Below are 144179 nucleotides of genomic sequence, written 5' to 3' on the forward strand. Positions count from 1 at the left end.
TTCCCGCAAACTCACGTAGATCTATGTGAGCTGCAAGAAGTGGTTTCCTGCAGCTAGAAGCATCGTCCTGGTATGATTTTTTTAGAGACGGCGGTCGGCCTTTAGGTGGTAACGGCTAATGCCCACCCCCTCCCGCCGCCTTCCGCGGCTCTGCCCGGGTCTCCCGTCCCACCGCAATTTTAAACCGTAACATGTTAGGTATCTATTTACTCGGTGAGACATCATCTTTCACAATATAGAAAAGAAATGGGCAAACTATATTGTTCAGTTTTTTTTAATGCAGTGAAATGTATTTTTTCCCAAAACAATGGCATTTGAAAGACCGCTGCGCAAATACAGCATGACAAAATATATTGCAACAACCGCCATTTTATTCTCCAGAGTCTTTGCTAAAAAAAAAAATATATATATATATGTATATATATATATATATATATATATAATGTTTGAGGGTTCTAAGTTATTTTCTAACTAAAAATACAGATGTTACCTTGTAAACAACATTTGGGCTTGGTCCAGAAGTGGTTAACCACTTACCTACAGTGCACTTTCACCCCCTTTCTGCCCAGGCCAATTTTCAGCTTTCAGCACTGTCACACTTTGAATGACAATTGTGCGCTCATGCTACACTGTACCCATATGAAATTGTTATCATTTTTTTCCACACAAGTAGAGCTTTCTTTTGGTGGTATTTAATCACCTCTGGGTTTTTTATTTTTTACAAAAAAAAAGAAAGGAAAAAAAGACAGAAAATTTGGAAAAAAAAAACAAAAGTTGTTCTTATTTTCTGTGAGTAAATTTTGAAAATAAATAATTTTTCTCCTTCACTGATGTGTGCTGATGAGGCGGTACTGATGGGCACTGGTAGGCTGCACTTATGGGCACTGATGAGGTGGCACTTATGGGCACTGATGAGGTGGCACTGATGAGGAGGTACTAATATGCCGCACTGATGGGCACTAATAGGTGGCACTGATAGGCGGCACTGATGAGCACTGATATGTGGCACTGATGGGCACTGAGAGGTGGCACTGATGGGCAGCACTGACAGGCAGCACTGATGGACACTGACGGGTGGCACTGATGGACACTGACGGGTGGCACTGACGGGTGGCACTGATGAGCACTGACAGGCAACACTGATGGACACTGATGGGCAGCACCATCAGTGCCCACAAGCAGTGCCTATAGTGCTGCCAGTCAGTGCCCATCAGTGCCTAGATGAGCAGGCACTGATGGACACTGACTGGCAGCACTATGGGCACTGATTGTGGGCACTAATGGCGGGCACTGTGGGCACTGATGGTGGGCAGTAATTTGCTCTTTATTTACATTTTGTGTAATCAGGGCACTTGTACTCTGACAGTGTGAGTCGAGGAGACCTGAATAACGGCACTTCCTCATTTACATGTGACCGGCTGTGATTGGACACAGCCGATCACATGGGTAAAGAGTCATGTCATTGACTCTTTACCGAGATTTTCCGCGTGCCCGCAGGGGAGCGCGAGAGAGGCTGTTCTGGTGGGCCGTCATATGACGGCGTCCCAGAACAATAGCTGCACTGCTCCGCCGTCATTTGACGGCTGGCGGGTAGCAAGTGGTTAAGTGCCTTTTGACATTTGATGAAGGTTGGTAAAAACAAATGGATTGCTAAGTATAACTAAAGTCAAAACTTTTTTTTAGCAGTGGATAGAGTGAAGAGAGATTAGAATACCTGTCAGGTTTTTTTATTGCTGCCCGTGCCTCCTTTAGGAGATACAGTCTCTCCATCTGTTCTGTTTACCATTTACTAAGAGTGAAAGTGAAAAAAAAAAAAGGCAAATTTTAGGTTTTCACCCAAACAGGAATAGAGGGGACGTTTTCACAGGGGACACTAGTTCTGGTAACATTCCCTTACTTTGGAGGGATTTCCTCTTACTTCCTGTTTAGGCTATGGGACAAGAGGTGAAGAGGAATCTCCCAAATGGGGCTCAGATGGAAAAAAACTGACAAGGAGTTCTAACACTCCCTTACTCTATCCAAAATGGAAAAAAAAAAGTTTTGCCTTTAGTTCTTGTTTAACTCAGAAATTTTCTGGCATAAAAACAACCTTTCAAGATGTTGAAAGTTGACCAGTATCTGCCAAAAAAAGTTGATCAGCAGAATTGGATTGTTTCAGTCATCTGGAAGCCTCACGTATTGACACAAAGGCCAGCTAATGATGCAAAGTCCCTGGTGAGAACTGTTCAAGCATGCCATTTTTCAGGAAAGAACATTTCTACATTTGAACAACTCCTAATGATATACAGTATTTCTGTGAACGTCTAAAGTGTGTAGAAGATGAAACCTGACACAAACCATATATATTTTCTGATGTGTCCACACTGCATACAAGAAACATCATGAAAAGGCCCTTCTGGAATTTGACATTTTTTCATCTTATGTTTCTGGGTATCTTTAATTCACTGAGAAAATGTAAACAGCAGTATATTGAGAATCCTGCTAATCCAGCTAGCCCCCCCAGGCTTGTGGAAGGTATCAATACATCATTATAAATGATTTGCTAACAATAGCTCATTAGTCTCTCCTTTTTTTTTGGTTTATGGATGACAGACATACGGCTATATTTCAAATACACTCTGTGTCTTTATTGTATCTTTATATTGTTCTTTATTTATTTAAGGTACTTCTATAGCGCCATCCATTTATGCAGTGCTTTACATATACATTGTACATTCACATCAGTCCCTGCCCTCAAGGAGCTTACAATCTAAGGTCCCTAACTCACATTCATACATACACATAGTAGGGCCAATTTAGACCGGATCCAAATAACCTACCACCTGTCTTTGGAGTGTGGGAGGGAGGAAACCAGAGTACCCGGAGAACACCCATGCATGCACAGGGAGAACATACAGGCGTCAGCCAGGTAGTGTCGTGGATGGAATACGAACCAGTGACCCATTTGCTGCTAGGTGAATGTGCTAACCACCACACCACCTTTTTACTGTTCACTCTTGAATTTTTCTCCTTTTTATCTTTCTTTAAATAAAAATGATTGGAAAAATAAATAAATAAATGATTGTGCTTTATATTACCCCACAGTTATGAAGAATAGGGACCAAAATACATTTCACAGATGATTACATATACTTAGACTTGTGGCACCTATTGTGTGGACTTTGAGGCTCCTGGAAACAGTGATCTTTTTTTGTGCAGAAAAATATTATTTGGACTGTTGCCAAGCAGTTAAAGTCGACCAAAGACAGTTCGAATCTTGGCCAGTGCAGAAGGTTCAGAGATTTGAACCATGTATGGGCAGGCTGAATGTGCGCAAGTTGATTGTTCAGTCAACTTGGGTACAACCAGCCTGCCGTATATTACATGCGATTATTGCTAGCAGCTGTTATAACTGCGAGCAGTAAGTAGTCACTGTGTTCTTCCTGCCGGGGTGGCTTCCCTTGCACCCCTGCCTGTAGAACACAATGGCTCCAAAGGAGCGGGGCATGGGGTGACGAGCCATTTTTTTTTTCCTGCATCCCGTGTGTAAGAAAGAAAATTGCTTTGTCTATGGCCGGCCCTAAAGTCGATGTAAACCCTCGCATATACCCAGTAAAGTGAACAGCCTCAGATGGTACACAGGGATGAAACAAATCTCCCTACATACAGTAAGTTTTATTTGTATATCTGCTGTCTTTGACTTCCTACACTGTCTAAAATGTGAACATTGTATTCAAATGTTTTCTTCCTGTTCCAGCATTGGGTGTGGAGTCTTGGCATACAGTGTGTGACAGCTGATTGGAGGAAAGGCACACACCCCCCACACACACATAGGCAGAGGAAGGAAACATGCAGAGCTGTGCTGTGAATAGATTAGCTCTCTCCTAATCTATTTCTATGCACCCAACCTGACACAAATTTCCAGTTGCTTTTATCTCCTGTGTCGGAGAACTTGTCAGAAGTTATCATGCTGATAACAGAGGAATGGAGCAGCAGAAAGACATGGGACAAAGGGCTTTGGAGAGAGATAAGTAAACACTACAGATATATGTGCCCAGGTCAAATGAATAGGGTTTATATCCACTTTAAGTGGTTTAGTTATTTAGTTTACGCCATTTTACTTTTTTTTGTCCATACAATATCTCTTTATTTGTTTATTAAATGTAGCTCAAGTAAATTTTAATGGGCTGTACAGAACACAAATGTGCAAGCATTGATTTGCAAAGGGGCTTTGAAAGAGTTGACCTCTTCCAGTTTCATTTGATGTGTCCCCAGATTCCTACAGCTTGTCTCCAGCAAGTCCTATACAAAATTTGCAGTAACTGGCAAGATTTCAACAGCCAATCACAGTGGTCATGTGATTAGGCAGCCCTTCCCGTCAGCTGGAGGTAAAGGCTGAGATAACAACTTCTGGACCTGAAGGTTTTACCCCCTTAATGACCAGGCCATTTTTTGCAATACGGCACTGCGTTACTTTAACTGACAATTGCACAATTGTGCAACGCTGTACCTTAATATAATTGATGTCCCTTTTTTCCCACAAATAGAGCTTTCTTTTGGTTGTATTTGATCACCTCTGCACTTTTTATTTTTTGCGCTATAAACCAAAAAAAAAACCACAATTTTGGAAAAAAAAACTATATTTTTTATTTTTTGCTTTAAAGCAGAGCCAATAAAAAAATTTAAAAACTCAATTTTTTTCATCAAATTAGGCCAATATGTAATATGGTAAAAAAAAAAAAAAAAAATCCCAATAACTGTATATTGATTGGTTTGCGCAAACGTTATAGCGTCTACAAACTACGCAATATATTTTGGAATTTTTAATTATTTTTTTTTTTACTAGTAATGGCGGCAATCAGCAATTTTTAGTGGGGTTGCGACATTGCAGCAGACAAATCGGGCATCTAACTGACACTTTTGACACTTTTTTGGGACCAGTGACACTAATACAGTACTAAAAAAATGCACGGTCACTATACCAATGACACTGACAGGGAAGGGGTAAACATCAAGGGTTATCAAAGGGTTAAGACCCTAGGGGGTGCTTACTAACTGTGGGGGGGGGGGGTACAGTGATTGGGGAAAGACAGAGATCCTGGTTCCTGTTTAGCAGGAACACAAGATCTCCATCTTGTCGCCTTGCAGAATGGCAATCTGCCTTGTTTACAAAGGCAGATCGCCTTTCTTCCTCTCCCAGGGAGGATCGTGGGAGGCTGGCAGACATTGGGACCTGTTGATTGATATCCCCGCTGCCCAATTACAGCAGTGTGATGGCGCCATCTAGTGACTAGTGAACGAAAGAACGTACAGGTGTGTCGTTTCGCCCAATAGTGCCACTTTGGCACAGTATATATGTGGTGGCCGGCTGGAAAATAGTTAAAGGGATGCCAGGGATGGGTTCAGAAAGGGCTAAATAAAAGGTTAAAAAAAGACATGTGCACGACAGACACCAGCATGTGGGTTAAAACAGCCTACTTATGTATTTCAATTGTAATTTAGCTGCTTGTCTCAAGTTCAAGATTTCTGATTGCTCTATGTAAAAGGATGCAAAATTAGCAGTTAAAGCAGATATGACATAAAAGATTCAATATTTAAAAGCTTGTAAAGAATAGAGAAATAATTAAATGACTTTATACAACTTGTATGACTTCATACATTTCAGGGTAACTTTCTATTATTGTGTTTAATCAGAATATCCCACTGTCTTTTTATTGATAGGCTGCCTACCTTCCTTTTTTTCATAGCCTAATAATAAGCTCGGTAGTGAATCCAATATAATTCATTCAATAAAGCAGTTCACATTTGCAGATGAATGGTAAACCTCTGCACAGGCATGATGAACTTCATAATAATGACTTTACAGAAATTCTTTCATTTTCACTCATTTCCTATATAAATGTTCTGTTCCCCTCTTTATTTTCGCTTTTTAACAAATGGGCCTTTTTTTCTAGTACACTGTTATTCTTTATATAATACCACACAGAAGAGTCTTACGGTTAGCAATCTTTCACTTGGCCGCAGAGGGACGTACACTGTGAATAGAAGCGTATATCTCTGCTCTCGGGAGTATAGGTGCTTGCATACAGCTGCCTGTACAAGTCAATGACAGGCCGTGGCTGTACACTGGTAACTGCAAATCGGAGCCTTTATGGATGTGATGGATGTTCTCCCTTGCACTCAAACTGCCTGTGTCCATGGGCACGCATCAATCCCTGTACTCTAATGTACAGCCCTCTTTGGCCGCTTGAATGAACCCTTGCATAAAACAAGTTTTCACATACATTATATTACCAAAAGTATTGGGAACCTTACCTTTACACGCACATGAACTTTAATGGCATCAGAGTCTTAGTCCGTAGGGTTAAACATGGAGTTGGCCCACCCTTTGCAGCTATAACAGCTTCAACTCTTCTGGGAAGGAGGGTGTCCACAAGGTTTAGGAGTGTGCCTATGGGAAGGTTTGACCATTCCTCCAGAAGCACATTTGTGAGGTCAGGCACTGATGTCTTCGCTCTAATTTATCCCCAAAGGTAGTCTATCAGGTTGGGGTCAGGACTCTGTGAAGGCCAGTCAAGTCCCTCCACCCCAAACTCGCTCATCTATGTCTTTATGGACCTTGTTTTGTGCACTGGTGCGCAGTCATATTGGAACAGGAAGGGACCATCCCCAAAGTGTTCCCACAAAGTTGGTAGCATGAAATTGTCCAAAATGTCTTGGTATGCTGACGCCTTAAAGCCGAGTTCCGGCCACAAAATCGATATAGTCGATTTTGGGCCATCCGCTTGCTATAGCTCACCTGAAAAAGAAATGGATAGTTACAATTTTTTTTTTTTTTTTTTACTTACCTTGTAATTGCAGAAAAATATACTCACCTTTCTTCCACTTCCTCCCTCGGCGGCCGCGGCCCGCGCCGTCACTTCCGCTTTGCAATGATTCCTGGGAGCTGAACGTCATCGCTGCACCGGCCCCAACGTCAGTTCCGGTGTAGGCATGACATACCTTGCTAAACAGCTTCTGGGCATGCCCAGAAGCTGTGCAGGGATGACACTGCAAACCCGGAAGTGATGGCGGGGCCGGCGCAGTGCATCGTGGGACCGAAGAGGACGGAAGAGGACGCAGAAGAGAATCGCGCTGGCTTCAAGCTGCCCACACCTGAGATGGCAGCGCTGGAGAAGAAATTTTAAAAGTAAGTATTTCTTCTAAAAGGTAAGTGCGAATCGGGACAGATCAGAGGCTAGCCATTGTGGAATGTACTAGCCCTGACTGTCCTGGGGGTATGTTCATTGACATTTTTTTTTCTGTGGCAGGAACTCCGCTTTAAGTGATCTCTTCATTGGAACTAAGGGGCCAAGCCCAACCTCTGAAAAACAACCCCACACCATAATCCCCCCTCCACCAAATGATTTGGACCAGTGCGCAAAACAAGGTCTATAAAGACATACATGAGGGAGTTTGAGGTGGAGGAATTTGACTAATCTGCACATATTCCTGACCTCAACCCGACAGAACACCTTTGGGATAAATTGGAGCGGAGACTGCCAGCCAAACCTTCTCGTCCAACCTCAGTGTGTCTCAGGACAGGTCGCACAAGTGTGAAAGGGGCCTTAGTTCCAGTGGAGAGAACTCTTAAGGTATCAGCATACCAAGACATTTTGGTCAATTTCATGCTCCCAACTTTATGGGAACAGTTTGGGGATGGCTCCTTCCTACTCCAACATGACTGCGCACCAATGCACAAAGCAAGGTTCATAAAGACGAGGATGAGCGACTTTGGGGTGGAGGAACTTGACTGGCTGGCACAGAGTCCTGGCCTCTACCCAATAGAACATCTTTGGGATGGATTAGAGTAGAGACTATGAGCCAAGCCTTCTCGTCCAACGTCCGTGCCTGACCTCACAAATGTGCTTCTGGAAGAATGGTCAAACTTTCCCATAGACACACTTCTAAACCTTGTGGACAGCCTTCCCCTTCCCAGAAGAGTTGAAGCTGTTATAGCTTCAAAGGGTGGGCCAACTCAATATTGAACCCTACGGACTAAGACTGGGATGGTTCATGTGTGAACCCTACGGACTAAGACATGGGAAGTTCATGTGTGTGTAAAGGCGGACGTCTTAATACTTTTGACAATATAGTGTTTTTTTAATATGGTTCCAGACAGATATAGATTTCTGAAAATCATATCTAAAATGTGATTACAATATGTTTTGGTATTTGCTGCATGAAATGAATGATTTATTGCTATTGAGAATGTCTTGACTCTAATTAGTATACATGCAGTTTGTGTTCTATGCATGAATGTTTCACAAGAGAAAGGGCTTGCTGAATTACAGCTAAGTCAGCTAATTCTGTTGTGACAATCCCCACAGCTTGTATGAAAAATAGGTAAACACCTCCATTTTCAGCTATGTTTTCGTCCAAAAACTGGAAACAACACCCAGGACTAACATTTTTTTTTTTTTTTTATTATTATTATAAGTAATCTATTCCCTAAAACTGTATTAAACACAAAACCAAAAATGTAATGTATTGCAGCTTGCCAATTATTAGATGTGGCTGCATTAGGTTTCTGTTTTTCCCCTCTGTTTTCACCTGATGATATGGCCAGTAACACACCTCCTGTATTAGTGTCCGTTCACACTACCGCGGCACAACTTCGGGGACGACCTGTGAAGTCGCGTGTACCGCGACTTGCACAGACTTCACATAATTGAAGTCAATGCAAGTCGCTCCGATGTGGCCCCGAAGTAGTACAGGAACTATTTTCTAAGTCGGAGCGACTTGAGTCGCTCCTATTAGAACGGTTCCCGTAGCACAGAATGGACCGCGACTTGTCAGGCTGACCAGTCGCCTGACAAGTCGCGGTAGTGTGAACCGGGACCTAGAGTCCCCCACTTTGTATAAACAAGCACAGGGGACACATTTGGACAGCAGTATATTCAGTCTGGGGGCAGGGGAGTGTTAGATGTACTTGCAGATTTAAATACACTAATGAATTGAAACCAAACCCTAGATAATACTTTATAAGCAGTTACAGCAAACAGTTTTTTTTCTTATTGAGATAAAGGCTTTACATAAATAATAAATCAATGTAAGCACCCCTGCTAATGTTAAATGGGTTGTCTCGTCTCTCTAACTGATACATTCTGCTGGAGAGCTTGTTCCTTTGAAAAACAACAGACTTACTAGCTGGATCACCAGATGAAAATAGAATAAAGCTTAACAAATAAAATCAATGCAGCCACCACATTTAAGAAATGGTAAGATGCAATATAATACAGTATCTCCCAAAAGTTAGTACACCCCTCACATTTTATAACTATTTTATTATATACTTTCATGTGACAACACTGAAGAAATTATACTTTGCTACAATGTAAAGTAGTGAGTGTACAACTTTTATAACAGTGTAAATTTGCTGTCCCCTTAAAATAACTCAACGCACAACCATTAATGTCGAAACCGCTGACAACAAAAGTGAATACACCCCTAAGTGTCCAAATTGGACCCAATTATCAATTTTCCCTCCCCCGGTGTCATGTGACTCATTATTGTTACAAGGTCTCAGGTGTGAATGGGGAGTAGGTGTGTTAAATTTGATGTTATCGCTCTCACTCTCTCATGCTGACTACTGGAAGTTCAATATGGCACCTCATGGCAAAGAACTCTCTGAGGATCTGAAAAAAAAGAATTGTTGCTCTAAATAAAGATGGCCTAGGCTATAAGAAGATTGCCAAGACCCTGAAACTGAGCTGCAGCACGGTGGCTAAGACCATACAGCGGTTTAACAGGACAGGTTCCACTCAGGACAGGCCTGGCCATGGTCAACCAAATAAGTTGAGTGCATGTGCTCAGCATCATATCCAGAGGTTGTCTTATTTGCCAGCATTGCTGCAGAGGTTGAAAGGGTGGGGCTCATCCTGTCAGTGCTCAGACCTAACGCCGCACGCTGCACCAAATTGGTCTGCATGGCTGTCGTCCCAGAAGGAAGCCTCTTCTAAAGATGACGCACAAGAAAGCCTGCAAACAGTTTGCTGAAGACAAGCAGACTAAGGACATGGTTTACTGGAACCATGTCCTGTGGTCTGATAAGACCAAGATAAACTTATTTGGTTCAGATGGTGTCAAGCGTGTGTGGCAGCAACCAGGTTATGAGTACAAAGACAAGTGTGTCTTGCCTACAGTCAAGCATGGTGGTGGGAGTGTTGTGGTCTGGGGCTGCATGAGTCCTGCTGGCACTGGGGAGCGACAGTTCATTGAGCGAACCATGAATACCAACATGTACTGTGGCATACTGAAGCAGAGCATGATCCCCTCCCTTCGGAGACTGGGCAGTATTCCAACAAGATAACGACCCCAAACACACCTCCAAGATGACCACTGGCTTGCTAAAGAAGCTGAGGGTAAAGGTGATGGACTGGCCAAGCATGTCCCCAGACCTAAACCCTATTGAGCATCTGTGGGGCATCCTCAAATGGAAGGTGGGGGAGCACAAGGTCTAAAATATCCACCAACTCCGTGATGTCATCATGGAGAAGTGGAAGAGAACTCCAGTGGCAACCTGTGAAGCTCTGGTGAACTCCATGCCCAAGAGGGTTAAGGCAGTGCTGGAAAATAATGGTGGCCACACAAAATATTGACACTTTGGCCCAATTTGGACATTTTCACTTAGGGGTATATTCACTTTTGTTGCTAGCAGTTTAGACATTAATTGCAATGTGTTTAGTTATTTTGAGGGGACAGCAAATTTACGCTGTTATACAAGCTGTACACTCACTACTTTACATTGTAGCAAAGTATCATTTCTTCAGTGTTGTCACATGAAAAGATATAATAAAATATTTACAAAAATGTGAGGGGTGTACTCACTTTTGTGAGACACTGAAAATGTTTGCTTTGGGGTTTAATACCACTCATTACTCATTACTCATTATTATATATCCCTCAATACTCATTATTACCATTATATTAAATCATAGATAATCAGGTGATCTCTGTTCAGCAGTGAACACCAACTAGGACGCATTAGGGAAGATTTACTAAAACTGGGGAGTGCAAAATCTGGTGCAGCTCTGCATAGAAACCAATCAGCTTCCAGTTTATTTTTTCAAAGCTTAATTAAACATGCTGAAGTTAGAAGCTTATTGGCTACCATGCACATTTTCACCAGATTTTGCACTCTTCAGTTTTAGTAAATCAACCCTTGTAGTGCTAAGATGTGGATTGGGCCCAGGAAGGTTTCAGAGCCATCACACTGATGAATCAGGGATGGGAAGCGTGGTATTTTCAGCCTACATGCTAGTTTGACTAGGCACAGGGACTTTCCAGGGACACTGGTGAAAATCTAGGAATGAGGGGGTGGAGGTATACAAAAAAGGTGCTGCTTCTAATTAACCACTTAAGCCCCGGAAGATTTTACCCCCTTCCTGACCAGGGGTTTTTTTGCGATTTTTTACTGCGTGACTTTAACGGACAATTGCGCGGTCGTGCGACGCTGTACCTAAACGAATTTCACGTCCTTTTTTTCCCACAAACAGAGCTTTCTTTTGGTGGTATTTGATCACCTGTGCGATCTTTTGATCATGCGCTATAAACAAAAAAAGAGCATAAATTTTGCAAAAATAACAATATTTTTCACTTTTTTTATATGAAATTCCCCCCAAATAAAATGTAAAAATCTAAATTTTTTAACATTTTCGGCCAATTTATTTATGCTACCTATGTTTGGTAAAAAAAATCGCAAAAAGCGTATTTTGATTTGTTTGCGCAAAAGTTATTGCGTTTACTAACAAAGGGAAAGATTTTTGTCATTTTTGGTGGTTTTTTTTAACGAGTAATGGCGGCGATCTGCGTTTTTTTTTGCGGTACTGCGACATTGCGGCGGACAGATCGGACCCTTGACTGACAGTTTTGACACTTTTGGGGGTACCAGTGACATTACTGCAGTAATCAGTGCTATACATATGCACTGTTACTGTAAAAATGACACTGTCAGGGAAGGGGTTAACTGTATTGGAGAGGGAGGGGTTAAGTGTGTCCTAGGGGCGTGTTTCTAACTGTGATGGGACATGTCTCCTATTGTAAAAACAGAGATCAACGGTTCTACATAGTAGAACCGTCTGATCTCCATTTTTACACAGGGGAGAATGACAGGCGCCTTGTTTACATAAGCCGCCCGCCTTTCTCCCGCTCTACCGACGGTCGTAGTGTGACCGGCGGACATCGGGTCCGCCGGTCACACGCCCAGACTCCTCTGTGAACGAGCCGAGGCGGGCGCGCACCTCAGCGGGCACGCGCGTGCCCGCTATTGGCTCAAAACCCGGTGACAGGCTAGCGACATAGATCTACGTCACTCTGCCTGGCCGGGGCTGACTGCCGCAGTAAATATACTGTGCGCAGTCGGCAAGCGGTTAATGAGGGGATAGGGGAATTCCAGTTGCTGTGTGCTGCTCCGCTAGATATGAATATATAGGGACTGTTCTAAGGTCACTGTGATGCCAAACATAAAATATACAAGAACAAAAAGGTGTAGGGGTCTATTTTCATTAACAAGCATGTATTCTCTTGTACCTTTTAAATATTCAGAGATTGGACATCAAAAACAACTAACTACTGCTAGCAGATTAAATAAAAAAAATAGGTGTGCTCCGTTCCCAATGTTCTCAGAGCTCGCACTACCTTGATAACTGATTCCTTGCCAAAATTTCCTAACCTATGATGTAAATCCACTTTATTTTGGCAACAAACCTTGCAAATCCTGTTATTGAGTTGTATTGCCAAATTTGTAGAACTATAGCCATTTTACACAGATGGTTCCACAAATGCACTGATTCAGACAGGCAAAAAAACAGATCACAATGGAAAACATGACGGTATGCTTTTGTTGGCCAGTCACTGACCAGCATATCTTAGGATGTCATATTTCTATTTATCATATTTTTCTCTTGAATTAGTCTAGATGACTAAACATCAGCTAAATAGAAAAACATTAATTAATGACCAGCCTGCACTCAAAGCCATCATTAAAACAAAATCATTACTAGTTAGAAGATAATCAATGTTTGTAATGTCAGGCATTAAAGCTAATGATTAAGCAACACAGAGTAACTGTTTGAAAATAAAGGACTAGAGGCTTGTAGCTTGTATATTTTTTTCATTTTAGTTTATCTGAATGTGTATAGTTTGAATTTTTATTTGTAGTTAAAAAGTAAGGAAATAAAAGTTCTGGCCCCAAATGATACATTAAAGTAGATTCAAGTTGGGAGGAATCGGTTCATTGATGATTCTAGCTGTGACCAGCTTGCTAATTCAGTCAGTGAAACTAAGTGTCCTACTTCCAAAAGTGTAGTGAATGTCTACTCTTTTCTGACAAATATGAGATTGTATTAGCGAGTTAGTCATATAATCAAAAATGTAAATAAAAAATAAATAGTAATAGGGTGCAACACAATACATCAGCAGTATATGGGAATTGGAATATGGCACTTGGAGTTGGGGTTAGGGTTGTTCAGTTTATTAAAAAAAAAATACATGCCATCTATCTTATTTCCTAATGCATGCAGACTAAAAGAGAACTATAGCCAAATATTTTTTTGGTCATACTTCTCTTCTGGGTCACAGGGGTGTACTTACTTTTCCTCTCCTGGGACCCAGACTTGTCTTAAAGCAGGCTATTGTCTGCTGTCGGCTGACGTCACAGAGCAATTTCAGGCTCTGGAAGGATCCCGACCATATTGTTGGGATCCACCTAGCTGCCTGATTTATAGTTGGCTCCAGCTCTGCTAAGAGCCAAAGCCAGCAGCGCCTGCCCCCTCTCCAGCCCAGAACTCCAGTGAGCAGTGATCAAGAAGACCAAGAGCTGAGTGATCAGCGGTCAGTGGTAAAAGTAGCAGTAAGATCATCACTGTGCTGTACATAACTTGTGCAGAAGGCAGAGCTGTGGGAGGGGCTCAGCAGGCTGCACGCAGAAAACTACAGGAGGGGGTAGATACCAGACCAGTTATCCTGCACAAGAAATGAGCTGCAGAGAGTGGTCTTTATTACAGGAAGCTCCTACACAGAGGCAATCTTTCAAAGGGCTCTTTCACACGGAGCGGACCGCATTGCGATCCCCTCCGGCACTTTTTTTTTTCACGGAGCGGATGACACTTGTGTCATCCGGTCCGTATGTCCGCATATCATCCCATCCGTTTGTGGATGATATACGGACATAATGTAAGTCTATGGGCATTGCAGTTGTCAGCGGATGACACCGCTGACATCCGATTTTGCTTCCTTTCAGTTTTTTGAACGGAGGAAAAATAGGGTTCTGTTCCGTTCCAAAAAAGAGAACAGAACTGAAAGGAAGAAATTCGGATGTCAGCGGATGGTATTCCGCTGACATCCGCAATGCCATTGACATACATTATGTCCGTAAATCATCCGCAAAAAAATAGGATGATTTGCGGACATACGGAGCGCCCGTGTGAAACGGCCCAAACTGTATTACTGCACAGATCTAGAAGAAATGGACAAAGCACACCAAGATCCAAGTAAGAATGCACATGACTTTTGTATGCAGACAATACCCAATTACCCTGGAGTTAAGCTTTAACCACTTTAAGACTAGAAGGATTTGCCCCCTTCCTGTCCTGGCCCTATTTTGCGATTCGGCACTGCGTTATTTTAACGGACAATTGCGCAGTCATGCGACGCTGTACCCAAATACAATTGATGTCCTTTTTTTCCCACAAATAGAGCTTTCTTTTGGTGGTATTTGATCACCTGTGCGTTTTTTTTTTTTTTGCTCTATAAACAAAAAAAGAGCGACAATTTTGAAAAAAAAAGCAATATTTTTCACATTCTGCTATATGACATTCTCAAAAAAAAAAAATTAAAAAATCTAAATATTTTAAAATTTTAGGCCAATTTGTTTTCTGCTACATATTTGTGGTAATAAAAATCACAATAAGCGTATTTTGATTGGTTTGCGCAAAAGTTATTGCGTCTACTAACTATGGGAAATATTTATGTCATTTTTCTTTTTTTTTTTCTTTTACTAGTAATGGCGGCGATCTGCGATTTTTTGTGGGACTGCCACATTGCGGCAGACAGATCGGACCCCTAACTGACATTTTTGACACTTTTGAGGGTACCAGTGACATTACTACAGTAATCATAGCTAAAAATATGCACTGTTACTGTAATAATGCCATTGGCAGGGAAGGGGTTAACCCTTTTGGTGATCAGTGGGTTAAATGTGAGCCTAGGGGAGTATTTTTAACTGTGGGGGGGGGGCGTGGCTTCTGAATTGACCATAGAGACATGTGATCCTATATAGAAGGATCACATGGGCTCTATGATCATTTCTGGGAGAAGAACGGTCAGCTGTGTTTACAACAGATTCCCGTCCTTTTCGCTCAGCGGGGAGCGATCGCGTGTGTCAGGCGGCAATCAGAGCCCCCTGACCCATGCATCGGCTTCCCAGCTGCCAAGTGGGGGTGGGAGCGTGCCACCTGCGGGGCGCGCTCGCCCCCTAGCTTCCTGCGCGCGACCGACGTAGGTCTACGTCTGTTTGCGCAGGAGAGCCACCCTGCCGCAGTACAAAGGCGGCGGGTGGTCGGGAAGTAATTAAAGGAAACCTGTGCTCAGAGATATGCAGGTTGCCTTCTTGCACCCCTACCGAAGAAGCCAAACGGAGCCCACGCTCCAGGCGTAACGCGTATAGGGAGGCGGAGCCTGCGTGCCTGACGCCGATCGCTCGGGTGCTACTCTCCAACACTGAATGCCATAATAGCAGGCACGGCTGAGTGCCCAACAAATGTGAGTTACCCCTTTATGCTCAATAAAAGCTCATTATTTACATTCAGAGAGCACTAGATCTTTGCTTTATCTTTATTTTATGTCCTGGCGACCCCCGGAGGTGAAGGCTGGAGAGGTTACCTGTGATAGTCTGTTTATCCCCTGATATGCTCATGCTGGCCCTTTTGGGTCTGGTATCAAGGTGAGAGGCCAATCTTACTGGTGGAGGGAGTTCACACACTGGTGGTTCCTGCTTGATTCACAAGGGATTGAGGCTGTCCTGTCATCACCTGGATATACTAATCATTACTTTGGAGCACTTTATATGAACATTTAGGTTTCATCAGAGCACATATGATGGACACCATATTTTGTTGATAACACTTGTTGATTCATGTAATCACTAATTATTTTTGTGCACTTCTGGCGCAGCACGTTTTTTGATTTTTATGCCTTCTTGAACTACTTCTGAAAATACTACTTGCCTGGTCACTACTGGCTTCAAAACTTTGAGACAGTGACCTGAAACAAGCATGCAGATCAGGTAATTCACCACCAAAGAGAAAGCCGCTCCAGGTGAGCACATTAGCCATGCATCCAAAGAATAGCCAGAGGTTTGGGTAAAGGTGCTAGCACAGCTCGTCTGCAGATATACAATCAAAGGAAATTCAGAATTTACTGCAACACTTCCCCTTTATTGATCCTTCATGCAAAAGACATCACAGACAGTGTGGGGTACAGTCAAAGTTGGCATTTTTTTTGCTGTGGTTAGCGCTTACGCATAACCTCAACTACTGGCTTCAGTACTTTGAGATAGTGACTTGAAAAATGCATGCAGATCAGGTATGTCATAATAAAGTCAGAACTCCTAATCTGCAGCTGAACCTTCAACCTACTGCTCAAGAGTGCTGTAGCCTTATTCATTCCAGTTTGTACTGCTATGGCTGGTCTACCATGAGCATGGACCAGACTTGGCAATGAATGAGGCAGCAATATGCAGTCCCAACCAGGCTCATTTTTCTTGCTAAGGCTGGGCAGGACTGCACAGTGAACCTCTCTGGGGCAGGACTGAAGGTATTTTGTTAGGTGGGTATTACTGAGGGTAGAAGGTAGGAAGCTGTAAAGAACAACTTCACCAATATTGAAGGTCCTTTTATCTGCAAGGTGCCCCTAAAGCGTAAAACGTAGGGAGCTCCAACTTCATCCCATTTCGCTATTAGTCATTGTGGGTTCTGTTCACATTGTGGGTGTCTGCAGAGATGGGTACATACTGTTAAGTTCTTTGGGCAGTTTGAACTCTAGTTATTACAGGATTGCTTTAATTCTAGACTTTAGTAACAAGAACATATAGTCATTTTTTGAAGGATGAATCCTGAAAGTTTGCTGTTGACAAGAGCTTCACTTTTGCTGCAGTGTTCTTTGCTCCTGTTTTACTAAATCATGCCTAGAGAGAGGGGTGAGAATCACCTGTGTAGCTGTAAAGTTATAATCTTGGCATGCCTGGGACTCCTCCTTTTCCTGTTGCCATAGCAACATTACCATATGACATCACATTGACTCATGCACATAAAAGTGCATTAGGTGTAATTGTTCTGCTCACTTCTCAAGTGTCATCCAGCCGGGTAAGTTTCACAGAGCTGTCTTGTGGCTGAGTTGTGCATTTGGATGGATGACTTCTCGGTTACTCTGTAATGAGTTTCATGTGATTTCTGCAAAGCAATTAATAGCAATTTACTGTAACTGCAGTTCAAGCAACAGTACACTGAAAAAGACAAAGATATAGCAGAACAATGTTGATAGTTGGATAGAGGCATGGCCAGGTTCACACAGTGCTGAACAGTTTCTAAGCACAATTAATGACAATGTACGATAACTATGGATCTAACTGTAATGGGCGTGTTAAAGTCTTTCATCTGAATTTTTGCTGACATTTTACATAGGTTAGAGAATTATAGTAATTTATCAATGACTTGTCTGTAAAAATCGCACTGCAGCGTTATGTTTGAGTTCTTTGCTACTTGCTGGGTTGCTGTTTGTATTAGCTGAAGCAGAAAATTGTAATGTTTAGACAATGCAGTCTACATATGTAACAAAAGTATGTGTCACGGCAGTTTTGCGTGGTATATTACATTTTATGAATTAACAGTTAGTCAGTTTCTAAATTTTTCTTAGAGACACAGAATTCCTTAAAACCATACTCTAAAGTTGGAATGATTGATTTGCCAGATTCATAAAGTACAATAGTTTCCCCCATCCATCTGCATGTTCTCCTGATTCTCTGACGTTTGCCCAGCATCTGGATTCTCTATATTTCATTTGGAAAGTTCAGGTCAATTCACAACATTTAGTATATTCATTGGGTAGTATTACATATGCGAGAACTGATTGCTTTGAAACATTTATGTTTTTTTAGTGATAACATTCGATTCCTGTACATACCAGCTTTGCTCAGTCCTGCTTATACATCTGTAGTGCCCTCCTCTAGTTAGGTTGTAAGTCTAAATTTAGTTTTTGAAACACAGAAGAAAGTGAAGCGCAACCTAGCGCAATAAACTTTTAATCGAGTAAACCTAAACATACACAATAGGATTGCACTCACGTGGTTAAAAGGGAAAAAATGCATCCTGAAAAACTTGTCTTCCACAACCGCTAGAGACACGGCAGCCTATTCCAGGTATAGCTTCACCTGAGCGTTGAGCAGGAAACACGATGTGCAGTGTAAGATCTAGCTGTCACTGTTGGACTCTGTCACTGTCACTAACCTCCTTCCATGCTTATAGATGATTTGATGAGAGATGGAAACCCAGAGAACGAGAGACAGATGGAGAACACTGGCCCCACTACCACCTAGTCCGGCTGCCATCAAGTGACAAGCGCTGAGATCAGAAAGGGAAGGTGGCTGGGATAGTCTCCGTATGGTAACAAGAATCAGGGGAGTGGAGTATGCAACTTGCCAGATCCCATAACATGTTTCAGGGGTGTAGCCTCCTTTTTCAAATGTGTGCAAATGTGCACATATAAGATGGGCTACCATGTCAGCGGTTGTGGAAGTCAGTTTTTCAAGATGCATTAACCTTTTAACCATGTGAGTGCAATTCTATTGTGTGTTTATGTGTACCCAATTAAAGATTTATTGCACTAGGTTGTGCTTACCTTACTTTTGTGTTTTGGATACAGATTGTTTGGAAGCCCTTGTTGGACAGTTCAAGCCATAGCAGCATACACCCTGGCACATCCTTATTGTTTCCTTCTTGGAATGTATGCTGTATATTGACTATACGCACAAGGGATATATTAAATATAAAATGTAGTTTTTGGCCTCACTGTGGAGCAGTAATCTATTGCTTCTGTCTGGTGAGGGCTTCCTAGGCTGGGTGTTTGCTTTCTTCTACCTGCTTCTGGGAGAAGCTTCCAGAATATAATGAAGGGAGGATCAAATATTCGTGAATATTTTTCATGCCCCTGCCAAACCCTGGAAAGAGGCACCCAGAAAGGGGCAGGGGAGGTGAAAAAAATGTTTGAGAGGCCTTTCCAGCATGTATTTTCCTCCTCAGGGGTGTTCCAGTTCTCCTGGGGCTGCTGCCTCTGGGAAGCAGCTATACTGAGACAAGAATTGTCTTTGGGCCTCATCAGGTGCTGAGCCGAGGGCCTGAAGAATATTACTAAAAGGATTTTGCTGTAGGGCACTGTTCGGAAGTCCTGATCTGGGGAAGGCTGTTTTATCAACCCTTACTGAGGAACTACCTGTGGAAGCTGGGTGGCAGTCAGCACCTGGGACATTGTGAGTAAGGCCTACTGTGTTACTTTCATGTGTGTCTGCAGCTATAAGGAAGTGTGCTAGCAGTTTTCCCTCCTGTTAATTAGTTTGGAGCATCCTGCACCCCTGAATCCTCTCCTCCACTGTTTCCAGTTACTCAGCAATACATTTTAAAAAGACATCCCCTAGACCAAGATTGTATTGTCGATGTGCATTGAACTGTGCTTGTGACTGGCAGCCTCTGCACTAGCAAAGGAGACTTGAACATATCCTTGTTGGCCTCTTCGGAGGTAAGCCATGCGTGTCCCTCACCTAACATGTTTCCTGCACAGTCGATGCGTTGCAAATGAAGATTTTATTGGCATACTTTAGGACTGATCTTGATTATCTCTCACATATTGGAAAAATAATCTGTATTCTTTATTCTGATTTTATAAATACATATTCCAACACATAATGGTTGATTTACTACAACTGGAGAGTGAAATATCTGGGGCAGCTGTGCATAGAAACCAATAAGGCCCCTTTCACACAGCCCGTCAGTTGGACGGACTCCGTTTATCTCAGCAGGGGATCGATCCGCCGATTCCCCACTGAGCAGGAGGATGACAGCTGTTCTCCGCGCTGTGTGCGGAGACACAGCTGTCAGTTCCCCATACATCTCTATGGGGGAATCGGATGGGAACGGACCGCCGGATCCGCTGGATGGATGGAAAATAGGGTTTCCATCCGTCCAGATTTGACGGATCGGATGTCAGCGGACATGTCTCTGCTGACATCCGATGCCCCATAGGGATGTATGGGGGGACCGTTCAGATCCGCCAAAAAAACAGACAGGCGGATCTGAACGGTCCGCCTGTGTGAAAGAGCCCTAAGTTTCCAGGTTTTTTGTCAAAGCTTAATTGAACAATCTGAAGTTAGAAGCTGATTGGCTACCCTGCACAGCTGCACCACATTTTGCAATCTCCAGGTTTAGTAAATCAACCCCCTAGCATAGACATTTTAAAGTCAAACACAAAAGTGGACCAGTGAACATCCATTTGTTAATCCCCCCTACCTACCTAAAACTTAGAGGCGACGTGTGTTACATCACCTCCGGGTTCAGCTGTCAGGTATCCTGGCCTTGTGGCTGGGGAAAGAAGCTAGTGGAGCATGATTTAGGGAAAAAAGTGTAAACAATGTAAGTTACTCCCAAGCACTCAAACCTCCCCTCTCCAAATTGTGAGCCCCCCCCCCCCCCCCCTCCACCCTCACATACAAACCTAAACATACACGTCAGGGTCAACTAGATATGAAAACGTCAATTGTGCTACATATGTTACATATTTCTGCATACGTTGGAGTGAGAGTAATAATTCTAAAGCATTTACTCGGTGTGCAACCTAATATTTTATTAAAATTTGGGTAATTTATTGTAATTGTGTACCTTAAAATTAACTTTAGTCTATTTTTACTGAACATTTTGCACTATTAACTCCACTAATATCGTGTGATATAAATAATTGGAACTACCACTATTTTTTTTTTTCTCCAACATCTCTGCTTTCATATAGTATATACTGCGATTTTTAAGTAATCTTCAGGCCTAAAAGTATTCTTTAAACATGTGCAAAAAAATGCAAAAAATCCCCATGGCAATAAAAGGGTTAATGAGCTATTCAATATTTTTCTGGTTTCTGGAGTGCTCCTTTAACAACAAAGACTTTATAAAGGAGTAGTTTTGACACTTTTCCATATTTGAAAAATAACATAGAAAAAGCTTGAATTCACCTTCAGTTCCTAAGGACTCTTAAGTTCTCTTTTGTATGTATGTATAAATAATGAAAATGAAGTAGCATCTGGAGTTCAAAAGCATTTTTACATATTGCAGTTCTACACCACAATGTGCTAACATCTTAGTAGAGATGGCAACAGCATTCAGCCTTTATATTCATGAAGTACTGGAGTGAGTAATGAGACACTGACAGGTCTTTTTTTTAATATGGAAATAGTAGGGATGAAAATAATGCCGAAAGGAACCAGACATAAGTGAGTCTTCACTATAGTTACAGACCTGTCGTCAGAAGGATGCTTTGTTCTATTTTTAAAAGGAAATCTACGGTTTGGTCTTCTAATCTAATCTGCTAAAAAGACTCCCAATACTTACCTGACAGCAGCTTAAAGTTGACCATAGATTATTTTTTTTTTTCCATTCTAGCATGGTGGATGGAGGAATTCCCCCACTAGGACATCATATTTGACAGAGGGACCTGCTGAACCATGCTGAAACTTTTTTCCAACATGTCCCTTTGATCAAAGTCAATCAACTTCTGTCGAGTGGGGGTGGCCACACACTAATCAAAATTAAGTTAGTTCCTGCCAAACCCACCGAATTTTGATCAGAGTATGGCCAGCTTTAAGCTTTCTCTGGGAATTGGCACTGGAACAAATTCATAGAATGGGATGGCATCTGAGTTCAGCTTTTTCTGAAAACCAGTGCCTTAATTAAGCTTAGATATGTTGCCAGGGAAGTGCTGGAATAGTCTTTTTTGTAGGTTAGAGGACCTCATAGGGTGGAACATAGATGACATTACAGAGTTTAGATTTGCTTTAATACTTACATATACATGTAAGCATGGATGACTAATGCAAGTAATCATAACGATGCACAAGAATTCTGCTTTAGTGTTCCACTCTGTGCAAATCTGTCTAGTCACAATTGCTGCTTTCACCTCCATATACATTTAAGGCTGTTAAAGTATTTGGCAGGCTGAAAGACGATAAAGCGGAACTGGGCTTAACTCTGAACTGAGCGTTACTCATATTTAGAACCCTATGTGTTTAGGGATGTATGCCAGAACACAAACAGCCTAAGCATCACCGCATTTAGGGCCTTTTTTACCCTATGTGCCTAACATCTTTCTTATAATATGTGTTTAAGGTACCATTTCAATTTTTCTTTTTACATTTTTTTTAAACCTTTTAGGCTTTTTTTGTTATATATATTTTCCAGGCAGAAGAAACTTTATGTACAGCTCAATGAAGTTAGCTTACTGTATACATTCTCTAAATCTGGAGGCAGTCAGTGAGGGTAGAGTGAGGGGTGGGTACGTATTTCAGGATGAAGGTGAAGAGTGGGCATAATTCATAAATCAAAAATTTTTTCAGATAAATGTTCAAATATAGGTTAAATAATTCCAACTGATAGTTCATAACCATCAACCTGTCTGGCAACCTGATGTGAGATTTACCTTTTACATGATTGATGGGGGTCTGCTGATGCATATTTTTTTGGACATTTTATTGCACTGACATATATCGGTCTCTATAAACTTTATATACAGGTAGTTCACCCATTTACATTGGTAATGTATGTAACGACAGGTAAGGTACAGATAAAATTATTTATTATTATTTAATGTAATACACGTATTGATCGAGCAGAGATGCAATATGCTGTTTCTTCATGTTGTTTCGGGATACAGCAAACTCCCTTCGTCATCCTGCATAAATAAATATAGACCACAAAATGGCTGAAAAAGACTGCCTCCTCAAGCACAAGCATTTCGGGAGACAGCACGCTCCCTTCATCAGCCTGCTGTCTCCTGAAATGCATTTCCAGCATTTCTAACATCCACACAGAGTCTACGATTGTTGTACAGCAGAAAAAGAGGGTTCCCCTATGGATGTTGGCAAATACCCATCGAGACACCAATATCCGAGCAAACTATATATTTACGATTGTTGTACAGGGTGTCCTCCTCCACCAGCAATCACAGCAATTCCAGTAGCTTCTGTTCCAGCAGCCTGGCGGCTTCAGCAGCTCTCCCTGCAAGAGAGCTTGCTTTACTCAGCTCATTATGCCAATCCATCAATTCATGGTTTGGATGCTGTCATCCACAGATATGCCCTGACATACATATCCTTCCGTATGAGCGCAACAATTTTTGTTTTACTTGTATTTTCAATAAATGAACCTACTACACTATATGACTACTTGGTGCCATTCTTCCCTTTTGTTTTAGCTACTACAGATATCTGTTCCCCAAGCTTGTGTTTGAGGATTCAGCCTTGTTTCAGCCATTTTTTTAGTCATTAGGTTTCTGTTCAATTATCAGCTACACCACCAGGAATTTGTTTATATTATATTTGATATGTGTTACCATATTACCAAATAGCAAGCAATTGAGCTGCAAGTTTAAACATGACTTGCTAAGCTTTTGCTAGGCTTACCAGGCTTCAAAAATGTGTTGCATAATTGTAGCAAGTCCATATTTCATGACTCCACATGAACTTTCTTGGCAAAACTTCAACAAGTCTGCTGCATGTTCTGGTTCAGTAATGTTGTGCAATAGTCATCCCACCACAGGGGGCACTGTGACTTGCAGAGCTCTTGCTGTAGACTCACCATGGATGGAGAACGTATTGCATTTTTCTCTTGCAAGAGACTTGCCACCCAAATTTGCTACTTATTGGGAAAGTGTACAATAGAACGTGTGCTTAAAGTGCTCTGCAAGTGTAAAAGTTGCCAGTGAAAATGTGCAGCAAGTTAAATAGACTTCCAATTCAACACTGCCGCAAATTTGTGGCAACTTATCCTTGCTATCTGGGTTGTTACAGTATATCATTTTTGTTTTTAATTTTATTTCCCTTGGATAAATTTTTTTCTATCAGTAAATAAAGATCTGACAAACTAGCCATCTATAGTATTCTAAATAGGGTACTTCTCTATGTTCACTGTATTGGCTAATTTAACCCTTACCCTCTAACACACATTTGTCAAACACAAGGCCCGTAGGCTGAATTTGGCCCTCCAGGCCATCTCATGAGGCCTTTGCACCTCACCTGCAGCTGCAGGTGAGTGCCAGCCTTCCTTTGGTCCTCCCCCAGACCCTGCACTTTCTGCTTCCCAGAAATGCCCCCAGCTTCTTCTCAGCAGCAGCACAAGGTAAGGGGGATCACTGTGATGTAAGGGAGCGTGGAGGACTCTTGACTGCTGATGGTGGTCTTAACATCTGGTGTAGGGAGGGGTACTCTGGACATTTCGTTTTACAGTTACAACCGGCCCTTTGATGGCAATTATAATGCTGATGCGGCAGTGTACCACCCCTGCTCTAACAACTGATATTGCTGGGTTGTGGTTTTGCAACATTGGCATTTTTTCTTGTTTCCTGTTTAACAGAATTTGCATTCTGTTATAAAGCACAATAAAGAAATGTCTGTGCTTTGGCATGTGGACTCAATACGTTTATATGTGCATACTAAAATGTTTTTAGAGCCCAACCCTTGTATGTATTATTGAGTTTAAGCAGGTTCTCTGGTGAGACTTTTTTTCATGCAGTATTATGCAGTATTAATATGAACTTTGTGTAACTTAGGCTCCTTTCACACCAGCAGTATCATTTACCTCACAGCATGAAAATTGATATGCTGTGGATTGCCGTGTTTAGGAGGCAATACCACTGCTTCCTGATGTCTGTTTTTTTTTTTCCATTTATTTTACCTTTTTTTATTGCTAAATGGCATTGGCAATTTTACATTGCTGGATCACGGCGCAACTGTGGACAAGTGTTTGACTTGTTGTTGTGGCAGAGCCCCATTCACTTACATAGAAGAGTTTGAAAGGTGTCCAAAAGAAGTTTATTCTTCCTCTGCATTCCTCTTGCCATTGTTTGCATCGGGCATAGAAAAGCAGCCGTCTCCTTGCTAGCTGGGGTGTTGGGGCGACTGTGTGCCCTGTCCAACATCACTGCTAGCATTACTGAGCACCTAGGAAGATGGGATGCAACACGACATGTACTTTGTCCCCTTAGGAACTGCAAACTATTAAAAAAGGGATACTTCTTTAACCACATGCTACCCACTCGCTGTCAAATGACGGCGGAGCGGTGCATCTATTGTTCTGGGGCGCCGTCATATGACGGCGCCCCAGAACTGCCTCTCTCACGTGCCCGCGAGGGCACGCAGAGCGGCGATCGTGACCGCGCCATGTTGCTAGGACATGGCTCGACCCCAATCTCGGTAAAGAGTCAATGACATGACTCTTTACCCATGTGATCGGCTGTGTCCAATCACAGCCGGTCACATGTAAATGAGAAAGTGCCCTTATTCGGCTCTCCTCGCCTCACACTGACAGAGTGTAAGGCGAGGAGAGCCGATCAGCAGCTCCTAGGGGAGACAAAGTCATGAAATCAGGGAACTGATCATCAGTGCCCTGATTACACAAATGTGAAATCAAGTGCCAATTATTGCCCACCATCAGTGCCCATAGTGCTGCCAGTCAGTGCCTGCTTATCTAGACACAGACTGGCAGCACTATGGGTACTGATTGTGGGCACTGATGGTGCTGCCCGTCAGTGCTCATCAATGCCGCCCATCAGTGCCCATGAGTGCTGACCATCAGTGCCGCCCATCAGTGCCACCTTTCAGTGCCCATTAGTGCTGCCTGTCAATGCTCATCAGTACCGCCTGTCAGTGCTCATTAGTGCTGCCTATCAGTGCCCATCAGTGCAGCATATTAGTACCTCCTTATCAGTGCCACCTCATCAGTGCCCATAAGTGCCACCTCATCAGTGCCTATCAGTGCAGCCTATCAGTGTCCATCAGCGCCACCTCATCAGCGCACATCAGTGAAGGAGAAAAATTATTTATTTTCAAAATTTACTCAAAACTGTCTTTTTTCTTTTTCTTTTTTTGTAAGAAATAAAAAACCCAGCGGTGATCAAATACCAGCAAAAGAAAGCTCTATTTGTGTGACAAAAGGATAAAAATTTCATATGGGTACAGTGTAAGCATGATCACACAATTGTCATTCAAAGTGTTAGAGCGCTGAAAGCTGAAAATTGGCTTGGGCAGGAAGGGGGTGAAAGTGCACTGTATAGAAGTGGTTAAAGAAGCATGAAGCAAGCTAAACCCCAAACAAAACTCCTCTGTCTTCTATTTGTTCATGTGGTATAGGTAAACATTAGTATAGGTAGTATAGTGGTTAAGTGAATAGCACTTTTGCACCTGTGGGTCAAGTATTTTATTTCTGATGGGACCGTCTGGAGTTTGTATGTTCTGTGTTTGCATATGGTTTCTCCTTGGTGCTTCAGCTTCCTCCCACAATTCAAAACATAAGGGTAGGACAAGTGGTTTCCTCGTTATTTGTTCCTTATGTTTATGAGTGCAGCAGGGATATTGGACTTTGAGATTATTCAGGTTTCAGGAAACCAGTGTGAGTATCTCTATGTATTTTGTGATGTCAGTGCTATATAAATAGAGAAATATAATAAAGTTAAAAGAAAAAAAGGTGCACTGGTGTGCAGTCATGTTGGAACAGGAAGGAGCCATCCCCACACTGTTCCCACAAAGTTAGGAGCATGAAATTGTCCAAAATGTCTTGGTGTGCTGACGCCTTAAGAGCTCCCTTCACTGTAATTAAGGGGCCAAGTCCAACCCCAAAAAAACAACCCCACACCATAATCCCCCCTCCACCAAATGATTTGGACCTGTGCACAAAGTAAGATCCATAAAGACATGGGTGGCAATTTTGAAGTGGAGGAACCTGACTTGCCTGCACAGAGTCCTGACCTCAACCAGATAGAACACCTTTGGGGATGAATTAGAACGGAGATTGCGAGCCGGGCCTACTCGTCCAACATCAGTGCCTGACCTCACAAATGCACTTCTGGAAGAATGGTCAAACATTCCCATAGACACACTCCTAAACCTTGTGGACAGCTTTCCCAGAAGAAGAGTTGAAACTGTTATAGCTGCAGAGAGTGGGCCAACTCAATACTGAATACTAAGACTGGGATGCCGTAAAACTTAATGTGCAAAGGCAGGCGCCCCAATACTTTTGGCAATATAGTGTGTGTGTGTATATATATATATATATATATATATACATACATACATACATATTTAAATACATATATATATATATATATATATGTATATATATATATATATATGTATATATATATATATTCAATGTTATATATATAGCTAATAAACCTTTCCTTCATTTGAGCGCCAAATGAAGCCTTCATTCTGTTTTTTTATTTTGTTGGCAAACCATGTACCCCAGATCTTTTTAAAGTACGTTTATATACGTTGCTACAGGGTAGTAAATCACTTTCTGCCAATATTTCAGTGTTTTGAGGACAGGAGCTCTTTACCCCCTATTTCTGTATTTAATACTTATAAGCTTTGGGCATGCAAATATTGTAAAAAAAATGTATGGACCATCTACTACTTTTATCAGGCACTCAGTCCTGTATTTTACTGCAAATCTTTAACCACTTAAGCCCCGGAAGATTTTACCCCCTTCCTGACCAGGGCCTATTTTGCGATTCGGCACTGCGTGACTTTAACAGACAATTGCGCGGTCGTGCGATGCTGTACCCAAATGAAATTGACGTCCTTTTTTTCCCACAAACAGAGCTTTCTTTTGGTGGTATTTGATCACCTGTGCGATTTTTTGATCATGCGCTATAAACAAAAAAAGAGAGACAATTTTGCAAAAATAATATTTTTCACATTTTTTTATATGAAATTCCCCCCCAAAAAAATGTAAAAATCAAAATTTTTTAACATTTTAGGCCAATTTGTTTTCTGCTACATATGTTTGGTAAAAAAAATTGCAAAAAGCGTATTTTGATTGGTTTGCGCAAAAGTTATTGCGTTTACTAACTAAGGGAAAGATTTTTGTCATTTTTATTGTTTTTTTTTAACGAGTAATGGCGGCGATCTGCGATTTTTTTTTGCGGTACTGCGACATTGCGGCGGACAGATCGGACCCTTGACTGACATTCTTGACACTTTTGGGGGTACCAGTGACATTAATACAGTAATCAGTGCTATACATATGCACTGTTACTGTAAAAATGACACTGGGATGGAAGGGGTTAACTTTATTGGAGAGGGAGGGGTTAAGTGTGTCCCTAGGGGTGTGTTTCTTACTGTGATTGGATGTGGCTTTGTGTGTAACAGCATAGATCAACGGTCCTACATAGCAGGACCGAGTGATCAGTGCTTTTACACAGGGGAGAATGACAGGCGGCTTTGTTTACATTAGCCGCCTGCCTTTCTCCCTCTCCACCCGACGATCGCGAGTGACCGGCGGACATCGGGCCCGCCGGTCACACGTGCCGGCTTCTTCGGGTATAAGCGGGGGCGGGAGCGCGCCTCCGTCGGCGCACGCTCGCCCCCTATTCGCTCCCAGTCTAGTGACGTACCGGTACTTCACTTTGCCTGGGAGGGGCTGACCGCCGCCGTATATAGTCGGGCGGCGGTCGGCAAGTGGTTATACCACATTGACTGATGTCACAGTTGAAGTATTCACAAGAAGAAAATAGTGTTTTGGTTTTTTTTAAACCAAAGCTGTCATATTTCTTTAGCAGTTTTGAAAATACAAGAAATCACTCTGGGGGATAACAGCACCAATAGCCCTGCTTTATCGTTGCATTACTTTTTTAAATGACCCCAATGGCCTTGATTAATTAAGATTTAAATGAGGACACTGTGCAAGCTTGTATATTTCTGGCTTCTACATTCAAAGTTTTGTCTGGTTCTTCGAATAAAGCACTAAAAAAAAGGGATACAAAATAGAAAAAAAATCTGTCATTGCTGGATAGGGCAAGAACCTTAATAACCTGCCAACTTTTATGGCTGAAATTCCTCAACAAGAGATAATGTCAGGTTTAGCCTTTCAGCAGCTTCTGTTTGTTTACCTAGCCAAAGACATCCATTTTATAGGAATTATATAACAGATAATGGCCCTATAAATCCACTGCAAGTATAAAATTGCAAGAAAACTTGTCGTGTTCACTACCCCATTTCAGATTGCATATATCATTGCCTGAAAAAATGTATAATTTAGAGCTTTCCAGACATTAAATATGGACTTTAAGATTATTTTGTACTGAATTATACAGAAGTGGTTCTCTATAATACTGTAATGTGGGTGTCGGGGAAGTTAAAGCGTAACTCCACTTTTGTTGAGAAAAAAACTTTCCCCTCTGGGTGATTTATGTACATTGCAGATTTCTACCTTTTGTTTTTCTGAAGAAATCCCTGTTTGTGCCTCTGTGCTGAGTGGGTCTAATGGGAGTGGTTTCATAATTATCTATCAGCTGTGCAGCTGTAGAGCACTAATGAGAAAATCTGCTGGGCCTGCATCCCTTTTATCTATCAGCTATGCAGCTGTAGAGCACTGATGAGAAAATCTGCTGGACCTGCATCCCTTTAGACATGTTCCTATTGGGAATATCTTACCAAAAATTAAATTTTTGTCGCAGGGGATGCCAGAAATCTGACTTGTATCTTAGGCAGACTTCTGGGAAAATTGGTGAGCCAATCACACAAGCAGGAAATGATGTTTACGGGGTGTGGTCAGTATACATTCTGTGTACAGAACACCTCCAGGTAGCCATATTGTATTGCATTTTCAGAAAATTACGACAGCTGCAGATTGAAAAGGAGAGGTCATTTTTAATAACATTCAATTACAATATGACTTGTATCGCAATTGTATAAGCTATATTATTTTTTCTTTATTTGCTATTTTTTTTCTGCACGAAAGTGGAGTTACCTGTTCAATGTTTACTTTTTTAATTTGGGTCAACAGTGTTGTTGCTTCTTTCAAAGTTACTATTAGGCTACATTCACACCTGAGCGTAGCGTTTTCGCGCATTTTTTACCGCGATTTTACCGCGATTTTTACCACGATTTTACCACGATTTTTACCGCGATTTACAGGCGTTGTTACAGGCGTTTTTTGTGTAGGCGTTTTTAGATTGAATAGAAACCAATGGAAAACGCCTGTAATCTGCCCAAAAAGAAGCTCATGTACTTTTTTGAGCATTGGGCGTTTTGCTTACAGCGTCAAAACGCTCAGATGTGAACAGGGGCCATTGAAATGAATAGGATTTGTCTTGTTGGGCGTTTTGAGAGCTGATCCTAGAGCAGAAAAACTCCCCAAAAACGCCCCAAAACGCCTAGATGTGAACGGAGCCTTAAGAGAGAACTTCACCATGGCAAGCTGTTTTACTAATGGTTCCCCCCTCTTTTTTTATCAGCTTGTGAACCGGGTGTGGTTGACACATTTCAGAACCTCAGCAATATTTTGCATTCTGTATTTTGCATATATTTTGAGTACTTTACCTTGTGGTGTTTTATTTATTTTATTTTGTCATGGCCTGACGCTAATGTTTTTTTCTACTTAGTTTGATCACGTGGTCGATCTCGCTCGTGTTCTATGAAGGTACATTTTCCCACCAGATGTTGGGTTGCCGCCCGCAGGAGGCATAAACCATAACTCCACTTTTGTTGAGAAAAAAACATTCCCCTCTGGGTAATATATATACATTGCAAGGATTTTAACAAACTTTCTTGCAGAATTCTACCTTTTGTTAATCTGAAGAAATCCCTGTATGTTCCTCAGTGCCCCTGTGTTGAGTGAGTCTAATGGGAGTGTTTTCATAATTATCAACCAGCTGCTACAGAATCTGATGAGGAGAGTTGCAGGGTTTGTATCCCTTTAGACGTTATTTCCTTTTGGGAATATTGGGACATTTTTGTTGCAGGGGATGCCAAAAATCTGACTTGTAACTTAGTGTAGACTTCTAGGAAAATCAGTGGGGCCAATCACACAAGCATGAAATTATGATTCTGGGGGGGGGGGGGGGGCTTGGTTTTCTGGGACTCCAGTCATCTGGTGCACAGTTTAATGATCTTATTCATACAGGCACCATTACTCTGGCCAAACAAAGACCACTCTGGTATGATAGAACCAAACAAATGATTGTAACATCTGGATACAACACTATGAAACTGTAAAAAACAACATTTCAACACATTAGTGCTGCTTTTAGGATTTTTAATATAGTTTTGTAGGTGTAATTTCTGTTAATGTTTGGTAGCTTTGTTTTTTTTTTTTTTAAACATATTGGGTTATAGGTTATTGTGCTTTTGTTTATGATTTTTTTTCTTCTTTTTATGTGTGCATGTAGCCCTTGGGCCACATAGATTAGGGGGTAGGATGAAGTAGCATGAAAGATCTTGTGTGAAATTTGACTTGAGGGGTGTGAGTGAATTTTGAAGTGTTGGACATCATTGGAAATGTTATAATTATTGTTTTGTTTGTAATTTTTTTATTAATTATAATAATATTAGTATTATTCAGGATTTATATAGTGCCAGTGATTTGAGACCTTTGAAAAATAAAGTGAGACAGTGCCACAATTGAAGACAAGAGAGTTGGGGTAAAAAAAAACGGAAAATTGTTACCAATACTTACCGTAATTTTCCTTTCCTAGCCAGTCCTCACGTCAGCACACCTGGGTTTGCTCCTCCAGGAAATATTAGTCAACTAGGCCCTGGGTAAACAGCCAAGGCTCAGTTGAAATAACACTAAGAAAAGGTAACTAGTTATAGTAACAAGTAAATACACCAATATACACAGTATCGTACAGTAAGTGAATGAATCTCTCAGAAATCGTTAAATTGCTATATGAGGTTCTCCTGGTAAAGGGGAACCCCGGGCCAGCCTATAGTACCTGTATCCTAATGAGAGATGAGGTAATCTAGATACCAGTAACATGTCCCCTTTAAAAGCAATCAGATAGCAAAGTTCCGAATGCAAGGCTTGCAGGTGCTCTGCTGATTCAGGGAGTCCCGCTGATTCAGACTCGATCAGCGATGCTGCAGGGATGTCCGCAATGTAGCGAGTGTCACCCGTCCCGCCTGGGCTGAGTCTGCAGACAGCTGGGTGGCGTGCAGTAGCCCGATGTCCTCTCTCTCTGCGGCAGTCCGATGCACACATGATGGATCCCAGGAAGCAAGAGAGCGTGGGCCTGGTCAGCAGATCCCTTTATAGTCTCTCCCACAATTCTCCCTTGGAGTGAATGGCCTGCTGGGAGGTGTAGTTCATAAACAGTTCAGCAGTGCAGTAATGTCCTTCCAGAAGACTACAATTCCCACAAAGCTATTCTTCCAGTCTCAGGATTGTGATGCATGAAATCCAAGACCAACACTAGGGGGGCACAGAGACAGTCTGAGAGAGCAGAGAATAAGTCTGCAGTGTCAGATAATTGTAGTCCACCCCCAGCTACACTACTAAAAGAAAGGTATTGCTGAACCCATGAAAATCCTGACAGGTGTTCCAGTTCTGCATTGTATTACTGTAATAATATGGTGACAAGGTATAATAAATCTTCTTTATCGTGTTTTATTTAGCTTTATTTCTTATAGATAAACAGCCTTGGCAGAAGGTATGTTGTTCATTTTTTGTGAGTCTGTTAGAAAAGGTTGTAGAATGGGAATTAATGTTGAATTACAATTAAATGATCTGGAGCTATTAGTTACATGTGAATGACCACTTAAATTAAGGCAGTTTGTTTTCCGGCTGAGCACAGAACTAGCTTGTTCATCTGATCCTCACAGTCTCTTGTGACTTGTAAATATGCCATCTATGATAGCATAATAGCATGCAGAAATTAAGTTGTGTTTAAATGCGAGTTTTTTTTAACTCTCTTGACACTGTTCTTAACGATATGCATACTTATCACCCAATGAATATTATAAAAACAGAGCTGGGGAATGCAGCTCATGCTTATTCTTTAAGATTCAACTTTAAAGTATAACTAAAAGCTAAGCTGTATTGCCCCCCACGTGCTTGTATGCATGCCTGACAACATCAGGGGATGCTCTTAATGAGACGACGGATGGTGTCCTGGGGTATTTCCTCCCAGATCTGGACCAGGGCATCACTGAGTCATTGTCTAGCCTGTAGAGGTCTGTGTGTCCCTCCATGATTATGCCTCCCCAGACCATCACTGACCCACCACCAAACCGGTCATGCTGAACCATGCTACAGGCAGCATAACATTCTCCTTAACTTCTCCATACCCTTTCATGTCTGTCACATGCTTAGGGAGAACCTCCTTTCATCTGTGAAGAGCACAGGGCACCATTGGCAGACCTGCCAATTCTGGTGTTCAAAGACAAATGCCAATCGAGCATGAGGATGTTGGGCCCCTACGCCACCCTCATGAAGTTGGTTTCTGATTGTTTGGTCAGAGACATTCACACCAGTGACCTGCTGGAAGTAATTTTGTAGGGCTCTGGCAATGCTCATCCTGTTTCTCCTTGCACAAAGGAGCAGAGTCCAGTCCTGCTGATGGGTTAAGGACCTTCTATGGTCCTGTCCAGCCCTCCTAGAGTTACTGCCTGTCTCCTGAAATTTCCTCCATGCTTTTGAGACTGTGCTGGGAGACACAGCAAACCTTCTGGCAATGGCACATATTGATGTGCCATCCTGAGGGGTTAGACTGCCTGTGCAACCTCTGTAGGGTCCAGGTATCGCCTAATGCTACTAGTAGTGACCTTGACCCTAGCCAAATGCAAAACTAGTGAAAAACAGTTAGAAAAGATGAGTAGGGAAAAAATATTAGTGGCCTCCACCTGTAAAACCATTCCTCTTTAAAGGTGGTCTCATTGTTGCCCATCTAGTGCACCTGTTGTTAATTGTATTAACACCAAAGCAGCTGAAACTGATTAACAATCCCCTCTGCTACTTAACTGACCAGATCAATATCCCAGTGGTTTAATTGACTTGATGTTATACTCTGACTAAAAAGTGTTCCTTTAATTTTTTTGAGCAGTGTGTATATATATATATATATATATATATATATATATATATATATATATATACTGTATATACATATACAGACGTCTATTTATTTCAGTCTCTTTTTATGACATGGTCTCACACAGCTACACTAGATTTGGCTGTCTCCTGAGGGAGTGGGCGCTGTTCCACGAAATCCATCAAGTCAAGAGTCCAAATGTGCACCAGTCTGAGTGTGTTTATATTACTGTATATACTATATATGCAACTAACGTACACCAACATATGTATATTGTGTGTTTTATTATGACGCATGTAGTGTCTAATATGTCTGGTTTTAACTTCAATATGGAATACATTTTGTATTTTTAAAGAATATTGTTATTTATTATATTTGGCACAAGGTACATGTGCAATATTGGTGTGCTTCAAGATGGAAAATACTTTTCAAGGGCGCCCTAAATGAAGAAAAGTTGAGAAACACTGTTAAAGACCACACTGCGCATAGTGTCAATGAGTGCCTAAAGCGGAACTTTACCCATAATAACTTGCTTCATGCTGGAGGCTGCCATTTTGTTGAAGCCCAGAGCCCTCAAAAACAGTAAATCATAAAGTGGAACTAAGCCTATTGATTTAACAGTTTCAAAAAAACAATTACATTCCTGGAATGCCGAGATTGCTAACTGTCACATTTGCTTGTGTCCTCAACCAAACTGTCAAACCATAAAATGGCTGGTGTCCTAAGGGATCACATGTGCAGCACCATGGCAGTTGCAGTTTAAACAGAAGCATTTTCCTTGGCTGTAAGAGCCGGTTCACACTACCACAACCAGAAAGTTGCCCCATGAAGGAGTGACTTTTTAGCGGAACTTTGAAGAGACTTTGGAAGAGACTTGGAAGAGACTTTGGAGAGACTTAAATGATAGACGACTTTGTCTGTGGGGAATGCCTGGGTAATCGTTTTCTTCTTCCTGGAAAGTCTGATCACAGTGGCTTGAAAATAGGTAAGGATCCGATTTAGAGGCGACTCCCATTGAAGTCTATGTGCACAAGTCGGATAGAGGTCGCCTTGAAGTAGTACAGGAACCTTTTCTGAAGTCGGAGTGACTTCAGTAGTGCATATCAAGATGGCTCTCATTCATTTACATTGAATTTGTAAAAACAAGAGACTTGGGGCGACTTGAGGGTGCACAAGTCGCATCCCAAGTCGGAGTAGTGTGAACCGGCTCTAAAGGATAGGAGGGTTTAATTCTGCTTTAAGGCTGTCAGCCGATTGGCCTTTACAATCTCGGCAGTGCCTAAACATGCCTAAAATGGGAGAGCAACTGAGCATGTGCAGAGCAGGGTGAGACCATGCATTACTGGATTTTAGCAGTATAGACACTTATTTTTACAGTTTTTTTTAAGCTATACATGCAAAGTGGACCAGCCTGAAGTCATCTAGCAGGACTTCATTTTAAACTTAAGTTCCACTCTAAGGACCATACACTTAGAGCAGTAATTAAACTTTCTCTTAGGCTTAGCGTGCCTCTCAAATATTTGATTGTATTGTATTTCAATAGTTGGGGCAATTTTTAGGGCTACATTCGTTATCCTTTAAAAGAAAACATTAAAGCCTGTCTGGGAGAATGGGTCCCCAATGTTTTATTCCCATTTAAAATACTGCAGACCAGTAGTTTTTAATGATTTTCTGTAACTTGTAGATCTGTAAATTATAATTCAAAAGAAAACAAAAATCTTTATAGCACACATAAACATTTGCTTTTACTTTTAATTGGTAAGCATATCTAAAAATATATGCAATGAAGGTCGACTCCAATCTTTCTATCATGAGAAAAGTATTGGAGGTTGCCATTGCTGACCTCTCCTTTAAGAATGTTAGTTCTCTGGTTGTCATGTTGATTCTTTAGTTTCAACTCTGTCTGAATCCGGAACAACGGGGCAAGCAAACAAGTAATGACAGCAGCCTATACTTTTATTTTAGCCACTTGCCGACTATCTACGGCGGCGGTCAGCCCCTCACAGGCAAAGTGACGTAGGGCTACGTCACTAGCTTGTGAGGGTCTAGGGAGCGAGCGCGCGCCGCCGGAGGCGCGCTCCCGCGTGGTCACGGACCCCCCCGCGCGTGTGACCGGCGGACCCGATGTCTGCCGGCCACTCTGCGATCGGCGGGGGAGAGGGAGAAAGTCAGGCAGCTCCCTCTCAAATAAAGTTAACCCCTTCACTACCAGTGTATTTTTACAGTAACAGTGCATATATATAGCACTGATTACTGTAGAAATGTCACTGGTAACCCCAAAAGTGTCAAAAATGTCAGTCAAGGGTCCGATCTGTCCGCCGCAATGTCGCAGTACCGCAAAAAAAATCGCAGATCGCCGCCATTACGCATTAAAAAAAAAACAACAAAAATGACAAAAATCTTTCCCTTAGTTAGTAAACGCAATAACTTTTGCGCAAACCAATCAAAATACGCTTTTTGCGATTTTTTTTACCAAACATAGGTAGCATAAAACAAATTGGCCGAAAATGTTAAAAAATTTTGATTTTTACATTTTTTTTGGGGGAATTTCATATAAAAAAAAGGGAAAAATATTGCTATTTTTGCAAAATTTACGCTCTTTTTTTGTTTATAGCGCGTGATCAAAAAATCACACAGGTGATCAAATACCGCCAAAAGAAAGCTCTGTTTGTGGGAAAAAAAGGACGCCAAATTTGTTTAGGTACAGCGTCGCATGACCGCGCAATTGTCCGTTAAAGTCACGCAGTGCCGAATCGCAAAATACCCCCTGGTCGTTTAGCAGCCAAATCCTCCGAGGCTTAAGTGGTTAACATGCCCACTTTAAATATTGGTGTGTGTGTGTGTGCCTGTGTATTAGAGGGATATACATTTTACATAAGGATAAGAATGCTTCAAAGTTTGTAAAATGCTTTTATTATATTTTGTGCCTGCAATGTCTGGCTGGAACTGGAAAATTACAGCACATTCTATTTTTCTTTATAACAAATAACTGACTGAATGAATACCAAAGCCTTGTATTTATTTTTTTGGTGTAAAGTTTAATAAAGGTGTTTTCTGTATCTCCATTTTTCAAAGGGGTGTGACAGCTTTTTGCTACATCTAAATGATTAATGCTCTTAAAGAAAAAAACATATCTTGGGGATAGTATTTAAAACACATTTTTCAAAACCGTTTGTAAATGTGACATGTTAAGAACGTAACTATTATTTATGTTACCTGCACTATTGGGTGCAACAGTTTTTCATAGTTACCAAGTGATAAGAGATGGCTTTAACACATTTAAAGTACCTACATGGACACAGAAATGGGTTTGTGTAATCTGGTATATGTAATATATTTAGAATATTAAATGTGTATTTTGCACTACACTGAATACAGAACTATTCAGATAGGACAGTGATGGCACACCTTGGCGCCCCAGATGTTTTGGAACTACATTTCCCATGATGCGACACTGCAGAATGCATGCGCATCCTGGGAAATGTAGTTCGAAAACATCTGGGGTGCCAAGGTTCGCCATCACTGAATTAGGCAATGATGATATGCAGAACACAGTAATACCAGAGCTGCCAGACTGGTTTTACCTGGCAAGGGAAAAGTGAATTCTGATTTGTTACTAGGCATTAGTATACTCTGTGCCTTGCTCTTTTCTGCACCCATAGATATCTGGTCTACAAATCTGTTTTAAAAGATCTTTCTATTAAAATGCACACCTGGGTTGCCTGAATAGGCATCTGTATAACTTTAAAAGAGAGTAATGCTGGCCATACACTAGCCGAAAAATCGTTCGAAAATCTATCATTTGGTCCGTTCGTTAATTTTTCGTTCAGTTAATGGGCACAAATAGAAAATTGGTTATAACTTTTCAGAGCTGAAAAATCGAAGGAACAGTTTGGAAAATTCTGCCGAACGAACGATAAATTGAAAGGTTAATGCGTTTCTCGCCCGTACTGTTTGCACTGGGTATATGCAACAAAATGAATGAAAAACTGATTCATTTATGTCCACTAAACGATTTATGGATCAAAATTCGATCATTACATGATGGCACGATCGTCTGCTCTCATGGCTGAGTGTTTATTTTTCGAAAATTAGTTTGAACGATTTTTCGTATAGTGTATGGCCAGCTTAAGAAAACATTGCCAGCACTTGTTCATGTTATTAAAAAAAATAGTAATCAAAAAAAAAATATCCAATATGAACGATCAGTTCTTCCCCAAAGATCAGAATTAGAAGAAGTTTCAGATTACCTATAGACAAACAGCAAAATGCTAAGCCAGGAAACTAGCTAGATACTGGCATCATTAATCTTGTGTCTACTGGCATCTTAAATAGGAAACTGGACCGATTGCCAGCTATAATCCTGTGTCTGTAAGCTTTTTAAATAGGAAAACTGCAAAATGACCAGATTGGGAGTTATAATCCTGTGTCTATAGGCTTTTTAAATAGAAACCAGGAAACTGGCTAGATTGACAATCATAATCCTTTTATATAAACCCAGTATAATGCACTAACCATATTAGGTGAATGAAAAAACAGTACTATATTTTACGGTATCAAGCTATGTGGATCTTCTTCATTTGATATGATTGTTGCATAATATAGATGAGAGTTATTCTTTCTGAAGAGACAAGGAGTTTTTTTGGATGCTCCTTGCCTGCAGCCATTTACTTTTCCCATTGAGCTTGGAAAGTGCTTCTGGCTTCCAATTTGTATGTTTATTTATTGTGCACATATCGCTTTTGCACAAATTTTCCACAACTATATTGTAATCCCTGGTTCACACCGGGGCGACTCAAAGTCGCCTCGACTTTGAAGCCGCCTGCGCAGCACGACTTTAATCGCGGCTTGCAAACTACTTTTCTAATAGAAGTCAATGCAAGTCGCTCCGAATTTGCCCCAAAGTAGTGCAGGAACCTTTTTCTAAGTCGGAGCGACTTCAGGACGGTTCCATTGCTCAGAATGGAGCGCTACTTGTCAGGCGACCAAGTCGCCTGACAAGTCGTGGCAGTGTGAACCGGCTCTTAGGGTATTTTGTATGTAGTTAGCGCATTACACTGAGTTTATATATTTATTTTGGTATCTGTTTGTGAATATTGTGTGTACTGCTGCACGTTATAATCTTAATTTTTATTCAGATCTTGTACCTAGCGCAGAGATCATGTGCTTCATTCATAATAGTGTGTCTATAGGCATTTTTAATAAGAAACCAGGAAAATGGCTAGATGGGCAGTTATAATTCTGAGCCTATAGGCATTTGTTAATAGGAAACTGGCCAGATTGGCAATTAAAATCCTGTGCCTGTAGACATCTAAAATGGGAAATTGGTCAGATTGGCAGTTATAATCCTGTGTCAATAGGCATTTTAAATAGGAAACTGGCCAGATTGGCAGGTAAAATCCTGAGTTTCTAGGAATTTTTAAAAGGAAACTGGCCATTTTGGCATTTACAGTATAATCCTTTTTCTAAGGCCATTTTAAATTGGAAACTAGGAAACTGGTTAAATTGGCAGTAACAATCCTGTGTCTGTAGGCATTTTAAATAGGAAACCAGGAAACCTTTCAGCCTGGCAGTTATACTCCCGTGTATATAGGTATTTTAAATAGAAACCTGACCAGATTAGTAGTTATAATCCCGTGTTTGATGGCATTTTAAATAGGAAACCAGGAAACTGGCCAGATTGGCAGTTATAATTCTGGGTCTATAAGCATTTTAAATAGGAATCTGGCCATTTTGGCATTTACAGTATCAATCTTGTGTCTAAGGCCTTTTTAAATAGAAAACTGGTTAAATTCGCAGTAATAATCCTGTGTCCATAGGCATTTTAAATAGGAAACCAGAAAACCTGTCAGATTGGCAGTTATACTCATCTGTTTATAGGCATTTTAAATAGGAAACTGACCAGATTGGTAGTTATAATTCCGTGTCCATTGGCATTTTAAATAAGAAACCAGGAAACTGGACAGACTGGCAGTTATAATCCTGTGTCTATAGGCATTTAAATATGAAATTGACCAGACTGACAGTTATAATCTTGTATCCACAGTCATTTTTTTTTATAGGAAACCAGGAAACTGGCCAGATTGGCAGTTATAATCCTGTGTCTGTATGATCAGGAGAAGATCCAACACTTCCAGGTAGAGTCAGAGCTTGTTAATAAGCCCTGCTTCCATCACTATGATAGGTTGCATTACTAGCCAATAGGAATGTATGGAAGAGAGGGCAAGCTTCAGTATCAATACAATTCTAAAACTTTCCCCAATTAAAATGGCAGAGGTTCTGGCAAAACGGAATATGCTAAAAGCTGTCTCCCCCCCCCCCCCCCCCACCATGCCACAATTATCTGTGATATCTTCAGTTCTAAAAAGCTCCTGAAACTCCTACATATTTATTTATGAATGTTAATAAAACTCTTCTCTGTAATCCAAATTAACATTTATCCTTTTAGTAGCAAAGTGCAGTAAAATGGTATAACTAATAGCAGCCAATCGGTTTACTTTAATGAAGCCAGACCTGTAAAAGCCGTGCTATGGATAAGCAACATTACAATACTTAATTAAATACAGTGCTATACTAAAGACCCAGACAAATGAAACACTTTAATATTGTTGCTAATTGGTTACATCATTTATACTTATGTCACCTAGTCAATACAGGCTAAGCGTGTGATGAAAAAAACACCTGAGCAATGGTTACATTTAGTAAAAAAAATCAATGTCAAAACTAGAAAGCCTTATTGACCAAAACGCACGCTGAAAAATGTTGGATTCAAACTTGACTTTTACAGGAAAGATGCAGTTTCTAATAAACCTCAGCTGTCTATATCTGTGGTTATACTGATAGCTTTTACGTGGAGCTAAACCTTTCCCTATGCATTTTTCACCATTGGCTCAGTGGTATAGTATGTCCCAACCCCTGTTTTTGTTATTTTAGCTTAAGAGCTCTGTCTGCATGTAAATGTGTTGTAAAATATAAAGATGCATAAAGAAAAATTAAGCACAAAAAATATACTAAATAGTGTCATAATGGTCATCACATATGCACTATTTCATTGATGAAAGTGGTTTGATTAAAGGACTAAAGTATTCAAATATTTTCTACAGTCAAATCATAATAAACCAATATATTCCACAAGAATGTTTAAACAAATCATCATATTAAATAGGTATTGTCCTGTCTATTTAAGTAAAATGGATATTCATTATTCATTTTTAAACTCAGCATTTAAAATTGGCTCACAGGAGATCATTCTCTTAAACAGTTGTTGGCAGTAATAGCAAGTACCTGGGAAAAAAATAAAAATTGGGCGAAATTACTTTATAATCAGCCTGCAGTGTTATTTTTGCTTTATGCCATATGATTTTGTTTGCTTTATATGTATGAGGCTTGATACTTGCTGTAAAATTAATTGGATTTTGGTGCATTCCATGCATTAAATTTCCCAACGTAAGCCCATCTTATTGTAAAATGAAGAAAATGACAAGAATGTTTTGAGAGATCATTATCACCATAGTGAAATTGATTTTGTTCATTGACTGCTACTACTAGCGTTGTTTTGTTGGCTGTATTAGCTACTTATCCTGGCAAAAAAGATATATAGGCATTTTTTGCATGGGGATGATGATGCCAAAGTTTAATAAGAATACCTAAACAGCCTTAACACCCCAAAGTCAACATGAATAATTTTCTTTGGTTCAACAAAGAATGAGTCCATGATGTACATGGGGTGACAAACATACAGTCCGCACATCATTTATTCATTTATATTATATATACATACAATGTGTCTGTGATGTGTCTCATGTTAATCTCCAAAGCTAAAGTGTGCATTAAAGTGATTGTAAAGTTTTTTTATTTATTTTTTTAAATAACAAACATGTAATACTTACCTGCTCTGTGCAGTTGGTTTGGCATAGAGTGGCATGGATCCCTCTCTTTTGGGGTCCCTCTTCTGTGCTCCTGGCCCCTCCCTCCTGTTGAGTGCCCCCACAACAAGCAACTTGCTATAGGGGCACCCGAGCTAAATCACAGCTCCCTGTGCCCATTCAGACAAGAAGCTGAGACCCGGCCCTGCCCCCTCTCTCTTCTGAATGTCTGACTGACTTTGACAGCAGCAGGAGCCATTCGTGACACGCTGCTGTCTTAGCCAATAAGGAAGAGAGTCCCGGGCAGCTGAGACACTCCTGCAACATTGCTGGCTAAAGATGAGCTCAGGTAAGCATTAGGGGGGTGAGGGGGGGGGGGGGGGCTGCTGCACACAGAAGGCTTTTTATCCTAATGCCCCGTACACACGTGCAGATTATCTGAAGACTTTTGTCTGTAGACTTACCAAAACCATATAATATGAGGTCAAACCTAAACACTTTCAATTTGTATGCAATCCGGCAGGCCCTTGCACTACATAGAAAAGGTAAATCTAAAGACAAAAGTCTTCAGATAATCTGCACGTGTGTACGGGGCATAATGCATAGAGTGCAATAACATAAAAAAAAAAAACATTTTGCCTTTACAATCCATTTAAGTTTGTGACCCAAGGGAATTTGAACATTTTACCTGCCAGTATCACTGTTAGTTCATCATTAATGAAGGTCCTGTGGAGCCTATGTTTTACTAATGTTTCTGAGAGGGAGTCAGATAGCCAAGCTTACGGTATTGATCGTTTGGTAGCCATGAGGACATTGATTTAAATTGCCATTTTAGAAGTCAGCCGGGTTTTAAATTGAGCAGGGCCTCAGCAGGCATTATTGGGACCGAAGTACCCAGCAGGACAGCCAACAAATCATATACCTGAGTCCTTAGTTGCTGTACTACTGAGTAGGTCCACCACCACATGGAGGTATTTCCTCAGATCTGAGCACCCTCAGAAGCAGGTCCGGGTGTAATTTGCAATTCTAGTAGGAATCAGATACCAGCAGTACAATAGTGTATAGTTACATTCCAGAGCCAAGGCACTCTGGGACCATTGTTCTGGTTCTAGCTGAATGTCAAGGTCTAATGACCATTTTAACATGTACACATGATTGGGCATGGAGTTTCCCACCTGAAGTGGGTTATACAGTAAGGAGACCATACCTGGGGCATGGGGGTCATCCCCACACTTACGCTTAAAAGAAGTGAGGATTGTCATATCAGATTGGCTCCAGGCCAGAGAAATTACATAATGTTTTGCCTGCAAGAAATATCTCCAAAGTGAGATTTGTGGTATGTTGGAGAGTTTGGACGACTTAACACTGTCTGGCGTAAGGAGGATGTGTAAGCAAGTAACCTTTCATCGCAACCATTGTTTAAACAGAAAAGGGTTCTTGAGGCCCAGGGGGAAAAATGGGTTATGTAGAAATATCAGCAAAGGTAAATGAGGAGATTGGAGTTGCCCAGAGTATTTGAGGTCATCCCAAAATTTTAGAGAGTGTAATGTAATGTGATTTACAGTATGTATGTTCTGTCCCTCAGTAGGAGCCATAGTAAGTTATCTATATGCGGGGGGTCACAGTTGGCTGCCTCCAAAGAGAGCCAAAGAGGGGTTACAGTAGTCTCATGATATTTGGTAAGGGATGCTACCTGGCTTGAAAATATTACTGGAGGTATGGAACCCCGGGTCCGTCTTGGGTTCTGTTAAATAAAAAAAAAAAGAGTGTTGCTAGCAATTCTGGGTTTATGGTCACCAAATAAATCGCAACACCTAATTTTGTTGTGTGTGTAAAATATGACAGGGATACGTGGGGTAGGACCCGGAAAGTCATTTTAATCACCGAAATACGGCCTAGCCAAGATATAGGAAAGGTGGACCAGGCAGTTAACAAATGCTTTAGTTTATGGAAAAGCAGTGGGTAATTAGCCTCATATAGGGTGTTGTATGTGGAAGTGAGAATAATTCCTAGATAGGGGAGGCGCAAAACGCTCATGCTTTAAATGAATGTCAGAAAAGTGCCACAATTCCTTATATCTTTACTTGTTCCTTGTCACTGACTCAACCAGCATTGAAGCCAAAGTATTTTCAAGACAGCCAGTGAACTAGAATTCTAAAAGGGGAGTTTAGCAATGACAGCTTACAACATTTTCGATTGACAGAGGCCCTTTAAAGACGTTTTGTATTGGGATGGAGACAGGGGCTGACTGGCAACTTTCGGCCCAGGGGAGCAAGTACAAGACAGAGGCCCATGGTGCAGCGACTCGGCCCCCTCCCACTCTCCCTTTTCCCAGGCTCCTCCATCTGGGTTCCTGACCTGGTTGGGGGGAGCTGGGAAAGCTTGGTCGGGCTGCCAGGGGGAGGAGAGTCTCCAGTGGGGCATGGAACCGGCCTCTGCTCAGACACAACTTTACACCATCCATGCTGGGGGGGACCTGCGCTCTGTCCTTGTCTTTGGCCTACACTCAGTAGGTCAGCGGCGGGGACTTTTTACTTCCCTTCACCAGGAATCCTTTAGGCATGTCTGTAGCAGAAGCGGTGCATTTTATAGGGCATCAGAGCAGCCCAGGGGGCAATTGCCCCCCTGCCCCAGTCCTCCCCTGGATGGAGAGCAATGGGGATATATTTATTATTTCAGTTCTACTTTATTGAAAATTAAATTTAAAATAATTTTTAAAAAGGCATATTTGGACTAAATAGCATTCTCATTATTCTGCCTGGGGTTCAGCTTATGGATTAAAGTGTATGTGCATCGCTCTGTGGTTAAAATAGAAGGACTGATTGACATGCATTTAGGCTACATCACAGCCACCCTGAATAAACCTGTCATATTATATAACTCTACCTGAAAAACTATTCATCATCATCAATCTTTTTCCCAGGTGAGCATGGATGGTCATTAAAAACAGAGAACCCATTACTTTCCGGTTTGAATTTTCTTAATTGTGTCCTGTTTTTGTTTTTTTCATTTTAATATCTAAATAACTTGTAAAAGTGCTAGAAAAGGGTAGACTGGAGCATGGTATGTCACAGTTGGTATCTTGTTTAGTTTATCCTTGTCTACCGTAAAAAGTCTGCCGTGAAACTAAAAGAAAGGTACATATTGATAGGTATTTTACACTTCGCTTTATTCTTTCAACTTCCGTATAAATGAAGACAGGTTTGCTTTGCCCTCAAATGGCCCTGCTTGTCCAGCACATATTCAGAGGAGCATTAGTTGGTATTGCATATTGGTTTTGGTGGGTTAGCATACTTTATCTTTGATAAAATCTTTAATTAACTTTTTCACTTGAGATTGATTTTGGGATCATGCAAGTTGGACAGAATAAAAATGTGTTTTACTGAGATTGCCTCCTCTTGGAATGCCTAAGTATTATAATGCCTTAGGATACCAGTATGCTTACACAACATTAATGTATAAATGTCACATATGCATTCTTTTTATCTAAACTTATTTTAATTTGGTTTGCCTACAATATCATACTCATTTGATATGGTAATCTCTCAAAACAAGCAGAGCAAAAGCATATGCTTATTTGTACTAAGCTATTTTTTTTTATAGTTTTTAATTATAATAGAAAGTGTTAATATTGAATGGCCATTGCTTAAAGTGACTTTGTCACTAAACAAAATTGTAATAATGAGTATAAAGTACAGGCCAGAGGCGTAACTAGAACTTTCAGGGCCCAGGTGCAAGAAATCATGAAGGCCCCCCCCCCCCCCCCCCAAAAAAAAAGCATGATTTTTACATTTTTTATTTTCACATTCTGCTATATAACATCCCCCCCAAAAAAAAAAAAATTAAAAATTGAATTTTTCATCATTTTATGCCAATTTCTATTCTGCTACATATTTTTGTTCGAAAAAAAAAAAAATCGCAATAAGTGTATTTTAAATGGTTTGTGCAAAAGTTATTGCATCTACAAACTAGGGGAAAGATTTATGTAAATTTTTTTTTACTAGTAATGCCGGTGATATGCACTTTTTAGCGCGACTGCGACATTGGGGCGGCCAGATCGGAGCCCTGACTGACATTTTTGACACTTTTGGGGGTACCAGTGACATTACTACAGTAATCAATGCTGAAAATATGCACTGTTACTGTAATAATGACACTGGCAGGGAAGGGGATAACCGAGGGGTGATCAAGGGGTTAAATGTAAGCCTAGGGGAGTGTTTCTATCGGTGGGGAAGGGGCTTGTGAAATGATCATAGAGACCTGTGATTCTATATAGAAGGATCACAGGTGCGCTGTGATCATTTCAGGGAGAAGAGCGGTCAGCTGTGTTTACGACATCCGACCGTCCTTCTCTCTCAGCGGGGACCTATCACAGGTGGTCAGCGGTAATCACGGCTGCAGGCCCCCGTGAATTGGCATCCCCGCTCGCCCCTAGCACCAGGCAAGTGACTGACGTAGTATTACGTCGGATTGCGCAGGAGGGGCTGCCTGCCAAAGTAAAACTGCGGTGGGCGGTCCTTAAGTGGTTAATGTTATGTAATTTCTTTGATTTTCCACCTCAGGATCGGTAAAATATGACCTGGGGAATGGGACCAGTAATAGTGCTGGTGGAGAGAGGGGTGTATGGGATCAGTGGCAGGACTGGTGGGGAGGAGGGAATGGGACCAGTAATAGTGGCGGCGATGGTGGGGAGGGGGTGGGATCAGTGGTGGCAATGGTGGGGAGGGGGGATGAGATCAGTGGCAGCGATGGGGAGGGGGGGGATCAGTGATTGTGGTGAGAGGGGGATCAGTGATGGTGGTGAGGGGGGGATGGGGGGGATCTGTGATGGTGGTGAGGGGGGAGGGGGATCAGTGATGGTGGTGAGGGGGGGGATCAGTGATGGTGGGGAGGGGGGGATCAGTGATGGTGGTGAGGGGGGAGGGGGATCAGTGATGGTGGTGAGGGGGGGATCAGTGGTGGCAATGGTGGGGAGGGGGGTGGGATCAGTGGTGGCGATGGGGAGGGGGGGATCAGTGATGGTGGTGAGAGGAGGGATCAGTGATGGTGGGGAGAGGGGACCAGTGATGGTGGTGAGGGGGGAGGGGGATCAGTGATGGTGGTGAGGTGGGGGATCAGTGATAGGGGGGAGGGGGATCAGTGATGGTGGGGAGGGGGGGGAGGGGGATCAGTGATGGTGGTGAGGGGGGGATCAGTGATGGTGGTGAGGGGGGGGATCAGTGGCGGCAATGGTGGGGAGGGGGGTGGGATCAGTGGTGGCGATGGGGAGGGGGGGATCAGTGATGGTGGTGAGAGGAGGGATCAGTGATGGTGGTGAGAGGAGGGATCAGTGATGGTGGTGAGAGGAGGGATCAGTGATGGTGGTGAGAGGGGGGATCAGTGATGGTGGTGAGGGGGGGGTCAGTGGTTAAGGAGGGGTGGGATTAGTGGTGGTGCCAACCTCCCCCACCTCTGCCTCTTACTGATCCCATCTCCACCCATCCCCCCCTCCCCACACCAAGGATCTCTGTTGTAGAAGTGATGGGGGGGAATGGGATAGGGATGAAATCTGTAGTGTGGGATCAGTAAGAGGCAGCAATGGTGGTGTTTGAGATCAGTGGTGGAGGTTAGCAATTTGATAGTGTTGAGCGAACACGGACTGTATTATTCGTGTTCGTACCGAATAATTGGATTTTTTTTACCCGAACACGGACACGGACACTTTACTGTATGTTCGGGTAAAAATCCGTGTTCGGTCGTTTTATTTCCGGGTTTTGCATGCTTTGGCGCTCTTTTCATGGCGGGCTTTCAACAGCCAATCAACAATCGTTTAACTGGTGTGCCTTAAGCCATCCCAGCCATGCCTGCAAATGTCTTAGTAGCTGTGATTGGCCGTCTGAAGCATGTGACCAAGTCTTTATAAGTTCGAGGCAGCCGCCGCAGCAGCGTCATTCTGCTGCTTAGCTAAGGGACAGAGCACACATCAATGTGCTGGCTGCTGATTAGGGAAAGATAGGCAGGAAAAAACCATTTGTGTCCGGATAGAATTGAGGGACAGGTCGGAGTGTTTAGGCAGGGCGAGTTGTAGGCATTTTAGGGATAGAGTCTGCTGAATTATAGGGTCAGTGTCTTCTACAAACTACAATCGATATTGCTGTGTGGGGGGTGGGGTGAATCTGCACTCAATCCTGATCTACGATCTCTTCTCAATCCTGTTAGGGACAGAGTCTGCTGAATTTTAGGGAAACTGTGTTCTACAAACTACAATCGATATTGCTGTGTGGTGTGGGATTGGAGATAGGCAGGTGTCAGTGATCCACATCCATTTTTCTGTGTGTGAGCTGCAGTGAACACAATCTTTTTGGGCTGCAGTGAACACAATCTTTTTGGGCTGCAGTGAACACAATCTTTTTGGGCTGCAGTGAACACAATCTTTTTGGGGTGCAGTGAACAAAATCTTTTTGGGGTGCAGTGAACACAATCCTTTTTGGTGTGCAGTGAACACAATCTTTGTGGGGTGCAGTGAACAAAATCCTTTGTGGGGTGCAGTGAACACAATCTTTTTGGGGTGCAGTGAACAAAATCCTTTTTGGGGTGCAGTGAACAACATCCTTTTTGGGGTGCAGTGAACACAATCTTTTTGGGGTGCAGTGAACAAAATCCTTTGTGGGGTGCAGTGAACACAATCTTTTTGGGGTGCAGTGAACACAATCTTTTTGGGGTGGAGTGAACAACATCCTTTTTGGGGTGCAGTGAACAAAATCCTTTTTGGGGTGCAGTGAACAAAATCATTTTTGGGGTGCAGTGAACACAATCTTTTTGGGGTGCAGTGAACACAATCTTTGTGGGGTGCAGTGAACACAATCTTTTTGGGGTGGAGTGAACAACATCCTTTTTGGGGTGCAGTGAACAACATCCTTTTTGGGGTGCAGTGAACACAATCTTTTTGGGGTGCAGTGAACACAATCTTTGTGGGGTACAGTGAACAGAATCTTTGTGGGGTGCAGTGAACACAATCTTTGGGGGGTACAGTGAACACAATCTTTTTGGGGTGCAGTGAACACAATCTTTGTGGGGTGCAGTGAACACAATCTTTTTGGGGTGGAGTGAACAAAATCATTTTTGGGGTGCAGTGAACAACATCCTTTTTGGGGTGCAGTGATCAAAATCCTTTTTGGGGTGCAGTGAACACAATCTTTTTGGGGTGCAGTGAACAAAATCCTTTGTGGGGTGCAGTGAACAGAATCTTTGTGGGGTGCAGTGAACACAATCTTTGGGGGGGTACAGTGAACACAATCTTTTTGGGGTGCAGTGAACACAATCTTTGTGGGGTACAGTGAACAGAATCTTTGTGGGGTGCAGTGAACACAATCTTTGGGGGGTACAGTGAACACAATCTTTTTGGGGTGCAGTGAACACAATCTTTGGGGGGTACAGTGAACACAATCTTTTTGGGGTGCAGTGAACACAATCTTTGTGGGGTGCAGTGAACACAATCTTTGGGGGGGTACAGTGAACACAATCTTTTTGGGGTGCAGTGAACAACATCCTTTTAGGGTGCAGTGAACACAATCTTTGTGGGGTGCAGTGAACAACATCCTTTTAGGGTGCAGTGAACACAATCTTTGTGGGGTACAGTGAACAGAATCTTTGTGGGGTGCAGTGAACACAATCTTTGGGGGGTACAGTGAACACAATCTTTGTGAGGTGCAGTGAACACAATCTTTGTGGGGTGCAGTGAACACAATCATTGTGGGGTGCAGTGAACTCAATCTTTGTGGGGTACAGTGAACACAATCTCATACTTCTGAAGATTTGAGGGTGCTGCCTGTTCCATACTCCCCCTACTCCTCATCTAGCCTTTTAGGGGTACAAACAATAGTAATTGGGGCCTAGTGTGGTTGTGTACGTGTGATATACATACACTTTTTTTGGATCATATTTTCTATTCCGCTATTTAATCAAAAACCTTTGGGGATCAGTTAAATTGGGGGATAGTCTGTGTTGGTACGTGTGAGAGAGATCCACCTTTCCAAGTTGTTGGGGTTCATCTCATACTTCTGAAGGTTTGAGGGTGCTGCCTGTTCCATACTCCCCCTACTCCTAGCCTTTTAGGGGTACAAACAATAGTAATTGGGGCCTAGTGTGGTTGTGTACGTGTGATATACATACACTTTTTTTGGATCATATTTTCTATTCCGCTATTTAATCAAAAACCTTTGGGGATCAGTTAAATTGGGGGATAGTCTGTGTTGGTACGTGTGAGAGAGATCCACCTTTCCAAGTTGTTGGGGTTCATCTCATACTTCTGAAGGTTTGAGGGTGCTGCCTGTTCCATACCCCCCCTACTCCTCATCTAGCCTTTTAGGGGTACAAACAATAGTAATTGGGGCCTAGTGTGGTTGTGTACGTGTGATATACATACACTTTTTTTGGATCATATTTTCTATTCCGCTATTTAATCAAAAACCTTTGGGGATCAGTTAAATTGGGGGATAGTCTGTGTTGGTACGTGTGAGAGAGATCCACCTTTCCAAGTTGTTGGGGTTCATCTCATACTTCTGAAGGTTTGAGGGTGCTGCCTGTTCCATACTCCCCCTACTCCTCATCTAGCCTTTTAGGGGTACAAACAATAGTAATTGGGGCCCAGTGTGGTTGTGTACGTGTGATATACATACACTTTTTTTGGATCATATTTTCTATTCCGCTATTTAATCAAAAACCTTTGGGGATCAGTTAAATTGGGGGATAGTCTGTGTTGGTACGTGTGAGAGAGATCCACCTTTCCAAGTTGTTGGGGTTCATCTCATACTTCTGAAGGTTTGAGGGTGCTGCCTGTTCCATACTCCCCCTACTCCTCATCTAGCCTTTTAGGGGTACAAACAATAGTAATTGGGGCCCAGTGTGGTTGTGTACGTGTGATATACATACACTTTTTTTGGATCATATTTTCTATTCCGCTATTTAATCAAAAACCTTTGGGGATCAGTTAAATTGGGGGATAGTCTGTGTTGGTACGTGTGAGAGAGATCCACCTTTCCAAGTTGTTGGGGTTCATCTCATACTTCTGAAGGTTTGAGGGTGCTGCCTGTTCCATACCCCCCCTACTCCTCATCTAGCCTTTTAGGGGTACAAACAATAGTAATTGGGGCCTAGTGTGGTTGTGTACGTGTGATATACATACACTTTTTTTGGATCATATTTTCTATTCCGCTATTTAATCAAAAACCTTTGGGGATCAGTTAAATTGGGGGATAGTCTGTGTTGGTACGTGTGAGAGAGATCCACCTTTCCAAGTTGTTGGGGTTCATCTCATACTTCTGAAGGTTTGAGGGTGCTGCCTGTTCCATACCCCCCCTACTCCTCATCTAGCCTTTTAGGGGTACAAACAATAGTAATTGGGGCCTAGTGTGGTTGTGTACGTGTGATATACATACACTTTTTTTGGATCATATTTTCTATTCCGCTATTTAATCAAAAACCTTTGGGGATCAGTTAAATTGGGGGATAGTCTGTGTTGGTACGTGTGAGAGAGATCCACCTTTCCAAGTTTTTGGGGTTCATCTCATACTTCTGAAGATTTGAGGGTGCTGCCTGTTCCATACCCCCCCTACTCCTCATCTAGCCTTTTAGGGATACAAACAATAGTAATTGGGGCCTAGTGTGGTTGTGTACGTGTGATATACATACACTTTTTTTGGATCATATTTTCTATTCCGCTATTTAATCAAAAACCTTTGGGGATCAGTTAAATTGGGGGATAGTCTGTGTTGGTACGTGTGAGAGAGATCCACCTTTCCAAGTTGTTGGGGTTCATCTCATACTTCTGAAGGTTTGAGGGTGCTGCCTGTTCCATACCCCCCCTACTCCTCATCTAGCCTTTTAGGGGTACAAACAATAGTAATTGGGGCCTAGTGTGGTTGTGTACGTGTGATATACATACACTTTTTTTGGATCATATTTTCTATTCCGCTATTTAATCAAAAACCTTTGGGGATCAGTTAAATTGGGGGATAGTCTGTGTTGGTACGTGTGAGAGAGATCCACCTTTCCAAGTTGTTGGGGTTCATCTCATACTTCTGAAGGTTTGAGGGTGCTGCCTGTTCCATACTCCCCCTACTCCTCATCTAGCCTTTTAGGGGTACAAACAATAGTAATTGGGGCCTAGTGTGGTTGTGTACGTGTGATATACATACACTTTTTTTGGATCATATTTTCTATTCCGCTATTTAATCAAAAACCTTTGGGGATCAGTTAAATTGGGGGATAGTCTGTGTTGGTACGTGTGAGAGAGATCCACCTTTCCAAGTTGTTGGGGTTCATCTCATACTTCTGAAGGTTTGAGGGTGCTGCCTGTTCCATACTCCCCCTACTCCTAGCCTTTTAGGGGTACAAACAATAGTAATTGGGGCCTAGTGTGGTTGTGTACGTGTGATATACATACACTTTTTTTGGATCATATTTTCTATTCCGCTATTTAATCAAAAACCTTTGGGGATCAGTTAAATTGGGGGATAGTCTGTGTTGGTACGTGTGAGAGAGATCCACCTTTCCAAGTTGTTGGGGTTCATCTCATACTTCTGAAGGTTTGAGGGTGCTGCCTGTTCCATACTCCCCCTACTCCTCATCTAGCCTTTTAGGGGTACAAACAATAGTAATTGGGGCCTAGTGTGGTTGTGTACGTGTGATATACATACACTTTTTTTGGATCATATTTTCTATTCCGCTATTTAATCAAAAACCTTTGGGGATCAGTTAAATTGGGGGATAGTCTGTGTTGGTACGTGTGAGAGAGATCCACCTTTCCAAGTTGTTGGGGTTCATCTCATACTTCTGAAGGTTTGAGGGTGCTGCCTGTTCCATACTCCCCCTACTCCTAGCCTTTTAGGGGTACAAACAATAGTAATTGGGGCCTAGTGTGGTTGTGTACGTGTGATATACATACACTTTTTTTGGATCATATTTTCTATTCCGCTATTTAATCAAAAACCTTTGGGGATCAGTTAAATTGGGGGATAGTCTGTGTTGGTACGTGTGAGAGAGATCCACCTTTCCAAGTTGTTGGGGTTCATCTCATACTTCTGAAGGTTTGAGGGTGCTGCCTGTTCCATACCCCCCCTACTCCTCATCTAGCCTTTTAGGGGTACAAACAATAGTAATTGGGGCCTAGTGTGGTTGTGTACGTGTGATATACATACACTTTTTTTGGATCATATTTTCTATTCCGCTATTTAATCAAAAACCTTTGGGGATCAGTTAAATTGGGGGATAGTCTGTGTTGGTACGTGTGAGAGAGATCCACCTTTCCAAGTTGTTGGGGTTCATCTCATACTTCTGAAGGTTTGAGGGTGCTGCCTGTTCCATACTCCCCCTACTCCTCATCTAGCCTTTTAGGGGTACAAACAATAGTAATTGGGGCCCAGTGTGGTTGTGTACGTGTGATATACATACACTTTTTTTGGATCATATTTTCTATTCCGCTATTTAATCAAAAACCTTTGGGGATCAGTTAAATTGGGGGATAGTCTGTGTTGGTACGTGTGAGAGAGATCCACCTTTCCAAGTTGTTGGGGTTCATCTCATACTTCTGAAGGTTTGAGGGTGCTGCCTGTTCCATACTCCCCCTACTCCTAGCCTTTTAGGGGTACAAACAATAGTAATTGGGGCCTAGTGTGGTTGTGTACGTGTGATATACATACACTTTTTTTGGATCATATTTTCTATTCCGCTATTTAATCAAAAACCTTTGGGGATCAGTTAAATTGGGGGATAGTCTGTGTTGGTACGTGTGAGAGAGATCCACCTTTCCAAGTTTTTGGGGTTCATCTCATACTTCTGAAGGTTTGAGGGTGCTGCCTGTTCCATACCCCCCCTACTCCTCATCTAGCCTTTTAGGGGTACAAACAATAGTAATTGGGGCCTAGTGTGGTTGTGTACGTGTGATATACATACACTTTTTTTGGATCATATTTTCTATTCCGCTATTTAATCAAAAACCTTTGGGGATCAGTTAAATTGGGGGATAGTCTGTGTTGGTACGTGTGAGAGAGATCCACCTTTCCAAGTTGTTGGGGTTCATCTCATACTTCTGAAGGTTTGAGGGTGCTGCCTGTTCCATACCCCCCCTACTCCTCATCTAGCCTTTTAGGGGTACAAACAATAGTAATTGGGGCCTAGTGTGGTTGTGTACGTGTGATATACATACACTTTTTTTGGATCATATTTTCTATTCCGCTATTTAATCAAAAACCTTTGGGGATCAGTTAAATTGGGGGATAGTCTGTGTTGGTACGTGTGAGAGAGATCCACCTTTCCAAGTTGTTGGGGTTCATCTCATACTTCTGAAGGTTTGAGGGTGCTGCCTGTTCCATACCCCCCCTACTCCTCATCTAGCCTTTTAGGGGTACAAACAATAGTAATTGGGGCCTAGTGTGGTTGTGTACGTGTGATATACATACACTTTTTTTGGATCATATTTTCTATTCCGCTATTTAATCAAAAACCTTTGGGGATCAGTTAAATTGGGGGATAGTCTGTGTTGGTACGTGTGAGAGAGATCCACCTTTCCAAGTTGTTGGGGTTCATCTCATACTTCTGAAGGTTTGAGGGTGCTGCCTGTTCCATACCCCCCCTACTCCTCATCTAGCCTTTTAGGGGTACAAACAATAGTAATTGGGGCCTAGTGTGGTTGTGTACGTGTGATATACATACACTTTTTTTGGATCATATTTTCTATTCCGCTATTTAATCAAAAACCTTTGGGGATCAGTTAAATTGGGGGATAGTCTGTGTTGGTACGTGTGAGAGAGATCCACCTTTCCAAGTTGTTGGGGTTCATCTCATACTTCTGAAGGTTTGAGGGTGCTGCCTGTTCCATACTCCCCCTACTCCTAGCCTTTTAGGGGTACAAACAATAGTAATTGGGGCCTAGTGTGGTTGTGTACGTGTGATATACATACACTTTTTTTGGATCATATTTTCTATTCCGCTATTTAATCAAAAACCTTTGGGGATCAGTTAAATTGGGGGATAGTCTGTGTTGGTACGTGTGAGAGAGATCCACCTTTCCAAGTTTTTGGGGTTCATCTCATACTTCTGAAGGTTTGAGGGTGCTGCCTGTTCCATACCCCCCCTACTCCTCATCTAGCCTTTTAGGGGTACAAACAATAGTAATTGGGGCCTAGTGTGGTTGTGTACGTGTGATATACATACACTTTTTTTGGATCATATTTTCTATTCCGCTATTTAATCAAAAACCTTTGGGGATCAGTTAAATTGGGGGATAGTCTGTGTTGGTACGTGTGAGAGAGATCCACCTTTCCAAGTTGTTGGGGTTCATCTCATACTTCTGAAGGTTTGAGGGTGCTGCCTGTTCCATACCCCCCCTACTCCTCATCTAGCCTTTTAGGGGTACAAACAATAGTAATTGGGGCCTAGTGTGGTTGTGTACGTGTGATATACATACACTTTTTTTGGATCATATTTTCTATTCCGCTATTTAATCAAAAACCTTTGGGGATCAGTTAAATTGGGGGATAGTCTGTGTTGGTACGTGTGAGAGAGATCCACCTTTCCAAGTTGTTGGGGTTCATCTCATACTTCTGAAGGTTTGAGGGTGCTGCCTGTTCCATACCCCCCCTACTCCTCATCTAGCCTTTTAGGGGTACAAACAATAGTAATTGGGGCCTAGTGTGGTTGTGTACGTGTGATATACATACACTTTTTTTGGATCATATTTTCTATTCCGCTATTTAATCAAAAACCTTTGGGGATCAGTTAAATTGGGGGATAGTCTGTGTTGGTACGTGTGAGAGAGATCCACCTTTCCAAGTTGTTGGGGTTCATCTCATACTTCTGAAGGTTTGAGGGTGCTGCCTGTTCCATACCCCCCCTACTCCTCATCTAGCCTTTTAGGGGTACAAACAATAGTAATTGGGGCCTAGTGTGGTTGTGTACGTGTGATATACATACACTTTTTTTGGATCATATTTTCTATTCCGCTATTTAATCAAAAACCTTTGGGGATCAGTTAAATTGGGGGATAGTCTGTGTTGGTACGTGTGAGAGAGATCCACCTTTCCAAGTTGTTGGGGTTCATCTCATACTTCTGAAGGTTTGAGGGTGCTGCCTGTTCCATACCCCCCCTACTCCTCATCTAGCCTTTTAGGGGTACAAACAATAGTAATTGGGGCCTAGTGTGGTTGTGTACGTGTGATATACATACACTTTTTTTGGATCATATTTTCTATTCCGCTATTTAATCAAAAACCTTTGGGGATCAGTTAAATTGGGGGATAGTCTGTGTTGGTACGTGTGAGAGAGATCCACCTTTCCAAGTTGTTGGGGTTCATCTCATACTTCTGAAGGTTTGAGGGTGCTGCCTGTTCCATACCCCCCCTACTCCTCATCTAGCCTTTTAGGGGTACAAACAATAGTAATTGGGGCCTAGTGTGGTTGTGTACGTGTGATATACATACACTTTTTTTGGATCATATTTTCTATTCCGCTATTTAATCAAAAACCTTTGGGGATCAGTTAAATTGGGGGATAGTCTGTGTTGGTACGTGTGAGAGAGATCCACCTTTCCAAGTTGTTGGGGTTCATCTCATACTTCTGAAGGTTTGAGGGTGCTGCCTGTTCCATACTCCCCCTACTCCTCATCTAGCCTTTTAGGGGTACAAACAATAGTAATTGGGGCCTAGTGTGGTTGTGTACGTGTGATATACATACACTTTTTTTGGATCATATTTTCTATTCCGCTATTTAATCAAAAACCTTTGGGGATCAGTTAAATTGGGGGATAGTCTGTGTTGGTACGTGTGAGAGAGATCCACCTTTCCAAGTTTTTGGGGTTCATCTCATACTTCTGAAGATTTGAGGGTGCTGTCTGTTCCATACTCCTCCTACTCCTCATCCATCCTTTTAGGGGTAGAAACAATAGTAATTGGGGCCTAGTGTGGTTGTGTACGTGTGATATACATACACTTTTTTTGGATCATATTTTCTATTCCGCTATTTAATCAAAAACCTTTGGGGATCAGTTAAATTGGGGGATAGTCTGTGTTGGTACGTGTGAGAGAGATCCACCTTTCCAAGTTGTTGGGGTTCATCTCATACTTCTGAAGATTTGAGGGTGCTGCCTGTTCCATACCCCCCCTACTCCTCATCTAGCCTTTTAGGGGTACAAACAATAGTAATTGGGGCCTAGTGTGGTTGTGTACGTGTGATATACATACACTTTTTTTGGATCATATTTTCTATTCCGCTATTTAATCAAAAACCTTTGGGGATCAGTTAAATTGGGGGATAGTCTGTGTTGGTACGTGTGAGAGAGATCCACCTTTCCAAGTTGTTGGGGTTCATCTCATACTTCTGAAGGTTTGAGGGTGCTGCCTGTTCCATACCCCCCCTACTCCTCATCTAGCCTTTTAGGGGTACAAACAATAGTAATTGGGGCCTAGTGTGGTTGTGTACGTGTGATATACATACACTTTTTTTGGATCATATTTTCTATTCCGCTATTTAATCAAAAACCTTTGGGGATCAGTTAAATTGGGGGATAGTCTGTGTTGGTACGTGTGAGAGAGATCCACCTTTCCAAGTTGTTGGGGTTCATCTCATACTTCTGAAGGTTTGAGGGTGCTGCCTGTTCCATACCCCCCCTACTCCTCATCTAGCCTTTTAGGGGTACAAACAATAGTAATTGGGGCCTAGTGTGGTTGTGTACGTGTGATATACATACACTTTTTTTGGATCATATTTTCTATTCCGCTATTTAATCAAAAACCTTTGGGGATCAGTTAAATTGGGGGATAGTCTGTGTTGGTACGTGTGAGAGAGATCCACCTTTCCAAGTTGTTGGGGTTCATCTCATACTTCTGAAGGTTTGAGGGTGCTGCCTGTTCCATACCCCCCCTACTCCTCATCTAGCCTTTTAGGGGTACAAACAATAGTAATTGGGGCCTAGTGTGGTTGTGTAAGTGTGATATACATACACTTTTTTTGGATCATATTTTCTATTCCGCTATTTAATCAAAAACCTTTGGGGATCAGTTAAATTGGGGGATAGTCTGTGTTGGTACGTGTGAGAGAGATCCACCTTTCCAAGTTGTTGGGGTTCATCTCATACTTCTGAAGGTTTGAGGGTGCTGCCTGTTCCATACTCCCCCTACTCCTCATCTAGCCTTTTAGGGGTACAAACAATAGTAATTGGGGCCTAGTGTGGTTGTGTACGTGTGATATACATACACTTTTTTTGGATCATATTTTCTATTCCGCTATTTAATCAAAAACCTTTGGGGATCAGTTAAATTGGGGGATAGTCTGTGTTGGTACGTGTGAGAGAGATCCACCTTTCCAAGTTTTTGGGGTTCATCTCATACTTCTGAAGATTTGAGGGTGCTGTCTGTTCCATACTCCTCCTACTCCTCATCCATCCTTTTAGGGGTAGAAACAATAGTAATTGGGGCCTAGTGTGGTTTTGTACGTGCGAGATACATACACTTTTTTGGATCATATTTCCTATTCCGCTATTCAATAAAAACCTTTCTAGGGCAAGATCTTAAATTACAGAAATATGAGGAGACCGTCAAATAATGGCCGTGGCCTGGGTCGTGGTGCTGCTGGTAGAGCTCCTGTTGCAAGGAGAGGACGTGGTCGATCTGTGCCAGCTACACGCACAAGTGAAACACCTTCCTCAAGTGTGAGTAGGCGACAGAACCTGCATCAGTATTTGGTAGGGCATCAAACGCCCCTAGAAGTGATGAGGCCAGAACAAGTTGAGGCGATAGTAGATTGGTTTGCTGCTGACAGTGCCTCCAGTTCCTTCACATTGTCTCCCACCCAGTCTACTGCAGAAAGGTCAGAGTTGGCACCTGCAGCCAATGTCCAACCGTCTTTCACCTCACCCCCTTGCAAATCAGGCCAGCAGTCTGAGCCCCAAGCCATACAGCAGTCTCTTATTCTTTTTGAGGACTCTGTCAGCAGGGTTTCCCAGGGCCATCCACCTAGCCCTGCCCCAGAAGTGGAAGAGATTGAGTGCAGCGATGCCCAACCACTTATTTCTCAAGATGAGTACATGCAAGGATCATCGCAGCACGTCTCCGATGATGAGGAAACGCAGGTGCCAACTGCTGCGGCGTTCAGCATTGTGGAGACCGACAAGGAGGGCAGGGGTGAAGACTGGGTGGAAGATGATGTGGAGGACGATGAGGTCCTCGACCCCACATGGAATGAACGTCATGCAGGTGACCTGAGTAGTTTGGAGGAAGAGGCGGTGGTCGCACAGAGCCACCAGCACAGCAGAAGAGGGAGCAGGGTGCAGAAGCGGAGCGGCCGTGCCCTAGACACTACGCCCGCTACTGCCCAACGCAGCAAGGGAACGAGCGCACCAAAGTCAGCTCAAAGGAGTTCTCTAGCGTGGAAGTTCTTTAGAAAATGTGCTGATGACAGGACACGAGTGGTTTGCACCCTGTGCAATCAGAGCTTGAAGCGAGGCATAAACCTTCTCAACCTGAGCACAACCTGCATGATCAGGCATCTAAGTGCAAAGCACGAGCTGCAGTGGAGTACACACCTTCAAAACCAAGAAACGTCTCTGGCTCATCCTGCTTCCTCTTCTGCTGCAGTCTCGGCCGCTCCAGCCACATCTGTAGTGATACCGGCACCTGCCACCCCGCAAACAGACGATCTGTCAGCAACACCACCACCTGGGTCACCAACAACCATCTCCACAATGTCCCGTGGAAGCGTTCAGCTTTCCATCTCCCAAACACTTGAGAGGAAGAGGAAGTACCCCCCTACCCACCCGCGATCCCTGGCCCTGAATGCCAGCATTTCAAAATTATTGGCCTTTGAAATGCTGTCATTCCGTCTGGTGGAGACGCACAGTTTTAAAAACCTTATGTCGGTGGCTGTCCCACAGTACGTCGTGCCCAGCCGCCACTACTTTTCCAGGCAAGCCATCCCTTCCCTGCACAACCAAGTGGGGGAAAATATCAGGTGTGCACTGCGCAACGCCATCTGTGCCAAGGTCCACCTAACTACGGATACGTGGACCAGTAAGCACGGTCAGGGGCGTTATATCTCCCTAACGGCACACTGGGTAAATGCAGTGGCGGATGGGCCTGAGGCGGATAGCAATTTGGCGCATGTCCTTCCACCACCGAGGATTGCAGGGCGCTTCAGTTTGCCTCCTGTTCCTAACTCCTCCTACTCCGCTTCCTCATCCTCTACCGCCTCCTCATCCGGACAGCGTAACACCTTCACCACCAACTTCAGCACGGCCAGGGGTAAACGACAGCAGGCAGTTTTACAACTTGCCTGTTTGGGGGACAAACCACACACCGCGCAGGAGTTGTGGAGGAGCATGGAACAGCAGACAAATGAGTGGTTGCTGCCAGCGAGCCTCAAGCCCGGCCTGGTGGTGTGCGATAACGGGCGAAATCTCATAGCAGCTCTGGGCCTAGCCGGTTTGACGCACATCCCTTGCCTGGCGCATGTGCTGAATTTGGTGGTGCAGAGGTTCCTTAAAAACTACCCCGATATGTCAGAGCTGCTGCAGAAAGTGCGGGCCGTTTGTGCGCACTTTCGGCGTTCTCACCCTGCTGCTGCTCGCCTGGCAGCGCTGCAGCGTAACTTCGGCCTTCCCGCTCACCGCCTCATATGTGACGTGCCCACAAGGTGGAACTCCACCTTGCACATGCTGGAAAGACTGTGCGAGCAGCAGCAGGCCATAGTGGAGTTTCAGCTGCAGCACGCACGCGTGAGTCGCTCTGCGGAACAGCACCACTTCACCACCAATAACTGGGCCTCCATGCGAGACCTGTGTGCCTTGTTGCGCTGTTTTGAGTACTCCACCAACATGGCCAGTGGCAATGACGCCGTTCTCAGCTTAACTATCCCACTTCTATGCCTCCTTGAAAAAACAATTCGGGCGATGATGGAAGAGGATGTGGCACAGGATGAGGAGGAGGAGGAGGATGAAGAGGTAACATTTCCAAGGCTTTCAGTGCAGTCATTCGCAAGGGGCTCCGAGGGTGGGTTCCTGCACACGCAAACGCCAGGGACGCAATTGTCCAGCAGGGGCACAGTTCTGGAGGATGAGGAGGATGAGGAGGAGGAGGAGCTGGAGGAGGAGATGGAACCATGTTCACAGCAGGGTGGCACCCAGGCCAGCTCATGGCCATCACTGGTGCGTGGCTGGGGGGATACAGAGGACACGGACGATACACCTCCCACAGAGGACAGCCTTTCGTTGCCTCTGGGCAGCCTGGCACACATGAGCGATTACATGCTGCAGTGTCTCCACAACGACCGCCGAGTTGCCCACATTCTAACTTGTGCTGATTACTGGGTGGCCACGCTGCTGGATCCCCGTTACAAGGACAACGTACCGTCCTTAATTCACTCACTGGAGCGCGATCGCAAGATGCGCGAGTACAAGCGCACGCTGGTAGACGCCATGCTGCTGGCATTCCCATCTGACAGCGGGGCCACAGTGGAAGCACAAGGCAGAGGAGGAGGAGGAGGAGGTCGCCAACGCAACCAGGGCACCGCCAGCACCTCAGAAGGCAGGGTTAGCATGGCCGAAATGTGGAAAAGCTTTGTCAGCACGCCACAACAAACAGCAGCACCAGCAGCTCAGATGGAACGTCTTAGCAGGAGGCAGCATTTTACCAACATGGTGGAGCAGTATGTGTGCACACGCCTACATGTAGTGAATGACGGGTCTGCCCCCTTCAACTTCTGGGTCTCCAAATTGGGCACACGGCCTGAGCTTGCCCTTTACGCCTTGGAGGTGCTGGCGTGCCCTGCAGCCAGTGTATTATCTGAACGGGTATTTAGCACGGCTGGGGGCGTTATAACAGACAAGCGCAGCCGCCTGTCCAGAGACAATGTGGACAAGCTCACGTTCATTAAAATGAACCAGGCATGGATCCCACGGGACTTTTCCGTACCTTATGCAGAATAGCAATGGATACCGACCTTACCCACCCATTGTTCCATTTTTGCTCTTTCTCACTCTTTTGGGGTGTACCCTCATTTAAAATTTTTGAAAAGAAGCAGTGTTGGCTACCTCGTCCTCCTCCTCAGGGCCAGATTAATGTAGGGGCTATTGGAGCTGCAGCTCCAGGCCCCTACCTTTTATATAGGCCCCGGGTTGGCCATATTCACTGTTACCGCTCTTCTGTCACTTGTAAACACAGAAGTCTGGCTTCTATGCTCGCTTCCCCAGGCAGCACCCTCAGAACCTCCCCACACAGCGTGAAGGCCGGACAAGGAGGGACAGTTGGCGATGCATGGATGTGTTTATGGGCTTCAGAGACAGCATCCCATGTTGAATTAGGCATGCATGGCTGCACCCTTCCTCCTCTGGGTGCATGGCAAGGCACGGCCCTTAAGGCCCTTCAAAATCCTCAGCACCAAGCCCATGATGCTGTTAATCCGGCCCTGGTCCTCCTCCACCGCCGCTTCCACCTACACCGCCCATAGGTGTGCGCAGCCTATTGCATTAAGGTGTGCACCCCAAAGTTGAAATACACATGCATGTGTTTGCCAGCAGGGAGAGTAATGTATCGGGGCCATGTACCTGTAGGCAAGGAGAAATAGAGCAGAGCAGGTCCCAGGGAGATCTTTCCCATCTCCTCACTGGCAATGCTATGTGCCCTAGGTGATTAGGGTGTGCCCAGGCACACCCAGCACACCCTGTGCGCACGCCTATGTCACCGCCACATCCACCACCACCTCAACCTCCCTCCTACTCCATATGGGCCTCGTCCTTCAGAGATGAAGAAGAACATTGTTTTATTTTTCTGTTTTTTTTTGTTGTTTTAAGTTATTTCCCTATCCACATTTGTTTGCAGAGCACTTGCCATGCTCTTAATTACGTTTTGCTGCCATTTGCAGCACTCTAGCCCTTTCCTTTGGTGTTTTAGAGCCATTTTAGTGCCTTAAAGTTCGGGTCCCCATTGACTTCAATGGGGTTCGGTGTCCGGGAAAAGTTCGGTAAAAGTCCGGGACACGGACCCGGACTTTTTTTTAAAGTTCGGCCGAACCCGTCGAACACGGACATCTAGGTGTCCGCTCAACCCTAGTCACTGACACTTACATGTCCTTCAGTCGATTCCCCTCATTCACTGGTCACGAAAAGGGCCTCCACAGTCCAGGGATGCATGTTGTGAATCACATGTGGAGGGGAGATCCACCCCCTTCTGGACGGCTGACTCTCCAGTGTCTGTGAAACTCCGCCTCTCTACTCCCTGCTTTCTACATGGATTGGCTGGCTGGCTCTCTCATTCATCACAGTAAGAGCTCAGCTCAGCCTCCTCCTGACAGCCCGGCCACAGCATCCCCCCCCCCCCCCCGCGCGGCACAACTGTCTCTGACTGAGACTGATTCGGAGGAGGCTCTCACTCGCACATCCACATCCAGAACTGGCAGGTGCCGGCGGGCCCCCCACGGTAGAAGAGCGGAGGCCGACGGGCCCCCCCACAGTGGCGGAACTCCAGGGCCCGGTCGCAAGCGCGACCGCTGCGACTCTGATAGTTCCGCTACTGGTACAGGCAATGTAAGGTTCTAAAAATGCTTACATATCTGCAGCCGCCTACTCTTTCACCACTATGCCTAAATGCCAACTTGCCAAGCAAGCTTGAATTTGCCCTGTTTGCTGTCCCTTCCCAAACATTCCTATTGGGCTGTCTCACTGGCCAGTAGGAATAAGGCAGAATGGGGAAGGCAAGCATTGACACTACATGGACATGCCAGAGCTTTGATTGATCAGAACAGCCAATGATTCTGCTCATTACAAAAACCCACTGAACAACGCTAGATCAGACCACTGGTATAAGGTGCAAATAGCAATTACAGCCACTGAAGAGTGATCCACTGACACCAGTGGATCTCTCTTCAGTGGATGTAATTGCTATTTGCACATTTTACCAGTGGCTTGATCTAGCACTGTTGAGTGGGTTTTTGTACTCTACTTGTTTTTTAGCACCACTCCTGGTGCTTGGTCCCCACATAGCGGCTTGATGGACCCCAGCACAACAACACTTATTATTATGGAAGAAGTTACACCTTGGTGCTTTTAGCACCAGACTTTGTTTGATTTATAATGATTCTGCTCAAGAATAAAATATTTGCATAACCTTTATTGTGGTTTTAAAGCCACAGCCTCAGTTGCTGCATGACTCAGAAAGACTAGGCAGGGCCTGTTTGTCCCTGCTCCAAAATAACAGCCGGAGCTCACAGAAAATCCCTTTAATACCAAACGGATTTCAAATACAACCAATGAAAACATTACGCTGTGTTACAGAGCCCTCTTATGAAGCAAATAGGAAGCAACTGGCTGGTAAAGACAAAATAACAACTTAAAACAGGCATTAAAAGGCACCTATGTATACATTTCGTCTCTTCTTATACTCTTGGCTGGCTTGGGAGTTATACACAGTATACACTATAGATGTAAAATTTTAGGAAATTCTGAAGCCATGAGAAAAACATTTTTTTCCCCTGTTTTTTTCTGGAAAAAATTGAAATTTTCTGAAAAATGTAAAAAAAAAAAAATCAGTGTGGAGTTGTTTTACAAATTGAAAGTCATTTTGTTACACCGGGAAGGGGAAATGCAATTGAAATAAAAGTATAACTGATTCAGTAAATAAACTTAAGGCCTCTTTCACACGGCCGCTCCGGTTTTTTGCTCCGCTGCGGGACTTTTTTTTTTTTTTTCCCGGAGCGGATGACACTTGTATCATCAGCTCTGTATGTCCGCATATCATCCCATCGTTTGCGGATGATATACGGACATAATGTAAGTCTATGGGCATTGCGGATGTCAGCGGATGACACCGCTGACATCCGATTTTGCTTCCTTTCCGTTTTTTGAACGGAGGAAAAAATAGGGTTCTGTTCCGTTCCAAAAAACGTAACAGAACTGGAAGGAAGAAAATCGGATGTCAGCGGATGGTATTCCGCTGACATCCACAATGCCATAGACTTACATTATGTCCGGAAATCATCCACAAAAAAAATAGGATGATTTGCGGACATACGGAGCGCCCGTGTGAAAGGGCCCTAACTTGCTTTTTAAAAGTGTATTTTTTCATACAAATGGAATAACAAGGACGTTATATATTAAGAACATTTCACCTATACACCTTTCACACAGACGGACCGTTCAGCTCCGCCTGTCAGTTTTTTTGGCGGATCTGAACGATCCCCCCCATGCATCTCTATGGGGCATCGGATGTCAGCGGAGAAATGTCTGCGATCCGTCAAATCTGGACGGATGGAAACCCTATTTTCCATCTGTCCAGCAGATGGGATCGGATGGGATCGGAAGATAACGGACCGACGGTCCAATCCCATCCGATTCCCCCGTAGAGATGTATGGGGAACTGACAGCTGTGTCTCCGCACACAGTGCGGAGAACAGCTTTCACCCTCCTGCTCAGCAGGGGATCGGCGGATCGATCCCCCGCTGAGATAAACGGAGTCCGTCCGGCGGACAGACAGCGTGAAAGAGCCCTAAGGCTAAATCTTTTTCCACCCCATTCTAAGACTAGTCTACCCTGTAAAAGAAAAGATATCTTTACTTACCTATTCTGAAGCCGTTCACATGACTGGCTTACAGTGCCGACTTTAGTATAGAGGAGGGACAGCTGACAATGGCCAGACAATAGTAAGACTATGGGTGACGTCATCGCCTAGGCTCTGCAGACGTTGTTGCTGCCTCTCCTGTACGGCTGACGCTGGAACCCGATCATGTGACCATACTGGAGCTGCTTCAGAATAGGTAAATATAGACATCTTTTTTTTTACAGGGTAGTAGAATAGGCAAAATATCAGGGTGGGAGTAGGTTTATCCCTTAATAGAATCTCCCAATAAAAGGACACAGACAACAATAAAATGTTGTCAGAAGTTCTAACCCATCCCCATTTTACCAAAGAACTGCCTATTTCGAATTTAAAGACTGATAATCTCCGACCACCTGCAATCTCCCTGTACAGTGAGAGCTATTTTGTCACCAAGACACTCGCATTGCACAGGGTGGTGGCAACAGGGTAAGGCTTAGTTCCAAAGTGAAATCAATTTCAGAAGCATCCAGAGAGCATGGTTTTCAGGGTCATAAAAGTTACAGAAGGCACATTGTAATGTTTCCATTTAGGCTGGACATAAAAATATTAAGACCCCGTTCACACTGGGGCGATCCGACTTGCCGGGGCGACCTCACAGGTCGCGGCGCGCAGCTCGCACCACGACCTCGGAGCGGTCGGCACGGACTTCATAACATTGAAGTCAATGCAGGTCGCTCTAGGTCGCCCCAAAGAAGCTCTGGACCCTTTTTCTAAGTCGGAGCGACTTGTGTCACTCCTATTAGAACGGGGTCCACAGCTTCTCTATGGCAGGTGACCTACGGCGACCTGTCAGGCGACCAGGTCGCCTGACAGGTCGCCCCAGTGTGAACGGGGTCTTAAAATTGTCATCAGGTTCACTTTGAACAGACTCTACCTAGACCCTAACCACCTAGATAAGACATTTTATTTTCCTAGCTGAGAACTCGTTTTCCACTTGGTCATCCTAAAGTTTTTGAGGCATCCTAAAGTGGCCTCTCAGTCAGTATGATTGTATGTAACTTTTATATTTCTGAAGCATTCATTTGTTGGCTTTTATGGTTGGAGTATCGGAACATCGTGCTGAAAAACTTCCACAGTAGCAAAATATATTTTTGTTTCTGTAAAAATCTTTGGTTATTTGTTAAGCTTACAATTCTCTATTATTGCAAATGAATCCTGAAATGAGCTACAAAAACCCATGGAATCTGATTTGGTTGCTATGGACACTGCAGACACTTGACTTTTCCTTCACTTTGTAATTCATCCTCAATGTATATTCAAGGAAGTAATTGCTACTGAACAGCATGTATAGGGCTCTCTGCCTTCAACAGCACAGTCTGCAGGGCACGCTTAGATGAATGTAAGCAAAGGTTTTACAAGTAAAACACAGTGAAGGAGTTTGTGGAATGTGTTTTGAGGCTAAGGTTTTAGAGGTTAAGCAACCATGGAGCAAAGTTGTGTACTGAGCTCAATACTCTTTGAAAAGTTTATTTTCTAAGGGGATTTAGAATAGTCACACAAGGGTCGTTATTGTGTGCAATGTGGAATTGAACCACCAAGGTAAAAACAATCAATGAGCCTTTCTGCTCATCTGTCTTTGCAGAAGAAGGCTGGTCTGAAATTAGTTTCCCCTCTACCCCGAGTCGTTCCTGTAACATGAATGCACTTTTTTGTGCTTGTTTGCCTGTGAATAGCATCTGTTTAGACAAGAGGAGAAATTGCCTCTTGAAGCTGTAGAACTCAGCTGCTATGTAAGAGATGCGGGATAGACTCCAGCTAGCCCTGAGAGATGATGCAGCCACTACACTGGAATGCTGTCTCCAGCCCATTTAATATCTCACTGTTCAGTGTTAAGTCCTCACACTGGGCTCTTTGACGCAACACAAGGCTACTTTTTTCCCCTTCTTTTCAAATGTGTCCGGAGACTTTAGGGTGCGAGGATTTCAGATTCCCCTCTGGAAATAGAGACAAGGTCTTTTTATGACTATTATTATTCTAAACTTAAAGCGGCCTCTATCAATTTGCTACTGCGTGCACTCGCTTTCTGTCAGAGTGCCATAGAAATGAACAGAAAGCTTTCACAGCAAATTCCCACCGCTGTACCTGCAGTACAACCCCTTCATAAAGTGTTACTTTAGCAACTAGTTTTATCATGTGGACTTGACTGAAGCTAACGCTACAAATGTTGCATTTTATTTCTTATGTTTAAATCATTTAAAACTTGATGGTCTACTCTTTTTTTTTTTTTAATTCTCCTTTTGCTCAGTGGAACAGGAAATAGCAACGCTAGTCACTCATTTTTGCTTTTTAATCTCTGAGATTATAAAACGTGATTTCAAGGATTCGATTTTTATGGCAATTTATTGTTTTTTGTCAGATTTTATATGGAAAATATATCATGGATATGGAACTGAAAATGTCTGTGCTTTGACTTCAGGAATACAAGGTATGTTGTACTGTTTCTTGCAATTAATATAACCATGATGGTTGAATTGTAACTTTTGTAAAGTGAGCTATTTTTTTTCTGTTTTTTTTTTTTTTTATGCTTTACATATTTTTGCTATTATTTCTTCCTAACACCTAATGTACAGATGGCAATAGTTTATTTTTCCAGATGTTCTTTGCTTATTATCCATTAAAAATGTAGACATCCCTTGTATGAATCTAGTGTGTGGCCTCATATATTTAAAAGTCATTCACCTTGTCAGATGTATATAGTTAGTCAGGTTGAAAAAAGACCATCTGGCTCAACCAATAAAAAACAAAAAACCCAACCATACAATCCCATATACACAATCCGATACCTGCAGTTGATATGCAGATGATTTTTCATTTTTAGTTTTGTGGTATGTGAATTTATGGAATGTACATTTCACATATTGGTAGAAGGTGTTCATGATAACTAGGCTGCTTTTATAAAGAAAACTTTTTTAGGGGGCATATTTACTTAATCTTTTTTTCATGCTCCTTGGAGCAATCTGAAACTATACTGTCATATTTCACTTGCAGCACTGTGAGCCTGTTTTATTAAAGTGTAAGACCCCGTTCAGACAGGGGCGACACGACTTGGTGGGGGCGACCTGTTAAGTCGCTGTGCACCGCGACCTCAGCGCGACTTGCACGGACTTCATATCATTGAAGTCAATGCAAGTCGCCTCCAGGTCACCCCAAAGTAGTACAGGACCCTTTTTCTAAGTCGGAGCGACTTGTGTCGCTCCTATTAGAACGGGTCCTGTACTATTCAATGGCGAGTGACCCACCGCGACTTGTCAGGCGACCAAGTCGCCTGACAAGTCGCACTAGTGTGAATGGACCCTAAAGGAAGGTGAAAAGCATTGAGGTGTTTAAACATCCAATCATTAAGGAGAAGCTCTATTTTTTAAACTTCTCTTGCATATAATTGGATGCTTGAAATGAACACAGGCTCCCTTTAACTTGCTGCACTTCATCTAGCACAGCATTTCTCAACTTTTTCAACACAGAGGAACCCTTGAAATAAATTTCTGGTCTCTGGGAACCCTTGCTAAAAAATGAAATGTCTACAACTCATGGCACATTAGTGTGACAGTCAGTGGGAAGAATGTTCCTTACTCTTGTCATCATTGGGAAGAATTACTCCTTACAGATAGCTAAAAGGAACCATGGTGTCATTGGGAACTTATCTGAGAGGCAGAAATTGCCCATTGCTCAAGGAACCCCTCCCCTAGTAACCTCAGGAGAAATCCTAGGGTTCCACGGAACCCTGGTTGAGAAACCCTGATCTAGCATAACACTTTATTAAATCAGGCAATGTATGTGAAGTTTGCTATCTGAGCTACTACATGATCATTGAGTGTTGCTGCATGAAAAGGGACAGGCTTAGGTATACATAAAAACTATGCATTCCACTGTTGGTTTGAGGTGTGAGTAAGACTGCTTCATCTACGTTTAGATATATGAAGTTGGGGTTTACTTTTCATTTAAAGGGGGTCACCTCATTTAACACTGGCACTGTTCTTTTCCAGTTCAGAAAAGATTATGATTTACTTAGGTGTTGATTTTCTAAGGGCTAATAGGCTGTTCACTTTGCAAGGGAATTTCCCTTATAGTTTAGTGAATGTGTTGACAATTACCTTTGCCAAAAACACCTAATCCTGTGCAAGCTAAAAAAAAAAACTGTATTTTTACTTGCACGTGATTGAATGATGAAAGTCAGCAGAGCTTCAACTCATTCAGTAGGCTAGGGGAAAATTCCCTTGCAAAGTCGAAATTCCCCTTCTAAGTGAACAGCCTATGTGCCTTTAGTAAACTTACCCCTTGGTGTCCAACAGTCAGTTACAGGAAAATATGCAATAAATACCAAAGTCTTTAACAGCACAACACTTGTAGAGAAACACTGTATCCCAGGCTGTTTAGATACAGTATATGTAGAAAATAGTCAGTTGATTTCAGGCTCACAGTGATGTAAATCTCGAAACATCTTTATTGTGAAAACAAAACGAGTGCGTAAATCAAACAATGACTGGCTCATGCTTGAAAGATGCTGTGTTCCCCAGTGATTGCTACAAAGTCATATTCCTTTCTGCCACATTCAATCGGCCCCTGTGATTATTTACCGTAAGAGACCTGTACTACTGGATTCTGTGTATTACATTGCGTTTAACAGGATGAACAGTTAGTGCGTTCTAAAGAATTTGATCAGCGCGCAGAAGGAAATTGCCAGAAAATGGGTATTTAAAAAAAAAAAAAACTATAATGTTTGAAGAAAAAAACCCATTTCAAAGAAAATTGTAAAAAATAAAAAAAAAAATCCTAAAGAAGCATATTTATAAAACAATGCATCTGACAGGTCTTCAAAGGGCATGTGTTTTAATTGACATTGATTAATTCACTACCAGTCACTGTTTGCTGAAAACCACATTCACTGTTTTTATAAATATGCCCTTAACTGTTTATGAGGTCCCCGGATACTGAAATTAGGATAGTTAGGGCCTCTGTGTGATGTCTCTTCCTGGCAAGCATTTTATAGCAGATTTAAAAGAGGAACTGTACAAATGTGTCCAAAATTTGCCATAAAACATGTCTACCAGGTGTGTAAAAACGTTCATTCTTTGCTGCAAACCCTACAACATTTTTGCGAAATTTAAAGAGTACATTTTGCATCTTGAGAAAGTACCATATACTTGTGCGATTGTAATTTATAGGATTTTGTTGTGCTCTAAATCTGTCTCTAGACTTAAGCCTCGTAAACACGATCAGATTATCAAAAAAATGTTTCCTCCACTTTTTGTTGCATGCTCACCTGATATCGAAAGTGAAGAGGCTACTGTCATACAAAAAATTTCGTACAACAGAATTCATCTTCAGAAGTGATGTAACGTGTTGAATTGTTTTGTATGTGTTGCTCTTATGATTTTTTTGGATGAAAACTGTACAAATTAAACAAAAATCAGACGTTTTGTTCACGTACGATAAAAATTTTATAGTTTGCACATTCAGTTTTTGTCGTCCGGACATTCATAATCGGCTGTCGAAAGTACTATACTAGCAACCCGCAAATCGACAGATTGTTCGTCGGACGAAATTTTACTTCTGATTTTCTTATCGTGAGTATGGGCCTTTAGGGGTTGATTTACTAAAACTGGAGAGTGCAAAATCTGGTGCAGCTGTGCATGGTAGCCAATCAGCTTCTAACTTCAGCTTGTTCAATTACGCTTTGACAAAAAAAAAACTGGTTGGTTTCTATGCAGAGCTGCACCAGATTTTGCACTCTCCAGTTTTAGTAAATCAACCTCTTTGTTTATAAAGTGAGGTCTATTTCCACTTTCTACTTTTAGGTATGGAATAGGGCTAGTGAAGTGGGAATAAAAGAGTGTAAAAGTATAAGAAGGAAATCAAACCTGATGTATGTGGGTTTTCCCAACAGCTAAAAGTAAGGTAGAAAGATACACAGATTTGCTTGACATTGGGTGATTTGACTTTGAAATTTTGAATTTTTTTAAAATTTCAATTGAAATTCAATTTGAATTGAAATTTTTTTAATTCGAAAATATGAGAAGAACTGCTTTCCAAAATTAAATTCTTCTGAGTATAGCAAAATGTTTCACCCCTTTTGGTTGAAGAATTTGCAAAGACAAGTTATGTTTAAAGAAGAACTCCAGACACATACATTTTTATCAATTCTAAATGTGGAAATAGTTACCTGGCTCATGTGCAGTAAAGTTCCAACTATCTGCTCTGTACTGTAAAATCCACAGTTGGATTCATTCTGGAAAGTACAGCTATTACTAGATTTCCAGTGCATAGTGGGTATGAGAGCTGTGGTTGATAGTATTCTTTAGCTGCTACTCCTCTCTCTGTCCATTAACAGAATATATCATATGCTGTGAACTATTCCCAAAAAATAAGACGCGTTCCACGGTCAGATGCTTGAGAACCAGAAGGACCAGAGGACCTCTGACAAAACGCGTAGGGCGGGTCCATTGCATCATAACGTCACTTCCCGTTCTCAAGCATCTGACCGTGGAACGCGGAAGCTTCCCGGGAGACCGAACTGATCACATACAGCCTACACCGTGAGTGTATCTTTGCTCGCTATTCTATTAGCATTTATTTACTGCACAAATGGGGTTCCCTTTCTCTTGCATTTTATGATATCGATTGGCGTGTGCCTGCTCGCCAAAGAGAAGGAACCTCTACAATCGTGCCTACCCCATTCAAGTGAAAACCACCAAAACAGGTTGTATATCGGTTGCGACATCTAGTGGTCACACTAGTTAATGCAACATCCTTTTTTACACAGTGGGAATTTTTTCACTTGTTTTGCTGGCACTTTTCAAGAATTCTCTGAAATAATAATTTTACACTGGTTTATCAATTTCCAGTGGCACAATTAATTTTTCTGCACCGAATTAATTTATTTAATTTTTCTGCACTGTATTTATTTATATTTGGAATAAAATCTCATCACTATTTCTCACTAGCGCTTATTTACCGTATTTATTTTACCTTTGCACAGAGCACCTTCTCACATTGGTTTTTACACTCAGCACAAGTAAGGTTCCGCTCACAAGTGGAAAATTGTTTATTTATTCATATGTGCACTATTTTAATCTACCAACTGTCTTTGTAATTATTCACTTTATGGTAAATATAGTTTAAGGTGACAATTTGTCACTTAGAGGTAGCGCCGGGGCAACTCTTTTGCACTTTTCACTTAATTTAACCCCACTGGGTTTTGTTGCTGGCAGCTTACACCTGTTTAATATACGTTATTCACACACTTCCATAGAGCTGGTCACTCTTGCCTTTTTACTATTAAAACTTTAATTGTCCTGACAGTTATGTTTTTTGTTGTTATAGTCCAAATGAACCCATATCCCATATAATAGTCAGGAGATGGATGTGTAAAGGACAACTTTACACAACTTTTTCCTAAATACTAGCAGTGACTGTGGGTCTTATGAAAATGTCTGAATAATCTAATTTCATAAAACATTGTAATAATAAATATACAATCTCTTACAACAATATCAGCAAATAGATTGCCTTGTTTGCATTGCCAGCGGGGCTGCTTTTGCCTCTGTTTTCACGGCCTCTGTTTTCATGGCTTTCAGTCTGTAGGACTTTGTGGACTATTGCTAGAGTACAGTGTTTCAGTATCTCCAGCATACCATATTTTTTCCACATTGATCAGATCCAATGTCTATTGTTAACTTAAGAATAACGTATGAAGGCAAATGGTGGGTCATAACCTTAAATGATCGTCAAAACTGATGTGTCTCCTTATTCCATTAACTATAATGATTTTGGATCAGTTTTATTTGTTAATTTACTTATCTTTGTTTTACAAAGGATAAAGGATCCCCGCAACATTTTGAGAATGTACCGTAAAGTGAATGAGATGCTGTTTGTGATTTAAATCTTGCCTGGGGACATATGGAACAAGTTGGAGAGATAAGCCATAGTAAACACCATCCGAATGTCGGGTGGAATGGGCTGGTTCAGTAGAAACTGGCCATCATTCGTGTACTGGTGTCGGTCCGCTGATTTGGTCGGCTTCTGTTGAAGGGGCATGACCGAAAAAGGTCTGCGGATAGGCTCCTGATCAGCGCTCTTAGCCAATGGCCGAGAGCACTGCCCCGGAGTGCTCTAGTGAGGAAGGCGTCCCCCTGTCAGAACACAATAGCACAGCAGGGGAGATTGTTGAACTTACGTTAGATAGTTAGTACAGGGAATCCTCCTGAGCTGTCAGTTTTTTTTTCTTCATTCCTACTGGTTTGAACGAAAAAAAACAAAAAAAAAAACACTAGTGTGTACCATGCTTTAAGGAAGGAGGGGAAAGAAACTGCTATGGAACTCTTTTTACAATAGAAGATAAGGAAAAACTGGTGAACACATGAAAAGGAGCCTAATGCTCCACCTGTTGACTGAATATAAGTGTGTTCACTGCACAGGCAGAGAAAGGCATGTGAGCTGTCTGCCAAGTTACTGGCAGACAGTTCACGTCGTGTTTGCCAGGTGGGGAGCAAAATATATGTGGAAGCCTTATGTTTTCCTCAAGATTCCTCTGATTGACTACCGCAGTGGTCATGTGACCAAGAGCTCATCCTACCATTAAACGATTGTTAATCTGAGACCAGGAGCTGTTGGTGACAGCTTGGTCTCAGTGCTAGGGGCAACCCATTAACCACTTCAATACCGGGCACTTTTCCCCCTTCCCGCCCAGGCCAATTTATAGCTTTTAGCGCTGTTGCATTTTGAATGACAATTGCGCGGTCATGCAACACTACCTAAACCAAATTTATGTAATTTTTTCCCACAAATAGAGCTTTCTTTTGGTGCTATTTGATCACCGCACGTTTTTTTCTTTTTTGCTAAACAAATAATGAAAAAAAAGAAAAGTTTGAAAAAAAAAACACGTTTTTTTGTTTATGTTATAAAATTTTGTAAATAGATACGTTTTTTCCTGCACTGATGAGCACTGATGAGGCCACACTGACAGGCACTGATGAGGAGGAACTGATGGGGTGGCACTGATATGCAGCACTGATAGGTAGCACTGATATGCAGCATTGGTGAGCACTGATAGGCGGCATTGATGGGCACTGATAGGCGGCACTGATGGGCACTGATGGTCACTGATAGGTGGCACTTATGGGCACTTATAGGTTGCAATGATGGGCATTGATAGGCGACACTGATCGGCAATGATAGGCGGCACTTATCAGCACTGATGGGTGGCACTGATCGGCACTGATGGGCACTGATAGGCGGCACTGGTGGACAATAATGGGCACTGGTGGGCGGCACTGATAGATGGCAATGACAGGCACTGGTGGGCAGCACTGATGGGGAGGGCACTGGCAGACAGCACTGATGGGCAGGGCACTGGCGGGCTCCCTGAGCACTGATTGCCATCCCTGGTGGCCATGGTGGGCATCCCTGGGGTCATGGGTGGGCATCCCTGGGGTCATGGGTGGGCATCCCTGGTGGCTCTAGTGGCACCCCCTCTCAAGGGTCTGCACTGGTAATCAATGCTCTGATTACCAGTGCAGACCCCCCCAGTCAGGAGAGCTGCAGTTCGGCTCTCCTCTACTCGTGTCTGGCTGGCATGAACTGAGGAAAGCCGATCAACGGCTCTTCCTGTGTACTATGTGACCAGCCGTGATTGGTCACAGCTGGTCACATGGTAAAGAGCCTACGTCAGTAGGCTCTTTACCGAGATCGGAGATGCGGTGTGTCAGAGCAAAAGTGGCGCATTTTAGTACTACCTTTGTTGGCGCATGAGTCACTGTCAGAACCTAAAGTGTTGCAAATGTTTCATGATCTTGGGGCAATACTTTAACAAGAGGGATTAACACCAGACAAGTGATGAGGGAGTGTTACTGAATTCCCTCTGTTGTCCTTAAATGATTGTTTTGTGGCATTTGTATCATCAGTAGCCTTCCTACCTGCTACAATATGATGGTGGTATCGATGCTGTTGTTGGATCCTTAAAAAAATTCATTGCATCATCAAAATCCAAATGTTTTAAATTTTAAATATTTCATAGTTTCTCGTTGCCTCCTATTGTTAAAACATGTTCAGAGTTCAGTAGCCTAAACAGAAATTTATACTCAAAAGTGAACAAGTGAGTGAGACTCCTTCCTCTTACTCTCCCCTTCCATTTTGCTTTGACTTAGATTTTAAACAGAGATAGTTTCATAATGGAGATGATTTCCACTGTGCCTTATGTCTTTTAAAACCCCAACGTACTCTTGGAATCATTTTTTTCTGTATAAATTTTTAAAATAAATATATAAAAAAAATCTGAATAAAATGTGTTTGCCCTTGATAGCAGCCTATGGACTCTGTTTGCCAGCTCTGTTGAAGAGGCGTAGGTAACACAGGCAGTGTGTACACCAATTTTTACTTATTTGTTTTATTTATTTTTTACTACAAAGTATTAAGTAGTATTGCTAATGCAATGTTTTAATTTAGTAGATAAAGTTTTAGTACTATCATTTTTTTTTGTATGATTATATGATGTACTGTAGCTTACACCATTACATTTAAATCCGCAATTTAGAAAATTGGATGCAACTCACATCATTTTATTTTAATACATAAGTAGTTGTCATTCATACTAACATTTCTTTTTAGCTCTTATAGAATCTCTAGCACACAGAGGTCCTTTCTATTGGCAAAGATATGATAAAAGCAGCCAGAGATGATGCAAAGAGCCTTTGTTTAACTATTCTTATAGTCCGTGCAATAAGTAAAAAATGCTTTCATGTGGTGTAGTCCATATTAAGCCATTTTAAAGTAATATTGTAATGTGTGAATATCTTTGAAGTAGGGAAGGTATTGTATTACAAAGGCTCTGTTCGCTTCCTGAAACACTATTTAGACTGGGACATTTTTGGAGTGCCTGTTCTCCAGAGCTGGATTAGATATCATATCAAGTGCATCAGCCTGAACTGTGCTCTATGATGTGCATTTGGGCAGTTATTGTTTAACAGGCTTTTCATTGCTCTACTACAGAAAGAGTAATGTATGGTGATTTCCTTTGCAATGAATAGGCAACTGAATGGCTCCTCTGTACGTTCCTGAGAAAAAACATTAATAGAAGGAAAAAAAAAAATGTTTCAACAGGTTGACCTGTATTGGCAAGACAATATGGTCTTTTTTGAAAGGATAAGTTATTTTCACTGCTACAAAAAAATGAAGTTGTCTTAAGATACATGGCAGGTTCAACATCTCTAATATGTCATTTGTGGAATCTGCCATCAGCTGTCATCCATATTTAAAGGAAACCTGTACTGAGAGTATATTAGGGCTTCTGTTTTTGACCTCTCCTTCTGAAAATGCTAGATGCCTGGTAGTCCTGCTGATCTAAAGACATTCATATTTTCTGAGACACGAATCTGGAATAAGTATGTACTTCTTATGTTGTTATAGCAATGTCAATCCCCAAATTCTTTTTTAGGAGGCACTGTCACTTTGCCCTGAATCAGCAGGTGACATTAGGGGTTGATTTACTAAAACTGGAGAGTGCAAAATCTGGTGCAGCTGTGCATGGTAGCCAATCAGCTTTTATCAAGCTGATTGGTTTCTATGAAGAGCTGCACCAGATTTTGCACTCCCCAGTTGAATAAAATCAACTCCAATATCTCTTTGAGCTGGCAATATACATTAGATGGTGTGTGGACTTTAACCACTTCAATACAGTGCCCTTTCACCCCCCTTTCTGCCCAGGCCAATTTTCAGCTTTCAGCGCTGTCACACTTTGAATGACAATTGCGCGGTCATACTACACTGTACCCATATGAATTTTTTTTTACACAAATAGAGCTTTCTTTTGGTTGTGTTTAATCACCGCTGGGTTTTTTATTTCGTACAAAAAAAGAAAAAAGACAGAACATTTTGGAAAAAAAAAGTTTTTCTTATTTTCTGTGAGTACATTTTAAAAATAAGTAATTTTTCTCCTTCACCGATGTGCGCGGATGAGGCGGCACTGATGGGCACTGATTAGGTGGCACTTATGGGCAATGATGAGGTGGCACTTATGGGCACTGGTAAGGTGGCACTGATGAGGAGGTACTAACATGCCGCACTGATGGGCACTGATAGGTGCCACTGATAGGCGGCACTGATGGGCACTGAAAGGCAGCACTGATGGGCACTGAGAGGTGGCACTGATGTGCACTAATAGGTGGCACTGATGGGCCACACTGATGTTCACTGATGGGCAGCACTGACGGGCAGCCCTGATGAGCACTAACGGGCAGCACTGATGAGCACTGGTGGGCACTGATGGGTGGCACTGATGGACAATGATGGGCAGCACAGATGAGCAGGCACTGATGGGCGCTGTCTGGCAGCACTATGGACACTGATTGTGAGCACTGATGTTGGGCACTGATGGGCATTGGTTGGGGGGTGTTGTTACTTATGGGCACATTTTTTTTACTTCACAGTAATCAGGGCACTGATGGTCAGTGCCCTGATTACCTGCCCTATGCTCCCCTTTGAGGAAGAGACGCTGTTTGGCTCTGCTCGCCACACACTCTGATAGTGTGATGCAAGGAGAGCCGATAAACGCACTTCTTTATTTACATGTGACTGGCTGTGATTAGACACAGCCGATCACATGGGTAAAGAGCCATGTCATTTTCTCTTTACCAAGATCAAGGTCGCGCCATGTCCTAACAACACGGCGTGGCCACGATTGCCGCACTGCGCGCCCTCGCGGGCGCGCGAGAGAGGCCGTTCTAGTGCGCTGTCATATGACGGCATCCCAGAACAAGAGCCGCACCGCTCCGCTCCGCCATCATTTGACGGTGGGCGGGTAGCAAGTGGTTAAGAAATGTTCTGACTACTAAATGAACTACAGTTTCTAGCATACAAGAAAAATGTTGCAATCTCAGTGAATCCTTCTTACACCGAACAGTTATGCTAGAGTATCTCGTGGACATTTGTACTATCAACTGTTATCTGTAGTGCCACAGTCCAAGGATTTAGGCAAAGGTACTACTATATGTTTGAGTGGCTGTTTAAGGGCAACTCTTTATCTCTACTAACTTCTTTGTCCACCACTTAGTGGTCACAGTTCATGTCCACTGTTCTTTACTAGATGCTAGGTCCACAGGTATCTGAAAAACGTGAGAAATGTATCATCCCGCATAATATTATTTCTCTATAACAAGTCCATCAATACCCTAAAGAGTAATTCCACTTTAGTGGGGTAAAAAATAGCAAATAAAAAAAAAAAAATATATATATATATATATACAATTGCGTCATATTGTAATTGAATGTAATTAAAAATGACCTTTCCTTTTCAATCTGCAGCCGCTGTAATTTTCTGAAAATGTAATGCAATATGACTACCTGCTGGAGGTGTTCTGTACACAAAATGTATACTGACCACACCCCAGAAACATAATTTCCTGCTTGTGTGATTGGCTCACTGATTTTCCCAGAAGTCTGCCTAAGATACAAATCATATTTCAGGCATCCCCTGCAACAAAAATGTCATTTTTGGTGAGATACTCCCAATAACAACAAGTCTAAAGGGATGCAGACCCAGCAGATTTTCTTGTTGGAGCTTTGCGGGTGCACAGCTGATTGATAAATATGAAACCACTCCCATTAGACTCACTTTCCCACATGGGCACTGAAAAACACTCAGGGATTTCTTAAGAAGAACAAAAGGTAAGAATCTGCTACAAAGTTTGTTATAATCCTTGCAATGTACATAGATCACCCAGAGGAAAATGTTTATTTCTCAACAAAAGTGTAGTTACTCTTTAACATTTTTCTTAGCAACATTGCTCCTACTGCTGGTAGACAAATAGCCCTGCAATGTGGGCGAGGGCATGACACCACTGTTGGTTAGTTCACGGAAAAATAAGGGTTTGGCTGCCACCTTATCCACAGATATAAAAAAACTGGCATCTTTTAAATCTGAAAACAATATTTTTCCTTCAGTATCAAAACTGAATAAAAGTCTAAAAACTCATATCACACAAAAATATCAAGAGAGTTGAATTTGTGCAACATTTCTATGCAGTATTCGAGAATCAATGAACATTTAATTACACTTTGCTATGCTTCCAGTAGATTAAAGTATATCAGCATTTTTAAATAACACATCAAAGCAAACATTGAGATGAATTTCAATGGTAGCTAGGCTTGTTTATCTGGCATTTTTGTGCTGGAGTAGTGTAATGCACCAAATGTATTAAATTATAATTGTTCCTTTAATGGTTTGCATCAAAGACTCATTGTTACTGAACAGATGGGATGGTTGATATAAAATATCAGCGCAGAGCCCCAAATTGTTGGACTGCTAATAATAGCAAAAATGAAAATGGCAAATGACAAGATGAATATCAGTTCAAATGTTTTGTATATACATTGGAAACTTTCCCTGTTTCAGCTTTATGGTGTGCAGCTATTTACAGAAGTATTCTTACTATATGTTCTTAATCTGCAGTGATTTTCTCAAGGGTAAAAGCTGGCCATAGGAAAACAGGAGGGTGTAGCCGCTCAGGTGTATGTCTAGGAACCTGGTGCAGGTCGGATCCGTAGTCCGGAAGCATGCAAAATGTGAGGAGATATGACCGCACTCTGGTAGAAGTTTTTTCTTGAAATCAAAAGTGTTTCCTTTATTCTTCCAATAAAATCAAATGACAGACAGTGTACAAGCAGACAAAAAAGGTTGACGCGTTTCACGACATTACCAGTCGCTTACTCATAACCACAATGTGAGATTGCAAAGAGCAGCAGGATATTTGTAAGAGAATCATCAATTAAGAGATATAAAGAACACATGATGAGACACGTGGGTGGATGATTCCAACAAGCTGTTCTGCAATGACACAGCGGAGACATTCTGATTGCACATAAGATCCCAATAGGGAAAAGTGATACCAATCTCATTGTTATAAACAAAAACAATTGCACAAGATTAAAAACATGAGTGCATTTACGGACACTCTCAAAGAACAGGCTGCACGAATATATGCGTATTAAAGAAATATAGACGCATATATGAACATTTGAAGGATACTTGAACATGAAAAATGGTGAAAAATCGTCACATGTGTGTGAGATTAAAGTAGTGAAGCAACGATGAAATGGTGAAATGTAAATAAAAGTGAAGATATAATGTCGTGCTTCTAATATATATAAATATGAATCAATGAATAAAGTAAGTCTGGCAAAAAATATATATATATAGGAGAATATATACACATACATATATAGAAGTATATGTTGGGAATGGTGAATGAAATATTGCCAGAAAAATAGAGTGCAAACGATGTAAAGTATACATAAAAAATATAATTAGAGTTTGTGGTGTATTATAATATGGTGAGGTGTGTTTATCTGAAAAAACATCCTCGGGGATTCACATATTATCAATGTGTAGGTAATGATAACCACTGAAGATCAGAGGAAATCAGGGATAAAGGTCAAGATTGAAATATATCTTCAAAAAATAATAATAAAAGCTGGCCATACACTTGCAGATTTTCAAATGAACATTGGTTACGTGCATTTGTACAAACATCTGTACGAAAATACTCATCAGTACATTCGATGACATTCGATGACATGATGAATGTAATTTAATTTTTTTTTTTAACTTTCGATTTTGAGTAAACAGACTTTCCTGAAAAGACTACATACAATGTTAGAAATGTGTTCATTCTAGAAAAGTCTTCCATCTCGCTCTCATCTAGTGGTTGAATACAAACGTCGATTTGATTACACTAATGATTAGAAAATCAAACAAATGATCTTTAAATGAAAATGCTTCAACAGAATTCTACTAGTGTATAGTCAGCTTAATGTCAGAATTAGGCTGGCCATACATTGTTAGCCAACAGGCTAAATGAAAAACAAAACAAAAAAAAACAAATGAGGTGGATGAAGGAATCCCCCCTGCGAGGACATTGCATTATGACAGGGGCCCCTACTGCTGTCAGAATACATTGATCAGCAGCTGGTTTCCAAGATATTTTCTAACATTTCAGGAAGACGTCAGTTGTGACGAAATGGGCCGGATCACGGTGTGCTGACGTCACCAGCGTTACCTGGAAGGACGGGCAGAGCAAGAAGCCAGCCGGCTTTCTTTTTCTCCTAAAGCGCATATTGTTCTACGCATTGTAAGTGTTATTCTTTTATCTAAATAAATGTTATAAACTGGTTCACACTTTGGAGCCCCTATTGTTTCCCTTTATGGTGGATGTCTGGAGCCCTCTGGATCTTTAAGACGCAGAATGTGTGTTGGCTTTTGGTGATACTTTTTGCCTCTTTTCCTGAGTTTGTTAGCATCCTTCTGGGACTATTCCTGCTTCCATCTGGTTGATGGTCCTGCTGAAACCGTGGAGGATAACACATCACTATTTCAGTGGCTGTCTGGCTCCTTTTCATATGCCATCTGGTAAGCAGATTCGCATGCAGCAGTGGATTGGTACACAGCGGTGGAGGATAACACATCACATGTTTAATATTATATCACTTTAGATCACACTTTCACTTTTACTGGACTTTTTGATTAATTTCACTATTAAGGACTTTATTCATATCATGTGTATATTTATCTTTGGTTTATGATTATGCACAGTGATCATTAGTATTTGATATTTATTTATCACTTTAAACTCGCTTAGCGCAGCTTTTATTACTCTACTCTCAAATTTTCTAACATTTTTCCTTCTACAAAAGTCGATCAAATGATCGACTTCTGTTGAGAGGGCATGGCCACACATTGTTTTGAAATTATGATCAGTGTATTGTCAGCTTTACTGTATCTGTGCAGACATAAAATCCTAATAAAGAAAACAGTTCACATAAAAATGTACATTTACAATGTAGGCCTTTCTTTGTACTGAACATAGTTATGTTAAAAGTGTAGCTGTATGGCGTTTGGTGTGAGATCTACTGTATTTTGGTCTGTTGAGCATTTTGTTCTTGCTGATTTCATTCTGTATTTGAAAAATATAACATATAATTTTATTTTGAAAAAAATGTAGTAATCATGTTGGCTCTTAAGAAGTTTTAGTGTGTCAAATCTGTCCCGCAAGTTTATTCCATGTGGCCCTTGGAGCCAGGGCTTTTTTTCAGCTGTTTCGCTACCTCAGGCTTCCTGTAAATGTTCTCTGTGCATAGTGCACCCCTAAACGCTGCACTCTGTGCATAGTTGTTTTGCGTGCGTTTCTAGGAACGTTACTTTGCGGTACAACCAAGGAAACTTAGACCTTTGTGGTGTATAAATGTGCTTTTACTATGCAAAAAACAATCTGTACATACAAAACTATTACAATATTTAGGAGCATAATACAAGACTAGCAGATACAGATAAAGATAAAGCAAATATACTTAGCTAAAAGAAGTTTGCAGCCATGGAGTCCCGTTTGCTTTCGCACATGGCACAGAGAAGTCAGTCCTCGCTTCATGGATGTTTCGTTTGAGACTAAAGACTTGCAGCCTTGAGCAGTCATTTAGACTTGTGATTAAGGAATATACCATCCCCCCAAACCAACACCATTTGTCCTGAGGACAAAAGGGCTGTTTATCCATTGTTTGGACAGTGACTTTGAAGGGAAGGGGGTTAGGCTTGGCCAAACTTCCTTCCAAATCTTTATAAAAGAAAGGTATCATTTAGTGAGCCACTGTTAAATATGCAATTTCCACAACAATAGTGCACCCCTGAACTCTGTGCATAGCGCACCCCTGAACTCTGTACTCTGTGCATAGGGCACCCCTGAACTCTGCACATAATGCACTCCTGGTATTTATTGTCCCTTTAAGATCCTCCCACTGTAGTGCAAATATACTAGGCCCACTGTTCAATGTGGTTTGGCGGGGGAGGGGGGGCATGGTTGAGTTCCTGCACCTTTTCTCTGAGAAAAAATTTCCTGGATAAATTAGCGCAGCCCTTAACTCTGAACTCTGTGCATAGCACGCCCCTGAACTCTGCCATCTGTGCATAGCGCACCCCTGAACTCTGCACTCTGTTCATAGCACACCCCTGAACTCTACACTCGATGCATAGCGTACCCCTGAACTCTGCACTCGGTGCGTAGCACACCCCTGAACTCTACATTCAGTGCATAGCACACCCCTGAACTCTGCACTCAGTGCCTAGCGCAACCCTGAACTCTGCACTTGGTGCATAGCCCACCCCTGAACTCTGCACCCAGTGCATAAAGCACCCCTAAACTCTGCACTCGATGCATAGCACACCCCTGAACTCTACACTCGGTGCGTAGCGCATCCCTGAACTCTGCACTCGGTGCCTAGCGCAACCCTGAACTCTGCACTCAGTGCATAGAGCACTCCTAAACTCTGCACTCGATGCATAGCACACCCCTTAACTGTGCACTCTGTGCATAGTGCGCCCTTAAACTCTGCCCTTAGTACAAAGCACACCCCTGAACTCCGCACATAACGCACTCCTGGTATTTATTGCCCCTTTAAAATCTTCCCACTGTAGTTCAAATTGACTACGCCTACTGTTCAATGTGGTGCGGCGGGGGGGCATGGTTGAGTTCCTGCACCTATTCTCTAAAAGTATAAAAGCCCTGGCTAAATTTATATAGTCTTACAGTTACAACCGGCTCTTTGAGGGCAACTATGGTTGGTTATGGCTGATGCGGCCCGCAATGAAATTGAGTTTGACACTCCTGGTTTAGTGCAACCAAAACTGATATTTTCTGGCTCCACCACACCAGCCACAGTATGAATAAAGGAGTCCTTCTCTGTTAGATGTTTTATATAATATGAAAGGAAATGTGCACTTTTTCCTTGGCTGAATCTGCCACCCACAGCATTTAAAAAAAAAAAAAAAAACATATTATCACAAAGTAGAACTTTAGACAGCTAAATATTTATTTCATATACATGTATAGAATGCAGGTTTTTTTTTGACAAATGATTTATAATTCTGTTTATGCAGTTTTGTGATGCAGGCCCCCCTGCCAGACAGAACAGCCAGGCACTTTGTGCAGGTTTCAACCCCGCAGTTGACCAAATACAATATAAAAGTGGATATTTCTGCGCTAATATAATTATATAAAAAATTAGTATTGTAGGGTGAGCTGCTGCACAAAGGAATCACAGAAAAAACCCATAGTAGAAATTAAACGAAAATGTGCTGCGCTAGAAAATAGTGAATAATAAAATCACCAAAAAATACAAAAATTATATAATACAGAAAATATATATATCACTCTGTATGTGTGTCGGGATAAGGTAACCTGAAATTAATCAGTATTCCTTAAAAAAGTGAATTTCACCAATGTATATCAATAATCACATAAATCATAAATCATCCAGTGTAAAATATAATAGAGTGAAAAAATTAGGATAATAATTAAATTAAATCCCAATAAGGTCCATGCAAAAATTAGGAGAAAATCCAAGAAGGTGTGCCACAGGATCCCAAAGAGTGCATCCACGCAGTTCCTTGTAAGAATATAATAGACACCAACGTGTAAATCACCCAGGGAAAATCAGATGGCTGCTTACCAGAACGAGTAGGTCTCTCAAGCTAATGAGTAGACCACAGAAAGCTTAAGTGTAATGCCAAGGATGGCCACAGGATGTCTCCTTTAAATTCTCAATGGCGATGTCCACATAGTGGGAAACAAATTATGACAGGGACATAGTGTAACTCCGTATACAAGGCATTTATTAAAAAGTAAAAAGCAGATAAAACCACTCACATTTGCGATGTGAATTCAAGGCATCTAAAGGTTACAGGTACGCTGGAAACGAACGAACATCTCCCTCGCTGTTAGTATCTAGGTAGCCGGCTTGTTGGGGGCGTGGTCTCGTCACGTCTGGGTCACAGCTAAATATTTATTTCATATACATGTATAGAATGCAGGTTTTTTTTTGACAAATGATTTATAATTCTGTTTATGCAGTTTTGTGATGCAGGCCCCCCTGCCAGACAGAACAGCCAGGCACTTTGTGCAGGTTTCAACCCCGCAGTTGACCAAATACAGCCAGGTCCAGCCTGGATTTGAACCATGGGGCAGCAGCAGCTGATTAATTGTGGGCATTTGTTTGCTCTCTCCTTATGCAAATATGTTTGCAAAGCTTTATAGTAACATTGTGTAAAACAGAGCATTCATTGGCTCAAAGTTCAGATGCCTACTTACTTTGTCTGAGAGTTGCTTTTCTGGGATTACTGTTGGGACATAAATAGAGTACATATGGATAACATGATAAGACCATAAAAAATAATAAAGAATAATAGCAAAATAAACCAAAGGGCATAGAGTAAATAAATATTGATAATAGGATGCATGTTGAATATGGCAGAAGAATTGAAATGGCCTCCATGGCTCAACGTGTTTCGTGAAGCGTGTTTCACTTCATCAGGAGCAGGCACATTTCTAGTTTCTAAAAAAAAAATAATGTATATATATATACATATATAATGAGAACAATAATGCATCCAAAGGAGGAGTATTTTGAAAAAAATAAAAATTATATAACTTACATTGAAATATTGGTTGTCAATGAGAATGTAGATCTCCCAGAAAATCGTCCCTGTTGGGAACTGAGGGGGGCACAGTCCCCGCACAGGGCCAAACCGCAAGGTCCAGTAGCATGGTGTGGATTCCCAAAAGTAGGTCTTGGGCTAGATAATGAGGTACAAATCTAATAGAGGGGGTACCAAAGTAGGAATGTATATTAGAAATAAAACCATATGATATATAAATAGAATCAATGAGCCCAAGATCAAAGTGAAAGAGAGAAATAAATATAGATGTTGGGCAAAAATGCACCAATATGGTCCAAAAAGGTGGAAGGTAGATGGTGAAGGAGCGTGACAACCATAAACAGGTACATAAGATAGTGTGCCAAAAGCAGTACTGAAATGTGATGGAGAAAGCAATGAATGGATATGGAGAGAAAAATCCCAAAAGGAATAATTAAAAGTGTGGCAAAAAATGTGAAGGGAAAAGCAACTGGTGCGAGAGGCTGAAAGGTGTAATCCCAGTATAGCAAGGATAGTGTGCATAGGAGTGATTAATGAGGGAAGGAAATAGACCTGTTTCCTTATAGCAGGTTAAACAGCACTGTGCTTGTGCTGTCTAACCTGCCCGTCTGGAAACTAAAAAACCTGACTGATCCTGCCAGTTTCTGCCCTCGCCCCTGTAAACTGACCACAGTATATCATGGCTGCTGAGCCCTGACACCGTGGTCAGTTTACGTGCCTCTGCCATATGCTGTGTCTCCTCCCTGCTCTAAGAAAATGTCACTGCCAGCCCTTCTTTTTTAAGCTTCTATTCTGCACTGTATAAGTGTATTTTAGAAATTTTAGTATTTTTAAAATATCTTTTTGTGCTGTAGCTTCAGGGCGGTCACGTGACTCCCAGACGTTCTGCTATTACGATCCAGGGCTACAGTGGGAGGACCCTAGAGGCTAGCTCAGCAGTCACATGACTCCCGGCTGATGTCAGAGAGAGCGCTCGGCTCCTCCTACTGTAGCCCTGGATCCTAATAGCAAAGTGGACGGGAGTCACGTGACCGCCCTGAAGCTACAGCACAAAAAGGTATTTAGAGCCTTTGTTTCTAAAAAAACACTTATACAGTGCAGGATGGGAGCTTAAAAGAGAGAGGCTGGCAGAAAAACAATTTTTAGAGTTAAAAACCCTTTGAATGTAACCTTTTTATTACACTTAGTGCCGGTTCACACTAGCACGACTTGTCAGGCGACTTGGTCAGCCTGACAAGTCGTGCATGGTCGCTCCCACTGTGTAGTACAGGAGCCGTTCTAATAGGAGCGACACAAGTTGCTCCGACTTAGAAAAAGGGTCCTGTACTACTTGGGGGCGACCTGGAGGCGACTTGCATTGACTTCCATTATGTGAAGTCCGTGCAAGTCGCGCCAAAGTCGCGCTACACGCGACTTCACAGGTCGCCCCCTAAGTCGGAGCGACCTAATGTGAACGGCCTCTTAGAGGTGCCTCTCTTCTCATTTATACACTGTATCTCCTGTTGGATTTTGCTTCTAATCCCCTTGTGGAGGCTGCTACTTGTGGATGGACATTTTATGGTTGCACATTGCTATAATCTTTTTATATGGACTATAAACTGAAGGACTTATGAATAAATGGTTGTGGAATGAATCATCTGAGTTTCCATTATATCTTTTGGGGAAATTTGCTTTGATATGAGATCGAATTATGCTCGCAATCCAAGGTTCTACTGTATTTTGAAAGAATGGTTGTCTCCTGTACTGCAGGGGTGGGGTCACGGCATCACCATATCATAATACATAAAAGAGGAGCACTTGACAGTATGTAGTGGGAGCTGAGGAGAGAGCCACAGCTACAGCCAGCAGAATGCCCAGCTGTGGCTAGATCACGTTATGCTGGAAGCAAAATCACGACATATACGTGTTGCCCAGCAGTGGCTGGTATTTTATTTCTCAGGATCATGTTACTGAAAATAATACTATTTCATGCAAAATGTTAAACTGTCTGGAACAGCTTGCTCATCCCTAAGTATTGCTGTCTCAATAAAAACAAAAGCATGATTGATATGTCAGGGGTAATGTAAGTAGCTCACATAAACAAAGCAGACTGCAAATGTAGACTAAGTTCAGCTGAGGACTGGGACATTTTTCACGCTAAGGTATTAGATATAGAGAAGTATTTTGGTTGTGGGTTTGGTTGAACAATGACACACTTGTCTTCTTGGTCTCTGCATGTAGTGAGTAATGTAAGGGTCAGGGTGTAATGAAGCACTACAGCCCTAGAACTATTTCTCCAGCAATAGTTATGTGGACTTTTGATGTGCAGAAACTACTAGAAGTCTATAAATAATCAGTTCTTTTCACCTTACTGCACTAAGCTTTAACACATAATATATATTGATCACTGATTTATTGCTTAGCTCAAGTTGTATGTCTAGAGCTGGCCACATATGACTTACAATATAGTAAGTCCAGCATTAGGGAAGAGATTAGGGTTCGCCACTAGCCATGGGTTCATGGGGAATGCTGCCTGTTCGCAGTTTGCAGTCCTCACGAATTCTCCACATTTTTTTTTACGTTCAGCTGGCTTGGAAGGGCCAATAAGGGGGTTTTGGATAAGCCAGCCTCCTCACTATAAAGGAAGTGAAGGCCTTAGGTGCTTAGGGAGATATAAACTGTTCTTTTATTCTTATTGTTAGCTCATTTGACAATAAACCCTTTATTAGGATTGTTCTTTTTTTATCCTTCATTACATTTTGTGATTGATTCAAGGTCAGCAGTCAATTTTAGATGTTGTCCCATTCATAGCAAACTTTTTTATTTTTGCTGCAAGGCTTTCCTTAACCACTTTCATACTGCTGAATGTGATATGATGTCCTTGGCTTTCAGTGGAGATATCTGAATGATACCTGCAGCTACAGGCATATCTTTTTTTTTCTGCAAGCATTTCCCTGCACAGTAAAAGCAATCATAGCTGCAGTTCAGCCAACTGATTGTTTTTACAGGCATCCTCTCCCCTCCCGCTGCCCTCCCGTGCTTCTACCAGCTCAATCGTGGGATCGGCCGGCGGTGGAAGTTTACCATAGAGCTGACGAGGACCAGATGGTCATTTCTATGACTCTCGGAGGTTATGATGTCACATCAGGCCCCGGCAGTTATGCAGTTATAAACATTGCTATGTTTTTGCCTATAAAGGCAGAGATCTTTTTTTTTTTTATCTTAAGCTTTCCAGCCTAGCGGAGAGATGTGGGGTCTTATAGACTCCACATCTCTCCATAAAGAGGACCTTCGTGCCCTATACCTATTACAAGGGATGTTTACATTCCTTGTAATATGAGCAAAAGTGATCCAAAAAAAAAAAATAACAAATTAAAGGGAAAGTGTAAAAATAAAAAAATGTAAATAAAATAAACAATAAATAAATGAAAGTGCCTCTGCCCCCTCGTGCTCACACGCAGAAGCGAATGCATATGTAGGTCACGTCCACATATTTAAACGTCATTCAAACCACACATGTGAGGTATCACCATAAACATTAGAGCGAGAGCAATAATTCCAGTGCAAGACCTCCTCTGTAACTTTAAACTTGTAACCTGTAAACATTTTTAAAGCCTAATCTATGGAGATTTTTAAGTACCGAAGTTTGGCGCAATTTTAAAGTGTGACATGTTAGGTATCTCTTTACTCGGTGTACCATCATCTTTCACATTGTACAAAAAAAAAGGGACTAACTTTATAGATTTTTTTTAAATCATGAAAGTGTTTTTTTCTTAAAAAAATCGCATTTGAAAAATTGCTGCGCAAATACAGTGTGACATAAAAAAATACAATGCTTGCCATTTTATTCTCTAGGGTCGATGCTAAAAAAAAATAAATATATATATGGCCCAGTATTGAAGCAGTTAAAAAATGGGATTTTGTTTGAGGGGTGGTGTTTTGGGGGTATATAGTTTTTTATTTAATGTTCGTAATTCCTTTTAGTTAAAGGTTATTTATTTATTTTTTTATAATAAGGCTTCCCTTAAAACAAAAAGTAGGGTGTTTTTTTCCGTATTTCCATTTCTTTTCTTTTTTGTTAGCAATTTTTTAAGTTTGAGGTACTCAAAGCACAGCATTCATTTGTTACTAACCATTCTTGACACTGCCTTTTCATTTGAAAGAAAAAAAGAGTGTGAGAACAGCATGCATTAAATCACTCACATTTGCAGCACTTCCCTCATCCTAATATCCAAAATAAAAGTTGGGCACATACCAGTTAGGCCTGAATAAAACAGTCCTGCTGCTGCTCAATTCTTCAGTGCTGTATCCTCTCTAATTCTGAAGTTCTATATCCTCTGCAGGAGAGATCCTCTCCTTGGGTTTAGCAAGTTTCAAACAGGATTCGCTGAACCCTAAAATAAAAACTGGACAGATTTGTCCATCCCTATTCAGCATGCATGCTTTCCAATACAATCCCATCTGAATGAAGTTTTAGGAAAAAAGACTGGATGATAATTCATTATATCTAAGCAGAGTGTAATTCGCAGGTGATGGTTGTGCAATTTTATATAATGTTCCATAGCTCCCAATGTCCCTTAATTGGAGGAATCACCCTTTATTTAAAAACCAACAGTCTCGGCCTCTCTGACCAGCTAAGCAATTTTTTTTTTTTTTATACTAATGTCTTCATGCCTATGAAATCTATGATTACTGAACATCCTATTTTGCCATAACTTTTCACTTCTATTATTTTACGTACTACACCTGTGCTGCTTATTTTGATCCACAGTGCAAAAAGCCACTGAAACACTTACCACTCCCCAAATGTATTCTAATCTATTTTTTTTTTTTTTTTACTAATCAACAAGAAAGTATATTTTTGCTATCTAGCATAAAACGAATGGAAATTAATTAGAGCGCTTACATTTTAAAATAAAAAGATCAGTGGCGGCTGGTGCTCAAAATTTTTTTTTTGGGGGGGGGGGGCGACGTAAACAGAAACATGCAATAGGCATTGCTTTGCGGCAAAAAACGCTGTAAAAAATTTGCGTGACTTTGAGGTCGCAAAAGTGTGAAAGGGGCCTTCAGTAAATAAGGTATAGTGTGCCCCCTTTCAATGCAGAGAGACCAGCGTGCCCCCTTTCAATGCAGAGTGACCAGCACGCCCCCTTTCAATGCAAAGAGGCCAGCGTGCCCCCTTTCAATGCAGAGAGACCAGCGTGCCCCCTTTCAATGCAGAGTGACCAGCACGCCCCCTTTCAATGCAAAGAGGCCAGCGTGCCCCCTTTCAATGCAGAGAGGCCAGCGTGCCCCCTTTCAATGCAGAGAGACCAGCGTGCCCCCTTTCAATGCACAGTGACCAGCGTGCCCCCTTTCAATGCACAGTGACCAGTGTGCCCCCTTTCAATGCACAGTGACCAGTGTGCCCCCTTTCAATGCACAGTGACCAGCATGCCCCCTTTCAATGCAGTGACCAGCATACATGCCCCCTTTCAATGCAGTGACCAGCATACATGCCCCCTTTCAATGCAGTGACCAGCGTACCTGCCCCCTTAAATGCAGTGACCAGCGTACATCCCCCCTTCAATGCCGTGACCAGCATACATGCCCCCTTTCAATGCAGTGACCAGCGTACATGCCCCCTTTCAATGCAGTGACCAGCATACGTGCCCCCTTTCAATGCAGTGAGCAGCGTACATGCCCCCTTCAATGCAGTGAGCAGCGTACATGCCCCCTTCAATGCAGTGAGCAGCATACATGCCCCCTTTCAATGCAGTGACCAGCGTACGTGCCCCCTTTCAATACAGTGACCAGCATACATGCCCCCTTTCAATGCGCAGTGACCAGCGTGCCCCCTTTCAATGCACAGTGATCAGTGTGCCCCCTTTCAATGCACAGTGACCAGCATGCCTCCTTTCAATGCAGTGACCAGCGTACATGCCCCCTTTCAATGCAGTGACCAGCATACATACCCCCTTTCAATGTAGTGACCAGCGTACATGCCCCCAATGCAGTGACCAGCGTAGATGCCCCTTCAATGCAGTGACCAGCATACATGCCCCCAATTCAGTGACCAGCATACATGCCCCCAATGCAGAGATCAGCGTGCGTGCCCCCTTCAATGCAGTCACCAGCGTACATGCCCCCAATGCAGAGATCAGCGTGCGTGCCCCCAATGCAGTGACCAGCATACATTCCCCCAATGCAGAGATTAGCGTGACCCCTTACTTACCTGGAGCAGCAGCGGCGGCGGGTGGCTTCTCATCAGTGTCCCGGCGTCGGCTTCTCATCAGTCCCGGCGGCGCGTCTCCTCCAGTTTTCCCGCTCCCGCCTCCTCCTCGGCCAATGGCATGGGGTTTGCCTTGTGGCCAATCAGGAAGCACGTTTTGGACGCGCTTCCTAATTGGCCAGGAGGAGGATTGGTGTGGCAATAGCGAATTTCATTCGCTATTGTCACACAACGGGTGGGCTCGGGGCGCACTGATCTGCGCCCCGGCTCCACCCTTTGCATCACCCTATTAGAGCCTCTGGCTCTAATCAGGTGATTTAAAAAAAAACCCCATTAAGCTCCATGCGTCTGGCGCCCCTGCATGCAGATTAGGGGGCTGGACGCATGGATGGGGGGGGGGGGGGCGGCGCCCCTGCACCCTCAATAGACCGGCCACCACTGAAAAAGATAGTTCAAACACAAACAGATATTCCAAAATTCCCCGCAATACATTCTTGTCCGGCACAAACCCCTTGTTCCAGACTGTCAGGAGAGCCCATCATATGACCAAATGCTTCCTCCGTTGGACCTATAATAGGAACAAGGAGGTTAAGTTTAGGCTCAGGTAAAATCATGTGACCAATACCTAGGGCTCTTGGAGCAGCTTTTTCTCTAATTTGTTTATCATATGCAAACTAAACACAGGGTATGGTTGGAGTGGGTAGTTAACTTTAACTCCTCTTTAAGCTATCAGCTATTTCATGTATACATAGTATGTTATAAATGTTTGTTGTATCTGCTAAAAGTTGAATGAGGTACTATAAAATTATGAATGAAAGTTCTTTAATACTTAAAAATTAGGTAACATTTATCTCATTTTTAGAAATTTGACAATTAGGGTCCTTTCACACGGCCGCTCTGTGTGTCCGCAAATCATCCCATCCGTTTGCGGATGATTTGCGGACATAATGTAAGTGAATGGCACTGCGGATGTCAGCGGAATACCATCCGCTGACATCCGATTTTCCTCCTTTCAGTTCTGTTCCGTTTATACGAATGGAACAGAACCCCATTTTTTCTTCCGTGTAAAAAACGGAAAGGAAGGAAAATCGGATGTCAGCGGTGTCATCCGCTGACATCCGCAGTGCCATATACTTACATTATGTCCGCATATTATCCGCAAACGGATAGGATGATATGCGGGCACACGGAGCGGATGACAGAAATGTCATCCGCTCCGTGGAAAAAAAAAAAAAAGTCCCGCAGCGGACCTTTCACACGGAGCGGCCGTGTGAAAGGACCTTTAGGGTCTTGCAGGAGCTTTTGGTAAGAATTTATTTTTAAATATTTGTATGATTGGATTGTCAGTGTTGATGCATGGTTTCATTATTATTTTTACTTGAATGGCTGGAAGGTAGATTTCAAATATGATTTTCATTTTCTAATTTGATCACTTGTTTTCTGAAAGCTAGGACTGAAAGATAGGACCTGTCTTTTACCTCATACATTTTAACTATACATTTTTAATTAGGGCCTTGTAGTTTGGTTTGTGACAATATTTTTACTCTATTTCTCTCCCTTATTAGGGAGAGAAATACAGTACATTTTTTTACTGAACATTATTTTGACAAATCACACACAAGACATATACTAGCATTGTTGGTGGCTTCCTAATCTGCCACTAGGACACACGTTCTGGTGGTAAGGACACTACTGTCTTCTTTACAAATGCATTTCCTTCCAAATACTACTACTTCAATCAAAATCGGTATGCTTCTAAAACTCATACTAATGTTATAGAAACAAGCTCTTGAACATACTTACATTTCCTAGATTAAAAGCACAGGATAGTGCCCTTCTGGAGTCTAATCTTACACTTGCCCAAGTATTAATAGCCCTTACATCTCCCAGCAGGGATATATTATATACCCACTACATTTACTACAACAATTATTACTCACATTGGAGATGGCATTTGTACCCTCCAAACATCTATGTTTGATCTTATTATACTGCACATTTTAAGACAGATAAGGATCCCTTGAAACTGATTGATACCTCCTCATTTCATTTCTCCTTGTAAATAATAAATTACTGGCCAAAACATTTGCCCTTAACTATCAAAAGCTATTGAAGATTGACTGCAATAATCAATTGGAGACTGTTCCTTAAAAGACAATTTGACCTACAAAATACAGGAATCAGAGCAATACTCTCACTTGACGTGGCCAAAGCGTAAAATGGGACAACTGCAGGTGCACTGCTTGCTCTAGAAAAAAAGGGAGTGAAGGGGAAATATAGTTGTTCAAGAACCTTACAGAGGATGTTACAAAGAGGCAGAAATACACACCTAGGCCCCTTTCACACGGGCTTTCTGATCAGGTCTGCCTGTCAGTTTTTTTAATGCGGACCTGATCGGATGCTCCATGCACCCCTACGGAGCAGCGGATGTCAGCGGTGACATTTCCACTGACACCCACTGCTTTCCGATCCGATGTGGTCCATGAAATCCAGACGGATGGAAACCCTATTTTCTATCCGTCTGGAGGATCGTATCGGATAGGATCAGATGAAAACGAACAGGCAGTCTGTTTTCATCCGATCTTCTAATGAGGAGAGCAGGGATCTGACAGGTCTGTCTCTGCAAAGTAAGCGGAGACGGACCTGTCATCTGCCGATCCCCACTGAGCAAAATTGAGTCTGCCGGGAGGAAAGCCCATGTGAAAGGACCCTAAGAATTACTAACAATTTAGTGAAAAATAGATTACAAGGCTGTTAGGTAGTAGATGTGTATGGATTATTTTAGGAGAGTAAATATATAATTTAGTGTCACTTTAATAATCTTTAGGGACAGACATTATACCCACTTGACCCAATTTAACACACAAATCCTTGACTACTCACAGAAAATCAGGCCCTGGGCGTCTTTAGCATGGGAGGTGGAGGGGGCGCTGCCAGGAGTGTTTCTGGGACTATTAGTTGACAGGAGAGAGCAGGATGTGCTCTCTCTCTCTTCTCGCCAGGCTTTACACTGACTCCTATCACTGTAGCTGTCGTCAGATCGGGACTTCTCCTTCGGCTTCTCCTTACCTTAAAATGTTAGAGCGGAGGAGGAGCGGAGGAGGAGAAGACAATTCCTAAACCTTTGCATGGACAGCTGGCGGGAGAGATGCGGCTGCAGAAGGGGAGAAGATTGCGGCTCAGGAATGACACTGGATGTCAGATCATCGGGACTATACAGAGTTTGTTACCCGCCCCCTTTCCACATTGTTTGCTGGGAGGAGAGGGGGTAACAAACTCTGTATAGTCCCGATCTGACATCCAGTGTCATTCCTGAGCCGCAATCTTCTTCCCCTTCTGCAGCTGCATCTCTCCCGCCAGCTGTCCATGCAAAGCTTTAGGAATCGACTTCTCTTAGGCTCCTCCTCTGCTCCTCCTCTGCTCTGACATATGAAGATGAGAAGGAGCCTCAGAAGAGGAGAATCACAGATCGATGTGCCGTGCTGTATCTGAGGTCTGCCTGCTAGGAGGGGTGGGGAGAAGATGATTACTTCTAGGTGGGATCGATATGGGGGGGGGGGTGTGCTGGGATGGGGAATTTGAGAGGTGACAGGATTCTTCTAGCAGGGGAATTGGGGGGAGGGTGCTAGGAGGGGTGATTTGTGCTGGGGGGGGTGTGAGGATTTGTGCCAGGAGGGGGGATTTGGGGATTGTCCTTGAAGAGATTATTGGGATGGGGTGGGGGGATTTGTGCCAGAACAGGAAGTCTTGGGGCTGTTAAAAAGGGGTATTGGGGGGGGGTTGTGCCAGTAGGAATGATGGGGGTATTTGTGCTAGGGGGACATTTTTGATGGGGGGGGAGGATTTGACGGGTACGACTTGTTCTAGGAGGGGAAATTGGGGGGGGGGGGTACTAGGAGGGTGATTTGGGGGGATGGGGGAGGATTTGTGCCAGGAGGAGGGGACTTGTGCGGTGGGGTTGGGGGGAATAGGATTTGTACCAGGAGGGGGAATATGTGCTGGGGAGATGGGGGAAGAGGGTTTGTGCTAGGAGGGGGTATTTGTGCTGATGGGGGGGGGGGGGATTTGTGCCAGGAGGGGGTATTTTTGCTGTGGGGATGGAGGGAAGAGAATTTGTGCCAGGAGGGATATTTGTGCTGTGGGAAGGGGGGAGAGGATTTGTGCCAGGAGGGGGTATTTTTGCTGTGGGGATGGAGGGAAGAGGATTTGTGCCAGGAGGGGGATTTGTGATGGGGGGGGGGGATTTGTGCTAGGAGGGTGAATTTGTGCTGGGGGGATGGGGGGGGGGGATTTGGGCTAAGAGGGTATTAGGTGGGTTGTGCTAGAAGAGGTGATGGGGGATTTGTGCCAGGATGGGGAGTTTTTGGGCTGTTAGAAATGGGAAGAGGGGGGGGGTTTATGCTAGTAGGTATGGTTAGGGGTATTTGTGCTAGAGGGGAAATTTGAGGGTAGGATTTGTGCTAGGAGGGGGAATTTGGTGGGATGTGCTAGGAGGAGGAATTTGGGGGGGGGGGTTGTGCTGGGGTGGATGGGGGAATAGGATTAGTGCTAGGAGGGGGGATTTGTGCAAGAAGGGAAAACATTTTTTGGGGGGGGGGGATTTGGGGGGAGAGGATTTGTGCTAGTAGGAAAATTGATGGGTATTTGTGCTAGGAGGGGACATTTGGAGGAGGAGAAGATTTGTGCTGGGAGGGGGGATTTGGAGAGGGGAGAATTTGTGCTTGGAGGGGAAATTTGAGGGGTGAGAATGTGTGCTAACGGTGCTTTTTTGAGGAGGGATAGTTGTGCTAGCAGGGAACATTTGGGAAGAGAGAGGCTTTGAGTTTAGAGAGGATGGGGGGAAAGATTTGTGCTGGGAGGGAGATTTCAGCAGGGAGAGATGTGTACTGGGAGGAGGGAGAATATTTTTTTGTGGAAATATTTGGCTTGGAAAGGGAATGTATGCTTAGGGCCTAAGTGTGCCAATTAGTGCTCAATTTTCTTTTCTTTTTTTTTTTTTATATTGCTAAACATTATGCTCCTACATCTTGTGGGGGGGGGGGGGGGCGCAGTTTGGTGTCTTCGCCCTGGGCGCTGGATGGCCTTGTCCCGGCTCTGTCTAGAAGGACAAGCCCCCTAGAATTAAACTGAAAAGGAGGTATGCCTCCCCTGGTAGAAGGTGTGTGTGTGTGTGTGTAGGGGGGGGGGGGTGGTTTTTCCTAAACCCTCGCTTTATTATCTGACCACTAATTCTGAACAAAACACCTATAGAACGAAAAATCACTAGCTGAATTAATAGAGCAAGAAGGTTTGGAAAAAGGCTAGCAATCCATACCTGTTGCACTTATATCTTACTGATACACTCAAATCTTTCCAGCAACTCCAAAATGAGTTTTCTATTCCAAACTACATACAGTTGTTTTAGGCTTCTTGATTGCTGTAATAATAATAATAATAATAATAATATATACATAGAGATATAGAAATGTAAAATGTATTTTCAGCCATCCACTTATTGACATTTGAATAGTGCTGGGAAATGACTATCACAGGATTAAGGGACTGTACTGCATGATGATTAGTAATGACTAACCACCACTAAGCATAGGGATGGACCAATGAACCAGTGTTACTGCCTAGGCATAAACAGGACTAGATCCATGAAATTGTAATGGCTATAGCAAAGGAATGACCACAACTTCAGCCATAGAGGGGCCTTAGTAACCAAGGACCACGCAGGTATTGGTGGCCACCACTAGACACAGCAAAACACTTTACTGACCATCACTACAGCTTTAGAGTTCCTACTATTAGATAAAATGACTGTTGAAAGCTAGGGTATGGGCAAGGATAAGACATGACTTTGTTAGAAATGATTAGGACCACTAAAGACATAGGGGGACATTATCAAGCAAATAAGTGACACAGGCACAAACTAGGTTGCTTGCCATTAAAGTCTATGTAACAATAATATGTGTATTTGTGACCCCTGCATCTGTTACATGGGCAGCTTATTTATCATAAAAAATGGGAAAGATTTTCATTCTGAACAGATGCAAAATTAAGAAGTTGTCTGGATGAGGTTTCACTCTGTTGCAGAGCTACTTTAGAGCAGCTGAGGGAGGGATTTTATGAATGAAAATGTAACCTTGTGGGAACTCTGAGCATGATCTACGTCACTGCTCCTGTTTAGCATTGCTTTGTTTTCAGAGATGTGTAGTAACTAAGTAGAACTACTTCACTACTGTACTTAAGTACCGAAAGGCGGTATCTGTACTTTCCTAGAGTAGAATTTTTTTCTCCTACTTCCACTTTTACTTCACTACATTTTTTCAATGATTTCAATACTTCTACTCCAATATTTTTTTTTGTGCTGCATAGTTACTCATTACAATTATAAAAATTACCACTGCCAGAACAGTAGATGGCAGGTTTCATGAAGCTCAAAACATGTGTATTATCAGCGCATACGAAAATAAATGCTACTGTATGTATAAATAAAAGCTGCATTTGAAATAATAAAAAACAATATGATGTTCAAACTTTTGACTTCTTTCTTTAATAACTACATAACACAGTACTTGTACTTTTACTTTCAGTACTTGAGTAGCATTTTTTTTTTCAAAACTACTGGTACTTTTACTTTCAGTACTTGAGTAGCAAAATTCTTAAAAAAACTACTTGCAATACTTAAGTGCAAAAAATGTTGAATACTTTAGTACTTCTACTCAAGTCACTTTTTGATCGAGCACTTCCACTTCTACTCAAGTCACTTTTTGATCGAGCACTTGTACTTTTACTCAAGTATGGGTTTCGAGTACTTTATACAACTCTGTTTGTTTTGTGATAGAATTGATAAATGTACCTGGATTCACCATGACATTGACAATGCTTTTGCTAGGTAATGACCATCACATTTAGAGCCAGTTTTAACAGACTTTTGTTTGCTTCAGAACTGCTTCTCATCCCATGCAAATCTATGGCGATGCAAAGCAGTTGAAGAAGGTTAAATTGCAGGTCTGCAGCACTGCAGAATGATCTCAAACTGCTGTCAAAAGCATGCTGCATCTGCCAATGAAGGATACCTATGCAGGCCCTAACACTGCTACAGTCAGAAAATGGCCACCAGACTGTCACCAGTACAACATGACTACCAGTACCACAATCTCTGATAGAAAGGCACTATCATTGAAATAACAATTAATGATTTGACTTGCCATCAACCATAGCTAACTGTTAGATAACGCTTGCAAATTTTAGGCCACGTTTGCTAATGTCAGCGTGGCTCATTGCTCGTGCTGTAATGTAATTCACCTTTCTCTTGTATTTCATGCTATTGAATCCTAAAATGTAAGAGATTTTATTTTTATAGAAACTTGTTACCGTGAATTATTAACTTGATTTAATTTTCCGCGTTGTTTACAGTTTCTGTTTTTAAGCTGAATTTATATCACCTTCTGATGGTGGAAACATCTAAAGAGCCTCTAATGTCTGTTTCAGATATCATAGCTTTTTATGCTTTGTAGAGATACTGAAAGAATCACTTTGGAATTTACTGCTATAAATTAGATATGTGTTGTGGTAGAAGAAATTAATTTTTTGCAGTAAATGTGAATAGCATATCTTAATTCATTTTATCACAATTTTCCTTCCGGATTCAAATTGGTATTTTAACTATTTAAAATGTTTAAGAATTTATAGTGAAAAAAGCACCATACTGTCAATGCTGGGCAGTCCTGATAGTAACATTTTGCAGTGGCATTATCTTTACCTTTCATGTCCAGGTTACATCTCCTAAATACATTCCAGGTCCATTAAAACAAAAAGATGTGCAATGTCTCACAGTTCTTTTTTCTTCTTCTTTTTAAAGCAACCACAGCCAGAGTAGAAAAGGCTGTGCACTGCCAGCATTTTGCAGAGAATGATCCTTGCAGAGCTAGAGCTCTACAGCCAATTTGTTTTTATCTACAATTCAGATTTAAAGCTGAACTAAAGTCAAAAATATCTACCCTTATTTTAATGGTCTGATGCCTGTGCAGTTCCTGGCTTGTGCTTATGTAGAACTGCCCCCTTGAGGACTGCTGGATAACACACTCTTGGGTCCCCCTGGGTTACCGTTAGCAACACCGACATTCACAGATTAGCAGTTTACTTCTTTGGCTCAGTCATTGATCAGTCCAGGGGTATGTAGTTGTTTTTGGTGTTTATTTTAAATAGGGATGGGAGAAGGGAAGAGTGGGATACTCCAAATTAAACTATTCCTAATTGATGAGGACTCCTGTCTTGAACACTAGATGGATTTAGGTCAAGTCAATGTTTAGACAACTTAGTTGGATAGATTATCTTCAGGATACCTGCCTAGTATCCCCTTTCACTCCACAGACTGACACCCGTCCTCTGACTATCCTACTACGGGGTGGCCCCCCTCAGGTCAGGCCCCTAGACACAATCCCCTGTACTCACGATACTGTTTTTTCGAGGTTTTCCAGTGTCTCTACCCCTCTAGTCAGTTCTTCTGGACCTTTAAGTTCAGTTCCTTTCCTCTGATCCCCAGGCCAACTGCCTGTGACCATGTGCCACTTCTACAGAGGAGGAGGCAGCCGCCACCCTCCCTCTGAGACTATGCTCCCCAGCCAAAGACCCTGCAGCACATGTGCTCCTGCCTTTTATTCAGTATCCCATAATGCACTGAGACAACCGATCTCTGCCATTCACTGGGACTGTATAAAAGGCTGTGTACCCATTGGTCAGGTTTCCTCACACTGTCCAACATACCTCCCTATTGTACCAGTGTGAAAACACTATCTAGACTCAATGAATCACACACTGAGCACACCGAGCAGACCTAACTCACAGATCCTGCTCTCTAGTAGGCAGAAAGCAATATAGATTTCCCTGCTGCTCCTCTGACAGGCAGACAGAGCCAAAAACTATATTCTCTCACTAGCACCTTCCTAGGAGGGTGCTACACTTACATTTTCTGTCCAGCTTATTTTGAGTGCTGGTCTTTGACTGTCTTGATTGGCCAGTAAAAGTGACACTAAACAGAAGCACAAGGGTGGAATGGATAGGCTACATAGATCCCTTGCACTGTGACCACAGAGGTGACAATGTGTGCTCTAGATTGTATGCAACTCAGTCCTTTGGTTGCTCCTCCAGGATTTAGGCCTGCAGTCTACAAAAGTCTGCAAAATATTTTCTTATGGGTTATGTATTTCACCTATTTATTTCTATTGATTTAGTGATTCTCATTGGTAAAAAAAAAAAAAGGAAAATTACGTTCTTTACCTGACACAACACTTTTAAATGGGTGTTTTACTCTAAGAAGCAGTTCTCTGTTCCAAGTAAAATAACCAAACAGAAATAGAAAGCTCAAGATCAATAGAGGCCAGAGTGAAAATAGCAGTCACAATTAACTGCACCAAATGAAAAATAAGGTAAGTCAACAGACCTTAAAACGAACTTTGCAGTAAAAGGCAGAATGAGAGTATAAAATTGTCTTATAATAGTAGTTAAAAAAAGGACCTATTGGGAAAAAAGTTGGAAAATATACTTACCTTGTCATCGGCTTCCGCACTGCAGTGGGTGATGTCACCATCCTTCTACTGAAATACTAGCAATGCTGAGTATCCCAAATTACTTGAGGGGATGCTTCAGCTCAATGCCGGAGTTTTTTTTTTCCTGTAGAAACCTTTTTTTTTTTTTTTTTTAACATTTAGTGATTTAATATGAGGGAGGGAGGCTTAATGTAACTAGCAGGCCCTGCCTTTATAAATGCTAAAAAATGCAAAATAAATGCTAAAGGCATCACTTGCTGAGTTGTAACAAAACTACCACTAAAACAAATTTTAAGAAAGTATAAAAAAAATATGCTAATGACATAACAATATATAGTCTAAGTTCTAACTGCTTGACATTTGTGTAATGAATCCTACTATGCTGGCAGGTAGATCTTTCCTAAAAAAATATTTTATTAATCTGAAACATATCACTGTGGTGGGGGTTGAATCAATTCTAGTGTTTTTTATATTGAAGAATGAAGCATATTAATAATATGTATCTGATTGCTATTACTATTTCTGTTTTTTTTAGAATGATATATTCCCATGAGTGTTGTTGATTTCTTAACCACTTGCTGACTGCCTAACTACTATTTACTGTGGCACTCTGCCGCTTACAGGCAAAGTGACCTAGCTCTACGTCGCTCGCCCTCGAGCCTGTAGGGGGCGAGTGCGCGCCACCACGCTCCCGCCCCCACTTGTTCCCTGGGGAGCCAGCGCATGTGACCGGCGGCTCCGATGGCCACCGGCCACTCTCGATCTCCCGCAGGAAAGGGAGAAAGACAGACGGCTGATGTAAACACAGCCGTCTGTCATTCTCACTAAAGTAATCACAGAGGCTATGTGATCCTGCTATGTAGGATCGTATGTCTCTGTGATTACATCACAAGCCACGCCCCCCACAGTTAGAATCATGCCCCTAGGGACATACTTAACCCCTTGATCATCAGTAAAGTTAACCCCTTCCCTGCCAGTGTCATTTTTACAGTAACAGTGCATATTTATAGCACTGATACTGTAGTAATGTCACTGGTACCCCCAAAAGTGTCAAAAATATCAGTCAGGGGTCCGATCTGTCCGCCACAATGTCCCAGTGCCACAAAAAAATCACAGATTGCCGCCATTACTAGTTAAAAAAAAACAAAAATGACATAAATCTTTCCCGTAGTTAGTAAACGCAATAACTTTTGCGCAAACCAATCAAAATACGCTAATTGCTATTTTTTTTAACAAAAAATATGGAGCAGAAAAAAGATTGGCCTAAAATGTAAAAAATTTTTAAATTTTACATATTTTTTTTGAGAATTTCATATAAAAAAAATCTGAAAAATATTGTTATTTTTTCAAAATTGTCGCTCTTTTTTTGTTTATAGTGCAAAAAATAAAAATCGCACAGGTGATCAAATACCACCAAAAGAAAGCTCTGTTTGTGGGAATAAAAGGACGTCAATTTCATTTGGTTACAGCGTTGCACGACTGCGCAATTGTCCATTAAAGTCACACAGTGCCGAATCGCAAAATAGGGCCTGGTCTTTGAGCAGCCAAATCCTCCGGGCCTTAAGTGTTTAAAGAAGTATCGCATACAATATTATTAATGTGTTCTGTTCCCCCGTATGTCTGAAGCTGGACATAGATGAATCTAACAATCGATTTCTGAAAAATTAGAATGTTGGGAAATTTTCATTTGATCAGCGACTGCAGTGCTGAGTCCCGCTGTCAGAATACAATAGCACAGCTAGGAAGATCCTCTATCCACCTCACTTTTGTGGATGGGGAACCCATTTGTTTTTTTTTGATCAACCACTGACTAATAGAGTGTAAATGACCCATCTTTGGGCAGGAAACCTCTGCTCCCTTCAAAGCCATCCAGCTATGCAGCTAACAAAGAGAGATGGCTGCTTTGTAAAAAATAAAACGTATATGAATGGTGCGCTTGTTCAAAAAGTAAACATTTTTTTTAACCTGAAAACTGAAATAACACATAGATCCTTTAATACTCCACATCGTGCCCAAAATCCATACAGTGATTAAATTGTGAGAACACAATCAATCCAAATAGGCATAAAGTTCCACTTCTACATTAATAGTGCTGCAGTGATCCTCCATGCACAAAAATCCACCACCTGCCACCTGTGGGTGATATGGCCGCTCACCTTCTTATATGACCAAAAGGTCAAACAGCGCCTTTATAATATTTTAATCTCCAAGGTCTGGCATCCAACCGGATCGGTATACTCCATTGGTGATATTCCCTTTACAGGATTTACCTGGATCCACTGTGCTCACCTCGGGTTTTTACTCAAACATCGGCAATCAGCCTCGACCTGCTGCTACTGGCACACTCCGAGCACCTTAACCACCACCTTAACCATCTTTTAGGGGTTTTAGTATATAAAGTAGTAAGACATTCCAGATGAGGTACAACAGTAGTTCTGCCAGTGGGAACCAAACAGGTTTATGGTGAACAAACAGCAGTAATAAGGGATAATTACATACATTATGCATTGAGGGTTATATTCAAACAGGTTTGCTAAGGTAAATTTCCAGGCAGGAGGGAAGGGGGGGGGGAGAGGATCCATCAGCTCGCCAGGAGTAGAGATTAATCAACATCACTTCACTAAGCAGCTATATACTGTAGACAAGTGTTGAAGACCTACAAGTGACTTTTTCATTTCAAATGCTTCAGCCATTGTGCAGTGAATTTATACAGTTGCATAACCATCTTTGTTTTTACCCACTAGCAGTGCATAAGTATTTCTATAACTATTATATTGCTTTTAACAAAGGCATTTTTTTATTTTACTATGTGAACAGTAAATCAACCTCAAAGAAAAAGATTACCCCCTATGTGGCTGATAACTTTTCTTACTAGTTGTTAAGCAAGTAGTCAAAATCACTGTAGTATCAAACCTACCCTAGTGACTAGTTTACAAATCTCTACATTTAACACAGTAACGAAAATATAGAGGAGCAAGCATGTAAAAATGTTAAAGTCACATTAAAGATTGTCTTAGGGTAAAAGCTACAACAATATTATTGCTATTGCTATTATTATTGCTGAATTTCAATTCATATTTCAAAATATGTGCTCACTAAAATACACTGGGCATGTTGATTGTTAAAAAAAAAAGGGGGGGGGGATTTAGGCCGAAATCTAAATGGAACCATTCCCCTTTAAAAATAAGTTCAGCATTGTATAATCTTGAAAAGTTAGTCATGGATGAAGGTTATAAACATAGGAGTGGAATGTTTCATGCTCTTTAACATGCTATCAGCTGAACTCTGTAAAAAGCAACAACTTTATTATTGAAAGCCATTTGCAATTTCATAGTATTGGTTTGTTTGCAGTGTAGGAAGCTTTTTTTATATGGCATCATAAATCTTGTCCACAGCGACCATGTTATCTTGCAGAGCTAGAGGAAAACAGATAACATTTAAGTAAAAAAAAAATGAAAAGGAGCTTGAGGTTGAAAATAAAAATAGCCAACATATATGTGTATTTTAATGAAACCTTCAAAATATTGCAGCCTATGGATTCACGATAGTGGAGTGAAAAAAGAAAAAAAAAAATAGGCCGACTTTCAGTACAGGATTTAGGAGGCTGGTTTGGAAACAGGTGCAATGGACAGATGTATGGTTCTCTAGAGGAGGGAATGCTAAAATTAAAATAAAAGTAGGAAAGATACATCAAAGCCAAGTATGACCAGGTGCTTCATAGTCTTCAAGCACTTATGTTTAAGAACTGTTGAGTTCCACAAGTATGCACCAGAGGATATCAGAGTGGTGTAATAAAGTTACTGTAGGGAAATCAGTGCAGGGATAAAACCATCACATCTTAAAATGATGTAGAAGAAAAATGGGATTATATGCCCTATGTATCATTTTAAAATGACTTCTAGTGCTAAAACTCTAACCGCCCACAATTTGTACCGCAAAACAAATCATCTCCAGAGGCCCGCAGAGCAATTCGCTGGAGTTTGCTGCACAAATGTATATACAGTATACAACTCTAGCTTGTTGAATCCTGGTGAGTGAATTTTATTTATGAGGCTCCATTCATACCTGAGCGTATCTTTTTCAGGCATTTTTTTGGGGGGGTTTTCGGGCATTCTTTTTTGTCGTTTTTTGCAGGTGTTTGGAAGCAGGCATTGACATCTAACAAAAACGCTTGTAATCTGCCAAAATAGAAGCTCATGTACTTTTTGAGCTTCAAGCATTTTGCTTCAGGCAACAAAACGCCCTTATGTGAGGCCATTGAAATGAATGGTATTTTGCTTGTTGGGCATTTTGACACTTCAAAAGTGTGAACAGGGCCTTAGGAACTGTATGTACCGGTATATCATTTTTATTCTTTTTATTGGGATTAGATTATTGGATTGGTAAATTAGGTAAGGATTGGTTTACAGATTTGCTAAATTGAAAGTGCTGAAAAAAACTTGTACTGACAGAGGTACAGGAGCTGCCATTGCGAGCCAAATGCTTGTTGCCTGGCTGTCTCTGACCAGAATACTTTTCGAGTCATTGGCATGAAAGAAGAATGATGGAAGTTAGAAATAAAGGCTAAGCCAAACTGTGGATATGAAGAAATGTTTTGGGTCAGTAATTTTAAGTGTTGAAATCTTTGCATGAACACCACAGCCAGGCACACCACAGCCAGGCAAAGTCTAAGAAATCCTCTGGGTCAGTAATTCGAAGTGTTGAAACCTTTGTATTAACGCCACAGCCAGGCATTTTTTTATTAAGGGCTGTCCACATATTTTTTCTCAGTGCAAGTTTACTTCAGGATCTGTCCAGCTAATGGTGCAGCAATGGGTTTAAATTGGTCCTAGACTCCTAATCAACCTTAATCTTGGAGACATCTCTGCGGGCACTCTTGTGGCTGGAACTGCAGTCGAATGTCCCTACACTGCATGCATCCACACATAGAGATAGCATAGAAGCCAATAGTGGCAAATCACTCCCCTGTTCCTCCTAGTAGGTTGATTGCCCTCCCTTACCCGGATGTTTAGAGAAGCAGCAGTGTGAGTGATCAGGAGCTGGCGGCATTAGAGTTTAAAAAAAGTACACATTTGGGCACACATATGTTGTATGCAAAACACTGGGGAATGTTTTCATGCATGATCAGAGTGTACTAATGTAAAAAACATGGATTGTTTATTACTACTTTAACACATTTTTTGTAATAGTGCTCGCAGCATTTCCAGATTAGTTTACCTCCATAATAGTCATATTGCCACAAAATGCTTGCAAAAGGCTCCAAAGTTCTTGTTACAAGAAATTTCAGTGTAAATAATATACAAAAGGCATACAAAATGCCTTGAAGCACCAATATACTGTATGTTGCCCCTCTTAGACCAGGCGTCACTCCTTTTACCCACACTGACTTGCTAGCCCAAGTTCAGGCATTATAAGCACTCGGGATATGATATGGCTAGGGGTGAAAAGGATGAAATAGACAGTTTACCCAGTCTAAATTAGTACACCTGGAACTAACAACTAAAATAGTAGGGTAAATTGTCACCCTACTTTTCCAAAAAAATTTATTCGGGATGTACATGCCCAAAATTAGTTAACTTTACTCTGTACTCTATTCCACCAACTAAAATGTACAAACTGTGCCGTATGAAAGGTTTTTCCAATACTGGAATTATCTATCAAAAAATAATCTCAAGGTCTTTCATTTAATTGTATAAACTTTCAAAGAATCAAGCGACCTGGAGCCTCAGGTACTCCAAAATTCAAGCAAAAACACCTGAAATCCAGGCTCAATACACAACCATTTTCTTCCCACCAATATATATTTTATAAAAAATAAAAACAGATGCAGCCAAGTGTTGGGCAACAATAGCATGGAGAGGGAGACATTGCTCTTTATTTACTTCCTTCCCTCTATTGAAATGCTGATGTTGTGCTGTACTATTCTCCTCTGGTAAACAGGGAGAACTAAAGTCAATTGAGCCCATAGAAACTAATGCAGAGCACCTGGAATCCTGGGAGGTGTAGTCCAAAACTGCAGCCACTTAAAGGAACAACTGACTTGCTGAACTACAGGTTCCAACAAATTCTGGGCAGCAGGAGGAGCCAGGAGGGGTTTTTTTTACTGAATCTGCTGGAAATCCAGGTTAACATGGCCAAGGAACACCCGTCTGTTGCCAGGGGGCCAAGCCAGCCAGATTCAAGCTCAAGTCTGGGAGTAGAGACACCGGAGTTTTGACAGCCCTGTCAGACTACCATCAAGAGCACCAACACGTCATAAAGAGCCCCAACTATAGCCCGCAGAAGAACAACTTTAAGAACTGCCCCTCTTATCAATCTTCCAGTACATCCACCTCATCTCTTTTACACCCTTTCTTGGTTATTAAAACAAGAACTGTGCCTATCCAGTCAGTTTGTCTTGCATAAGCACTATTAATGTCTACTTGCATTATAGTTCCTGCATTTTGGTAGATTCAATCTTATTGCTGCTTGTTGTTGCACTTAAGGGGGCATTACTACTGTTTATGCTAATCTGGACACCAATCTTAGATGCCATTTTATACCTAATCTTAACTGAAAGCCCCATATGCTAGTTAATGTTATCGTCATTGTCAGTCTATTCAAAGCTTGCTTTATCAATAGTTTTTGGTAATAATACATCAGGTTATCTTTGACTATTTGGTTTGGTGCCTGTCTTCCTTGATATAGCACTACCACAGGTACTAAGTATTACTTTCAGTGAGTTTCTGTGGTATTGTATGTTTCTACACTCAACCAGGTGTGTTAGAGGGTTTAAGGTTCCCAAGAAGGTGGAGTCAAGGAACGAGAGAACTTGTCCTACTCAGTGGCTCCTACAGGGGTAGTGCTACACAGGATGTGAAAGTGTTTGGTACAAAAAATACAAATTTTCTTGTACATACAAAGTCAATATTTAGCTTTTGTTTGCAAGAAACTTTGCATATTTTATATAAAGCATACTTCCTGTTTTTGGATTTGTTTTCTTTTGGATTTGTTTTTATTTTTCATTATATATACTGTATATATAAGTGGGCACAAAATGGTGGTGATTTCAATTGTTTTTTTGGGTGGTATAAAGGTAATATATCTAGAAATGCTTTACTGATATTATATGTGCCACCCCTGGCAGCCCTTCTATTCCCCAAGACCCCTCTTGGATTTTTTGAGATCTGTAGAAAAAAAACTTGACACCCTTTTTCTAAATATCTGATACTAAATAATACAGTATCACAAACACTTTACATCACTCTGTGCCTACAGTAGAGATAATGATGCAAAATGGTTGCATGCAGATTGAGTAATATTAGTTTCTAAATGTGGGCACCATGGTGGCTTAGTATACAGTACGCTTGCCTTGAAGTGCTGTAGTCTTGGATTTAATTACCACTCAGAACTTGGTTGGCATGGAATTTGCAAGTTTTCCTTCTCTTTACTTAGGTTTCCTGCTGTGCATGTTTCTTTATGACCAAGATAACTAGTTCAGGTAGAGGGACTGATGTGTGGTCTATGTATTCTGCAAGGTGCTGTGGAATTTATCAGTGCTATGTCACTCAATAAAGTAAATAAAACCAGGCAGTAGCCTGCTTGGTAAAAACTTGTTTTTGTAATTAGCACTTGCTGTGTTTAAAATCCTGGTGTCTGCTGTCAGTTGTACTGATGCTATTACTTTGTAATTCTTCACTAAGAAGGATTTTCTTAATGTAGCAGGCTGCCCACCACTGAAAATAGACCGTGTGTAGGAAGACAGAATGTCAAAGCAACTTTTTTTTCTGAGCATTTATTTGTGTAATATATTTTTAGTTAAATAAAAATGATCAATTTTAAAGAACATTTTTTACATCGTGCGTTCAGCATTTAAGGAACAGCAAAAAGCTTGCAATGTGGATGTGTTTGGGGATTACTTTCCAGCATCACAAGCAGGGGGTTCTCTGATCACTACTTTGCTGACAAAAAGGGATTGGATTAGACTGGACTGCAGCAATGTCTAAATGGAAACTGAAAGACCGAGCAGGGATGTTATGCATTCTGTAAGGGAGGCCCGGAGAAAAAAGAGCAAACCTTAGACGGAGGGCCGGCATGACTGGGTCAGAAGGGGTTTGGGCATAGGAGGAGTCAGGGAAAAAAATTGGGATTTGTAGAAGCTGGGAGTAGGTGGGGCTTCACTAGGTAGAGCATGGAAAGGAATTGGGACTAACGTTAGTTGCGAAAAAACGTGGACGGGACAACTTCCCACCCTCCCTCCCCTAGGGTTGTGTTTTTTTCCTTTGCGGTTGTTTGTGTTTTTTTTTTTTTTTCTGTATTTCACAGGTCACGGAGCTGGGGCAATTGATGCCATAGCGGTTGGCGGGGCACGAGGTCCTTGGTCGCGTTATGATTTTGGACAAAAGGTACATTTGGAGGGACCCGTCTTAGCTATGGCTCCCACTATTCTGGCTGGTGGTACCAGCGATGTTGGTTTGTTTCCGAGTCGGTGCTTTCTGCGGCTGGAGGCCAAAAATGGTGGTTACACAGGTACTTGTAGTGCATGCCCATAAGGACCTTGGGGCTCCTTGAATACTGTCTGATGTTCAAATGTTAATATGTTTAATATGTTTATATTTGGTCAATAAAAGGCTGCTATGGCCATTAAACTCTAGTCGGTGTTATGTCTGGTCATTTTAGGTTAAGTGGTTGGTGGAGTGGTGGTCAGGCAGTCCGGAAAAAACCCTCTTTGGTACCCTAGTCATGACCGGAATTTACTTTTAAATGTGTTTTAGTTTTCTCTTAAGTTTTAGATCTTTTTTGGTTGCTTCCTGCTAAATTCTTTTCTCCAAGAGTAAATACATTGTAATAAAAACATAACACTAGAGCAGGGGAAGTGTCTAAGTGGATGTCCCCTATCTGACATCTCTGAAAGACAAATCAAGGTAACTATAAACACATCTACTACTAACTAAATTATAGGGGCATTAAGAACTAAATCCGTAAAGAGCTTTAGGTGTTCCTCCCAAAATAATTTGAGCAGAAAGAAATATTTGAAACAAATTTAATATATCAAAAAAGTTTTATTTGGTTGGCTTATACCCTAGAAAACAGAAGTGATCTTTCAACCTAAGCACCTATCAATACTTTTCTGAATATTTTTCTAGTAATACTTAAGGTATGACATACCTATCAGATGTGCCCTTGGTTGACATGATGGATTCTGTTTTTATTATATATTAGATATACATGTAAATGTGATCACCTTCATTACTAGCATTCATTGTTGACTGCGTTATATAGAAGGTCTAAATTTAAAGTGGTTCTAAAGTCTAAATGTTTTTTTCCTTTTCTCTGTATTAAGATAAAAAAACACCCCACTACCTATCCTACCTACCCTTCACCTTAAATACTTACCTCCTCTAATCAATCCAGCGCTGTCCCAGCTGCAGCACCGCTCGTTTCACTTCCAGAATTTACAAGAGGCACAGGGGAAGCAGGAGCCATAGGCCATATGTTCCTAAAGTAGCATACTATATAGAGGGGTTGTTTTGGAGATATGATATTTCCAACACAATACCTACATTGGGAGGGAATTCAATAAAGCTGCTGTGCCACTTTTCTGGCCTTAATCCCTCTTGTTATGGTATTGCACCAAATTCTGACACTTTCGGTTCTGGGAGCAACTTGTGCACCAAATTCAGTTAGTTCTCAAATGCGACACTTTTACGTTGTGGTGCAATGAATGCACCAAAACTTTTGATGTTCAGAGAGAGAACCGGAACAGATAGATTTTGTGAAAGTGTCTTCCGTGCATTCTAAAACTAGCACAGTATGCAACAAATTCAAGTCCAACTTCTAGACAGGTACATGAATTTGGCACATTCTGCACCGCTTTTAGAATACATGAGAGACACTTTCACAAAATCTGTCTCTGCCAGTCTTTATGATTTTAAGGGATCATTTTTTTTCAAGAAAAAATGCATAATGAGTGGGAACATTACCTATTGATGAGACGGCATAACAGCTAATGTTTGAGGTCAGTTGCAAGTGGCTTAAACCAGAGCTCGACAAACCCCGGGCGCCAGGTCACATTTGCGACTAGAATTAGCGACCTGGCGCCCTGGGGTGCCCTGCAGGAGGTGTCCTGTCCCTTTTGCGCCCCCACCTCCTCCCTGAGTGCACGGACTTCCGCACCGTCCGAAAATTGAGGCCCCGGCTTTTCGGCCTTCTTCTGTGAGATGAGAGAGGCTGGGGAACTGGCCGGGAGTAATGACTGTTTCCACTGCTTGTTAATGCATTCCCATCTCCTTCCTAAGAGGAGATGAGAAGGAAGCTTTTGCAGGCTTCATCTCCCTGTCCAGTTACCTTTGCTTAAAGGTAAGTGGATAGGGAGTGTGGTTATTATTATTACTTTATTTTTTAAATTTAAAAAAAAAAAAAATAATAATTTTTTTCTTTTTTTTTTAATTATTAAAAAAAATAAAAAAATGTATTTTTTTTTTTCAATTATCATTTTTAAAAAAAATTATATATATATATATATATATATATATAATCTTTTTTTTTTCCCTCATCGCCATACCACAGCCACAGCTGAAGGCCCCTTTCACACGGGCTGTCTGATCAGGTCCGCCTGTCAGTTTTTCAGGCAGACATGATCGGACCCTTCATTCTCCTCTATGGAGCGGTAATCTCCTGCCATCTGATCTTGTCCACCAAAAACAGACGGATGGTGGTTCTATTTTCTATCCAGCCCGTGGATCGGATCAGATGGCATCGGATGGAAAGTCTGTTTCCATCCAATTGCGCTATAGAGGAGAGTGGGGTTCTAGTCGTATTTATGTGTAAATTTAGTATTCGTTTTATTAAATAAAGCTTGGTTGTTAGTTTAAAAAAAAAAAAAAAAACTGGCTCCTAACTTTTTTAGCTGGCTCCTAGATTTCAGACAAATTTGTCAAGCCCTGGCTTAAACTATGCATTGCTTATTGTAAGAATGCAAAGCTTGTGGTCATGAAGCCACATATTGCTCTCCTGACCTGTACATACTTTTAGTAGTGAGTTTTCACTTTCTAACCTTCACAAGGGTAAAGAGAATAATATAAATGCTTTTAAATCATTATGTATTACTTGTGTTATCACCTTATCATCTGGCTCCTTGTCTAAGTTTAGGACACAGCTTTTTGTGGGTCTGCAAAAGTGAACATATTCAGCTTCATATGTGGCATCACCACCTAGAGATTTGTTTTTGGCTCACTCTCACTGAAATCAGATAATTTTTCTGCACATTAGGATTTTAGATGCTCTTTGTGAGCAGCAGGTAGCATCTAGAGCCAGGAGGAGACAGTGCCCTGGTACATTCCATACCAGGAACTCTGTTATTTGAGCACTAAGAAGACTGCCCTATGCCTAAATATTGCTTGCTATTACGGTACTTCTGGCATGTTTTTTTTTTTTTTTTACATCTTTTTATTTTACTGTGTTTTTCTCCAAAGTAAAACTAAAATTGCAGTGTGCATCACCTAAAAATATTTACTTTTTACCAGTTATAGTGCAAAAATGATTAAAAAGCCTGCAGCCATAAAGAGCAAGATATATAAATATGTGTGTGACAGGTAGAGGTACCAGGAGGAATACACAAAGAAAGCTGTATAGGTGTTTTAAGTTACCAGGAAGAAGAGTTTATTTCATTTCTGAGGTTCACAAATCAGGAATTTGACAGGATTGCTTATACACAATATTTGAAAAATGCACAGTCATGTTTGTAAATCAATCAACAAGTGTTGCAAGGTTAATTAAGGACTCACATAAAATCTCCACAATCTACAAACTGCAAAAGTGCTGAAATTTCAAGGTTATAGAAAAAAAAAATTGGCTAAGGATACTTTAGCATGAGACATTATGTATTCTATCAATAAAACATCATCCAGCTTCTCTGTGTCTTTGTGCTCAAGACCTGGAGGGCAAAACAAGGAAAAACAACATCCAACCAGTTTTTGAGAGAAGCTGGCTTATATATTTTGTCTTTTCTGGACTGTATTACGTGTCTCTGGCAAGTAGAGTAAACAGGTTTTGATATTGTTTTAATTTTTGTTGTTATTCGTATCATTACTGGATGTGGCATTTTATGGCAATTTAAAAGGTTTTTCCCAAGTGAAAATGACGCCAATGTTTTTTCTTCATCTGTAAAGGCCCCCAGTCATTTGTCAAAATCTCTGATTTAAATTGTAGTTCTGCCTCTTGGTGTAATCAGGTATTACAGTTCTTCCTTTACCAGAATTGCTCTGCAAGAACCATTACATCTACAGGGATGGACTTTAGTCTGTTGGCAATTACAAGAAAAGGTGTGATGGGTTCATCTTCTTTTTTACAACGGGAAAGCTGGATGTGGATAGTTCAGGGGAAAGCCTCTGTGACGTGAGTCACTTTGGTTGGGGGGCTTGTGGAACCCAGATTGCTTTAGAGAGGTTGGGAGACTCCTTGTCCAGCTTCCCGACCCCTCTTATGTGTAAGTCACCCTGTGTGTATTAGGGGCACAGGGTGGCCAAGAACCCCAGTTAGGTCTGCACTAGTCAGACTCGCTGTACGACCACACTGGACTCAGCCTTTCATGTTACCCTGGTTATCCTGGGTTCTATATGTGTGGTTTGTGTTGAAAGAGTGAGGGGCTCTTTCACTTGGGACAATAATATTTCTGAACAGTGTCCCTGAGGAAATATATGAAGATGAATGGTTTAACTTTTCAGATTATTCCAGGAGTGTCTCACAGACCCTTGCTAGATAGTGAGGTGGGGTGGGGTGGGGTTTGTTATTTTTAAGTACCTGTAGCCTATTCTATTGTTTCTGTCTGCCTTAAGGTCAACCTATTATGGAATGTATATGTGTATGTGGATTGGCTGCTAAGGGGGAGGGGGGTTGTCCCACAGTATATATCTCTTTGTGCCTGTGTTTCAATAAATGGTTTGATTCTGGTTGACTCCAAAACTTGTACTGTCGAGTTCTTGGTGTAACTATAGCCAGATTCACGGATCTCGTGTTCCAGAGCTTAGGAAGCAGCTTCTTGGTGGAGATACCCAGTCAGGGTGTCCGGAGTCCGTCACAGCTTCTATACTCCAAAAGGATTTATCCACTTGAAAAGGAACTGTCAGTCAGTCTGCTCACATAATTTGTAATAAAAACACATTTGCCATTCTGGCGCTTCCCTCCAACCACTCTGCATATTATTTTATATATACTGTGATTCTGTACTTGCCAAATATACTGGAGACATCTCCCTCCACTAAGTCTGGCTGCAGACATTTTAACTGTGAACAGCTGAAGCTGCTGCCTGTTCACTTCCTGGATTTACATAGACACTCATAGACACACATACACACACATGAACATATATACACACTCATACATACACATGTATACAGACAGACAGACACACTCACACCACTGCTTGCCTGCACATTTCACACCTTTTATCCACTTCCCGACTACCCACCGCCTTTTTACTGCGGCAGGGTGGCTCTCCTGCGCAAACCAACGTAGACCTACGTCAGTCGCGTGCGGGAAGCTAGGCGGCGAGCAGGGAGGCCAATACATGGGTCAGGCGGCTCTGATTGCCGTCTGACACCCGTGATCGCTTCCCGCTGAGAGAGAAGGAAGGTCGGCTGTTGTAAACACATTCCTCTCCCTGAATTGATCACAGAGCTCATGTGATCATTCTATATAGGATCACATGTCTTTATGGTTATTTCACAAGCCACGCCCCCCCCCCCCAGTTAGAATCACTCCCCTAGGCTCACATTTAACCCATTGATCACCCATAGGGTTAACCCCGTCCCTGCCAGTGTCATTATTACAGTAACAGTGCATATTTTTAACACTGATTACTGTGGTAATGTCACTGGTACCCCCAAAAGTGTAAAAAATGTCAGTTAGGGGTCCAATGTGTCCACTGCAAAAAATCGCAGATCGCCGCATTACCCATTACTAGTTAAAAAAAAGAAAAACAATAAAAATGAAATAAATCTTTCCCGTAGAGTTAGTAGGCGAAGATAACTTTTGCGCAAACCAATCAAAATACGCTTATTGCGATTTTTTTTACCATAAATAAGTAGCAGAAAACAAATTGGCCTAAAATGTTAAAAATTTTGATTTTTTAATTTTTCTTTTCGAGAATGTCATATAGCAGAATGTGAAAAATATTGTGTTTTTTTTTTTTTTTTCAAAATTGTCACTTTTTTTTTTGTTTATAGCGCAAAAAATAAAAATCGCACAGGTGATCAAATACCACCAAAAGAAAGCTCTATTTGTGGGAAAGAAAGGGTACAGCATCGCACGGCTGCAAAATTGTCTGTTAAAATAACACAGTGCCAAATTGCAAAATAGGGCATTGTCATTAAGGGGGCAAATCCTTCCGGTCTTAAAGTAGTTAAAGAATACTTATGGATCTCTGCAGTCTCCTGTTATCTCCACCCTCATCCAGTCCCATCCAGCTCTTCAGCTCTCCTTGGCTCTCCTATGATTCATCCCTCCTCCCTTGCTGACAAACTCTCATGAGAGTGAGAGATAGAGAGCTGTGCATGATGTCATTAGCCTAGGCTAATTACCAGACAAGAAAGAGGAAGTGGGCTGTAAAAGGTATTTATTGGCAGAAAAAAAATGTTTTACTATCCAAAGTTAAAACAACAAGGGCAGAAGATTTAATAGGTAGAAAGATGAAAAATGACTGAATGTCCGCTTTAAAGGTAATATTTGTTTTAGGTGGATTGGTAGAGGGTCTCTAATGATTTGATCACTCCCCTGTTTTTGCCTATCTTGGAATTGCATTTGTTCTGTGTCCTGGAATGTATTGTGCTTGCATTGTATTCTCCATATTAAAAAAAAAAAAAAAATCTGTTAGGTGGAGTGCATTATACTTGCAATGTGCATGGAAAACATACTGAATTGGGAACTCAAGAACAGATATTTTACAATTTATGTTCTGGGCTGACGTAATCAATTGTTAAGTAGTTTTTCTACCAAAGTATATGCCAAAATATAGGTTTTGGCTGGACCTAACCTTTTAAATAGTTGTATATTTATACATTTGGCCACTTCGGGAAAATTTTCAATCCATTAGTCATGTTATCAGTTTGGAATAAATAATGTTATATTTATGATTAGGTAAATCTTCTATTTGGTTTGTTCTAATTAATAGTGAAAAAGCTATTTATCTACAATTGGTATTTTTGCTTGCTGAGCCTAAAGTTTATCCAGTGTCACATTTTACAATTGTAAAATGATTAGATGGTCCTTTCTTATTTGTAAAATATATTTATTGAGGAAGTCGTGTGCTTCAATGTCTGCCATTGTTTTCTCTTGCATTTTGATTAGATTTTTTATGAAGGCTGTTTTATGACATGCATATGTTGGTTCTCATAAAGCAAACCCAGCTGCCTGAAACACACGAGGCTTCAGGAAAAACTGAAGTGCAATGTGTAGGTACAGTTTCTCACGCATATATTTTAAATATATAGCAGTAGTAAAGTTTTGTACCAAGTTAGCCAAAATAGGTTATGTGAAAGAGATATATAAAGAGAAAGAGAATTTAAAGCAGTTGTAAACCGCAGCTGATAGAAAAAAACACCTGTAAGGCAATTGCATAATGTGCTAGTATGCAACGCATACTAGCATATTATGACATACTTACCTTGGAACAATGCCCTCTCGCGGTGCACTGTCACCGTTAAGAGGGCTGACATCTTCCCCCATTTGTTTCTTTTGGGTTCACATGCTCTGGTTGTGTGATTGGCCAGAGCCGCCATGATGTCACTCCCGCACATGCGCATGGGAGCCTTTGGTTCCAGCACAAAACTCTGAAGTTTCAGCAAGGTATCCCGGACCTTCAGAGCGCATGCGCCAGTAATGTCACTGGCTGAATCCAGTGTCATCACCAAGCGGGCTTTACTATCACTTTAATGACAACAGGTAGTTTCATGTGTCTTTTCAGGAGTGCTGGCACTTGTTTCACAGCCATTTCAAAACATTGAACCATGCATGTCAACTTTTATGAAAATACTTAAAGGAATTGTAAAGTGACTATGTCACTTTACATGTAGCAAGGTGTCAACCAACCAGCACAGGGGAATCTCGGCCCCTCCCGCTTCTCTCTATAGATCTGGGCCGCCCAGCACAGGGGGATCTCATGACCGTACAGCTCTGGTGTGACACAAGGTATTTAGCCTTTTCATTTTGGAAAAAAAAATCCACTGTAGTGAATGGCAGCATACTTCAGGGGGGAAACTTGTATATTAGGTACATTATGCAGCTGAATAGCGGTGGGAGGAGCGGGCAGGAGACCCGCTCTCATGATGACAGGGAAGGTAGAGGGAAGAGACTGTCAGAGCACAGTAGCGGATGACAGGGACATGTAAACTGACCACGGCAAACAGGGCTCAGCAGCCATGATTACCGTGGTCAGCAGAGGCAGGGGGGAGACAGGAACTGGCAGGATCAACCAGGTTTTTTTACAAGATAGGAAGGTAAAAATGACACAGCACAAGCACTGTGCTATACAGCATACCTTAAAGAAACAGGATCTTAGTTTTTTTTTTTAGGGTTACAACCACTTTAAATTTTTAATCCGTCAAGATGCCATCTTTTTTGGAAAGGTAAAAGGTTTACATAAAGGGAGCTACTGTATACATCTAGGATATAACACACAGTCAGTATGACACTTATTTAGTCACTGTTTTCTTTATTCAGCCATAGGTTTGATAACACTTTCACCTCTAAACTCTAAAATGAACCTGTCTTGAGGGGCTGACATTTCAAACATCCTTCTCTTAATGCTAGTTGTCTGGCTTTTATTCTGACCCTCTGGTTTTAATACTTTGTGTTACTATCCTTCAACAATGAGCATGCAGTTAAAGAATTTCATTGTAAAGTCAGAATTCCTTATCTATATACTTGTTTTTGGTCAGTGATTACTGAAACCAAGGGCTAAGTATACCAGGTAACTTGCATTTCCAAATGGAGGGCAGCAGATTTTTATGACATCTTTGCTTGAAGCAGACTTATACTCAGATTTTCACTTAAAGTAGAACAATAGCCAAAACGTTTTTTTTTTTTTTTCATTTGGGATTGAGAAAGGGAGGGTTATAGGTTATTTTTTGCCATATTTGTCCCATTGTGGAGATTTAACTTCACCTCCTGTCCCAAAACCAATACAGGAAGTTAGAGGAAATCCCTGCAAATTTGGAGAATATAGTGTCACCTTTGAAAGATTTCCACTCTTCCTTTTCTGGGGAAACCCAAAATTTAGGATTTCCTTTTACGTTCACTTTCAATGATAATGGTTAACATGGCAAATAAAGAAGGTGATTCTCCCTAGCAGGGATACAAGCAGCAATAAAAACAGACAGGCATTCTAATCCACCTCCTCTCTATCTAGAGTTTAAAAAATAGCTAACATTTCACTTCAACTTCACTTAATGTTAATAGTCTCAATAGAATGAAAAAAAGGATTTTCCGCAGAGTACGCACATAGGCTTTTGGCCATATGACCACCATAGAAGTGAGCCTAGTTCAGCACTTTCTTAAAAACTGCTAATTATTTCAGTAGTACACTTTATCCATTACGGCAAGAAAGTTAGCTAGCTAGGAGGTTGAGTGGAGTACTGTTTTGACATACTTTTGTATAGTATCGATAAACTTGTTTAAAAAAGATGCATTATCATTTTGCTTGGCATTAGAGAAATGGCAAGCATTAATCATTTATAAAGAAAATACTTTTTCAAGAGGATGTCCCCTTATTTATATGATTGAATAGCTTACGGATGGATAGATGGACCATCATCTGTGAAGAACTTAAAAAAATGATGAGAACAATGACAGTCAGGAACGGGTTGTACTGACTTGAGAAATAACACTGACTTGTGTCTAAGACAGCTAATTAAGCCGTGTATTAAGTATATTAGAAAGGCATGACTGACATTATATCTTGCTGTTAATAGACTCTAGACATTGTCAGAGCAATTTCCATTCAGCTATGTAAAATGGTATTTTTCTCCTGTCTACACTTTAACTATTTTTTGACACTTTTTAATTGGGGTGTTCCTCCTGGTTTTTTCTCAGTTCAACTTTTCTTCATCTACTGTATTAAATTAATACTTAATTCATGTTATTGTTCTTATCTTTTATTTTCTTGATATATTTTCCCATTATGACCTCTTTCTCGTTGAGTAATTAGTTTCTGTCTGTAGTATTACCATTATTGTTTTTCTCTGTAAACATTACCTTATTAGCACAATTTTTTAATTCCGTTCTAAGAATTTTTCATTTTATTCCCAACATTGTGACAGTATGGTAAAATATGAAATCAGGTAATACACACTAATTTCCATTCCGGTTGTCGTCATGACAACTTAATTTTGACAAGTTATTGAGGCAGGCATAGGTGTTGCAACCCACATAATTTTCCTGACATGAATTTTAATGGAATCAGGTAAGAGCGGATTCATGATATGTACATTTTTTATTACTTTTCTATATCCCAGAGTGCTCAGGATTTAAGGTATCTGTTGGAGTGGCAGGTAATTAATGAAAAAGCCGATTATTTTATTTCACTATAAAATATGTACAGTACATACAGAACTTACTTTTCTATTAAATGAATGCAAATACTGTACATTTAATATAACTATTAACATTTAAAAAAGTATACAATTGTATTCTTTAAAAAGGCAGAGGGCAATGATTAATGTATATTAATGCAGGCAATCTACAAAAATCTACGATCTACAAAAATTGTTGTACAAGCGTACCTAAGAATAAAGATCTGATTTGTGGTAAACTTGCAGCACCTAATGTACTTTGCACATTTGCACTAAATAAGCCCTACAGTTTAGGTATTAACGCCATTGTCTTTTTTTTTACTTGTCTGCCCTGACTCTTTCTCTATCTGGACATAAAAGTGTGGCCTTGATGAGGTCCTGTATTCCTGCCATACAGGGATTGAGATCCTGTTATGTCCTGCTTGAAGCCTCCACTTACTCTCAGCTATCAGGATGTTATCACAATGCAGTGGGCTGATTTCTAGAATATAAAGGAATAAATAGAATGATTATATCTCTTTCCAGCTCAATGTTACTGATGCTTATGCAAACCAGAAAGCTTCTATTTTATGAGGATGCATGTAAATACATCTGTGTATAGTTACCCAATATTGATACACAAGACTGCAACCATATTATCAGCAAGTAGAAGGAAACAAAGGAGAAACGACAGTGCGAGAAGGAGCACAACAGATAAATGAATCACAACGTGAACGTAGGTGAATAGATATTGTGTGGGATCTGCCCCTTCTTGTAATGAGATCAAGTGCTCAAGGTTGCTGCAGCACTTTTTTAAGCTCTGTGTGCATGAGGCCTGAAGGTTAGGAGGGCTTTTTATTGTACCCACCCATTATCAATAAATTGGGGGAGTGTTTTTTTATTGTATAAAATGGTTGATTTAGATGTCACCCACCACTCTACTTGTGGATGCAAGTGTGGCCCTTGGGTCTCTTTAAGTTGGACGCCACTAATCCATACCCCTATTTGGGGTGAACCAAACTTAGCTTTAAAAACTTCAGTCTTAATGGTGTAACAGCTGGAAGTAAAGCTAATTTACTATCTGTAACTCTGGTTATTTTATTTTGTTCTAAAGATTTTATTTTCCCTAAACAAATAAAAATCTAAGTAAGTCATTATAATTTCATAAGCCAACGCCAATTCCTCAGTTGATTTTTGCAACCTTAAAAACAAACTGCTTACATCATAGATTCTCATGCCTGTACTTAAGTTTCAGTAGCAGTGCCCCTTTTGCGGATTCCCTCTTAGGAGCACATGGATTATTCACAGGGATATAATATGTATCTGGATTTCATGAGCTTCTATAAGCAGATTTATAAAATATGTTGGTGAGGCCTAAGAATATGTTTGAGAACCTCTGGCCAACACTGACAATAAGATTATACATATCAGTAACCAGTAAGATTATAAGGAATGGTGCATTGCAAAGAAGCTTTTATGAAGTTAAATGATGGCTGCATACTTTATTTTGCCTCAGTGGTTTTGTTAAGTAGCCTGTATGCAAAATAGTGGTGATTTATTAGTGAACATTTTATGTGTGTTGTAATATAAACATATTCATGAAAAACAATGTATATTTTAAAGTGGAATAACAGCTACATCTAATTAAGCTTAAAATGGCTTCAACTTTTGTATACCAACTACCCTGTAAAAGAAAGATGCTTATACTTATCTATTCTCAGGGAGCTCTGGTTCAGTCACGTGATCTCCCAGGGGCCTGCTTCATGAGAGAGGAAAAGTGGTGATGAAGGATGGAATGCCTGGGTGGTGACATCACCCATAGGGTTACTACGGGGCACTTAGCTGTCCCTCCTCTCCCCTGAAAGCGGCTGATGGGAGCCAGTCACGTGACTGGACTGGAGCACCCTGATAATAGGTAAGTATACGCATCTTCCATCTACAGGGTAGTTAGAATAGGAGTGAGAAGGTGGGGTGGAGCCATTTTTAGCTTAGTTAGATCTAGCCTTGAATTCCACTTTAAATATAATGTGGGCAAAATTTTCTTCCCATTTGTTACTTCTTAGATGGCTTTATATAGGATGTTTACAGTCCTTTTTTTCCATCTAACTGCTCATTCTCTCCACAAAAATAAATCCACCAGTATGGTGGCAAAAGTCTTTTGTTATTTTGATGTCACAAAATTTAGAAATTATGTATCTGATCAGCTGTCATTTCCCATTATTGTGCACCGGTTAATAGAATAAACCTAGAATAGGAATTAACAGCTTAGTCAGAATCAGCTTTATGGTGTACTACATATAGGCCCAAACTTGTGAAAAGGTTTTATACACCCAGGCCTAGGGTGGCAGCTTCTTTTGGGAGAGTAATAAGGGTGCATTGTTTCATTATTTGATTATATTGCTAGTCCTATGCAGCAGCATACCTAGCATATCTGACATCTCAGACTGAAACTTTATTTAACACCCCTTCCACCAAACAAAAAAATTACTTGCAGGAGTAAAGCAGCATGTTCAGCATGCGGAATTTGGGGGCGGGGGTCAAATCAGAAACATTGAGGAGAAATTATCAAAACTGGACCAGTCAGAATCATGTCAACCAATCAGCTTTGCCTTTAATTTTCAAAACTCAACTCAACAAGCTGAAACATAGTAGCTGATTGGTTGCCATGCACAGCTGCTCCAAATTCGGGCTGCTCCAGTTTTGATAAATTCCCCATAAACCTGCCCAGTACAGATCCCCCAAGTAAAGACCCTCTCTCCCAGTTTTACTCCCCAGTACAAACTCCTATCCCCAGCACAGCCCTCCTCCCAGCCTAACCCCTTAGTGCAGATTCCTATCTCCCCCAATACAGGCCATCCCCAGCACAGACCATCATCCTTTGTAACAGATCTTCCCTCTCAACTTACTTGATGCAGCAGCATTTCAGACTGAAGGTAACTCCTTCCCTTGACTTTGTCATGTGATTGTAGCTGAGAGGGAGCCACTTTCTGCTGAACTGTAGATATCAGATGGGGAACAGTGGCACTGTTATGTGATTAGTGAGCAGCAGAGTGCAAAAAAAAATGTCAGGTGGCGGGTGTTGGTGTTTGTATTTGTATTTGTGTGGGCTGCATTCCTCACTACCCCCTTAGTATAAAGTGTCTTTACTCAAGTCATCCAATCAGGTGCAAGGCAAATCTTATTTTTTTATTTGTGACTACGGCACGGCTCTCTCGTTCTGGGAGGGTGTCCATGGACATCCTCCCATAAACACACCCTCTGCGCATCCCCTGGGAAGAGTACATCTGGCGCTCTCTGTGATCCCTGTGTCCTACAGACACAGCTGATCACAGATCGAGGTAAAGGGCCAGTCACAGCGACCATTTACCATGTGACCAGCTGTGTCCAATCACAACTGTTCACATGTAAGCGAACTTGCCAGTTATTGGCATTCAGCTACTGGCAAGCAACTGCAAGTGTGACAGGGGACATCTACACTGATAATCAGGACACTGATCATCAGTGTCCTGATTATCAGTGCAGCCACAACAGTGCCAATCAATGCCTATCAGTGTTGCCTATCTGTGCCCCATCAGTGTCTCCTCATCGGTACAGCCTATCAGTGCCAATCAGTGCAGCCTCAACAGCACACATCAGTGAAGAAAAATCACTTATTTGCAAAATTTTACAACAGAAACTAAAAAAAACATTTTTTCAAAATCTTCTGACTTTTTTTCATTTGTTTAGTAAAAAAATTAAAAAACCCAATGGTGAATAAATACCACTAAAATAAAGCTTTATTTGTCTCAAAAGATAATACCACTGCTCGTCATTTTTCACTGCACTAAGTACAAATTCAGTAATCCCTTAATAATACAGCTCCTTGGAATACATTTATTTATATGATATGAGATGAACAGAAATGATTAATCACAAAGATCTCTTGTCACATGGGGAATCAGACTAAAAAGTGGCCTAGGGGCATATAACCAAAAATAGCCCCTGGGGAGCCAAAAACACATTTGAAACCTAGGATCTCCTGACAAATCATGTGTTTTTGTGTAAAAATTCAACTTTTGATATTTTAAAGAGTAATGTTGCAGGTGGTATTTTCCCCCTTTCTTTGTGCTACTTGTTGCAAAAAAATTAAGGTTTGTTTTTCTTAAGATATAGGAAATTGTCATTTCAATTATGCGTCAAAAATGTTTGCAGAGTTCATTTAGTTCTGTGTCAAATCCATTTCCAATATTTTTACAGCACATACTTTTTATTTGCCTGTATATTTTCATGTTTTAATATAGACAATGTTGACAGCTCTTTGCTTGGAGCATTTAGGCTATGTAATGATTTTGACTTGTTTCCAAGCTACAGTAGGTGTCTGTGAGGAGTAAAGATAATCAGACTTTCCACAAAGGAAAGGAATAAAACAGTGCTACATATTCCATGATATTTAAAAAAATGATAAATGAATACAAAACCTGCCTGATTTTAAGGTACTGTGCTAGAGTGTTGTTATATGTTACTTTGTTACTTTATATGTCATGTAAAGTATTGTTATTTTTTAAAGCAAGCCACTGAGCTAACCAACCACTTGAGGGAGTCTTTTGCACATTTTCACAGCTCTTACTGTAAAGAAACCTTTCTGTATTTGGAGATTAAATCTCTTCTCCTCCAGATGTATAGATAATCAGACATTCCACAACGGAAACTAATAAACAGTGCTACATATTCAATGATATTTAAATTAAAATGCAAAATTAATATAAAACCTGCCTGATTTTAAGGTATTGTGCTTGAGTGTTGGCTCATTGTTAAAGTATAGGTAGAAAGGGGTTTTTAACCACTTGCCGACCGCTCGCATTGAGCGTACTGGGGCAAAGTGGTTCGTTATCGTCCAGCAACGTAGGTCTACGTCGCTGGACTGCTCCCCTTGTGGACGGCGCGCGCGCGCCGCCGGAGGCTCGCTCCCGCTGTATTCAGTCACAGCGGGAGTCAGGCCAGGGGAGGAGTGGCGGTAATCACCATCGCTCTTCCCCGATCATCGGGGATCGAGTGTGTAAACAAAGCGGGCGGATCTCCTAAGTGACAGGCAGGGACAGATTGCAGGATTCAGCATAGCGATCTGTGCCTGTGTCACACAGTCCCCTCCCCTCACACACGTCAGTAAGCACCAGGCATACATTAACCCCTTGATCACCAATAAAAGTTAACCCCTTCCCTGCCAGTGTAATTTTTTACAGTAATAGTGCATATTTATACGTAGCACTGATTAAGGTAGTAATGTCACTGGTACCCCCAAAAGTGTCAAAAATGTCAGTCAATGGTCCGACCTGTCCGTCACAATGTCGCAGTCCCGCAAAAAAAATCGCAGATCGCCGCCGGATCGCCGCCATTACTAGTTTAAAAAAAAAAAACAATAAAAATTACATAAATTTCCCGTAGATAGTAGCTGCAAAAACTTTGGCGCAAACCAATCAAAATACGCTTATTGCGATTTTTTTTTACCAAAAATATGTAACAGAAAACAAATTGGCCTACAATGTTAAAACATTTTGATTTTTACATTTTTTTTTGGGGGGGGGGGGGGATTTCATATAAAAAAATGTGAAAAATATTGTTATTTTTTTCAAAATTGTCGCTCTTTTTTTGTTTATAGCGCAAAAAGTAAAAATCGCACAGGTGATCAAATACCACCAAAATAAAGCTCTATTTGTGGGGGAAAAAAAAACATACATTTAATTTGGGGACAGCATCGCACGACCAAGCAATTGTCTGTTAAAGTAATGCAGTGTCGAATCGCTAAATATGGCCTGGTCAGGAATGGGGTAAAATCTTCCGATCTTAAAGCGGTTAAAAATACGCTCATTGAGAATTTTTTTGTCAAAGACATGTAGCTAAATACATTTTGGCCTAAATATATGACAAAAATTGAATATATTGGATATTTTTTAACTGTCAAAGTAGAAAAATATTGTTATTTTTTCAAAATTGTCGCTTTTTTTATTAATATCGCAAAAAATAAAAAGCGCAGAGGTGATTAAATACCACCAAAAGAAAGCTCTGTTTGTGGGAAAGAAAAGACATAAATTTTGTTTGGGTACGGCGTTGCATGACCGCGCAATTGTCAGCTAAATTCGCACAGTGCCAAATCGGAAAAAGTGGCCTGGACGTAAAGCAGGAAAATCCTCCGGTGGTAAAGTGGTTAATCTGTATATTTAGGTACTCTAGCTTCCAATTCATGGAGACATAACTCGCTGTTATACTCATGCATATTGTAGCACACCTTACCCCTACTAGACTTTAGACTGTTTGATGTACCCCGGTGTTTGAAGTTGATCTTAGTAGCTGGTATACAATACTTAATCTTAAAGCACTTAAGTCAAAGGATTTCAAACAAGCTGTTATAAAAGTGTAGCATTAGTCATAACTTTATTATATATAAGGTTGATTGATGCTTTCTGTATAAATATACAGCAACTAAAATGAAAGTTTCTGTTGAACACGGTCACGTTTGAAGTATTTCCTAGTCTTACTCTTTCATCCACCGATTTTAGAAAACATTATGTAAATAAAAATAATGTGAAATGCAAACTCTGGTTTTTACTTTGAATTACTGAGTTTAATTTATGTTTTGTTTAAAGTAATTTTAATACTGCTAAGCCTTAAAATAATTTGTGAAGGATTTTGAGAATAATGTGTTTGCTACCGGCAGTAGTTTCGCTACCAAAAACAATTATTAGATTTCAGTGGAAAGGTGAGCAATACCTATAATGTGTCTTTAATTTCCATATTACATCTGGAATAATCTAATACCTTACATATGGCATTAATATTTATATAATAAATCTTTAAGCTATTGAAAAGCTTAGTGTGAAAATGTATTTAACTAAATCAGATCCAATGAACCTACAGAACATATTACCAAATAATTAAACGTACATTAAATTGACCCTTGCATTTCATTATGCAATCCCATCTAATAGTACCCATGCATTGGGCTGTTGCAAGTACTTTAATGCATCCTCTATCCTGTTACAGCTCTATAGTGATTCCTAGATATCAGATGCTAACCTCTTTAAAATTCAGATATACAGGAGTTTAGAGTGTGCTTATGTAGTAGGTCTACATAGGTACATAGTTAGTCAGGTTAAAAAAAAAAAAAGTCCATCTAGTTCAACCAATAAAAGGGAAAAAATGAAATAAAATAAATAAATACAATAAAACAAATCATACAATCCCATATACATAATCATATACCCACAGTTGATCAAGAGGAAGGCACAAAACCCCAGCAAAGCATGATCCAATTTTCTACAGCTGGGGGAAAAATTCCTTTCTGATCCCCCAAGAGGCAATCAGATTTTCCCTGGATCAACTTTACCTTTAAATATTAGTATCCAGTTAAATTATGTACATTTAGGAAAGACTCCAGGCCTTTTTTAAAGCAAGCCACTGAGCTAGCCAGAACCACTTGGGGGAGTCTATTGAACATTTTCACAGCTCTTACTGTAAAGAAACCTTTCTGTATTTGGAGATTACATCTCTTCTCCTCCAGATGTATAGATAATCAGACTTTCTACAACGGAAACTAATAATACAGTGCTACATATTCAATGATTTTTAAATTAAAATGCTAAATTAATATAAACCTGCCTGATTTTAAGGTATTGTGCTAGAGCAAGCATGTCCAACCTGCGGCCCGCGGGCCGCATGTGGCCCGGAGCCGCAGGCAATGCTTCCCACTGGCCGCCGAACTCCAGACAGTCTCCCACAGTGTTGGCATCCGCTCGTTAATTTCCGGGCTGCCCATAAATGCCCGTTACAGGTAGCGGTGCCCGTAAAAAAGATGGTCGGCGGGCCGACATTGTAAGTACGCATGCGCCGTTTCCGATACCTGCTTGTAGAAGCGCGGCCAGGCAGGCGCATGCGCAGTTGCGTAGTGGCGCGTTTCGGTGGCGCCTCACCGCCACAGCAGAGAAGGAGGACTGGCTCTCAGCGAGGCGAAAACACTCATCTGAGTGAGAGGGACAATATTGCAGCCATAAAGGGGGCAGAGGTCGGAGGACACGGTGATGTGCCTGTGGAAGGGTGAAAAGGGGACAGCACAGAAGGACCCTGATGTCTAGAGGTAAGGGGGACATAGGAGGAAACTACCATGTCTATGCAGCCTATGACAAGCTCCTGTGCCATGATAGCAGCCTCTGACCCCCCCTCTTGTACCATGACCGCAGCCTCTGACCCCCCTCTTGTACCATGACCGCAGCCTCTGACCCCCCTCTTGTACCATGACCGCAGCCTCTGCCCCCCCCTCCTGTACCATGACCGCAGCCTCTGACCCCCCTCCTGTACCATGACCGCAGCCTCTGACCCCTCTCCTGTACCTTGTCCGCATCCTCTGACCCCCCCCCCCCTTCTGTACCATGACCGCAGCTTCTGTTTCCAGGACATGTTTCAACATACGTGTGATGGGAATTTGCAATACGATTTCAATCTTCATGTTTGTGAGTATGCATTCAGCATTTTATTAAAACATTTTACACAGTACCACGGGTAATGCACTAGGTGTTTGCGCCTCCTTTTTCTTTCTTTTAAGCTCCTGTGCTATGACCGCAGACTCTGACCAGCTCCTGTACCATGACCGCAGCCTCTGACCAGCTCCTGTACCATGACCCCAGCCTCTGACCAGTTCCTGTACCATGACCCCAGCCTCTGACCAGTTCCTGTACCATGACCGCAGCCTCTGACCAGTTCCTGTACCATGACCGCAGCCTCTGACTATCTCCTGTACCATGTCCACAACCTCTAACCATCTCAACAATTATCAAATCACTGAAGTGGTCATGGTGGTTAGAGTGTTCCTCTGTATACTGATTCCATTTCATTTGATCATCCTCTAGTTTTGTTAAATTAGTGCGAGGGGGGGGGGGGGGCGCGCCGCAGCATTTTATTACCTATATACCTTAACTATAGTATATATTTTATATGCGGCCTGAAAAAATTTCTCTACACTCATTGTGGCCCAGAGAAGCCAAAAGGTTGGACACCCATGTGCTAGAGCGTTGGCTCATTGTTAAAGTATAGGTAGAAAGGGGTTTATAATCTGCATATTCTGGTACTCTAGCTTCCAATTCATGGAGACATAACTCACTGTTATGCTCATGCATATTGTAGCACACATTACCCCTACTAGACTTTAGACTGTTTGATGTACCCCGTTGTTTGAAGTTGATCTTAGTAGCTGGTATACAATACTTAATCTTAAAGCACTTAAGTCAAAGGATTTCAAACAAGCTGTTGCAAAGCTGTGGCATTAGTCATAACTTTATTATATATTAAGTTGATTAATGCTTTCTGTATAAAAATACAGCCCCTTGTCCTCTGTGATGATCTTAAAGTGAATAACTCAACACTAAGTTCACTATATGGACCACTTATGTAATTGTACATGTTGATCATATCCCCCCTTAATTTCCTCTTCTCAAGAGAGAATACATTTATTTCCTCTAATCTTTCCTCATAGCTGAGCTCCTCCATGCCTCTTATCAAATTGGTTGCTCTCCTCACCACTTTCTCCAGTTCCCCGATATCCTTTTTGAGAACTGGTGCCCAAAACTCAACTGCATAATACAGATGAGAGTAATGATTTGTACAGAGGCAAAATTATATCTCTCTCTCTCTGGAGTCCATACTCTTCTTAATACAAGAAAGGATTTTGCTTGCTTTGGAAACAGCAGCTTGGCATTGCATGCTATTATTAATCTTATGATCCACCAAAACGCCCAGATCCTTCTCCACTGTTAATTCCCCCAGTTCTACTCCACCTAGTATGTATGATGTGTGCATATTTTTAGCTCCCAAGTGCATAACTTTACATTTATTAATACTAAACTTAATCTGCCACATAGTTACCCATTAAGGTCAGCTTGTAAGTTGGAGACATCCTGTAAGGATGTTATTCCACTGCATAGCTTGGTGACATCTGCAAACACTGAAATGGTACTTTTATTCCCAGACCCTATATCATTTATAAGGATATTAAAAAGTAAGTGTACACCACTAATACCCTAGACCATTTAGAGTAAGAATCATTAACCATTAAACGGTTATGCAGTTATGACTTCCTACTCTTACACTGGTTTTGTATAGTGCTTTTCATTGGGGTCAAACACCCTCCAAGTTACATAAGGTCGATCCCTGTAAGGATTGTACAGTACTGAATATCATTTTCCCAATCACAGTGAAATCATCTCTCCCTTCCTGATTGGCAGGAGTGTTTGTAATGGCTGACAATTACCTGTCATAGCAAAGCATGGTAAACTGTCAGCCAATTGAAAAATAAAAAGTACAGCCAGAAAGGATGAATAATGCCATTGTATTTGGACAGACTTTGGATAATGTTAATGTTGTTTTTTATAAAGCAGCTTTGGATTGGTTGACAGCTGGGACATAAAAGAAGGAACAATAAAGAGTTAACAATAGCCTCTGTGCATAGGTACAGTTATTACATGGGATACCAAAATTAATTGCAAGGGTCATTTTAAAGCTACATTTTAGGGAATTGTATCTTTTTAACAGCACCAGGTACGCTATTTACCAGCCAGACAGTGTGTCCTGTGTGTTGGTGGCTGCTACTTACTGTAGAAATCCTCAGTTCTCCCCAGATATATCTACAATGGTGATCTATGTAAATTGATGGCGCTATATAAGTACCTATAATAAATAAATAAATAAATATAGGAAGCCTTCATAAGTAAGTAAGGATAAGAGAGGAGTTGGGTACTGAAAAAAAAAAAGTTTCAAGGGATAACTTGCACCTTTTTTTTTTTGAGAGATCTGAAAGCAAAATAAGCCTTGAAAACCTATTAACACTCTCTTTGCTTACGACTGTTGCCAAGAAATCAGTAATATAATGTAGCAGAGAAGATCCTACTTGAAACACAAGAACTCCGGGGCAGAAATTTGAGATATTTAATGTCAGTATGCAGGGCTGCTGTTAGAAATCACGGTGCCCTGTACAGCCTACCTGGCAGGGCTCCCTGAATAAATCACTAAAAATACACTAAAATCATTATTAGTGGACAACAACGTGACAGAGAACGGGTGTAAATTAGCCCTTTTTTAATTGTTTTTTTTTTACATTAAAAAATGATAATTTTTTTAATTTTTAAAATGTTTACAATTATTTTATTTTACAATTTTTTTTATTTTTTTTATTACAATGTTTTTTATTATTATTATTATTTTTTTATTTTTTTACAGTTTGTTATTTTTTACAGGAAAGGGAAGCCTGCAGTGCTGTGGGGGGGGAGGGGGGGGAGAAGCAATTACAGGAATGATGCTCTATGTCTGTGTCTCTCCCCGAAGCAGCTGAAAGCTGGCAGAAGGGGGAGAAACTGGCTATCAGCTGCTGCAGAGCTGCACAGGACTTCCTTTTGTAATTGCCCCCCTGCCCGACTGCACCGATTCCCCATGCTGTTGGGGCCCCCCTGTGTGCCTGGGTCCCCTACAGGAGGACTGGTGCCCCCCCCTATCAGCAGCCCTGTCAGTATGTGATTCTAGATCTGGACTTAGTCATACATTGTTTGCAGATCAATGGACTGGGAAGCTTAGCAGTAGTTCTGGTTAAGCTAATCTATGGAGGTGTAATTCTTAACCACTTCTGGACTGCCCGCCGTAGTTTTACGTCGGTACTTTGGCGTTAAATACTGGTGTTTTCTTACAGGGCGGGCGGTCCTCTTTCACATAAAAGTGGTCCCAGTAACGGATTCGCCGTGGGATCAAAAAATTGGACTAATTTCACTGTTTTCTTATTTTTTAATTCCAAAAAGTGTATTTTTTCCCAAAAAAGTATTGTTTATAAGACAGCTGCGCAAATACGGTGTGACATAAAGTATTGCAGCAATCTCCATTTTATTTTCTAAGGTCTCTGCTAAAAAAAATATATATATATATATATATATATATATATATATATATATAATGTTTGGGGGTTCTAAGTCATTTTCTAGCAAAAAATACAGATTTTAACTTGTAAGCAACACATGTCAGAAATACAGTAGGCCCGGTACTTAAGTGGTAAAGAAGAATTAAAAAATATTTCTACAGCAAAGTGAATGCTCTCCTAGCGTCTCACTCTCTCTGAGAATGAAGTAAAGCTTCAAAACTCTACACCTGCAGGGAAATTTAAAACTATGGCAAGAATTTGCGATGCACTCTTGTACATCTTCACTTTATTCACTATAAATGAACTTTACTCCAATAAGGTAATGTTCCCTTTTTCTGTAGTAAATGTAGTGGATAAAAATAATGCATTTTTCTTATCTGTGTTGGTTTTATTTTTTTTTTTATTTTTAAACCACAATTATTCGCAAGGCTTTGTCTTTACGGTTCTAGTTGCTGTGGTATAGCACCTTTACAACCAATTATAAGGGTAGAAAATGTTGCAGGTTTTTGCTTCTGGTATTGTTTTATATCTTTGTAATAATGAAATCTGCGGCTTATATAAAAAGCAAAAAGCTATTTCTCAAAATGACGTGTATTGAGTGTCCCATTTGTATTTATCTTAAAATTAGGTCTGGGCAGAGCAGTTAGTACTATGCTTTTTTTTTTTTTTTTTTACTTAAGCAGAAAACCAAATGTCTTTTTTATTAGTTTCATGGACCCTGTCCAACTCAGTCATATATACATTCCAGACATCTAAGGCAGACATAAGTGACTTGAGCAAATTTATTACAATTTTTATTAGTATGTATTTCTGGTAGCTTTACAGTCAAATTTTTCTGAATCACATATTTATTTAATGTACATAATTTATTGTAGGTTTTTTTTTTACATTTCCAGATTGTTATTCTTATTATTAACTATGAAACTTTTTACTTTTAGGAGGTAGATTAGTCACTCCAGTACTTTCAAGAGCTTATATTTATGATTAAAAAAGAAAATGCTACCATTCCACTGCAGCTCTTCTACATCCCTGATGTTGTCATTCAGTCATACACTTCACATCACATACACTATGATATGAAATATATATATATATATATATATATATATATATATATATATAGCTGGTAAAAGGTAATGGGACTAGCAACAGCATCAAGCAGGGTAAGTGTGAAGCTGAAGAATAAGTGTCAAATTTAATGTACCGTATATACTCGAGTATAAGCCGACCCGAGTATAAGCCGAGGCCCCTACTTTTACCACAAAAAGATGGGAAAAATGATTGACTCGAGTATAAGCCTAGGGTGAGAATGCAGGGCGGCGGGCATGGTGCAGGAGAATGCAGGGCGGCGGGCATGGTACAGGAGAATGCAGGGTACTGGCATGGTACAGGAGAATGCAGGGTGAATGGCATGGTACAGGAGAATGCAGGGTGAATGGCATGGTACAAGAGAATGCAGGGTGACTGGCATGGTGCAGGAGAATGCAGGGTGGCTGGCATGGTGCAGGAGAATGCAGGGTGGCTGGCATGGTGCAGGAGAATGCAGGGTGGCTGGCATGGTGCAGGAGAATGCAGGTTGGCTGGCATGGTGCAGGAGAATGCAGGGCGGCGGGCATGGTACAGGAGAATGCAGGGTACTGGCATGGTACAGGAGAATGCAGGGTGACTGGCATGGTACAAGAGAATGCAGGGTGACTGGCATGGTACAAGAGAATGCAGGGTGACTGGGATGGTGCAGGAGAATGCAGGGTGGCTGGCAGGGTACAGGAGAATGCAGGGTACTGGCATGGTGCAGGAGAATGCAGGGTACTGGCATGGTGCAGGTGAATGCAGGGTACTGGCATGGTACAGGAGAATGCAGGGTACTAGCATGGTACAGTAGAATGCAGGGTACTGGCATGGTACAGTAGAATGCAGGGTACTGGCATGGTACAGTAGAATGCAGGGTACTGGCATGGTGCAGGATAATGCAGGGTGACTGGCATGGTACAAGAGGATCCGGGGTTGTGGGCATACTACAGGAGATGCAGTGCTGTGGGCATGGTACAGGTGGACCATGCCCGCAGCACTGCATCCCTTGTAGTATACCCGCAGCCCTGCAGAATGGCAGGTAGTGCAGCAGTTTCCCTTACCTGTTCCAGAGGCGCCTTCGTTTTAAAATGGCGCCGCCCGGCCCCGACATGTCATTGCGCACGCGCCGCCGCCGCTCGTATACTTTCGGCTATTCCCGGCCTCTCCCGAGCGGCGCCGGGAATAGCCGAAATTACACGAGCGGCGGCAGCGCGTGCGCAATGACATGTATGCGCCGGGCGGCGCCATTTTTAAAACTCAAGCACGTCGGAGCGGCCGGGAACTTTTTTTTTTTTTCTTGACTCGAGTATAAGCCGAGGGGGACGTTTTCAGCACAAAAAAATGTGCTGAAAAACTCGGCTTATACTCGAGTATATACGGTATGTCCATATGGTGGGACTGTTCTTTAGGGGATTGTTTAGAAAGATAAAGTTGTAGACAGGTGGATGCAGCAACAACCTCTGCACCAGGACCCAAGGGAGTTAGGCAACTCTGATAAAAATGTGGGATATAGAAAAATATTACAGATTTTCTTATAGCTGACTTAATAGTCGCCGGCGAATTTAAAACATTTCTGCATTTAAGAGCCCGAGCCACTGCACAAAGAAACAGTTTTAAAGCAAAATGATGTATATTCTAAGGAATAATATAATCTTTTGAAAAAAGAAAACCTGTAATTGCATTGCCTTTTTATATATGCTTTTACTGTAGGTGTACTTTATTACCTTTTGTTCTTTTATTTTATGTGAATACACTAAATGCTGCGTTCACTTATTTTTGGGGGAGATAACACTCAGTATTAAAATATATATCTTAGGTTTCTATTTATATAATTGCAGAAGTATGAGAAATATGCTTTGTGCTTTGCAGTAAAATTAACTTTTTGCATGGTTAGGAGCATACAAGAGATTTGCTTAATTGGATATCACTCTGAAGTCCGTGAATCAGGTCAGTGGCAGAAACCTGGACCCTAAATACAGTATATTCTTTAACTTCTACAGAGAATTAATGAGGTGTTACATTACTTTCAGATTCATTGCATCTAATCTTGAATTTCTATAAGTTCTTGAAAGTGAGTTCCCTTCAGAAGTTACACTTTTACTACATTATGGTTGGCAGACAGCTCTAGTAGACCAGTGTCTTTTTTGTTTTTATTTCTGAGAGCTTAGCAAAAGAAACCTCTCACTGATCATGGTGTTATCACTCCCTTGCTAACAATTAATGATTATCTGCGTGTTTTATAATTGGATAAATTGTTTGTGCTGATGGTCCCAGGTGGAAGGTACCCGAAGCTGAAGGTAGCAAAAAAATAAGGTCCCTGTTTGGGTAATATATCTTCATACATGTTAAATTACTAAAACCATGTACTTTACCAGACATATTCTGTATTTTGCTTGAAAACATAGTTACAAAGTTAGTCAGGTTGAAAAAAGACCATCTGGCTCAATCAATTAAACCCCCCCCCCCCAAAAAAAAAAAAAAAAAAACAGTAAAGAAAACCCAACCATACAATTGCATATACACAATCCTATACCCGCAGTTGATCCAGAGGAAGGCGAAAAAACCCCCAGCAAAGCATGATCCGATTTTGCTACAGCAGGGGGAAAATTTCCTTCCTGATCCCCCGAGAGGCAATCACATATTCCGTGGATCAACTTTACCTATAAATATTAGTACCCACTTATATTAATCAGTAAAACAGTACAATTGCACATACATTTCCTATCCTGACTCAGCCTCCTGAAACTTCTCCTCTCAGCACATTGCTTACAACAGTAAGTAAATGTGTGGGGATCTACAACGTTTTCACATTTCAGAATTGCTCAAAATAAAAGGAGTAGGCTAGAAATTATTGAAATTCAACATGGAAAAGAATAAACAGTTTTAAATGTTGATCTTAGATACACATAAAGGAATACAGATTTGTCTTCTCCAGTTTGCCATCTGGACAGTAAAAGAGGAGCAGCAGACTGATAAGATCATCCTTCTGCTCTTTTGTCTTATCACTTTCTTCCTTCTCAGCACATTTGCATGCACCACACCCAGGTTGGTTCCCAGTCTTGCACTCCCTCTATCAATCTGAGGGTATTGTAAGAGGTGATACCAAGTACAGGTACATACATCAGTGGAATTAAAAAAACACATCTAAAAATTATTAATCAAAACCTAGCTGCATTCATTTTTTTTTTAATCTGTTTGGAGCTCAGCTTTAAAGTACTGTTTATGTGAACCCTTAGCTTGTTAAACAACCAATTAAGTTTAGAATACCAAAACATTTTTGTGTGTATACTGTACACCAGTCAGCCGTAACATGTAAGTGGAACTATACTCCGTTCCAGCGATGCCGCATCCCCGAGCTCCCTGCCTGGCTGCTAACATGTGCGGATGGCTGGCTTCCAAGTCTCGACACTTTCATCGGCCAGGTGGCAATGACATCACTCCCTCCCATGCACGGAAGTATAGTCGAATTCAGCAGTGAGCTGCACGTGCACGGCTCACTGTTCAAGGGTGGAAAGGCAGGTAAATACATTTTATGCAGAAGAGGCAAAGCATTTCTGTTCTGCATTAAAATTCCTGCTTGTTCGCCCATTTTTAATTTTGGGCTAAAGCTTCACTTTAAGATCACTGACATCTAGTGAATAACATTGATTATCTCGTTACAATGAAATCTGAAAGTAGAGATATATTAGGCAGCAAGCAAACATGTGGTCAAGAAAGTTTATGTGTTGAAAGCAGAAAAATGGGCATTGCAGCTTGTTGTATATGAGGCTGCATAGCCACAGGCTGGTCAGGGTGCCCATGCTGACCTTGTCCATTGCCAAATGCGCCTACATTGGGCACGTAGGCAACAGAAATGGACCACCGAGCAATAGAAGAAGGTAGCCTAGTCTGATAAATCATGTTTTCTTTTACATCATGTGGATGGCCGAGTGCGTATGCATCATTTACCTGGGGAAGAGATGGCACCAGGATGCAATATGGGCAGAAGCCAAGCTGGCAGCGGCAGTGTGATGCTTCGGGCAATGTTCTTCTGGGAATCATTGGGTACTCCTATTCATTTGGATGTTACTTTGACACTTACCACCTACCTTAATATTAATTCTTACCAAGTACACCCCTTCATGGAAACAGTATACCTTGATGGCCATGGCCTCTTTCAGAAGGATATTGCACCCTTCCACACTGGAAAAATGGTTCAAGAATGGTTTGAGGAACACAACAAGTTCAGGGTGTTGAATTTTTCAGATCTCAATCTATGTGTGGGATGTGCTGAAAAAATAAGTCTGATTAATAAAGGCCCCACAACACAACTTACAGGACTTAAAGGATCTGCTGGCGTGGTGCCAGACAGGTGAGGGCTGTTTTGAAAGCAAAATGGGCTGTTTTGTGGGCAAAAGTGGGACCTTCTTAATAGTAGATGGGTCATCATAATGTTTTGGCTGATTAGTGTGTGTATACTGTAAATATATATATATATTAATAAATACTTTCTTTTTTAAAAGTGATCACATGACCTCTATGCTCAGGTGCAAATGGGGCTTAATACTTTCCTTTTTAAAAGTGATCACATGACCTCTATGCTCAAGTGCAAATGGGGCTTAAAAAGGTGGGGATGGAGACCTATTATGATGATTAGGGAGAGTGACACTAGCAGCATAAATGTAGCAGAGGCATAGTCCTGTGAAAAATGCAGTGACAGAAATACACTGTGAATTGCTGTGCAAGAGACGTGTCAGTCGGAGGCAGACAGACAGAGGTACACTGATCTTCCCTGTGATGAGCTGTGCAAGGCAGCGTGTCAGCAGGAGGCAGAGAAACACAAGAACACTGATCTTCCCAATGAAGGGCTGTGCAGCGGGGCATGTCAGGAGAAGTCTGACAGCTGGAGTACAAGTAGGCTGTGCTCCCAAGTAGAATGTAATTGGATGTGTTCTCATTCCAAGTGAGGTCAGTTTGAAACAATAAAGCAGGGGGACTGGAGGGAACACCAGGTTTTTCACACAAGGGAAGCAATGCAAAACAGGATATGCATTTACTGCGGCAGGTCGGCTCTATTGTGCGAAGTCACGCACCTGTATGTCATTTCATGCAATAGCTACTAGGGGGCTTGTGCGCGCCGCAGGTGGCACAATCGTGCTCTAATTGGACAGAGGGGGAGCCAATCAGCGAGTCCGCCGGCAACCCGCGATCATTCCTAAGAGAGGCAAAAACGGCGGTCTGTCTATGTAAACAAGGACGATCACCGTTCTGATGTGCTGTTACAGAAGAGGGGAGAGAAAGAAAGGTGCCAAGCAGTCGCTGATGTAGCACGCCGTGATTTATTGGAAAGACATAAACTCACAAGTGAATACACTCACATTAGGTTGTAGGGTAACAGGCAGTGAGATGCAGGATGTGTTCTCTCAGAAGTAGTCCAGGGAAAGCCGAAGCCAACAATTCAAGGGACCGCTGGAGCAGCGAAGCTGGAGCTCGGATGATCCTGTTAGTGGAGAGCAGTATGGCCAATTGGCATGCACTATGAAGGCAAGCCATGCCTCCTTCAACAGCCTGACATTCTCTGTATTTTAGCTTCTTTTTCCAGCGATATTCAGAGTATTTTGGGATTTTTGGGGAAAGTGGCAGAAGAGCTCCAGAGAATGAAAAGTAATATTATCCTTAATTATTTCATCCAAAAGTTCCTCAAGGGTCCACAAATCATCTACTGAGGGCCGAACCTGCTGGGCCCAGTATGAGGGGCTCCCTCCATCACCGCACTAAGTTCCTGGGTCTGTACACTTGCTCAGTATTTAATTGTGAGTTTGTTTTAAAAATAAATGGTGCTTCAACAGCTGCTGCTTGGCGCCTCATCCCCCCCCCTCTTCTTTTACCGTGTAAATGAGTATTATATAAAGAGGGTCAGCCGATAAGATGGCAGGAGCAGTAAGGCTTCTAGTGGGATCTTACATTGTTCATCTACCTTGAAAAAAATAAAATTGAGCTGATGAAAGGAAGCAAACCAATGGCTTCAAAGGTCTTATAGGTGGAACTTATACCCTCCTTATGCTACTTGTAAGGAGTTAGGTTTTTGAGTTCTTCTGCTAGGCCATAAGAAATGTGTCCTGCTCTACATTGTTGTCTTTCTAGACCTCACAGTATATACTGTAGTTCATTTTGCTTTCTGTTCAGCTTGTCCTTATTATAAATGCAGCAATCCTCTAGTCAAGAAACATTATTTACGCCAGTCTGGTACAGACGGGTTGCTTGTGACAGAAATTGATATATTACATATTGCAGTCTAAAGTGCTTATATTATCCAATTTTCCAATACCCAGAGGACATTCCCATTTAAAAACATTTCTCTAATGGAAATCTAATTCAATTATAGCGTCATACAGTGATGAGAGGAAAAAAAAGAACAGTTTCATTCTCCAAGTTTGTATGCATGTATTTAATATACTCTCAGAGTTCATTTAAACAGTCCTTCTTAATTTAGTATATTGAATACAATTTTGCCTTTTACTCTCTTTCTGCTAAAGGTAAAATTACTTACAAGAAAGTCATTTGGTGGCTTCTGCAGTTCTGTTTTTTCCCTAATAGGATAATATTGCTGTTCTCACTGTGAGAAAAGGCAACAGCTCTGACGTGATGCAGAGCTGAGTGCAGATTTCTATTGAGCTGCAAGAAAAGAAAGCTGTGACTTTGGAAAAAAAAAGCTACTTTCTTTATAAGTGCTGAATAGTGTTGAGCGAACACGGACTGTATTATTCGTGTTCGTACCGAATAATTGGATTTTTTTTACCCGAACACGGACACGGACACTTTACTGTATGTTCGGGTAAAAATCCGTGTTCGGTCGTTTTATTTCCGGGTTTTGCATGCTTTGGCGCTCTTTTCATGGCGGGCTTTCAACAGCCAATCAACAATCGTTTAACTGGTGTGCCTTAAGCCATCCCAGCCATGCCTGCAAATGTCTTAGTAGCTGTGATTGGCCGTCTGAAGCATGTGACCAAGTCTTTATAAGTTCGAGGCAGCCGCCGCAGCAGCGTCATTCTGCTGCTTAGCTAAGGGACAGAGCACACATCAATGTGCTGGCTGCTGATTAGGGAAAGATAGGCAGAAAAAAACCATTTGTGTCCGGATAGAATTGAGGGACAGGTCGGAGTGTTTAGGCAGGGCGAGTTGTAGGCATTTTAGGGATAGAGTCTGCTGAATTATAGGGTCAGTGTCTTCTACAAACTACAATCGATATTGCTGTGTGGGGGGTGGGGTGAATCTGCACTCAATCCTGATCTACGATCTCTTCTCAATCCTGTTAGGGACAGAGTCTGCTGAATTTTAGGGAAACTGTGTTCTACAAACTACAATCGATATTGCTGTGTGGTGTGGGATTGGAGATAGGCAGGTGTCAGTGATCCACATCCATTTTTCTGTGTGTGAGCTGCAGTGAACACAATCTTTTTGGGCTGCAGTGAACACAATCTTTTTGGGCTGCAGTGAACACAATCTTTTTGGGCTGCAGTGAACACAATCTTTTTGGGCTGCAGTGAACACAATCTTTTTGGGGTGCAGTGAACAAAATCTTATGGGGTGCAGTGAACACAATCCTTTTTGGTGTGCAGTGAACACAATCTTTGTGGGGTGCAGTGAACAAAATCCTTTGTGGGGTGCAGTGAACACAATCTTTTTGGGGTGCAGTGAACAAAATCCTTTTTGGGGTGCAGTGAACAACATCCTTTTTGGGGTGCAGTGAACACAATCTTTTTGGGGTGCAGTGAACAAAATCCTTTGTGGGGTGCAGTGAACACAATCTTTTTGGGGTGGAGTGAACAACATCCTTTTTGGGGTGCAGTGAACAAAATCCTTTTTGGGGTGCAGTGAACAAAATCATTTTTGGGGTGCAGTGAACACAATCTTTTTGGGGTGCAGTGAACACAATCTTTGTGGGGTGCAGTGAACACAATCTTTTTGGGGTGGAGTGAACAACATCCTTTTTGGGGTGCAGTGAACAACATCCTTTTTGGGGTGCAGTGAACACAATCTTTTTGGGGTGCAGTGAACACAATCTTTGTGGGGTACAGTGAACAGAATCTTTGTGGGGTGCAGTGAACACAATCTTTGGGGGGTACAGTGAACACAATCTTTTTGGGGTGCAGTGAACACAATCTTTGTGGGGTGCAGTGAACACAATCTTTTTGGGGTGGAGTGAACAAAATCATTTTTGGGGTGCAGTGAACAACATCCTTTTTGGGGTGCAGTGATCAAAATCCTTTTTGGGGTGCAGTGAACACAATCTTTTTGGGGTGCAGTGAACAAAATCCTTTGTGGGGTGCAGTGAACAGAATCTTTGTGGGGTGCAGTGAACACAATCTTTGGGGGGGTACAGTGAACACAATCTTTTTGGGGTGCAGTGAACACAATCTTTGTGGGGTACAGTGAACAGAATCTTTGTGGGGTGCAGTGAACACAATCTTTGGGGGGTACAGTGAACACAATCTTTTTGGGGTGCAGTGAACACAATCTTTGGGGGGTACAGTGAACACAATCTTTTTGGGGTGCAGTGAACACAATCTTTGTGGGGTGCAGTGAACACAATCTTTGGGGGGGTACAGTGAACACAATCTTTTTGGGGTGCAGTGAACAACATCCTTTTAGGGTGCAGTGAACACAATCTTTGTGGGGTGCAGTGAACAACATCCTTTTAGGGTGCAGTGAACACAATCTTTGTGGGGTACAGTGAACAGAATCTTTGTGGGGTGCAGTGAACACAATCTTTGGGGGGTACAGTGAACACAATCTTTGTGAGGTGCAGTGAACACAATCTTTGTGGGGTGCAGTGAACACAATCATTGTGGGGTGCAGTGAACTCAATCTTTGTGGGGTACAGTGAACACAATCTCATACTTCTGAAGATTTGAGGGTGCTGCCTGTTCCATACTCCCCCTACTCCTCATCTAGCCTTTTAGGGGTACAAACAATAGTAATTGGGGCCTAGTGTGGTTGTGTACGTGTGATATACATACACTTTTTTTGGATCATATTTTCTATTCCGCTATTTAATCAAAAACCTTTGGGGATCAGTTAAATTGGGGGATAGTCTGTGTTGGTACGTGTGAGAGAGATCCACCTTTCCAAGTTGTTGGGGTTCATCTCATACTTCTGAAGGTTTGAGGGTGCTGCCTGTTCCATACTCCCCCTACTCCTCATCTAGCCTTTTAGGGGTACAAACAATAGTAATTGGGGCCCAGTGTGGTTGTGTACGTGTGATATACATACACTTTTTTTGGATCATATTTTCTATTCCGCTATTTAATCAAAAACCTTTGGGGATCAGTTAAATTGGGGGATAGTCTGTGTTGGTACGTGTGAGAGAGATCCACCTTTCCAAGTTGTTGGGGTTCATCTCATACTTCTGAAGGTTTGAGGGTGCTGCCTGTTCCATACCCCCCCTACTCCTCATCTAGCCTTTTAGGGGTACAAACAATAGTAATTGGGGCCTAGTGTGGTTGTGTACGTGTGATATACATACACTTTTTTTGGATCATATTTTCTATTCCGCTATTTAATCAAAAACCTTTGGGGATCAGTTAAATTGGGGGATAGTCTGTGTTGGTACGTGTGAGAGAGATCCACCTTTCCAAGTTGTTGGGGTTCATCTCATACTTCTGAAGGTTTGAGGGTGCTGCCTGTTCCATACCCCCCCTACTCCTCATCTAGCCTTTTAGGGGTACAAACAATAGTAATTGGGGCCTAGTGTGGTTGTGTACGTGTGATATACATACACTTTTTTTGGATCATATTTTCTATTCCGCTATTTAATCAAAAACCTTTGGGGATCAGTTAAATTGGGGGATAGTCTGTGTTGGTACGTGTGAGAGAGATCCACCTTTCCAAGTTTTTGGGGTTCATCTCATACTTCTGAAGATTTGAGGGTGCTGCCTGTTCCATACCCCCCCTACTCCTCATCTAGCCTTTTAGGGGTACAAACAATAGTAATTGGGGCCTAGTGTGGTTGTGTACGTGTGATATACATACACTTTTTTTGGATCATATTTTCTATTCCGCTATTTAATCAAAAACCTTTGGGGATCAGTTAAATTGGGGGATAGTCTGTGTTGGTACGTGTGAGAGAGATCCACCTTTCCAAGTTGTTGGGGTTCATCTCATACTTCTGAAGGTTTGAGGGTGCTGCCTGTTCCATACTCCCCCTACTCCTAGCCTTTTAGGGGTACAAACAATAGTAATTGGGGCCTAGTGTGGTTGTGTACGTGTGATATACATACACTTTTTTTGGATCATATTTTCTATTCCGCTATTTAATCAAAAACCTTTGGGGATCAGTTAAATTGGGGGATAGTCTGTGTTGGTACGTGTGAGAGAGATCCACCTTTCCAAGTTGTTGGGGTTCATCTCATACTTCTGAAGGTTTGAGGGTGCTGCCTGTTCCATACCCCCCCTACTCCTCATCTAGCCTTTTAGGGGTACAAACAATAGTAATTGGGGCCTAGTGTGGTTGTGTACGTGTGATATACATACACTTTTTTTGGATCATATTTTCTATTCCGCTATTTAATCAAAAACCTTTGGGGATCAGTTAAATTGGGGGATAGTCTGTGTTGGTACGTGTGAGAGAGATCCACCTTTCCAAGTTGTTGGGGTTCATCTCATACTTCTGAAGGTTTGAGGGTGCTGCCTGTTCCATACTCCCCCTACTCCTCATCTAGCCTTTTAGGGGTACAAACAATAGTAATTGGGGCCCAGTGTGGTTGTGTACGTGTGATATACATACACTTTTTTTGGATCATATTTTCTATTCCGCTATTTAATTTAACTGGGCCTCCATGCGAGACCTGTGTGCCTTGTTGCGCTGTTTTGAGT

The sequence above is a fragment of the Pelophylax lessonae genome, assembly GCF_965119305.1.
Source record: "Pelophylax lessonae genome assembly, chromosome: 1".
NCBI lineage: Eukaryota > Metazoa > Chordata > Amphibia > Anura > Ranidae > Pelophylax > Pelophylax lessonae.